This window comes from Sinohyriopsis cumingii, chromosome 13, assembly GCF_028554795.1.
Source record: "Sinohyriopsis cumingii isolate HCF-2022 chromosome 13, ASM2855479v2, whole genome shotgun sequence".
In the NCBI taxonomy this organism is placed as follows: Eukaryota; Metazoa; Mollusca; class Bivalvia; order Unionida; family Unionidae; genus Sinohyriopsis; species Sinohyriopsis cumingii.
The window spans coordinates 76,142,917-76,287,095 of record NC_142973.1 but is presented as its reverse complement, the minus strand read 5'-3'; the positions used below and the strand labels follow the sequence as shown (position 1 = coordinate 76,287,095).

Sequence of the window (144,179 nt, the reverse complement as noted above, 5' to 3'; positions counted from 1 at the left end):
GTTAATTTCTAAATTTATTGAAAATTTATAGGAGTCATAAAATCATAAAATGTCCTTACCAGAGTACCACATTAAGCAGACAAATATAAACCACGAGGTTCCCAGAACATACACGCCAAGTATGTGTGACGCTGCAAGTTAAGGGAGGTAACTCAAGGTCATAAAGATGTACATAATTTTTCATCATTGTTTTTCTTTGTTAACCACTCTAGGCTCTCCAGTATTCATCCATATCTTTATCTTGTTGATCATTTATCTGATTCTGGCAATAAACTGTTCCATACACATAATGTCATAATTACTAGAAAATTACGATTGACTAGCCAAAATTCTTCTGTATACATACATACATACATGCATACATACATAGACACATACATGCATACACACACATACATACACACAACACACATACATACATACATACACATATACATACATACATACATACATACATACACACACATACACACAACACACATACATACATACATACACACACACACACACATACATACATACATACATACATACATACATACATACATACATACATACATTCCGGGCCCCGAGTGTCCGAGTGGTCTAAAGCACTCACCGTTACGGATCACTGCCATCTCACCTCTGTCTGCGTGGGTTCGAGTCCAAGGCTCGGCTAGCGTGGGTACGTGGGAAAGCCTGCCAGTAGCTTCTCGTGGGTCGGTGGTTCTTCCCTGGGTTTTCCAGGGTTCTTCCTCCACCAGTTATAGTGGCCGCCATGTGTAGCCTATCTTGTGCTGAAAAATGGCGTTAAACCCAAGAAGAAGAACAACAACAACATACATACATTCATAAATACATACATACATACATACATACATTACTTACTTTATTGAATTATAGTGATGTGCGTTCTAATGAACATGTATCACTGTTTAGGTCACATAATGTGATTTTTAATTACCTGGGGGAAGGAATGGTGCCACATCCCCCAGGCTTTATTGTACTCAAAGAGTACTTTTTAATTATAGCCGTTCGGTTGTAGGACTAATTAGTCCTTAACAACCTAAGTGTAAGGCTTTTTACATGAGTGGGAATTGAACACGCACTCATGTTAGTTCAGTTGGATTGAAATGCCCCTGGTGTCAACCCAAGCAGTATGTGACGTCCGCTACGATTGGTCGGCAGCGATGACGTCACATTAGGACACCTGGGCTTGTGGCAGGTTGAAATCGTTCCACATTCTGCCACGTGTACGATGTCCAAGTGTGGAGAAGGAGAAAAAAGGTGCTCGGCAAGCCAGCCACGGACGTCGAGTACTCCCTGAAACGCCAGCCCGTACTTATTTCAAATTAAGTCCAGTTATATTTGTGGACATAAAATATACCAATAATGTGTTAGCCACCTGTGCAATTAGTTCAAATCTTTCAAGTCTTATAATTTTCCTAATTCCTAGTGATCTATCTAATGCTAGTACTTAGTGTACATAATTCCTCCCTAATAGCCCTACCTAGCTATATGTCTAAGCGTCATGAGAAAGTTGAGTCACTGTTAAGTCGTGAGTTTGAGATTTTTGCGGTGTGCCAATGGATCGAATTAGTGTGAATAAAGTTTTGTCGTGGAGGGATACTGAGCCAAAATGGTTGCCTTTAAATGAGAAGCAATTTTGATGAGCCCTTAGAAGGGCTATTTGTGCTCAGCAGGTTTCTTGAAAGTGTGTCGACTGGATTCCTGTTCGCATACTTTCTCAGCCGTCCGGGTTTCAATTTGACGTCGGACGGGGGGTGGGGGGTGGCTCTAGCCCATGAAATTCTGCCAGGAATTCTGCTGGGTCCATGAGAGTCCACACCGGGTGTTGTGTGTAGGCAGTTTTGAAACTACGGTGAAGTACATCCCTGGAATGATACCATTGCTGTGGCCAGGGTTTTCTGGTTTTTAGTGACCTCCACGCTACACAATTGACGGCCTGTGTAAACTCGTTTGCTAGAGTTGGGTCCGCAGCAGCGTCGTACAGTTCGAGGGCATGCATTCTCATTATATATATCAGGGTCGCTGTCTTCCTCGACTTGGGATGCTTGGCTCTATTTTGCCGCTTTTTCCCGTCTTTGTTGTTCTTCATAGATCTTTTGTGCTTCTGTTATGCGAGATGATTGTACTCGAGCCGTATTCAGGAATTCTTGTACATTGCTGGTTGATGTGTCCTGCTGAGTTTGAGTTGTTGTAGTTGGAGTAGATGTTACTAATTTCTTTTTCCTGTTCTTAGGTGGACTGGCTACAACGCTCGCAAATGTCGGTTGTTGTTTTGGTTGTGTGGTATCCAGATCGAAATCTGGTTCCTCTGGGTCAGTCGAAATCTGGAGGCCGGCCCTCGTTGTTATTGTTGATTGCACTTCCCTAGCTGTTTTTGTAGGTCGCGCTTCATTTAAAACAACTGGCTCTGTCGGCTGACTTTAATGGTTGGTTTCTTGGTTCGTAGTAGATGCCCGGGGCAGCTTTGGTTGCTTTCTTTGCTCCCTTTGTTGCCTCTATTTTACATCTCTCCGTCCCATGGGCCTGTTATTTCTTACCTCTAAGTTGTTTTCCCAAATTAAGAGCAAAGTCGTTCTTGTTGCTTGTGCTCTTATGCTCCACCCTGATGCTATCTGGAGGCCGAGGCCATACAGTGCATTTAAGGCTTGAGTTGGGATTAAATCCGTCGCTAGCTCCATTTATTCCTATGACTTGCTTCTTCTCTGTTCGCTGCGGGACATACATACATACATACATACATACATATGGGCCCCGAGTGGCCGAGTGGTCTAAAGCGCTCTCCGTTATGGATCACTGCCATCTCACCTCTGCCTGCGTGGGTTCGAGTCTAGGATTCGGACAATGTGGGTATGTGAGAAAGCTTGCCAGTAGCTTCCCGTGGGTCGGTGGTTCTTCCCGGGGTGTTCCTGGGTTCTTCCTCCACCATTAATACTGACCGCCATGCATAGTCTATCGTGTGCTGAAAAATGGCGTTAAACCCTACAACAACAACATACATACATACATACATACATACATACATACATACATACATACATTGGAGTGCACCACGAGAGCAAAGGCCGACGATATCCCATATGGATCTTTGGCACCATCTGCCACGATACTGTTCCAGGTGAACAAAAGTAGTTCATAATAAATATCTCAATGGTAGCGAATTACTTCTGAGGTGGCAGGGGATAGTTTCGTAAATTGGCCCCTGTCATATTTCTTAACTTAAGGCTATGGTGTGACTTTTTCAGCTAGTATTGTTTATTAATTAATTATATGGATATATTTGTTTCGGGCTCGTGTTGTTCTTGAAATTGATGTCAGGCATATATACCTTCCATAGTTACTCTGCAGTATGTATATAGTGAAATACCAACAGTCGGCTAGGAAGAAGAGCTAGCCTACTATGGGTAGTAGTAGGAATCAGGTCACAATTAATAGTTCTGGTTCAGTACCCACAACTGTAGTCCCAGTCTAGTTTGAGAGCACGTTTTTCCTGTCTCCTTTTGTAGTGATACAAGAATTAGATTTAGCCATTCTTGATATGTATTTAAAAGCAACTGTTTATTCTTTAGAATATGAACTTATGGTGTGGTTGTCTCTGTGTGTTTCAGCGACAGTGTACAGTAAGAAATAAGGTCTTGGTGATGATCCGGAAGTGAAATTTGTGGTCCATTGCACGCTGGTTTGTTTACAGTCCAGCCTTTCAAAAAACTTCAGCGTGAAGTCATCTTTAAAGGTATTTTAGATTAACATATAATTTGTATTGATAGTCACACAGTGGAAAGTTCAGTACTGAGAAACAAATGTAGAGAATATATAGTAAAATTAATTGTGTACTATGTTCAGTAAACACGTGGGTTCGGGGCAAGTAGAATATCTCAAAAACGGCTTGGATGACAACTATTTTCAGTTGCATCAGCCTGTTTAGTACATACTGTTTTTCAGAATAATCGTTTAGGAAAAGGGTTTGTGTTTGCATCTTGAGCATCTTATGGTGTCAGAAATGTCTTTCAGTTAGACGTAAAGGTTTTGTGTGTTGGCAGGTTTGCAGTCTATTTCGTTAAGAGACACTGCATCCTAATTTCGACTGTTAGTTAATTTCGGTTTGCATTTTTGGATTTTAAAACATAACTTTAACAATTTTTCAGTCACATCGCTACGATGTCTGAGCGTAGCATTTTATAGTGTCATGTATATTTAATATAAATGCTTATTAGTTTTTTAATTTTTTTTATTTCATTACGTGCTATTGTAATCTAACATTGTATGCTGGACTTCACCTTGTCCAAAACTGAGTCCTTTTCTGCTTGACCTGATTGAATTTTTTAAGATTTTTTAAAAATTCATTGTAAACAACTAATAGATAAATTATTCTCTCTGTATATGGGCTTAATATCAGGATCATTATTAATAGAAGAGGTAAATATGTTGATTTGGGGCAAAGTTTTGAGTTTCTTATGTGAATTATTGTTTTGTAAACACCAAGATCATTCTAGAAGATTATTTTCCATCAGGTAATATTTTTTTGTAGAAAATGCTAATTGTTACCTGAGGTCAAGTAGAGAACTATATAATTTTGTGATTGAGAGGACTTGGCCATTCGTGCTTTAGCATCTAGCACGTTCAAGTATATTATATGTTGTGACCAGTAGTTTTGGACTGAAATCTTTTTTGTTCAAATTATTGAATTGAAGTGATTATTTTGTTTGGAAATACAAAAGTGCTCTGAAAAAATCTTGGATAGAGACATTCACTGGAATCATATTTATGTGATTCACCAAAAGACTGTTGACACATGAAAACTGAAATAGCTACCAGAGACACGTCATCGACTTCATTTTTAGGATTTTTTCTCTCTACTTTTACTGAATTTTATTCAGGACTTTGAATTACTAGGACTTTGTCTATACTTCTTGGATTATTTTGGGATTTTCTTCTTCTCATTTTCACTTTTGTATTCTAGGGAAATAATATATTTGTTAAATTTTACAAAGCTTGTTGTCTTTCACTCTTTTTTGTTACTTATTTTAAGAGCATAGTCTCGTAACAATAGTGATGTGCAAACCTGGGACATCATGCCGCATGATTTTCTATCCAGTCACATCATCCTGACACCAGGCCGACCAGTCCTAACACTAGCCTTTTAACGCTGAGCGTCAGGCGCGGTAGCTGGTAGTACCATTTTTATAAGTCTTTCGTATGACTCGGCCGGGGTTCGAACCCGCGACCTTCTGTATCCGAGGCTGACGCTCTAACCAATAAGGCTACCGGAGCCGTCAGATATATGCATGTATTCTAATGAGATAGTAGAGATCAGAATCGGTAATGGGTCAGATTGTCCTTGTGTAACATGTTAGTCCATTGTAAGAATCCTTTTTATCTATGTCTCCCCCTCACCCCCGATGCATACCAATCAAGAACCACAGCAGATGCAGACATCCAGCCATTTGAAAAATCGCACTATCCCTTGATTATTTAAATAAATTTGTATTTTTTAAAATGTTATAAAATGCATTGTCTGTAAAGACAGATTTTGATATTTAATATAAGAAGCTAGTGTTGATCGTGTGGTCCAATACTATCTTAGCAGTACTGTGTACCTACAAGTTCAAGAATTTCTTAACTCAGCTCGACATAATGCCGAAATAAAAAATATTGTAAACGATATTTTACGTCATCATGACGCCATTTTGTACCAAAAGAAATATACTGTAGCTAATTGTACAACCTTCATTATCTCAATAAGTATTTAAATTAATAGATTGATGAAACAAAAAAATTATTCACTGTTTATTCAGCCTTGATATATGAATCTAGTCATTTTCAGGTTTTCACAGTTAGCTTGGGGTTGTCATAATCATGGGTAAGAATACCAACCCAACAGACACTGTAATGCGGAGGTGGAGGGTGACCCATTTATAATGTTTGGCATGTGGGTCCCAAAATATGAAGTTATATCAGTATTCAACATTTGGGAATTAACTTCACAACGTGACATGGTTACAGAAAATGGAATAGAACCGACTAAGCACATAATTTTATTGCATCGGCGAGGATGTGGGTGAAAAAAAAACAAAAAACATTTGGTTCTGGGATAGCTTCTTAAAGTACACGTGCCTTAAAAACCGATGTTTTATCTACTGGATATTCATTTAGTAGTATTTATCCTTCTTATTTTTCAATCTTGTAATGACGGTCTTCTTGGGATGTAGGTCTTATATCTTCGTATTTGGTAGACTGGGCAGCATGGTTGAAATGTATCATTGTTGCCGAACGATTTGATTCACTTTCAGATTTCTAAAAGCTGCATTTCCAAAGGCTAATTTAATGGTAGCAGAACATGACCCGTAAGCGGTCGCTGTCAGATCCTCATGTAGGACAGTGGAGATCTGGTTTTAATCAGATTTCAGTCAAAAATAATGTGAATAAATAAATCCATCCAAACAAAAACTGAGCAAGTAAACAACAATATATAAAAGCTAAGACACTAATAGAGCCATACCGTAGGCCATCCTCCTCTCTAAAACATTCAAAGTTGTCAACAAGTTTAGGAATTTGCAAATGGAAATCTATGTCCTAGACTAAAATTAAAATATACATATTTACCTCTGAAGATAATGATCTCAATATTTGACCTATACTCTTAGAGAATTATTACTTATGTATTATCTTGTTTACAAAATAATTGTTACTGGACAGGTACACCATGACCTTGATTTTGGACAAAACCAAGAACAAAATAAGGTGTACATGACATATAATCAACAGAGAAAAGTCAACAAATAGATACCAGTCTGTATAAAATTCAAGGCCTTGATGGTATCCTCCAGCAAACTGGGCACGCGTTTTCTAAACAGCCGTTGTTTAATGTATTTATATTTCAAACAAAAGGGATTAGACTAGGATTAGACTGCGGAAAATATCATGTCTAATTTCTGGAATGGCGGGTGATAGTTGAATATTGATCGAGTAGATACGAGTAGTGTACAGCTTACAGCTGTCCGAGTTAAAAGACAGCCCAAATCATACATGGTACACTGCATACAAATGTTTAGTGATATGGAGAAACTGATATTTAAGATAGTGTTTAAAATGTTTAAATTCCCAAGAAATATATATTTAATGCAGAGACAATAAAATAGTGTCCACTCATTAAGTTTGATATTTTTAATAGTTTGCATGAGAAGGTGAATGATTCGTTGTGCCAGTGTCTGTGCGGATGGATGAAAGAGGTACGCACATGTAGAGGTCTTTTCAATTTTCTAATCGGGCCTTCTTAAAAGGAAGTATCCTAACACAATTGTTGGGAGACCGTAACCTAATGAAAACTTCACCCAAGTCTAATCCACAAAATAACATATGTTGACGGACGAAAGACGCACGAATGACGCACGGTCATGCCATCCATTCTTATGTCATTCGGCTAGGTGTGCTAAAAAAATTAATAAATATCAAGTCAAATTTTTTTATTGCAAGAAAAGATCAAACTTCAGTAGAATAAATATTACAGAAATGTTATTTACATATCTACTTTGAGTACGAATAACTTAACATACGCATAAAAAATTAACAATAAACCTTAGAAAGATTACAAATGAAAACTATATCAATATGAACCACTAAATTTAAGATGCATATATATACTGAAACATGTACATTACTGCATCTGACAACATGACCATTGCAACCGTCATTACTCTCCAGCTACATAAGCGTTAAAACGTCTTACCCATTGTTAGAATACTCAACACACATTCATACATTATTTTCTTCCTGTCCTATTACTATTTTGTTTTTAAAAATCGACGATGTCACGCACCCCTTTCATTGTAGCGAAAATCTCTGAAATATTTATCAGCGACCAAAAAAACTGACTACTGTGATCAGTTGTTTTACCTCCTTATCCGAATGTTTTCGCCAAACCGAATCTCTAGTCACCATAAGATCTGTTGTCATCACAACTACCTTTTCCCTCGATGTAGTGCTGTTGCCATCACAGCTGCCCCATTACAGCTCTTATGGCCCCTTTGTCCGAATGTTTTCGCCTATCCAAATCTCATCTCTAGTCAGCACGAGAGATGTTGTAATTACAGCGATCCCACCCCACCCTAGTCCGAGTTTCCTCTGACTCTTGCCACAGCATTGTTTGATATTTGGACATTTATGTTTAGGTGTAGGGCCAGGGTCCATTCCCTATCGAAAAGTTGGAATTCGCCGACACCATTTGGTGTCGGCATGGGGTAGCCGCTTACTAGACGGCCCAGCAAACTTGAACGACCTTTCATCAAAATCATATTCCTATCGATTTCAAGGAGGTATATCTCGATGGACAGTCGTTCGAGTTTGCTGAACCGGCTAGTAAGCGGCGACCCCATGCCGACACCAAATGGTGTCGGCGAATTCCAACTTTTCGATAGGGAATTGACTCTGACCCTACACCCCAACATAAATGTCCAAATATCTAAAATGGGGTGACAAGGGTCAGAGGAACCTTGGACTAACCCCACTCCCAATACAGAGCTACTGTCAGCACAGCTGCCCCCATTACCGCTCCCTTTCCTCTTTGTCCGAATGTTTTGACCTATCCAAATCTCAAGCCACCTTTAGAGCTGTTGTCATCAAACCTACTCCCAAAATACAAGACCCTAATGAAGACATTGTTTTTGGAACCCTTCATTTTAATATATACATATGTACAATTATTCAATATCAAACATTCCAAATTAGGAGTGATAGTACTTTATAACCTAATATGGAATAACTCGTATGAGCTGTGCGAGATTGAAAGCAAACAAACCCTTCAGCATTAAGCACGAGATAAAAAGTGTCTATAGTAAATTCAGGAGGCGGCTTGGGAAGGTGACTCAAAAAAGGCAGTTAGGAGAAAGACTGATGCTCGATTAGAACGGCTGCTGTGTGTGCATGTGTAAGTTGAGACGAAAGTTCCGGCTTATTACATATGTAATATTTCGCATACAAAGTCTAATAAAGTTATTGAAATCTCCTACCACCACGCTGGCAAATTTTATTTTTTGTCCGCACATGATGTACACCACACTGCCTTGGAAATGGACGGTACAAATTAAATGATTATGTGATCTCCAACGCATCGAAAACTCGACCTACATGTTAAGTATATTCAAAACTGAAATTATTGATTGTGAGACATGATAATTAAATGATGCTTGGGATATATATATATATATATATATATATATATATATATATATATATATATATATATATATATATATATATATATATATATTTCAGTCATCGTGTTATGCTGTGCAGAAGAAGAAAGCCAAGGAAATACAATGCCACTTGAATCCTACCCCGAAAATATCAAGAGGAATAATATGTTCAAATTTCGTACATATTTCGAAAGTCCTACTGCTACACATGGATATCACCAACCAATTGCATCTTGTCTTCCGGATGCAGCCATGTTTTTGTCTGGTGATTGTACATAGAGGCGTTTCTCTTGCCTAGCGAAATAAGCAGTGAGCGAAAAAGGCAATGAAAGTGCATCTGGTGCTAGCACGAAAATGATCCTATTTTTTTATATACCTGAAACCAAGCAAGATATAGTGACAACTTTGTTAGTGTTGTATAAAATTTAGCTTAATATATTAAATGTTTATTTAAAAACCAATTTCTTTGTCCTTATTTGTACAGGACCACAAACGTAAAACTTGTTTCATTTACCTACAAGCATTCTTTTGCAGAAATAAAAGCAAACTTCTTGCACGTAACAGATTATCAATACTCCATGACAATTTAAAAAATAAAGTCAGCTGAACTTCGTTGAATATGAATACACTTTTTCAATGACGCTGGGTAATGTAGGTAAAATATTTTCTTACAATTTACTTACCAGGTGAATTACGTCTGTAAAATTCCATTACATCAGTACTTCTGGATAGAGAAGTGTAATGTTTCGACTTAATGCTTAAATAACTAAATAACGTGTATGTTATGCACTTGTTTGAAATAAATGCTGTAATAACAATGCACTATATATATATATATATATATATATATATATATATATATATATATATATATATATATATATATATATATATAAACTACAGCAAGAAGCCTAAGTGGGCCAGAAATGCTCATCTGACTCACATATGACTAACCAATGCAACAGCCTAGCAGATGACCAGGAATATGGATCAGTGGGATGCTTTCTTGGAAATTTCTTAAAATTTGCTGGATTACATGTATCTTGAATACAACTGTTTCAAAGTTTCTGTATTTTTTTTATACCTTCATCCATATTTGATGACACATCGTCATCATTTACACAAAATCAAAAGCCTTTATGCCATAATGCTGTGACATTTGGTTAAATTTAGATGAGCCTCTTCGATAAAGTCCTTTAAAAAAATTATATTTTGAGTTTTGGCACACATCTGTGATTGTGTACAATTTTTTTTAAAAAGTGGCTCATTCTAGCGTTCTTTCTGTCAAATTATGCACCGCCATTATTACGAGATTCTTACAACGAATCAATATCGTTTTGTTAAAAGAAGACAGAAAGCTCGTCAGGTCAATATACTTTCTTTCGAAATGGTAAAATGCTTATCAGCAGTTCTGTGGAAGACAAATTCACAATAAAACCATTCTGGATGGCGGACTGGCATTATGTGTACAAAATTGACATTTTCATATCATCTGGTGCTTTCTTTTAAATTTAATAAAAATTATGTTGAGCGGGTTTTGTTAAGTTGTCTGAAGGTTTCTAATTTTAGTAATGCTTGCCTTACTTGAGGTCAGACTGGCATCATACGTAAAATTTTAAAGCGCTTTATGCTAGTATGTTTTCTTGAAAGTTTGATCAAATTATATTTCACGAGTTTTGAAAAGAAGTTGTTTCAAAAACTTGTCTATTATTTGTAACAACGGTCATACTAGATAGCATATTAGTATCATTTTTATAAAACAGACAGGACTTTACGCTGGTAGCAGATCGATATCATCTGTATAAAACAGAAAGGACTTTACGATGGTAGCAGATCAGTATCATCTGTATAAAACAGAGAGGACTTTACGCTGCCGTGCTTTCAGTCAGATTGGTCAGATTCTATTTTCGACAGGTAGTTTAAAAATGTTAAAAATACCATAAGCTCGTTGTTTTTGCGGCCAGGTTAAGTAATACAACGAAACAAATTTACATGTCAAGAAATTATCTAAACTGACTGAATCATATTCTTAATAATAATCTGATTAGAGTTTCATCCCCTGTATCAATCGTATATATTCACTCTAAATGCCACCTTACAATGTACATATTGCCTGTGAAGATTCATCTTTCCTCTAGCAAATACTGGATAAGGAGACGTGCAACTTAAAAGATCTCAGAAGTCTTGTTACCACTCATCAGCTCTGACAGCCTAATTAAGTCACACACGTATGAGCTTTAGCGTGGACTATATTTGTGCAGCTTCCGCTTTGCCGGTGCATATGCAGTTGTTCAAATAATCTCTCATCATCGTAATCTTGACACATCCAAAACACCAGCGGGGACTAGGCATTTGGACCACATCCACTTGTTCTGCAGTCATAGGGTTAAGGACTAGCATGTCCTTCAAGATTATATTATCCGGAGACTTGCCACCGGCCAGATAAATAAAACCCTCGTGTTGAACAGCTTCAAAATGATGCTGGTTGAACCTCGGAATTTTGCAAACCACCTTTCCAAGGGTCTGTTCATTTACTGATGTATTCGATTCTCGTGATCTGGGAAAACTGGAATCTGAAGGAAATGAGTCCTTGGCCGACAAAATCCATTCTAATTTGAAATCCTCGTTATCTGAAAACACAGAACCATCTGAGCAGACGGAGTCATTCCTTTTCCGACTGGAGGTGCTATCCAATTTGATGATCCGTCCATCGGGCAGAATGATGAAGACGTGTTCGTCGCAACTTACTGCTCTGGTCAATCTACATCTGAAAGGCAGGTCACCAATAATGGTTGAAGTTTTGCTTCTTGTGTCAAAAACTTGTATAGCGTCAGTGTCTCTGTCACTATCTGTGATTCCTCCAAAGACAAATACTTTCTCGCCGATGGTCGATGCCGACATGGAACGAATTCCTATTAGCAAGTCTCCTACGTGCCTCCATTTACATGTCTGCAAGTTGTATTCTTCAATACCTGTCACTGCGGGTGCCTTTCCATCTCTACCGCCGATCACATAGATGGAATTCGTTAAGGCCACCATCACGTGACTGCATCTGCCATAAGCCATGTTAGTCCGAATTTTCCACATATTCTTCTGAACTTTATATTGAAGCATTCCCTGTAATTTAAGCCAACCGCCAGAAACAAATATATCAGTTCCGTGTGAACAGACAGCAAACTCATAACCCGGATCATAGGGAAGAGATGGCAGGTAAAACCATTTCTTTTGCTGCAGGCTGTAACACATGACTTCCTTTGTTGTGTGAAATATGGGCATTGTTTTAAGAAGCCCGCCAATGACAATCAATACGTCATCTCTTGAGCCATTCTTTCTCTGAGACGCTCGCTTTGTAGTGACATGAGCCCGTTGAGCTGGACACGAGTGAAACTTGAAAGCCTCCATGACAAAGGTGTTGTTTCTAAAGGATACCTCAGCAAAGCATTCATCTTCGAACAGATGGAACAGGAAATCGGAGGAGACCAGTGGCATACGCATAACTTCCAGGAGCCTTCCTACATGTTTGCGTCTACTGTCCATATCTGCTTTGATCCACGTTACTACAGCGTCACAAACACTCTCCTCGCTCTTAACAGCCAAATGTTCTCCCTCTAAAACAGAAATTAGCTCGTCTACATCAAGTTGCTCAAACTCGTCAGTGGACACAACTTGGGGAAAATTTTCCATAATGGTATAAAGTGATTTCTTTGCCAAGTGCTCACAATTATGAATTTTTGCAATTTTCCAGATTCCTACACAGTTCTCATGTGACACTTGATTCAGAAGATACTGTTCACAACGCGACTGGAGACAAGGAATCTGAAGGAGAGAAGACGCTCGGAAAATTCTCTCAGCATTGTTCTCCCTTACCACGTCCATCCCGATGTACATAAACTTAAGCAGGCTTTCAAATATGTCAGCATCTATGTCATATATTGTTACTATCCCATCTCTGCTTTCACGCATGTCATGTGTGAACATCGCCTGAAAATATGGTGACATGGCGCTAAGAACTACCTTGTGACATGGGAATACCTTGCCAGATACCACAATAGTGACGTCAGCATGTTGACCCGTCCTCAGCATGTTGTCAAGACCCGAAGTTAACGTTTGCATGAATGAATCGCCTGCGTCCATTATCGATCTTGAGCATTCAGAGTAGAAGCTGAGATGGCATAAACATATTACCTTGACAAGTTCTGAAAGAGAATTTAAAAAAGAAATTATGCGAAGCCCACAGAATAAGTGTAACTAACACATGCTTCAAAAACGTTAAGTAGGCTCGATACATAAAAGATCCTAAAATCTAATTTTAATGGCGCACGGAATACTGTAATAAAATGCTCTTTTATTTCTAAATTTTCATACCACCAAATTTTTGGTGCACCATTAATTCATAAAACAAAAAGTATTTCTGTCATCTAATGTTTTGCTGTGTGCACATAATTTGCTTCTTAAATTTTCGGAGGTTGGTGTGAAGCCATAATAGGTAAGGAGACATATGAAATACATTACAGTGAAAAATAGTTGGCAGAATATTTTTGACATTTTTTGCGTCGTTCTTGATAAAACGCATTTAGCTTACTGATTGCAATATTATCTAACACTCTTTAATTAAAGCGTCGACTGATTTTTACGATAATAAAGCCAAATTATTCCTGTAAAAACTAGACGTGTTATATATATTGTATCTACCTCCAGCAATGGTCGCGCGCGGAATGTAACAATTGTCCCACTGCTTAAATATGAAAATAAAGTTATCGTAAAAATTCAGTAAAATAATAAAATAAAATAGAAACAAACAGTCATAAATACTAATATATTGTTATAAAGGATATACAATTGATCTATTAAAAAAAATACAATTTATATAGTGCATTAAGGTCATTAAATTTCTTTTACGAGTCTATTCATGTCACCATGCACAATATCTATTGGCATGAAAGAAAAACGAGTATAGAGTGGTTATTGTTGTTAAAGTGTGCTGAAATATTAGAGGAAAACAGAGAATCTCAATAATTTGTTATATGAAAGCGATGATTATTCATTCTCTTAGAAACTTGATGAAGTGTTTGTCCAGCATACTGCATGCTACATTTTTTTTTACAGGTTATCAAATAAATCACATCAGTTGATATGCATTTGATATGCAGTTAGTGCTACTGAAAGAAGTACCTACTCTTATGTTTGCACATTGAGAGCACCAGCGTCTGTTAAATTTAGATGACGAAAATTATCTTTTTATTTTTATTTTCTGTCTGTTTAGTTCTAATTAGAAAATCTTGCAAATTCTTGTGTCTTCTATAAGCAAGAATTGGTTTAATTTTGTAAAGTGATTTTACGCTGGTTTTATTTGATTAATTTATGAGACTCTAAGATTTATTAATGATCAAGCCCACATTATGTAATGAAGGATTATATTGTATTGTGAAAGGAATAATATTTTTCTCTAATTTACATTTTGCTGTGTTTAAAGCCTCATGTTCAGTAAGATTACGGGCTTTGTTCAGCGCAGAATCATTTACATGTGCAGGCTAATTTCTATTTTGGAAATATGCTTGTAATTTATTCAACGAATTTTGTAATTGACAATCATCTGAAATAATGCGTCGGTATCTTTTGGCCTGGCTATATGGTATACCGTTTTTACATGCCATGGGATGACATGAAGAATATTTCACATATTGGTGGTTATTAGTTTCCTTGACATGAATATTTGTAGAGATAGTGTTATCAATATTTTTATTAAATTTACATCTAAAAATGAAACATGCGTACCAGATGCAGCGCAAGTAAATGTAATCGTCGGGTGAAAATGATTTAGGTGATCAAACATTTTTTTCAGTTCTTCAGTTGAATGGTTCCAGATAAGAACATAATTTCCGTTGGTACAGCAATGCGGGCGTAATTGTAATTCGTACTCTACGGAGATTCGTAACATGCGGGTTTGTCTGCTACGCCCGCATTGATGTACCACCGAGAGATGTGTGCATGGTCGAGATGGTATCAGGGTTGTGGCTTCCAGGCATGGCAGTGGGTGCCGTTTATTTTTAGTTGAGTACGAATTAAAATTCTCTAACCTGTCTGATAATTCCATTTATTCGTATTTTGAATCAAGGGGTAACATTTTCCATTATGTTTGGTGTATCTTTGTAATCTAGGGTATGTGCCATTTGGTATTTATGTCTCTATTTTATAGATGTATTATCTTTTAGTGACGAGTTGTTTGATTATGGGAAGTCGCTGTTGGGGAAATATTCCTCAGCACGAGTAATTAACCAGTTTCTTGAGGCAAACGTCACAGAGTGCAGTATTGGTGAGCTTTTATGGTGACATGGTTTAGTTCCATAGTTGACATCAGGTCAGAATCGGATAAGTGGACATGGAGCCAAGTAGTTCCTACTTAAATCTAAAGGAGTTGACTAATTGTGTATTTCCATGTGAAATACTTGTGATAGGGACTGATGTTTGAGTACAATGGAATACTTGATATGGGGTTGTTCCATTACCTGAAGACGACTTTTATTATTGCTATGAAGATAAACGTAGTGGAGAGGAAAAGGTGAAGTGAGGCTCAAGGCGTGGTTCGACTGACCCAGGGATAGATTAGGAAAATAGTTTCCTTTATTGAGTGTTTTAAGTTTTATTTACATTTTCACTCTATGAAGTACTGGCGCAACATTAAGGAATCCTATCACGCAGAAGCCACGGAGCTGTCAAGTTGTGATGTAAATTGAAGTTGGGATAATTTGTGGCCATCGATTGATTACAGGGAAAGCATGTATAGTATTTTCGCGCTATAAGAACTTCCAGCTGACAACGAACTGTTGTCTCGAAGTCCTTGGAAACATGTGAAAACAATGGACTTCGAGCAGAACTCATTGCGTAAAACTATATATATATATATATATATATATATATATATATATATATATATATATATATATATATATATATATAAAATTAACTCACAATGAAATGCTAATTTGTTGTCATAAATGAATAATCTTTCAAAATTGAGAATGCAAGGTGCTATGCACTTTGTCTTACGTTGATGTTTCAAATGAATCCAAACTTAAAATCCAAATTTTAAAATTACATGAAAAGTTGTCTTTACTAGAAAAAACTTTGATGATCTTATTAAGTTCCTAATTTTGCTCGCAAAAATATTTTATACAGCTAAAGTTGTGCATCGAAAATCGCAAATCTTACCTATTATAAAAATTGTTATATCATACAATAGGCTGGAAAAATATGTCGCCAAACTGAATAACAGACAAGTGACGAGTAAGAGAAAGTCGACCCTACTGTCAACATTTGGTATACGAGTTCTTACATTTTCTTTCCTTTCACATCAATTCAATTCAAAACACTTCGGGGTCTGAATCCAGGTCGTTCTTTGCGTATAATAATCGTGAGTGTATGTGTGAGTCTGTGTGTGTGTGTGTTGTGCCGAAGTAAGGGAACATATGCAAAGATCAGGATGAAAAATAATTTAAGGTAATGTCACATACACCAGACCACCTGCTGATGTAAAAAAAACAGGCAAAATCGGGAAATCTTACGTTCAACTAAATAAAAAAATTCGGTTCGACCGTTCTGTCTTGCTACTACAGTAACCCACCCCAGCAATGTTCACAGTAACAATCCGCGCAAGACATGCGTTAACAGATAGTACAAATATATCCATTATCATATGAAAACAGCCAACAATTTTAAAAGACCCTCTCCAATCTGAACCATTATATGTGCAATCTAATTTGTAAAATGTCGTTTTCCTAATATTTAATGTAAAATTTCGGATCTTCATTTTAATGGTATTCCGAAATAAATCCAACGCTAGAAGTGTTGATGTGCCTTTGACGGTCTGAATAGTAATGATGTACCAACATTTTTAGTTGAATCACAATGATAATATCCAAGAAATATACCCTTGCCTGAATTTCACTATAAATCAAAGTCTCTATTTCAAATAATAATATTTTTTGAAGAGAACTTTGAATTTGTAGTGAATAAATAATTTAATAAATAAATTCCAGCGAAAATGAAATACTGGACACGACCATAAGACTGATTTCTGCTTTAGATGTTATTGCATGAATAAACAATTTTCCCAATAAACAAGATTTTATATTCTCTACTTCACCAAGTTCACAATTAGCATTTTCTAAATAAAAAATGAACTATTACCTAATTCAAAATGTCATTCTAGAAAGTTCCAAAGCTTTAGAAGATACACTATTAGGTTTAATTTGAAGGTCTGTTACTAAAACAATAATAAAGAACATGGCAAACACAATATCCAAGACTCAGACCAAGATAATAATCCTAATATTTATCCTTCAATCAGAAACAGGTAAACAATGTTTACAAAACTGTCACTGACTTTGGACATTGCTACAAAAATACAATTTTACATAACCTACAACATATCATAATTTGTTTTTAAAAACACAGCTAACAACCATTACAAATTAAATATACATAACAATACACATGTGCCATAAAATACGTACTCGGAATATTTACTTTACAACATCATAAAAGTTCTGTTTTCAGTCTAGGGATAAATCATTAAGACTGAGATTGTTAACGCCATTTTTCAGCAAATGACAGGCTATACATGGCGGCCACTGTATCTGCTGAAGGAAGAACACGGGAAAACCCCAGGAAGAATCACTAATCGACGGAAGCTACTTGCAAGCTTTCTCACATATCCGTATGTATGATCTAAAATTCTAAAGTATACAAGCAAGGCTTAGGTTGTATGTCTCGTGTGTACAATAGCCAATGGTGGTGTGCTGTTATAAGCGAACAACATACTTAGCTGTTATTTAATATTAATGGTATTTCTCTGAACGAATAATTGATATAAATGATCTCACTTTGAGAGAATTCCTTTAAAAACAAGTGATTAAACAGGTCCTTGGGATGCATTCTGATAGCAGGACATCATGCACCTGACCGCAACCCCTAGGCCAACAACTCCAGTGAGCGTGATATGCGTCATCAAAACAACGCGCCAAGGCAGTAGGGGTTTATATAATTAAATTATATGCAATTATATTTTATGTTTGATAAATATACTGGATAATCGCCTTAAATTTATTTGTTCATAATAGCTTTCATCAGCTGTGTTACCTTTTAGTAGTGAGGACATGGGAATATGGTTAAAGATAACAATTAACGGTGTTTGCTTACTGCACGGGAGACAAGGCCGAGACTACCATGTTTGGAGGCTTTGAAACGGGTATATTTGGTTCCGCTTCTGAACAGGGTTCAACATTCAAAGGTATTCCCCTGATTTTCCTAATGTAATCCTTGGTATGCAACAAGAAATGTGTACATGATATGTTTAAGAAACCTAAAATGTTATGTATATTTATATGTTATCTATATTTATATGTTATGTCTATTTATATGTTATGTATATTTATATGTTATGTATATTTATATGACAGACTTGATTTGGGTTTGAGAGTACAAGGCTAGACCTTACTTTTGATTGCATCTCATCCAGGACTACTACAACAGTAAATTAATTTTACAAAAATTGTTTAACAAATTAATTTTTTTTTATAAAAAATATTTAAAACCCGAGTTGATAACATTTTTGGTTAATTTCATTTAAATTAAAAAAATGGTACTAACAGCTGCCTCGCTTGTCGGTCAGCTTTAAGAGGTTAGTGCTAGGACTGGTGTCAGGATAATGTGACCGGGTTGGACATCATGCAATATGGCTGCGGCATGATGTCCCAATGCTAGACATCACTATAAACTGACACACTGCAGACATTGTAGCGATATGACTGAAAAATTGTTGAAGCTACGTTAAAAATCTAAATCACACACACACACACACACACACACACACACATTTGCGGAAAACATGCAGGTAAATGAATTAATCGTAGCATTAATCGTATTAAAGCTTAATGCTTTCTAATTGAAGATGGTTTTACACCCACATACACACCTTCATTTCCGAAAAATGTGTGACCTTACGGATCTTCAATGCGCAGCAAACACAGTTACAATGACGAGAGAGAGAGAGAGAGAGAGAGTACGTTTCAGACAAAGTTCCATACCTAAAACTACGATAAAAATGTAAAATAAAAACTTTAAGCAACTTCTCAAAAACATGCCTAACATAATTTGACTACATTTGACAAAAATCCATCTTAGGAAAAGGAGCTTTCATTTTTTAAGCAAACCGCCATGAAATATTCATATTGATACTATAGAAAAGAGGAACTTTTCAATGACTTTTCAAAACACGCCTAATATAATTTGATCAAACTTGACAGAAAGCATCTAGGTAAAATGAAAATTAAATTTTGTGCAAATGATGCCGATCCGCCATCAAATAGGTGAAGGAACTCTGGCACTATTTTTTATTCTTCTTTCAACGGAACGAATCTCTGCTATATGTTCTATGCTTTGCTAAAATTAATCAGTCAAAAGTCTCTCTCTAAAAACTGTTTGACTAATTTAAATTCAAAATAAAATATTTAAAATATAATCTTCAGTTTCTTTGCTTTCCATGCTCATGCCTTGATTTCAATTGCCATCAATACTAGGGGTGAAACGATACAGCTGTGGTGCGTATTGATACGATTCACGATACGATAAATATCGATACACATATGATCTTGATGGTCTTTCCGTCTTTGGAAGGTAGGTGGTGTCCTTTCATGTATGTTGACATTCTTGTTTGTATTTCCAATATGCAGACTACAACTATACATATATTTATCTTATATTTATATGCAATTCTCATTGACGAGAAGATATCAACAATCAGACCAGACTACCTGTTGGCTGCATTGAGTTTTATCCAACGTTTTAAGTCATTTAATGGTGGCTCCATTTATCTCCCTTTGTTTTGTAGAACGTGAATGATTTTAATATATATATATATATATATATATATATATATATATATATATATATATATATATATATATATATATATATATATATATTATTACCAATTTTATGTCTCAGTTACCCTTGGAAGTCATTACAATGTTATCTTCAGAACAGAAGAAATAATACAATTTCCTCGTGTAAAGTAAATCCCATCTAGATCAAATCCGGACATAGAAATATGGTTGAATACCAACAAAATCTATCACATTTTATTTTCCTGCAGATGCAAAAGACTGCTGCAGCCACATGTACTTGTATTTGTTAGTGAAGAAGGAAAACTATTGACTAAACCCAGTACTATTCTACAATTTTCTTTTAACTTACACAAGGTGATAAATTTGAGCAGTATGAATGTCATTGATTCTATCAGCACCTTCACTTACTGGTTAAATATCTCTGCATAAACAAGAGAAATTCCAAATTTGTTTCCCATGTACAATTTAAGGAGAGATGATGACAGGATTTTATCTTAAAGGAGACCTCCCCCTTTATAAAAAAAAAAACAAAAAAACAAAAAAAAACAAAAAAATGAAATCAACATCTTTGACAGGTGTCACCTCTAGTTGTATAACCATTACTCTGTTAATAAATTCTGAGCATACTCTGCTCCTTTTCTTTGTATCAATGTTGTTCTGTTCTTTTTTGTGAAAGGGCATATACATATCTAGCTTTGTCAGCTTGAATATGTTAGGAAACGGATCTTTGTGATTGTTATATACAATTTTCCAGAGATCACATATATTATCTTTTGGATACATCTGCTCCAAAATAGGATTTTTCACTAACATAAATTTTCTTTACTAAATCCGGAGTTTACTGGCTACTATGCCAAATTTCTTATCTGTTCCATAATTCTGTATGAGGGTATTTAGTCCATTAATGCTTGTGCAGACAGAGGTATTAAAATAAATACATGTACTTCTTAATTGCATTTTTAACCCTTATTTTATTCAATTTATCTTAACCCTGATATGGATACATGCATATGGTTTTGTATCCGCAAGGGCGAATTTGGTTAAATAAAAAAATGAAAATATCATTATACTTTTAAATTGTCTGTATTTAAATTAGGCTCGGAATTCTTCCCTTTGTAGATTTAATTTCGAAATACCACTGAAAGGGTCATGCCGTCTATCTTTTTGTCCATCCAGCATGCACATTTGACTAGTATTTAACACCATTTCTTGTTAAAAATATCACTCACTGGTGTCTCCATTAGCACTTTCCCAGCTCCTATGATCTGATATACTTCACAACTTTAAAAATTGTTGACATCATCACTATCTTCAGCAAGTATTTGCCAAGCGAAATCGTAATGAGCCACGCCGGGAATAAGACATTTTGGGTTTTACTGGTAACTCGTATTTTAAACACACATTTGTAAAACTTTCTTCATGAGTGGTTCAAACTGCGCCATAATTTTTATTTCTGGGCACGTTGTTCAAATCAATTTTAGTTTCACAGCCATTCGTGTCGTGATTGAAGAACCCAGATGTGAACAGCTGCTACCCGAAAAACAGATGTCTTCACAAGAACTGTTAAATATAAATTGTAATCTTCGCCCAGCACATTTTCGTATGTGTGACTTTCAATGAATTTGTGGAAGTTTTCGCATTTCACTGTTCTCCAAGCGTGCGAATTCACAAAAATTTTGCTCCGCTTAAGTACTTCACATATCTAATGACTTTCCCGCGAAGTCTCTCTCTCTGTCTCTCTGTCTCTCTCAGCCAATACTTCCTGTTTGTCAAGCAGAGAATAGGCTACATTGATTTCTGATTGGTGGTTATTGTTTAACTTGGATCGGAACAAGCAATAACCTTCAATGAGAATTCAATGTAACATATTTTAAGGTGCAGCACACCAGTAGCGTAGCTTTCAAATCGACCAAAGGAGTCAAGATACAATTCAAAGTAGTAACTTCGCATGAAAGTGGTTATTAAATGCTGAGTCAAGTAAATATAAGTAGTATGCAATGGTTGGGGGTCGGGTGGGGGTAAATTACAAACCATGTCACTTTGTGTTAACTTGTAGACGGGGAGTGGGTATTCTCAAATAATCTTTTTGGTTTTTGCTAATAAACATGAGTGCCCGTGACTGCAAATGCTGTTTCAGATGGATTATAATTTTTCAGAATAACAAGGCAACTATTAATAATTATTCATGACTGCTGAAGACAAAAATAACGTGCATACGGTAAGTATCGTTTTCTATCCATTCTCCGTTGTCTCGTATCGATATATGTATCATTTCAGCAAACGTATCGATGCATCGATATATCGATGAATCGTTTCACCCCTAATTAATGCCAATGACAATCGTCAGTTTATGTGTGTTTACCCCAATGGAAATCATTGCCTCGAAACACCCTTAAAACTTACACAGTGTTTATTTAAATAGGTATATCAGATTGGAAGAGTATCATATCAGACAAATAAAAAACAACAAAAAAGACACAAAAAAGGAATGAAAGAAAATAGAAAGAGATACGTTCTTTTTAGATTAAATCTTTACTAAAACCAGACTATATATCTGCACTGCGAAAAACGAGTTTCCTAGAAACGGACAAAATCAGCAAAGACCATAAGATGAATAATTGTGGATCTGATGGATTCACTGATTTAAATCATGAGAGTTTATGGAATTCAAATCGATGAATAATACCAACATCGAACTGGGACACAGCATTATTGGCAGTATAGTGTGTAGCTAGCGTCTTAATTTTCAGAAATGGCATTTGTTTTGACATTGCAGAAATAAAGTTTAAGACAGTGTGGTCCTGGCATGAATCATTATTCCGCGACTTGCATCAAGGTCACGGTAACTAATATTATTAGTGTGGGTGTGTTGACTCAGAACAGTGATTTAAACTCAAAACACTGCAACCAGAACTAGAAAGTACAAAATACATTTTATCCAGCTATATGTACATGCCAGCGTCTCTATTACAGATAATGGCCTGAAACAGTAAGATGAGCGTAGTTTGAAACATGGGAAAATAGGAAAAGAAATCTCAAACGGTGACACGAATCTTACATCTATTGTACAAATAGTTATAAAATTACAGCGGAACCATGGGAAGCGAGGAATTTTGACCTATGACATTTTTAAAATTTAAAGCCATAATCTCATGCGTGATTAAGGCATCTTTTTCTGAAGCAACTGGGACTAACGTATAATCCTGACCATTAATGTTGTGGCTGATGGGTATCAATTTATGGATCAAATATTGTACGTGGACATAAGAGTACGACAAACCGGCCGGTAAAGGGAGAGAAAGCATACGAGAAAGGTTTAGGGAGAGATAGCAGACGAGAAAAGTTGAACTCATAGCATATTTTCATGATGAAAAACAACGGTCAAATCTGACTCACTTTATTGAGACTATGTAAATGACCTGGAAAAATTATGCAATATGGGTAAACAAAATGAAATAATTCGTGTATAATAAACCAATCTGAATATGCGCAAGAGTTGACATTAAAAACAATGATAAATAAATGACCAAGTGTGGCTGGAGGACATTCAAAGTAAATTGTGAGGTTACAGAAATATGAAACAGCAGACGAAGCAACTCATTGTAACATTTTTAAAAATATTGCAAAGAAAGAGCGAAACAAGTGATGAATAATGTTTGGTTTGAAACGCCAAGAAGTTGACAGTGGAGACAATCAGGTTAGAAATTATAAGGCGACTGAAATGACCAAGTTGTGTGCATTGTTTATATCTTTTATGTTTTTCTTTTTTATTATCGGCGTGTGTGTGTGTGTGTGTGTGTGTGTTGTGGGGGGGGGGGGGCATACAACTGGAGGGTGCACCAATAGCTGTCAAGCAGTATTAGTTGCTGCTGTTGTTTACAAAGCTTAACAAGAAATTTAGTCCCAAAGATCTAAGTTTTGTTTTGAATCAACCCCCTAAACATGTAGCGGTAAAGCTGGGACAAATCCGTAACATCAACGACCACCATGGTTTGAACAGATAAACACTATTTTGTCAACACGTATGGAGTCTCATGTACACTTGGGGGTGGGTGGGTGAGTGAATGTTTTTGTTTTGTTTTCATTTTCTGGTGAAGTTTCAGAAACTTAAAAAAAAAATAATAAAACCAAATCTTGATTGTTCAAGTGGCAGCTCAGTAAACAGTGTTGCCTAGTAGTAATTAAGATACAACTATCTACGTACTCCTATCGGTTAAATTAATTACAATGTATGCTTTCTGTTGTACCATCTGGAAGTCTTATTTCAAAATGCATGACATAAACCGTCGCAACTGCTGAATAAGAACGATACTGATTTATCAAGCAGGCAATATCAAACCTACTTCCTGTACCATTATGTACAAAACTGTTGTACTGTGCTGACGTATTGACCTTGATATTTAGTGTAGTGAAACCACAAAATTCTGGTGCAAAGTTAATTTCGATTTCGTAAAATCTCTGTCACCTGCACAATTATATGGAAGTTAGTCCTACATGTAAGACCTGACGCTGATATTTATGTTGTGGGCGTCAAGGTCTTACAGCCTAACTAACGGCGCTGTATAGCGTGTTTTGATGTCGACTAACATCGTTACGAAAATCAGTTTTTCAGGAATATTTCAATCAACTGACAACTAAAATAACGACGCTTTTCTACAAAGTAAAGTCATAATGTCTTAGTCAGACTTTACTTACTCTGATGTCTTTTCTCTAATAAATTCAAATTCTCACAAAAGAAATGAACCTATTTTTAAGTTTCGTTGGCCTACATTTCAGTTGGCTGGAAAGCGATGAAAGTCGGGAATCGGGTTAAGTTGAAATATTATTCTTTAACGAAACGAATCAAAATATATTATGCCTCTTGGAACTGTAAGTAACGGTTCGTTTCGTTCAAGAAACTTATCCACAACATGTACCTACTTGAACTTACTTCGGCATACCTGGGCTACTGTCGCATTGCAACAAATTCAAATGCATGTCAACAAAACGTGAAAATGCGTCCATTTGCTAGTATCATATTTTCATTCGGCCAGGATAAAGACAGCACAGCAAGTATATTAATTACACATAAATTAGTGGAAGAGTGTCAGTATAGGCTGCCAAGTATGTGAGATGTTCCTGAAACTTTGATTACTCATTCCGATGTCAACGACATCGGAACACGCTATACAAGGCCATTATTTGGATAGTAAAACAAATAGCACCTAAATAAAATCAACATGTGCTATATCTTACGTATAGGACTATATGGAAGTGTGCTAAGGTGTATATGAAGGACAGCAACCGGATTATACCTACTTCGAACTTTTTTTTTTTGAGAGAGAGAGAGAGAGAGAGAGAGAGAGAGACTATACCTGCAACAACCATAATGTCTTCTGTCTTTGGACTGGTCGACAGTCATGGTTAAATACATCATCCAGTCTTAGCCACCATCATCTTTCCTTGAAAAGTTTACTCCAGTCATCGTTACTTCGTGGTGTTATCAGATTATGCTCAAGCTGTGTCAGTGTTGTCATTCCTTTTTTTCTGTTTTGCCTTCGGTACCTCCAAAATTGTGAAGATCTTTTTAAGGGATGTAACCCCAATGTGGAACTTTATAGGTAGCTGATTCTTGTCAATCAGCGGGTCGGATTTTAAACCGCGCCCTTTCTGTCGCGAGCCTGGCAAATTAAAAAGTGAATGACCTAGTTACTCCTAAGACAGGCACCAGCTCTGAATATCTTTGATTCTAAATATCTCTGATTCTGACCTTTGGTTGTCAGTGTCTGTTTTATCTGTCATCAGTCTTTTAATCAACAAGTGGGATTTTCACTCCAAGTCAAGCTTAATTGCTTTTAGACTGCAAGCAATCTGTCAAGCTATAAAGCCTCTATCTGAGTTCCCTGTGTATGGAAGATAACCTTTAAATAATAATCATAATACAAATAATAATAACGACTTTATTTAAAGAAGGCGACAAGAAGGTGACACAGTTGGTTCATGGAACTAATCGTGCGTGTGGCCCTCTGTTATATACATATTTACATTCAGAGTACATGTATATATTTACACACACACACGCACACACACGCACACACAATAACACACACACACACAATAACACACACACAATCGAAGCAAACGAGGAAGGGTTAAAAATAAAACTTTATCTGACCTCGCAAACCTACTATCGATCATACCGCAAAAATACTATCCATCACACCACTAATACCATCAATACCCTATACACATACGCACACAATCCAAAATGACTTGAGCTAGCTAAGAGTGTAAAAGAAAATAAAATCTCTCAAACATACTGTATATTACCCACCTATAACATCCAACATCCGATACACACACAATCCAGAACGACTTGTGTTAGCATAGAGTATAAGAGAAGAGGAGATCTCACATACATACTATTTATCATACCAAGAAATACTATATATCACACCGCATACACCACCCAACACCTCATACACTTGAACGCATACAGTCCAAAACGTACTATGTTAGCTTAAAGTATAAATGAATCTGATGCAATCTCACAAACATACAATTACACGCATTATGTATCATTAAACACCCCATACACACACTATCAAAAGCGCCTTGTGTTAGCTTAGGGAGTAAGAGCAGGAGACGAAATATCACAAACGTACAGTCACAGTTACCACAAATGGCATTCAACATCACATACACACACACAATTCATGGCGCCCTGAGCTAGCTTAGAGAGTAACAAACGGTGACGAATCTCACAAACATACAATTACACACCTTATATACCATCAAACACCCCATACACACACTATCCATCACGCCTTGTGTTTGTTTAAAGTATAAGAGGAGAATAAATCTCACAAATATAATATCCAAAACAACACCTTTACCACATCGCACTTCATACACACACAATCCTAAAACGCCTCTGTGTTAGCGTAAAATGTAAACGATGAAATCTCAGAAACATACTATCCAGCACACCATCTATACAATCCAATGCCCATAAAATCACAATCCAAAACTCCTTGTGTAGCTTCTTAAATCCCGAACCTACTATAAGAAGATAGGGGTAGTGTGTAAGCAAAGAAGATGAAATCGTACAAAGATAATATCCAAACATACTTGTATCATCCAACAACCAATTCAAACAATCAAAACATGCCGTGTGTAGTGTCTAAAAACACGAGAACTATCAGAAAAGTGTATTGTGTAGAAGAAGAAGATGATGATGAAAGTTCATAAACAGATAATCCACCTTACCGACTATACCATCCAACACAATCCATTCATACAATGAGGAAGCCTTGTCTTAGCATAGAGTTTAATAAAGGAAATGAAATCTAACAAATATAATATCCACTACACAAACTATACCATCCAAAACCAAGCAAACGCAATCCAAATCGCCTTATGTAGTCTCCACACACCAACTGTCAGACCAATTGAAGACGGTTTTTCATCAAACTACATGTAATGTAGCAAACATACTATCCATTACATTACCTCTACCATCCAATACCCGATACACACACTAAATAAAACTTCTTGTGTAAGCTTAAATTTGAAAAGAAGGAGATGAAATCTCACAAACATACTATCCATCACACCGCAAAAATACTATCATCACACCATCTATACCATCCAGTTCCCCATACAAACACTAAAAAAGTTGCCTTGTGTTAGCTTAGATTTTTAACAACAAAACCAAATCTCACAAGCCTACTATCCATTGCAAGATAAAAAGATAAAAATACCATCTATCACATCAGTAATTCCATCGGACACCTGATACACACACTATCCAATGCGCTATGTGTTAGCTTAGAATGTAAGAGAAGGAGATGAAGTCTCACAGAATATACTCTCCCTTAAACGACAAAAATATATCCATCACTCGATCTATACCATCCAACATCCCTAACACACACTATCCAAAATCACTTTAATCCATCATTGTATGATGTCAGTGTCTGCGTTTGTGAGTATTTAACTAAAGTTTAAAAAATCAAGACACAACTATGATGGATGAACAGACTAACAAATGTTTCCTACTTGCATGCCTAAAGGACACACGGTACTAATTATATGGAAGAACTGTGAACCAGACTTGAAATGGATGAACAAATAATAGAGTATATACGGGTTTGGTGGTCCAAAATTGGTTAATAATGAAAAGCAAAACTTTAATAAAAATATCTTTTGAGAGTTTATCATATCTGTAATTTTAAAAACATATAGACAAAATTATATTGATGCAGTTTTAGTATTTTTACAGACTAGACGTAGGAGTACTCAATAATAAATGTAGCACCTGATTCATTTGGTGCAGAATCAATAACATGAGTTTCATGCACACGTAGATAAACAAATGCCGCGGCTCATATGGTGTTCTTCACACAGAAGCTTGCATCAAGGTAAGTTGTGCATAGAGAAATATAGGTTTCATCATCAGCACACAGAAATTTTGAGTTATTAAATTTTGAATACGATAGTGTTTCCATAAGTTTACTATTGAAGTTGAATTATTACTGTGAGCCCTAAAGCGCGTACGTGAAGGAAAACATCGCTTCTATTTTAATTCCAACTAAAACATGACCCAGAGGGGATAGAGAGAGTTAAAGGAAAATATATTCATACAATGTCACTAAAAACAAATCAAAATGCACCATCTTTATATTTCTTGGTATATTCTCTTTTAGAAGTTACAACAAACATTTAACAACATAACCAAAACTCCATTTTCGTCTTCTTTCACTCATTGTCTCTCTGTTTAAATTTCTGAGCCTGTACAGGTTCTTTCTTTCTTTCTTTCTTCTCGTGGCCTGAATTTCTTGAATGTCTTGATAGGAATGGCTTCTTCATCTTTGGAACCCATCTCCTACTTCTCCTTCTCATATGATTCCTTTTGCGTCTTTTGCTTCTTCTCGTTGTTCTTGGGCACTCTGAAGAACAGTGTCCTTTCTCCTGACAAAGATAACATGTATCTTGATCTTTGTATCTCTTTTCTCCTGTCTTCTTTGACGTTGATGACATTTGGTAGCTCAAGGTCCTTTCTCCTGACAGATATAACAAGTAGCTTGACCTTTATCTCGAGCGGAGTAGTCCGTCATGTTCTCTGAAGTAAACTTTCGAATGTGTCTCTCTAAAGTTCTGATCGCAACAGCGGTCTCTTGTGTCAAATCTATGACCAGAAGGTAAGTTTTGTGGACTCTTCCATCTTCTTGATCGTTTGAGAGCTCTAAGACACTAACCCTATATATTTAGTCTTGCTGAGCGTGAAACCTGGTAAAGAAAACCTTTTGCAATCGGGATGAAACGGTTCCGGTGGGAAATTAAAAAAAAAGTTAGAGGTAACATCGTGACGCCAGCATTACGGACCATTAGGGCTCTAGGCAAAACGTTAGCTGGAGCCTGCGAGCGGGAGTCAATAGCACAACGCTCCTATTAAACTGGGATGAGACAAGTGTGCCAGTAAGCGAAAGCTATGGTTTTGGATTAAAGGAGAAAGAAAAGGCGAGGAAAAATTAGACCTGGAGGGAGAGGAGGAAGAAAGCAAGAATACGGAATGCTGACAACTCTGTACCCACAAAAGATGTGCCAGACCTTACTCAAGATCTGTCCACCATGACAACTTCAAGACCAACAACAACCATATATTCTGAAATTCAAACTGTTATCAGTTTATCCATTTTTAGCATATCATTACACCGAGTAGCACCAGCAAAGACGAAACTGTTCTGGAAAATCAAGAACAAGAAGTTTAAACAGATCAAGAACAAGAAGAGGTAACAGGTGACGTTGAAGACGAAACACAAGAGGAAAGATAGGAGGGCGACCCAGATCAGTAAAGATTAGTGGCTAAGGGACTTCAGGACGCCATAGAGGTATCCTAGAAGGCCAACAACTTTATAAGTTCAGTAAAAATACCTGGCTTGGAAATCCCTGAAGTCCCATAAACCCAGACCTAAACATTGGGAGTTTAGGGTCAAAATCCTGTCCAACTACTACCATGAGTCTTATGAAAAACGCCCTGTGTCCACCCTGGTGAGGCTGCTGAACACCTAACAGCAATTCATAAGTTTGAGGCATTCCCTGAACAGCAGTATAAGGAAATATGGAGCGCGTCGGAATGCATGGAAGACTACATAGCCGTCAAAGTCTTAAGCTTTCCGCCATGAGAGCCCTTGTAAGGGCTATTACTAATGAAATGCCTCATTATATAAGGGTTCTAGTTTGGCTTGGATACCCGACTAGATAAAACCACATAAAATCTAATTTTTATATTATTTCGAAAATTATACTTATTTCCTAATATTGGCGTACACATAAAGTGTTCCCTTCGACTTACACAATTTAGACTATTTTAGAACGAAATATGTACACTTTGTACACTAAATTCGAAATTGTATAAGGATAATGGGAAACTTTTAAACTAAAATTGGTTGGGCTAATTGCACAGATGGCTTACGCATTACTGTTAGTAAGGACCGCCCGTTAGAATGACTGGGCTAGATTTTACAACTAGTTTGGCCTTGGGGTTTAGCTTTCCGGCCGCCGCTTGAGTCTTCTTGCCGAGTCCCTTTCCTTCCTTGCCTAACCCGCACTACCAAAGACGAGTGTGGGTCAATTCCCATTCGCCTAGAAATCAGTTGACACAAAGAGCGTGTATGCAAGGAACTGGGGTGATATCACAAGAGCTGAATCCAATTACGTTCGACGTATCATATTGCAGTGGTAGTCATCCAATTAGAATGAGCTTCTTTTGCGTCGATTTCCACTTGTGTTTGCCTAACAACAGGTCGATTAAGGACTTGATAGTCCTTTGACTCGTGATCTTAATTAAATAGCACACTCTTTGTGCATAAATGCGTGAGAGGTGTGGCACTTTCCCCACCCCCTCTCACGATCAATTAAGAAGCCCGCTTTGCGGGCATAAACTAGTCGCAAATGCTTTGCCGGTGAAAGCGACTTTAATCTCATTAAGTCAAGTCAGTCTGCTAGATAAACCTAGTTAAACCCCATGACGTCAACCATGTTAAATTCTCGTATGACCCCCAAGTGCCATTCCCACTGACCCTATAAACTGTTTGACCTTATATTCCTTTTTCACTTTTTAACATGGAAGTCCCATAGACCCAAATATACTACTACCAAGTGTTGGTCACTCCAGCGACGTGTTGATGATATTGGTGTTGGATATTAAGTTTGAAGGGATATATTTTGCTACGACTTTATGGTCTTAAACTGAGTAACAGAAAAGAGCTAGAACCAACAAGGCTTGGAAACTTCAACAAATACTTCATTTGACTAGCATACAAAGTGAAAATTTAAAAGGAACTGACATTATCGGAATTAAATCCCAAATATTCCTAAAATTTATATCACAGGTACAAAACTAGAGTATTGCAAATGAATTCTAGTTGTGTTCCGAATGAATTCCAATCTTGAATGTACTGATGTACAAATAGCCATGATTGTGTTAATGTGCCATTAGTCTTGTTGTATCACAGTAATATCCTTGAATGAAGTCACGAAGTGAGCACTTTGCGATTCCAATGACTAATTTTAATAAACGATTCCTGAACAGAATTAAAAGACTGGTTTCAGGACATGTTTTAAGATGGGAAAGACTAATTCTGATCCAACACCCTCAATACAAAATCTTCAAAAACAATAAGAAGATCATGATTAAAAAACATAGACAAGGAATTTCCAAGGCGAAAGCCAATGTCCTGAACTTGGATCCATGTAAACATGTTTACAAAAGTTATCTTAAAGTTTAGCATACATTCTTGGACAAGTGTTAGCTATGTAATATTTACAAAATGACACGTACAACCTATAATCATAAAAAAACCCAAGTCAAACTCAAAATATAGATTGGATGAGTTGATGGTTAGACTGCTACTGACGAAGCACATACAGGCAACATTAACAAAAGCCCAAGATTTAATGATATGATTATGATCAACTGAAAAGAAAAACTTAATCCATAAAAGGACACAAAAAAAACCAAAAAAAAAAAAAAAAAAAAAACCACTGCAATTAAACCGTTCTTAACTCTCCTTTAAAAGTCATAAATTTGTTAAGAGCACTTTATTGCTCACCGATTGTCTTGGACTGAATTGTTTGGCCGCTAATGACTCACTATATTGCCCTCTAGTGGCTGCCTTCGCTGTATATGTACGTCCTCTGTTGGCTTATTCAATGTATAGATATTGTTGTTGTTGTTGTCGTATGGTTTAACGCCATTTTCAGCACACGATAGGCTATACATGGCGGCCAGTATTAATGGTGGAGGAAGAATCCGGGAAATCCCCGGAAAGAACCACCGACCCTCAAGAAGCTACTGGCAAGCTTTCTCACATACCCACATTGGCCGAATCCGAGACTCGAACCCACGCAGACAGAGGTGAGAGCGCTTTAGACCACTCGGCCACTCGGGACCCCCAATGTATATTTACGCCCTAATTATGTGAAAAGGCAGAGAATGTATTTCGTTTTCTAAAATACAGAGAATGTATTTCTTTTTCTAAAGTGAAATGATCAAAGATCTGTACGTAAACTTAAGCCAAAATAGCTATATTGGCAAAAACATTTTAAAATGTTCAATGTCCCAAAAAATAAGTACTTTTTACCTCTGTTTAGTATCTTATGAGTCTATGCTCTTAACATATGTAACAGAAAAGAGTGAAAGGCAACAAACTTTGTAAACATATTCGACAAATAAATTATTTCCCTATAATTCAAAGTGAAAATGAGAAGAAAAAAAACTTATGGTATTGCGAATTAAATCCAAAAATAATTCAAGAATTACAGACACAAGTCCTAATAATTTAAAGTCTTGAATAAAATTCAGTAAAAGTCCAGAATAAATCCAAAAAGTGATGGTGATAATGTGTCTGTGGTAGCTTGTTTGGTGTTGATGTGTCATCATTCTTTTGTTGAATCACAGTAATATAATACCAGGTTTGAATTCACTATAAATTCCAATGAATGCCTCTGTCAAGGGATTTTATCAAAGCACTTTTGTGTTTCCAGAGAAAATGATCACCTGAGTTCAATGATTTGAAAAATAAAATTTCCAGTCCAAAAGTGAAATACTTGACACAACAAATAATACAACTTGAAAGTGCTCGGTCTTAAAGCACGATTGAAAAATCCTCTAAGTGGCGGTTAAATTTCTCAAGCGTCAGCCTGACTCGTAGTCCAAGGTTAGCAAATTCGATACCAGCACAGGCCAGCCCAGTCAGCAGCATCGGAATGTCATCGATAATAACATTTCTATGTTATAAAGCCCATAGGCTGAATAGACGAGAATGCAATGTTTGTTCTAAAAGAACGTATTGCTCGTGTGTATGACAATATTCACAATCAGTATGAAAAAAAAATATCAAAACTTGGCACAGGCTTTATCAGGAACTTCTGTGAAGGGTTATACTAACGTATATCTAGTCCAGTTGTATTTCAAACCCGACGTAGTTTGCTGCTTAAAACGTGCAAAAAGTACACTCTTCGTCTGAGGTCATCTTTTGAAGCACACCTTCCAGATATTTTTTAATTGTGGTAGTTCTTGACATTCTCGATATTTTTCTTCACACAGTGGAAGATGCCATAATAATACATCTTCGGAATCCTTTGGTTGTGATGGACAGTGTGCATTTGTTCTCTTTCTACAGGTTCTCGTTTTGTTTCTTGTGATGATCTGCATATGATTGTCCATGAAACATACAAGATGGTAGTCTCTGAGACTAACCAAATGGTCAGCTGTAGCGACGTCACTTGCTTTTACACAGCATAGTGGACATGGTTTATTAATCCGTTTGAAATTGACAATGTTTTGGATCAGCTGCTTTCTTGAGACATTTGTGTTCATTTGGCAGACTTTGGCTTATATTGGCAGCTGATGTTCTGGCATGGTAGTTCATGAAAAACCGATCTGTGATAATATCTTTTAAGAGGACACTGTAATATCTGTTTTGTTCAGGTCTGACTCAAAATGGTAATATTCAGAGGCCATTTCTGAGGTGTTGAAATCATCTAATGAACGACACCTGAGGCTGTCTTAGTTCTTTAGCGTGTGTTCAAAAAACACTTGGATAGTAAATGAACGTGTAAGGCACAGTTCTTTCGTTGTTTTAAGGTGATTCACAACTAAAGGATCAACAATCCAATGTTTCTCAAGCAATGTTACTTCTAATATGCATTTAGTCGTATAATATTACCGTTAAGATCAAACACGTTTCATATACGCAAAGATAATATCATGCCTTAAGCGCTTATTCCTTTATTTACTATGACCAAGAAATGACCAACAAGCAAGAAATAAAATGACATATACATTATGTTTCTTGATTTGTTGAAACTGACAGGATTTGATATTTGAAAGAACGTTGTTAATGGTTGATTTTGAACTATATCAGTACTGAAAAGTTAGAAGTTACCACGATAAAAACTATTTATATTTCTACCATTTTAGAAATGTATATAAGTATATCAGAAATAAGCTCTCAAACGAAGATATATACATGTGCGATATAATGAGCTAATGATACTGGAAAATGTTGAATACGAATAATATAATATTAATATAATGTCTTCATCTTGGAATTCTTGATTATGTCACATACTGCGCATCTTCAAGTTGAAGCTCAATATTCTTGCAAAACGTTTACACAACTGTTCAGACAACTTTAGAGTGCTTGCCAATCAAACACGCTACATTAACAGTCATCGAGTCTCGTTTGGTACAAACTATAGACCTACAGTCTAGTAATCCTAAATACAGTATTTACACAATGTGCCTAGTTGGAGCATGTTCATTTAAATTTTCTGTTTATTTTTATAAATATAGATTATTATCAATGCTTTGTTGTGTGTGTGTTAAATTTTCGGTTTACTATGTACATATATAAATATAGATTATTATCAATGCTTTGTTGTGTGTGTTAAATGTTCTATTTATTATGCCCATCTATAAATAAAGCTTATTAATCAATGCGCGCGCGCGTGTGTGTATGTGTGTGTGTGTAAATACATACATGTACTTTGAATGTAAATATGTATATAATAGAGGGCCACAAACAGGATTAGTTCCATGCAACTAATTGTGTCACCTTCTTCTCACCTTCTTTAAATAAAGTCGTTATTATTATTTTTATTATGATTATTATTTAAAGGTTATCTTGCATACACAGGGAACTCACATAGGGGCTTTAACGCTTGACAGTTGGCAGTCTAAAAGTAATTAAACTTGACTGGGGGTGAAAATCCCACTTGCTGATTAAAAGACTGATGACAGATAAAACAAAAACTGGCAGCCAAGGGGTAGAATCAGAGACATTCAGAATCAAAGACATTCAGAGCTGGGGCCTGACTTAGGAGTAATTAGGTCATTCACTTGTTAATTTGCTAGGCTCGCGACAGAAAGGGTGCGGTTTCAAATCCGACCCGCTAATTAATAAGGATCGGCTACCTATAAAATTCCACTAAAGGGTTACATCCCTTGAAATGATCTTCACAATTTTGGAGGACGGATGGCAACACGGAAACAAAGTAAAGACAACACTGACACAGCTTTAGAATAATTTGATAATACCATGGTAAACGGAACGAAGTAACGATGACACGAGTGAGCTTTTCTAGGGCAGATGATGGTTGCTAAGACTGGATGATGTATTTGACCACGAGTATCGACCTGCCCAAAGACAGATAATATTAAGGTTGTTATAAGTATACTCTCTCTCTCTCTCTTTCTCTCTCTCTCTCGTTCGACGAGTCTTGCAAGCAAGCTGGGACGGTCATGTACGCCCCACCAGTAAGGCCTTTATTATCGGTACGGCCGTATCGGAAAAACCATTGAGAGCTGACTACTTACTGAGTCGGTAAATATAACTCAAAATTACGGAACATTTTATTTCATATTTACTGTCATATTCATCATCATCATCATCATCAGCATCAGCATCATCTCTCTCTCTATCTCTCAGAAAAGTTTGAGGTAGGTATATTGGAGATTGCTGTCCTTCATAGACACTGTAAAACAATTCCATTTAACTGTAGGTTTCTGAGATTTTACGAAATCGTAATTGTACAGGTTATCCGTATTTACTGTGCTTTCATTACACTAAATATCATGGTTAGTACGTCAGCACAGTACAATAGTTTGGTACAAAATGGTACAGGAACTAGGTTTGCTATTGCCTGCGTGATAAATCATTATATTTCTTATTCAGCAGTTGCGACGGTTTATGTGCCCTTCTTGACCATTACATCATGTATTTTGACATAAGACTTCCAGATGGTACAACAGAAAGCATACGTTGTAATTAATTTAACTGATAGGAGTACGTAGATAGTTGTATCTTAATTACTACTAGGCAACACTGTTTACTAAGCTGCCACTTGCACAAACAAGATTTTATTTTATTAATTTTTTTTAAGTTTCTGAAACTTCACCAGAAAATGAAAACAAAACGAAAATCATTGACTCAACCACCCCATAAGTGTACATAAGACTCCATGCACATACGTGTTGACACAACAGTGTTTATCTGTTTAAACCACAGTGGTCGCTGACGTAACGGATGAGTAACCTCAGCTTTACCGCAACATATTTAGGGTTGATTCAAAATAAAATCTTGGATCTTTTAGACTCGATTTCTGGTGAAGCTTCGTAAACAACAGCAACAACAAATGTTGCTTGACAGCTATTCGTGCACCATCCCGTGTGTATGTCTCCCCTCCCTCTCCGCATTTCCCGGTTTCTTCCTCCACCATTAATACTGGCTGCCATGTATAGCCTATCGTGTGCTGAAAAATGGCGTTAAACCCTACAGCAACCAACCACCCACCCCCGCCTCAGACGCCGATTATAACAAAGAAAAGCAAAGAAGATATAACAATGCACACAACTTGGTCATTTCAGTCATCGCGTTATAATTTCTAACCTGATTGTCGCCAGGCGTACACTGTCGACTTCTTGGCGTTTCAAACCAAACATTATTCTTCATTTGTTTCTTTGCAATGTTTTAAAATGTTACAGTGAGTTGCTTCGTCTGCTGCTTCATATGTATGTAACCTCAGAATTTACCTTGAATGTTCTCCAGTCACACTTGGTCATTTATTTATCATTGATTTTAATGTCCACTCTTGCGCATATTCAAATTAGTATGCACGAATTATTTCATTTTGTTTACCCATGTTGCAAAATTCTTGTAAGTCATTTGCAGTCTCAATATAGTGAGTCAGATTTGATCGTTTTTTTTTTCTTCATTAAAATATAACGATGAGTTCAACTTTTCTCGTCTGCTATCTGTCCCTAAACCTTTCTCATCTGCTCTATCTCCCTTTACTAGCCAGTTTGTCATACTTTTATATCCACTTACAATATTTGACCCATAAATTGATACCCATCAATTTAAGGGTCAGGATTATACGTTAGTCCCAGTTCCTTCAGAAAAGATGCATTAATCACGCCTGAGATTCTGGCTTTAAAATTTAAAATTGTCGCATGGCAACATTTCTTGCTTCCCTAGGTTCCGCTGTAATTCAGTAACTATTTATACAATAGATGTAAGATTCGTATTACCATTTGATATATCTTTTCGTATTTTCCCATGTTTAAAGCTACGCTCATCTTGCTGTTTCAGGCCATTATCTGTAATAGAGACGCTACCATGTACGTATAGCCGGATAACATTTATTTTGTACTTTCTAGTTATGGTTGGAAAGTGTTTTGAGTTTAAATCCAAATGCTTCATTAATGGTCAAGGGTACACATTTTTATTTTGTATGTTTTGAGTCAACACACCCTCGCTAATAATATTCGCTACAGTGACCTTGATGCAAGTCGCGGAATAATGATCCATGCCAAGACCCCACTGTCTTGTACTTTATATTTGCAATGTCAAAACCAATGACCTTTCTGAAAATTAAGACGCGAGCCACACACTATAATTCCATTAATGCTGTGTCCCAATTCGATGTTGGTGTTATTCATCATTTTGAATTCCGTAAACACGCACAAACTGACGATTGACATTATTATTAATAACACTTGGAATCAAGGCATATGCATGGAAAGCAAAGAAACTGAAGATTATATTTTAAATCTGTTACTACTTTTATTTTAAACTTAAATTAGTCAAACAGTTTTTAAAAAGAGACTTTTGACTGTTTAATTTTAGCAAAGTATAGAACATATAGCAGAGATTCGTTCCGCTTAAAAAAGAAAAAAAGAAAAAAAAATAGTGCCAGAGTTTCCTGTCCTATTTGATGGCGGATCGGCATCATTTGCACAAAACTGAATTTTCATTTTACATAGATTCTTTCTGTCAAGTTTGATCAAATTATATTAGGCGTGTTTTGAAAAAATCATTGAAAAAATTCTCTTTGTTGTAGTATCAATATGGATATTTCATGGCGGATCGGTTTGATTGAAAAAATGTAAGCCCCTTTTCCTAGGATGGATTTTTGTCAATTGTAGTCAAATTATGTTAGGCTTTTGTTTGAGAAGTTGTTCAACGTTTTTGTTTTAAATTTCGATCTTATGTTTTGGATTGGAACTTTGTGTTAAAAGTACTCGCTCTTTCTCTCTGTCTGTGTCTGTGTCTCTGTCTCTCCCGTCATTGTAACTGTGTTTGTTGCGCATTGAAGATCCGTAAGGTCAAAAATATTTCGGAAATAATCGTGTGTTGGTGGGTTTAAAACCATCTTCCATTGGAAAGAAATAGGTGTTAATACATGCTAATTAATTCAGTTACCTGCACGTTTTCTGCAAATGTGTGTATGTGTTTGTGTTTGTGTATGTGTGATTTAGAGTTTTAACGTAGCTTCAGCAATTTTTCAGTCATATCGCTATGATGTCTGCAGTGCGACAGTTTATAGTGATGTCAGTAGTGAAGGGGGGCACTCTACGTACAATGGGAATTAGCATTAAAAACACCCTTGGGTCAATCTACGTACAATGGAAATTTAACATGGAGAAAAATCGTGGGTCAATCTACGTACAAGGGGAATTAACATGGGAATAAATCGTGGGTCACTCTACGTACAAGGGAATTGAACATGGCAATAAATCGTGGGTCACTCTACGGACAAGGGAAATTTAACATGGGATTTTTTTTAAATTTTAAAAAATTTTTTTTAAAAAAAGGGGTAGGCAATTCAAAAGACTATCTCTTTTCGAGAAATATGGCTGGCCCTGAAAAGGGCCTTTGGGTTTTCTTCTTCTTCTAATTTCTTCTTTTCCTCCACCAAGTTCTTATTTTATCTCCTACACTCTTCTTCTCTTTCTTTTTTTTCTTCTCCTCTTCTTTCTTCTTCTCTTCCTCCTCTTCTTTCTTCCTCTTTTCATTTTCTTCTTCTTTTTCAATTTTTTCATTCCATTCTCTCATCCTTATCCTTTCCTCTTCATCCTCCTTTTCCTCCTTGATTTCTTTCAACAGATCACTAATGATTACCTTCATTTTTCGTAAATTGTTTATCTCCATCTTCACTCTATGGGGACTATATGAGTAGTGATCCTCGTTTAGGTTAACCAACATTTGCTCAAACATTCCTAAATTGTCCATGACGTTTTGCAATTTTTCCATTTTGTTAAGGTGGTTTGACGCCATCTTATTTGTATTCTTTGCAGAATGGTTTGAACAACTAATACTGTGGGTTCTTATACGAAAAGCGCGAACGTGAAGGAAAACATCCCCCTGAAACATAAAATGGATCTTACCTAGATTATGACCCAACATCGCGCGTACGTGAAGGAAAACATCCCCCTACTTTCTCATTTCATATAATATAACCCTAACTATACTCTCCACATTTGCTAAAAAACCCATAATCTACTATTCACACAAACATACCTTAGCTCTTACTAACACACCAACACACAAACTCATACCCTCACACTATCATAAAAAAAAAGAGTTAGTGTTTATTTTTACACTACTCTACCTACACACATTGGCAAATTAATAGTTATTTCTTTTCTAGAGTATTGGGTAGCCCTGAAAAGGGCTGTTTTTTTAAACTCCAGATGCACCTATCTAATGGTTGCACCTTCCTGGCCTGGCGCCGCACACGCATCTTCTTCCCCAGTCTTCTTTCACCTTTCTTCTGGGGAGCGCAGAGGGAGGATGATTCGCTTCAGCACCCCAATCCTCTGTTTCAGGAATATTAAACGACATCCTCTCTTCTCTTTTCTTTTCCTCCTCTTCCCTCTGTCTTCTCTCCTCTTCTTCCTTCTTTATTCTTGCTTCTTCTACGATAGCCTCCGCTGATAGTTCATTTACTATCCGCCTGGCATATTCCAGGTGCATCTGGAGTTCTAACAGTTTCACTATTCTGCTAGTCATTCTTCTGGCTGTGTTGATCAATCAACAAGGGTAGCTGGACTGCCGAACGAGTTTCAATTTATACTGAAAGCGCGAACGTGAAGGAAAACATCCCCCTAAAAACATAAAATTCATCTTACCTAGATCATTAACCAGAACAACGCGCGGACCTAAAAGAAACACTCGCTCACTTTTTTATGCTACCCATCACTTCAATAGACTATCCACATACTCAAAGCAATCCAATCTAACCCCAAATATACACCTCAAGCAGCCCAAAAAAAAATAACTAACATCATTTTAATCTACTATCCACACCAACCTACTTTATCACTTACAATCACAATCACACAAACACATACCCTCAAAATTTTTAAGAAAGAGTTAGTGTTTATTTTCACACTACTCTACCTACACACATTGGCAAATTAATAGTTATTTCTTTTCTAGAGTATTGGGTAGCCCTGAAAAGGGCTGTTTTTTGTTTTGCTATGGCATTCTTTTTTTAGTTTCTAAGAATGCGATGTCCTCTGATGTTAGACTTTCTGGCAATAGGTCTGCTTCTTCGGAAAGAGAAGAAGAATTCTTTGGTGTCGATACGACAATCGACAAAGCCTCTGTCAGCTTCAGGTTGTTGCTGCTGCTGTTGTTGTTGCTGCTGTTGCTGCTGTCTCTGAAGTCTGTACTTCTCTGTCCATTCTTCTTTCTCCTTGTTCATTTCTTCTCTGAAGAGCTCTTCTATCAGGTCTTCAGTGATTTTTAACATTCTCACATTCTCTATTTCTTCTGGCTTTGGTATCAAACTGTGTCTGACCCTATGCAAATTCACGTAGGCTTCGTTGAGCTTAGCTAGTTTGGAGCACATCTTCTTAGGAGGATGAGTCGACAATGGATGGTTAGACTGGGAACAACCCAGTTCTTAAAATTAAAGCGCGGACGTGAAGGAAAACATTCCCCACACGGTTTTCGAGCCGCAACGTTCATGAGAGGGATAGTAAGAAATGAAAGAGCATCAATCCAATATTCTTATAGCTAAACAAACCACAAAGGCATTTTTTTTCAAAACACAACATTTTTTATTCAAAAATCACTTAACACTAACTAACAACAACTCTAACAATAATCCAACATTATAACATCAAACAATTTTTTTTCTAATTACAAACATTTTTTTCTTCAAATACAATCTACTTTAAACAAGGCTGACAACGTTGTGAATGAAATTGTGATTTCCACTGTTGGAAATCATTAGGCCATTGATGGACACTACGTTTCCTAGCTTGAGACAAAAGATAAGCATAATGGTCACAAAACCATCGATCTACTTTCACATCGTTTCTAGCAGAAGAACGAGGATCGAAATGAGTCACTAAATGTTCTAAGGAATAGCCCAGGCTGCGATGATGCAGAAAATACACACAGTACTGTCCACACACCAAGGAATCTGTGCCTTGTAATTTCACGTTATTGAATCGGGTGGTTTGAGCATTTCTTCTCATAAAGTCAATGATATCGTCTTCCAAAGGGGGCAATCCATACGAATCGAAATATTCCACATAGCCTTCTTGAGGAAAGTAGACGGCTACCCAGTGGGTTCCTGGGAGATGACTATCGTCCGTGTTGATCACGTAAGCTTGATGGTCTTTAGGTTTGCGATGAGGGAGTTCATCTTTAGCACAGACGACAGGATTCCAAGAAGCCGTATACGAACTGTGGTTCAAAAGGTAATAAAGTTCCCAGGTATCCATTGTTTTGTGTTTGTTTTCTTCTTCTTCACAGGTAATAATACGTCGTCAATTCGATCCTGACTTTTTGCTTGAAAATGTCTGACGAATAAACGGTTATTCGTTTTTTTTCCTCACTCTGATTCAGGAGAGCTTCGATACGATGGATCTCTTGAGTGGTTAATGCTGGACAAGAATGTTCACGCAAGTCTTTATACCACTGGTGCAACACGTCTTCGTTCGAGATGAGACTCCAAGCTTCGTCCAGATACTCGTCCAATTTTTCTTCTTGACTCAACATTAGGCATTTATCGTGTTGAATTTGACTGGGATGATCGTTTTGACATCCATAGCAATTTTTCTTGATCAATTCCGTCATTTTGTCGACCAAGTGTTTGGCAAAACAGGAGACTAAATGGGCTTCTTGGTCTGGCCATCTTGACTTCATCATGACAACTTCTTCGTCTTTGTCTTGGGATCCTTCTTCCACGATCTCCTCACATTCCGTCTCCAAAGTTTCTCCACTAGGTAAAGAGGGAGAACAGTCTTCCATGGCTTTCTAATAATCTAGAATGACTTCTCTCAAACTGTTGATTTCTATCGTATTATCGAATTCTGCATACAGGATGACGTTCACTGTCTCTGTCAGAGGATTTGCAAACTGAAGTTCCACACGAATCTGGCCAGATTTTATAGGGTGGAAATGTCCCTCATCGCTGCCTTGGTCTGGAGTGAAATCGAAAGCCCACAAAGCATAACCTCCTGCATAATCGTCGTACGTAATACCGTGACTGGTGTTGGTTCCTAACTGGCCGGTGGCTTCGTACAGGGACAAGTACGATCTCAAATAATTCTTTGCGGCACCAAAGTTAGGCTCGAAAGGTCGGGTACACAAGGTCTTGCCGTCGCGACTGACTTCGATCTTGGATACATTGTAATGTTGAAACTCAAAAGGATTTTGATCGTGAACTCCATTGAAGGCTGAATTCCTGACGATACCAACAATCAAACGTTTGGGTAACTGTCCTTGGAACAGATGATCTTCGATCATAGATCGCTGTCCAGTGGGAATGGTGAACGTTTTCACTTCTACACGTCGTATCGGGTACTTGGCGGTCGTTCTGCTTAACGTCTGACTGATGTCGTTACCTACTTTAGGTAACACTTCCACACGACGCACGTAAAGTCGGGCTTCTTGAATGATAGTTTTGTATTCATTGGCATGGGCCATCAAATGGAAAGCGGCACTGCTACGATTCAGTCTCAGACGGATATCCACCCCGTTCAGCAAATACTTTTCTTGTAACCACATGTCCAAATGCAAACGATCCATCAGTTCTAAACTTCGCCCTTGCAGAATTTTCTGTCGTCGAGCCATATATCCCGCATTGTGAGGATTGTCATCTTCTGGTGCAATAGCTAGGTCGGTAAACGTGGTTGTACCCGCTGTGTCAGGTTTCCATACCACGCAAGCATCCAGATGAGTGTTCTTGGCTTCTTTTCCGTACGTCAAGAGATTTTCCAGGTAGGCGCGATAAGGGTAAGTATCCATGCTGCTGCTGACCAGTTTGTTATTCAAGTACAAGTCCACTTCGCTGAACAAGGAATGCATGAAATTGTTGACAGGAGCTACTCTAGCAACGTCTGCAGGATTAGTGTTGTCCGTTTTGCTCACTTTCACTTTCAAATACAGGTAACTGCTATTCAGATCGATGTAATCTTCGGGTTGTCCTTTGATTTCAAACTCGATGGGAGCTGATTCCGTCAAAGAGGAGACGGGATGAAATTCCACCCACTGAGATTCTTGCATGGTCATCATGGTGGGGGGCATGGCAAACAGATCCAGTTCCGTCTTGGAACAAGCGCAAGATTCTCGGTGCATCATTTTTTTCTGTGTCTCAATAATCGAAAACGTCTAAGTCTCGAACGGTTCTTCTTTTCTTGGCCTTTCTAGCTTGAAGTCTAGTGAAAGGGTGTTTTCTTCGTCGTCTCTTTCTGCCTTGTCCTTGCTGAATGCCTGACTCGGTAGCGTGCAGGGCATTTATAGGTGTGTCTCGTCGGCCCAAAATGTCTTTTCCCGTTTGCAGCAAGACATTTTTGCCTGCCCTCATGAAGGCTTCTTTAGGGTTTTGTTTGTCGATGATGACATTTTGGAGAAATTCTTTGCCTTGCGTCAGTGCCGCATCTTTCAAGGCGTGCAATCCTCGTGTCACCATCGGTTTCAACACTGGGGCCACCGAACGAAAGGCCGATTTTAACATGTCTCCTAAACCGTGTCCTCGCTGTCGTGCAACCCCTCGGTACACTGGATACATGACTTACTTACGATTCGTGAGAAAACCGTTTTCGAAAATGGAGTTTCACTGTGACTTTTCCTTTGGTGAATGGAATATTTTGTCCCAAATCTCCTTTTATAGTAATGTTGACCGTGTCCAAATACGACTTGCTGACCGGCAAATAGTGAGGATGGACAAATTCGCGGTGGACGTGGTAAGTGTTTCCACCTTCCTCGTCAGCGTTTGCGGCAGAATCCACTTTGAAAGGAATGACACGCAGTAACGGCACGGAGGTGTGTCCCACCACGTTGTATTCCACCACATCGGAATACACGAACATCAAATTCAGTCCTTGGTTCAGTTCTACCGGGGTACGAAAATACTTGGCAAAAGAATCGTTGTCAGAAATGACTGATAATTCGGGTTTTGTTTTTTGTTCTCCTCTCTTCCTCAGCTCCATGTCACCGCCCAACATGTCAAACAATTCAGGACAAAATAAGAAAGACATGATTTTATCCCCCTCAGGAAATTTTATCAGGAAGCGACGAGCTGTTTTGTGGTACTCCAGGGTGACACTTTTTTGGGCAGCCACCAAAGCTTTCAGAAACACGCCATTAAACTTGGTGGCTATGGTGTTGACCAAATGTTGACCACTAAAATAATAACCTGGGGGAATGAACAAGTGATAGTCGGTCCACTTTGGATTTTCTTTGTTAGGGTTTTTCATGTTATATTTGCTATGGGTATCCATCCACTTTTGCACTTGATCGTCATGAACTTGAACCGTAAAATAATTTTGATTGGGAAGGACATTGAGGACTTGGGTCGGGTGAATCATTTCTACTAAAGCCACTTCCCAATGGGCTTCGTGATCTAAGGGGATGGCTTGAGGTAATTTGGCCGTGTAACAGCACAACGTGTTGTGGGGAAACACCTCCATGGAACTGTCACTGGGTAAGGTTAAGTAAAATTGGTTTTGGTGACTCATAATTCCAGAGTTCTGTGGCTGTCCGAGGGAATATTAGTGGATGTCAGAGGCGTGTCTCCGCCCAAAATGGGGTTCTGGTTGTGGTTGTTGGAGTGGTGACTGGCACTGGCACTGGACACAACGTTCCCGTTCGAGGAGAATTTCAGGGAGGGATTGGGAAGCAGGTAACCGATGCAACTGCTCAATAAAATGGTCCACAATTGTTTGTCTCCTTGTTGCAAACTCAAATTGGCGATGGCTGCCCCGATGACACAATACACCACGAAGATTTGGCAGAAAAAGACGATTTGCGTTTTAGGCACACGTTCTCCACACCACACCCACAAGGGTTGTTTTTGTAAATCTTGCACAGAAGAACTAGGGGAAGAAGGACTGGTCGACGTAGCTGCGTCTGCTGCTGTGTGAAAGGGCATGATGGTCACTTCTTCTTTTTATAGTCGATGACTTGCGAAGCGTCGATCCAAGAATCGAAACTGGGTGGATATCCTTTCCAACGTACTTTGACTTCTTTGACACGTCGTTTGCCCACTTTACGGGTTCTGCGTTCCAGAATGCTTTCGATGTCGTACACGTCGTCTTCTTTTTTGGTGACACGTTGTAACTCGGGCAAATAAAACGTTCCTTTGAGTACTTCTCCGTTCATGTCTTCCAATTTATAGACGGCAGGATGACGGCCATGTACTCGTCCAGTGACGCGAAACAGTTCGGTCGTCCAGTTAGGTAAGTAACCTTTGTCGAAAGTGCGTTTGGTTTTGCCAATGCGCACCCAATCTCCCACGGTCAACTCTCCACTTTTCTTGGGGACAGCCCTCGTCGGGGACGTACCGAACAGGCGCTCGAACACCAGCACTTCGTTGTCGGGAGTCACGTCTTGCGGGGCACGTCCGATGCTTCGATGGTAAGATTGGTTGTACGCTTGCACCAGGTGCAGTAAGATGTCGATGTACTTCAGAGTGTGGTGATGCGTAAAATATTTCCACATGCGTTCTTTCAAAGTACGTTGAAAACGTTCCACGATACTGGCTTTGGTTTCGGGATTCTCGGTGGTAAAAAAATGAATGTCACGTTTCTTTAATTCTTTTTGGAAAGCTTGGTTCAGAAATTCGGTGCCTTTGTCCGTTTGCCATCGAAGAGGGCGACGACCGCTTTGTTTCAACACCCGTTGCAGGGCTCGCACTAACTCGCTGCTCGATTTGGAAGTCAAGGGCACGACCCAGGCAAATTTGGAAAAGACGTCGATGACACAAAACAAATATTTGTAGCCGCGATTGTAGCTGGCCAAATGAGAGACATCGGCTAAATCGGCTTGCCATTGATGATCGATGCCTTCCACTCGGGTGCGACTTCTGGCAAACTTGCGTCGAATGGGTTTGTGTAAAGTGTAGGTAGCTTGTTCTTGTAACCATCGTTGCACTTGAGGTAAACGGAGACTTTTCAGTCGAGTTTTGGCAGCACGATACAATTTTTGAACTCCTGCGTAACCTGCAGGATGCGAGGGATCGTAGTAAATGCTAGCTAAGACTTTTTCCATTTTTTTGTGTGGATTGGTGTCTTAATAAGGCACCCACTCTTGGAAGAGGCTACTCTTTTTCTCTTGGGGTATTTTCTTGGATTGCAAGGCTTTGCGTGTGCGGCCAGCAATAGGTGTCGAAGAGGAGGATGTCTGAGCAGGGGATATCGGTTCTTGTTTCACTTCTGTCTTCACTTCTGTCTTCACTTTCTTTTTCTCTTGTGAGGAAGAAGGGGTGGCCATCATCTTTTTAATCCATCCAATTCTGGAGGTAGGTGGTGTTGTTAACTTGCGTACTTTTTCTGGTGGAGTTAGAAACCCTTCCTCTTCTTCTTCTCCTTTTTCTGTCTTGACCACTGGTACTGGTACTGGTACTGGTGATGGTGCTGGACTTTTCATCAAGGTCTTAAAATCTTTCAGAGTGGGTAGAGCTGTTTCGTCTAAAGCTTTCTGGTGAAAGAGTTGCAATCGTTGCAAGAGTTGACCGTACTTTTGCGATTTTTCTGTTTCGGACAAATCTTGGCGATCCATCAAGGACTGCAATTCGTGTTGTAACTGGGACATCTCGCTCAAATTGGGATTGGGAGGTAAATGCGGGGTGCGTTGTTCTTGCCACCGATGGTATTCCATCCATCGTTTGTAAGGCACTAAAGCTAGTTTTCGTCCTTCCATGGGGTTGTCAGGGATGAATTCTGAGATCTTGGGACTTCCGAAGGCCTTTTTATCTTGCTCCCATCAGTCCTCCCAACATGGTTCCCAAGACTCCTTTTAGTATGGGGCCTAACAAGAGAGGTAAAATGCCTCCACGTTGGACCAACATCTTCTTTTTTTGACGAATGGGAATTTTCTTTTGAACCATTTTCCGAAGAACGTGACGATGTTTGCCTAAGCATTGTTTCTGGTGTTTGGACAAAGGGATCGTGCCTTTCAAAACGTTCAAACAACATTCGCACACGGTATCGATGACCTCTTTGGAGGCCGTTTGAATGAGTTTTTTTCGTAGGGGTGGAGAAGCTTTGGACAGGACAGATAACAGGTCCCCATGTTTGGCTAAACGTGGTGGCAGTCCTTTCCTTTTTTTCCCTTGGGGTTTTCTGGAGGGTGACATTTTTGCTTGTGGGTTCCGGGACATTCACCGAACAGACACTAACGTCGATGACTTAACGCACACCCTTTTATCTTTTTTTTCTGGGACTATCGCTTTGTCATAAAGGTGACAATGTTTTTCCGAAAATCGCCAAGGAATCCTCCCCTTTGTTGACACCTCTTTTTCTTGGAACGACTGTGTCTTTTTTTAGGGTAACGTCGATGCTTGGCTAAGCGCTTTGTCGGATGACGCGTCTGCCTTTGTCTCTTTCTTTTGTGGCTTCTTGGAGGTGACATCTTTTACAAGTTCACTGATACCCCGACTTGGTCACAGGTCTTTTTATACTGGAACTCGTCGCCACTGATTGTCTTTACGTTTTATCAGTTTGAGGACAGGCATGACACGTCGTGCAGGGGTACGTAACGGACTAAATCGAGCCAGTTCTTGCTTGGACAAATCCAGTAAACTTTGTAACATGCCCGATCTTTCATGGACTTTGATTTTGGGAGAAGGTACTTTGTGAGCAGCAGCCACTACCGCTAAATTGGAAGGTCCTGCCACTGGGGAAGTTCTTTTGGGGGTCATCAACGGAGAAGTTCTTGGTGTAATCAACGTCTCCAAGTACTCTTCAGTTCCTGGTGACATCAACGGAGAAGTGGACAAACGTGAGGCTGCCGGAGACGCAGTCACCGCTGTGGCAGGTCGTGGCTTGCGAGTGTAAGGTTGCGTCCTGGCCGAAGTGCCTCTCTTGCGACTAGTTTTCTTCTTCTGTGGACTTTTCTTTTTCTGGGGACTTTTTCTCTGTTTCTTTTTCTGGGGGCTTCTTTTCTTTTTCCGGGGTGATGGTGGTGGTGTCTGGTAAGAGGAGGGTCCTGCCACTGGAGAAGTTATTCTTCTTGGGGACCTGGTCTTTTTCTTTTTCTTCTTGGGGCTTCGTTGGACTTTTGTCTTGGGGATAACTTTGGGGGCATTAGGATCCCATCTTAAGAGTGAGCGAATGATGACCCCTCCTAGAGTACCGCTCCCTCCAGGTTTCAAAATGATTTGTTTTTTGGTTTGAGTGTCGATGCGGGGATCGGCCAGTTGGACCAAAGCGACTTTGTTTCGATCGAAAAAGCGTTGGGTTTGATGAGGAATCTGAATGATTCCTTGGAGTAATTGACGTGCCGTCACCGTGAACCATCGTAAGACTTCTTTGAGACTAGCTTCTAAGACACGGGCTCGTGTTTGTGGATCTTTTTCTCGGCTGATGCCATACAAGGCACGAATCAATTTGACGGGAAGATGCGACTGAAGGGACGTCATGTTCACACTGTGTGAGACAGACGAAAAAGGGTCTGAGGTTTTTATAGATTTTTTTCATGGGTGGAGTGAAATGAAGTCGAGGACGGAGACGTGTACAGGACAGGCCCTCCGTCTTGGCACCAGTGGTGAAACAAGTGGGTACGAAATCGCAAATCCTCGGGGGTCGTAGGTTTCAAATCGACGAGTAAATAGGCGTGTGGAGTTTGAGTGGCATCGTCGTACGCCTGAGTCAGCCAAGGCGTTCCTAACTGTTTGGCTAAGACTTGCACTTGCGATTTATCTCGAGGGCTTTTAAACAAGACCACGTAATGCGCATTGAGACTGATGGTGCGATGGGCTTTACTTTGTTGAAACAAATTTTGGGTGATGTAAACGACACTGGCATTACGGTGATGCCCTTTGCGCGTGAACCACAATTTAATTTCTTCTTCGTCTTCTCCTAACATGTCGTCGAAAATGACCAAATGGGTTAGACGGGAGTCAGAGACGATGCCATCGTCTTCTTTAGGAATGCCTTCCACAAACACGATGGAATCGCCTTGACTTTCTCGCAAGAGGTTGTACGCCGATTGCCACTCTTTGTAACACCACACGATCCGTTGAGGGGGCCGATCGATCAAATGATGTTTATGTTCGATCAAACGTTTGACGAATTCGGTTTTGCCTGAACCGCTAGGTCCAGCAATGAGCATGTTAAAGGGATGGCGAAGATACAAAGCCTCCCAACTGGCACGATCTAAGTGTTCGTCGATGACTTTGACAGTAGAGGAAGAGGGAGCAGAGACAGCAGAGGTAGCCATGGTATGAGAAATGTCACTTGTGACACGAAAAAACAAACAAGACAAGAGTTTATATACTTTTTCAGAACACGTTTATTGAATGTTTCAAATATGAACACGAAAGACAAAAATACATACAACCCAAATAGTGATGTACAGGAATATAAAACACAGCAAAGCGATCAAAGTGGAATATAAACAAGTGTCTGTACAACATGTTTTGGTTAACCAAGATGTCCTAGGGACAGTGTGTAATGTTCTTACAGTCTCTACATGAGGTATTGTCACACAAGTGTCCTCCCGGAATGACCTTTCAGGCATGTCCATGACAGTCCTGTCCTGAAACGAGTGGTTGTTCTCGGTGACGGGTTCTTCTGGCACCGTCACTAACACGGGTTGAAAAGTAACTTTTTTCCTTGAACAACTCTTGTGCATACTGGGCCACTTCTTGGGTCCAAGCCTCAAAGCCCCCCTTTTTCCAATCACGAACATCTGTCCAATGGGGATGTAAGTCACAAGCTACACACACATCGTCATACACGTCTTGGGTCGCTAAAAGTTGACGAATCTTTTTTTCCTGTTGAGGTCGAGAAGTATCCAGATGAAAACGCAAGGCTTTGAGCAAAAGGAGTTTTTCGTGACCATTTAAGGCCATGGAGGTGGTAAGTACTGATCGTAAAGAGTCCACAAGGAATCGGCTGGTAAACGAAATCCCAGAAAACAAGTCACTAAGACACACACCACTTGTCGTCCCAAATTGAATGGATATAGTTCTTGTAATAATTGATGGTAATGATCCACGGTTTGAATATGGTCATTGAGTTCCTTCCACGGAATCTGTTGAATGATATGTGACATAATCCGTGGCATGGCAACTTGATTTTATAGTGTCTTTGTTTCGGAAGCAATAAAGGTAATTTCTAACCAAACACGTTCGTTCTCCAGTAGGGAATTTAAATGTTACATACTGTAACTGAAACGCCAGAGTTTGTCTAGATGTTTCGTCTTTTTCTAAGCAGATTCCATGTAACAAATGTTGGTAATCCTTTAACTCGTCTTCCTCAATACGTTGCAGTAAGTGAATCTCCAAGTAACCAAAATTACGAACGTCTAGCCCATCATCATCATTCATATACTGAAAGTATTCAACAAGGTCTGACCAGTGAAAAAATTTCTGACGAATCAGTCCTCTTATACCATTCAGGTACCAGTGGTTAAAGATCTGGTGACGTAACGGATGCAATTGTTCTTTACGTTTCACTTGTATTTTCACCAACTCTCGATAAATCCTTTCTCTCAACTCCTCAGGCAAGCCCAAAATGTACTCTTGTAAAGTATCCATAAGTATATACACTGTTTTTGGAATCGCTGGGTGGTAGCCAATAGCCTCGTTTAACTTTGTGCCTAATGTAATATCCACTCATAATCAGTCTTCTTGTACTTTGGAACATAGCATAATTTAAAAACGGACGAATCACTTTGAGTTTGCGTTTCACTTGTATTTTGATCAGTTCTCGATAAATGCGTTCTCTCAACTCTACAGGCAAAGCACGAATGTTCTCTAGCAAAGTATCCATGAATAGGTCATACTAATTCCTCTTTGGTCTGACACAAGAAATGTACTCTTTGCACAAACATGGTTTCACTTCAGTGTCGAATTTAAATCGTTGAGTCACTAATCTACACATGACAATTCGTTCAGAAGTTTCCTCTTTCACCAAGTTGACATTGTGTTCAAGATGTTGGTAATTCGTTAACTCTTCCTCTGGAATTCGATGCAGTACGTTTACAATGATGTAACTACAATCGTCCATACCAAACCAATCCTTTTTAAAACTAGAGGATCGTTGATCAATGTCTGTCCGATGGAACACTTTCAATTGAATCAATCCTTGTATAGCCTTCAGGTACCAGTGGTTCAAACACCGGTGACGTAACGGATGCAATTGTTCTTTACGTTTCACTTGTATTTTGACCAGTTCTCGATAAATGTGTTCTCTCAACTCCACAGGCAAAGCACGAATGTTCTCTTGTAAAGTATCCATGAACAAATTATTATGGTAAGAAGTTACTTCAATGTCTCGGTCCCACTAAAGGTAAGTAATGACAATTCGGTGACCATCGAGCATGTTCTACGTAGGCCGAATCTTGCGGTTCCCAGTGGTGAAGTGACACACCGCAACTGAAGCACTTGACTTTATCTCCTTCGCCCAAGTAGAAAAATCCGGCTCTGGCTAATTCTTCGGGGGTCGGTCCTCCCAGATACTTTGGCCATTTTCCTTTGAACGATTGAAGACGATTTTCAAAGTCGCAGTATTCCGACAAACGCACAGGAAACGAATATTCGTCTTTCACAGGTTCGTTTCGATGAGGGTTGGGTGACATGAACAGGAGTTTGCTCAGGGCTGGATGACATCCGTAGGGGGGTAGACGTGAAGGTGAACATTCCCCTTTAAAACGAAACCCAGTAAAATGTCCAAGAGGACGAGCAGCATCGCTTTCGCACCCCACAGGTTTGACACGCACAGCATCACTTTCCATGATAGGGGTAGGGGCACTAAAGTTCCCATGATGCTTTACGGCATCGCTCAGGTCACAACGTACAGCATCGGTCCCATCGCAAGGCTCACAATCGCACTCGTCTGCAAACTCCGTTACGCAATTACAATGGTAACCACATGGACAATCGCAGTTTCCTTCCGGACATTTTCCGTCGCAATGCATGGGTCTTATCCATCCAGTATTAGTCGCACTAGAGAAAGATACAGCTTTTTTACAATCCCCAAACTGGAACGATGTCTTTTTCAAAGTATTCATCTTGTTCGCTCGGTCTTGGTAGTCACAATGAACTATCGATCTTGACCATAGCCCCCTTTTTATACTAGTCTCAATGCAGTCTCCAGCTTGTACATCTTTCCTTTTTTACGTTTTTTATGTCTTGTTTCGGAAGGTACCGTCTCTAAGGTACCGTCAACATTGTACCGTAGTGTAATGAGTGGAAAGGCCATAGAAAGGTAAGGGCAGTGCGGAGACCATCGAGTATGTTCCAGAATAGCTGAATCTTTATAGATACATAGATCCATTCGTAACTTCAGTCCGCAAGCGAAACACTGTACCTCGTATCCCAATCCTGACTCAGGTCCCAAGTAGACAAATCCTGTTCTAGCTAAAACATGCGAAGAAGGTAATCCTTCCCTATCCGTAGGCCATTTCTGAAACGTGTCCAATCGACGGGCACAATCACAATAGTCAGGTAAGAAGACTGGAAAATGGTAGGGTTTGAACTTGGAGTTCTCATCGGGTTTCTCACTCGATTCTTGCTGTGGCGAAGTCATCTTTCTGGTGGGTGGCTATCCTCTTACAACCAATGTTTTATACCAACGTGTCCATACGGTAAGGTGAAATGATTGGGAAGTCGAACTCGCTTCTGGTACACGATTTGATAGACTTTTTCCAGGGGTCGACTGACGATGTGGTGAGTGGGTAAACGTACAATCTTGTTCGGTTGGTGAGTGGTCACTTTAAAGTTTCCATCCTCTCCCGATTGCAAGGCTTCTTTCAATACCCCAAAGTTGACCACTCGACTGGTACGATAATTCAGAGTCAGTCCTTTCACTTTGCACGTCGTGTGCACTTCTCCTTGTTTGTCCCGGTATTCGTAGCCGTAATTTTTGGGACCGCCACTGACGAAACTTAGAATCTTGTCGTCGGGATGCTCGTCTGTCCAGGCTCCTAAACGGTCTCCTTCGATGTTAGGGTGATGTTGAATCGGGTGATGGATGTAAATGCAACTGTCCGTGTCAAAGTACAGGACGCGTTCTTCTAACAGTTCTAAAGCTTCGTACAATTTTAAGCGAGCATGGGCTGTCACGTAAGCCGCAATGATGACATTTCCAAAAGGGTCGTCTTGTACAAAGTCCAGATCTTCTTCGTAATTGACCAAGATTAAATTCTCTCGAACGACGTCCACGTGTTTCATGTATTTGGTTTTGTCGTGAATCATCTGGAAGTAGCGGGAAGGTTCTGTCAAATATTCCGTCTTGGGTAAACACGGTCGTTGTGCCATTTTACCCCACAAGCAATTTAACATCACTTTGGCAAACGATCGCCTGCCTTCGTTTTTCTCGATGTGGTCTAAAGTGATGCCTTCTTGTTCCCGGTATTTCTCTTTGAATTTTATTTGGTCTTCGGGAGTGTGACACCAGGAAGGATAGCCGCTGGCTTCTTGCTTCAGTTTCAAAAAGGCATCCACGTAGTCGGCGAAAATGCCTTTCTGAGTAGGGTCACCTTTGCAGTACTGTTGTGTCTTGGGAAAGTGGCAAATTTCGTACACTTCTAACAGTTGGTATCCCATGTCCAGAGCTTTGAACAATTCTACGCTGACCCAAGTTCCCGTCAAGGCCCGTTCTTCCTGACTGTGCTGACAAGGTTGGTCTTGGTTGCACGTTTCGGCACAAGTACGGCACAAGGGAAACATCAGTTTGCCTTGACAATGGTGAGGTAAGACGGGGTGGTATAGGTTCGTGGGAGGCAAAACTTTGCACTTGATCAAGCCTTCGTATTGTCGAATGTTGACCAGGTCGATGTGTTCCGTCAGCAATTGCGGGTGCCCTACAGGAAAGCGACAATATTTGCACACGTAGGGATACAGCGAACACACGTCCAAGTATTTGATTTCTTCTCCTTTCTCTTCGTCGGCTTGGTACAGCAAACAGGCGGCATTGGTCCTTCCTCCGTACAAACTATCCCTTGGGTTCAGCGGGTCCATGAACTGGTAACTTTCCACGAGGCGTTTAAACTCGGGATCGGTTTTCATACGGTGATCGTACTCGTGTTCCCACATTTCCACCACTTGGTATCCTTCCTGTTCTAACTTTAGGCGTCGCTGACAAGTGTCCTGGTACAAGTCTTCCATGGTTCGTTGCAAAAACTGATTTTTAGTGCCACGGTCAGGGTAACAAACAGGACATCCGTGAAATAAGCAACCGTTAAACTCGTACACGATCTTGGGGTTTTCTAAGTCCCAGCCATCGACCGAATACGTTCCGATGGTCTTTTCGCCCCCTCCGTTGCGGGCATGCTGAATCCACTTGTCTTCCTTGTCGCACAAGTAATGTAACCAACGTAGGGCTTTGACCGAGTATTGACGTTTGACAAAGTGGGTCGTTTGAGGGCTGATGACAGCCACGGTGTTTTCAGGCATGAATCGTTGTCGATACACTAGGGAACACGCTTTGGCAATGGTGCAAGCTTCTTTCAAAGGATCCACCCCTCCGTGTTCCATGAACAGTTCTCGAAATTTTCCACAGCAACGCCGTAAAATGTCCACGTCGGAACGACAATACTTTAGCATTTCTTCCTGAAAGTCGAAAGGGTCCGAAGCGTGAGCCTGGTACCAAGCGTAGAAAGCTTCTCGTTGTTCGGTACGCATGTTGTCGGGGTCGTAATAGTGAGCCTCAGGTAAATGGGGTAGAACGGCGTGTTGATTGGCTTCCGTATTGAAAAAGTGTGGAAAGTACCCTTTAGCCATTTCTGTCATTCCAAACGTTTTAGGCATTCGACTCAAAGGCATGGCCAAATAGCTCATCGAATCTTTAAACTGCACTTGTCCCACTTGCATGAAAATGATTTTGGCTCCGTTCAAAGTCACTTTAGGACGCTCGGTGCCTTGTTCCGTATAGTACCTCAAAAGAAACTGTCCATCGTATCCGGAAAAATTGTGAGCCATCACCGTGGCATGACGATGACAATCTCCGTAACGTTCGATGTCCTCTTGGCTCCACGTCTTGTCGACGGGGTCTAAGACCCATTGGGCAAAATCGGCTAACGTGTTCGGTCCCCGAAAGATTTTTTCACGTCCTCCGGGTATCTTGCTGCAGTGAGGGCAATGACTGAAGATAGGTTCTTGAATGCACTTCTCGCACGCTCGATGAGCCACGCAAAAATTAGGAATGTGAATGCCGGTCTCTTGCATGCATTCGAAATCGAAAAAGATGAAATTGCCTTTCTTCTTGTGACCGTCCTCTTTCTCTGGTGAGGGTTGGTATTTTTGCACGTAACATTGGTGTTCCAAGTCCACGATGTGGTGACAAATGTGACATTTTTTCTTTCCTGAACATACGTGTGCCTTGGTATTATTGGTACGTATGACTTGTTCACACGTAGGGCACAATCTCAGCAGTTGACAAGCGCATTTCTTCTGTGAACCTTGCGTCTTCAAATGTTGTTGGTAACAGGTAGGGCTGACAAACGTGCGCAGACAAGTGGAACAAGGCACTGGTTCTTCGCTCAGACAGGGTGAAGAGGCCAAACATCCTGTGCATTTCGATCCACAATGTTTGTGTTGCTCTCGATTGTTATAACCATGGTCACATTTCTCACAATAATAAACATATCCCAGGAATCCAGTGATACTGGTAATGGTATCGAAATGGTCATCATGATGATAAAGGTGAATGTATTTTCCGTCCTTAAAGTCTTGGCCTCGAAACAACAGAGGTCCGCGCACTTCTTGAGGGTGCACTTTCAAGGTGTAGCGTGGAGCTAGGGCATCTTGCAATTTTTGCATCTCAGGAATGCCACAGGGTGTGTCTTTGGGCAGTCCGGCTTGTTGTAACAGGAGTTCTGCTTCGTTTCGTTGTTTGGCTCGGTCGGAACGTTGAATAGTGTTCCAGGTTCTTTTCCATTCTACCGTGTCGTTCTTGTTGGCATAGGTTCGTCCCACCACGATGGCACGGGCTAAACACATCTGGTCATGAGGGTTGTTAATTCGGACGAGACTCGTTTTGGTGTTGCGAAGGTCGTCCACCAATAACATCTTTTTGCGTCCAGTCCCTTGAGGAGGAGAGACGTGGGTCATGTCCAGTGTGGCTTTACCATCGGTGATGTCAAACTGATCATTAGATTGTTGTACGTGTTGAATCTTGTCCATGACTTTGGAAGCAGTTAATTCTGCAGGGGTGCTAAACTCGATCCAAACAGGGGATTTCAAACCGTCGTGTTGTATGGAAAGTCTCAAGCGATCGTCTTCTTTGGGTTGACATTGTCGCTTGAGTGCAGTGAGCAAAGAATCCCACACCTCAGTGATGAACCCTTCTGCTTTCTCTAACGGCACTTCAGCCTTGAAATCTTTAAACTTCACCGTGTATTTGTAAGCCGTGGTTCTAAATTTTCTAGAGGAGCGCTTTTCCGTCTCTCGAATGGAATAGTACTTTTCAGGGTTAACTAAGGGTGATGAACTTGGTTTAGAGGGTTCGGATTCTGGTTCACTCATGTCCTCTTCAAAATCACTGGCATGAATTTGTGCCAAGATCTCAGCCCTGGTACGAGGCGATAGATCACGTTTCTGCCTCTTACTTTCTTCTTCTTTCTTCTCGAATGAATGGGATCGTTTCATCTTGAAAGCAAAAAGTCAAATGACTCAAGTTCAAACACCATAAACTACTTTATAGTCATAGCAGACCAGCGTATATAAAAGGGTGTGTGTCTTGTCCTTTCACTATTCATTTCACTCTCGAGCCGAGCACAACGATGGAAGAGACTGACCAGATGGAACGTTTCGTCAGAGCTTTGCGAGGGGTCATTAGAAAATTCTCTTCAGACCAGCCTACGGACTACTCTCCTTCCTTTAGAGATAAAAGTCAAGATACTTGCTATATCTGTCAGAAGAAAGGGCATTGGTCTTCAGAGTGTCCAGACCGTCAAAAAAGAAAAAAAACAGGGGATAAAAAAGACAAAAGTCAAGATACCTGTTATTATTGTAAAGAAAAAGGACATTGGTCTCCAGATTGCCCCAAAAAGAAACAAGAGGAGTCAGAAGAAGAGAGGAATTCTTCAGAAGAAGAGAGGGATTCTTCAGAGGAAGAGAGGGATTCTTCTGAGGAAGAAAGAAGACAGGTGAAGAAAAAGAAACAGGAGAAAAAAAGAAGAAGGGAAGAAAGCGAGGAGGAAGAAGAGGAAAAGAGTGTGACGGTGAAGAAATTCAAAAAACAGAGAGACTAAAAAAGGAGAAAAGAATAAATTAATGAACTTTTTATTAAAGTGTTGAGTTATAAATTGTGAATTGGATTGTAAAAAATGGAGAAAAGAATAAATGAATGATATAAGGTAAGTGTCTTTGAGTTGTGATTTTAAAATAAGAAGCTACACTCACGCACTCATACACAGACACGTATTAAAAGGGTAACATGGGTGAGTTTTTTTTTTGAGTTATTGGCAAATTGAAATTGTATTTCTTTTCGAGAAATGTGGGTGGCCCTGAAAAGGGCCTTTTTTTCTTCATGGTGTAGGGGTGAGTTTAAGCAATCAATTTTAACTGCCTTAAGCCTTTGCCACGGCCAAGGCCTACTTCTGGACTGCGTAATGTTGATGATGATAATGATTGGGTTGAAATCACTAAGGGTGGTACGGTAGGCTTAGTCACAGGGTTGACATGTTTGGCTCGGGAAGGTCGTATTCTCTTCGGTCGTGATAAAGAAGTCTGATACATTTGTTTCAGACTTCTTAACTCCGCTAAAATGTCCAACAGTACCGTGACCGTTTGATTTTCACCCTCTTGTTTCTTTGCTGCTACTTCTTCTTGCTGTTGTTTTTTTCTTACCTCTTCTTCTTGTTGCTGTTGCTGTAGGAGAAAAGTCTGTTCCGCTTCCTTTTGTCGTTGTATAAATTTCTCCAATTCTTCTTTCTGTCTCTGTCTAAAATTCTCCACTTGCGGTAATGAAGAAAGTAACGAAGGTTCCGGAACAAATTCTTGCGAGGAGAGAAAATCCACAAAATCCCAATTCACCTCTTCTGAAAGTAAGTCCGGGTTCCCTTGGGCAGTCTCCCCTGCTGGTGCACCCCACTGGATCGTTTTCTGAGTTTCCGTCATGTTGAATCACTGTCGCATAGATTGACTGCACACAAGCGCTAGCGAATCTATATTGACTACGTGACGTCACAGACTGCTCTCTTCGGATTGGATGCGAGCTGACTGAATTCTGTAACGCGTGTTCGGATTGGTAAATGAACTCAATCCGTTTCAATCCTTCCTCCGCCTATAAATAAGCGCCGTTCAATGCATTGATTCACCTGTTCTCGTCGCTTCAAGATGTGGACTACAGTTGAGTCATCCACCCTTGTGTCTTCCATGATGTTTCGGACAGACTTGCTCATGTATGTCCGATCGAAGTGGACCGTTGTCCACAGGACAAACACCAGCCTGTGGATACGTAGGATCTACGTCGAAAGACAAGGATGCCTGAAAAGAGTGCTGATGTACGGACCAACAGTAAGACGCAGCCTAAGGACAAGAAGAAGACCAATGCGGTGCCATTTATGTTAATGAATACATTAACATAAAACCCAAAGGCCCTTTTCAGGGCCAGCCATATTTCTCGAAAAGAGATAGTCTTTTGAATTGCCTACCCCTTTTTTTAAAAAAAATTTTTTAAAATTTAAAAAAAATCCCATGTTAAATTTCCCTTGTCCGTAGAGTGACCCACGATTTATTGCCATGTTCAATTCCCTTGTACGTAGAGTGACCCACGATTTATTCCCATGTTAATTCCCCTTGTACGTAGATTGACCCACGATTTTTCTCCATGTTAAATTTCCATTGTACGTAGATTGACCCAAGGGTGTTTTTAATGCTAATTCCCATTGTACGTAGAGTGCCCCCCTTCACTACTGATGTCCAGCACTTCGGCATCATGCCGCAGACATGATCATGATGTTCCACCCAGTCACATTATCCTGACACCAGGTCGACCAGTCCTAGCACTAACCTCTTAATGCTGAGCGCCAAGCGAGGCAGCTGCTAGTACCATTTTTTAAAGTCTTTGGTTTAACTCATCCGGGGTTCGAACCCACGACTTCCTGCATCCGAGGCGGACGCTCTAACCACTCGGCCACAGGAGTTGCACCCGCAGAGTTGTGTTTACAAGTTTAAGTAAACTTAAAATCTTGTGATAAACATTTTGCGCTGTGGTTTTTGGAGCTGTCAGAAAAAGTAGGTGCTGCCTGATGAAAATGACTGCATCTGTACGCTGGGGAAAAGTACTTACAATATCACAAATTACACTGTGACTGTTCTTAAAATGAAGAAACTAATTATTACAATGTAGGCATTAACTATTTTCTGAAAGTTTACTTACGAAATTTTTCAATAACCAAAAATGTTATCAGCTCGGTTTTTAAATATTTTTTGTATATATATATATTTTAATTTGTTATACAATTTTTGTAAAAATAATTTACTGTTGTAGTAGTCTTTGATGAGATGCAATCAAAAGTAAGGTCTAGCCTTGTACTCTCAAACCCAATTGAAACCTGTCATATAAATATACATAACATTTTAGGTTCTTTAAACTATCATATGCACAATTCTTGTTGCATACCAAGGATTACATTAGGAAAATCAGGGGAATACCTTTGAATTTTGAACCCTGTTCAGAAGCGGAACCAAATATACCCGTTTCAAAGCCTCCAAACATGGTAGTCTCGGCCTTGTCTCCCTTGCAGTAAGCAAACACCGTCAAAATTTTTCTTTAACCATATTGCCATGTCCTCACTACTAAAAGATAACACAGTTGATGAAAGCTACTATGAACAAATAAATTTAAGTCGATTATCTAATATGTTTATCAACCTTAAATATCATTACATATAATTTAATTGTATAAACCCCTACTGCCTTGGCGCGTTGTTTTGATGACACATGTCACACTCATTGAGTTGTTGGCCTAGGGGTTTCGGTTAGGAGCATGATGTCTTGCTATCAGAATGCATCTTGAGGACCTGTTTGATCATTTGTTTTTAAAGGCATTCTCTCAAAGTGAGATCATTTATATCAATTATTCGTTCAAAGAAATACCATTAATATTAAATAACAGCTAAGTATGTTGTTCGCTTATAATAGCACACCCCCATTGGCTATTGTACTTACGAGACATGCAACCTAAGCCTTGCTTGTATACGTTAGAATTTTAGATTATACGGATAATGCGATTAATCGAGTCATCTTTGATTATTATCGATTGTGTAACTCGTCTCATAATTGAAAATACCTTGGTGAACCTGCTGCCTAGGAACGACACTAGGATAGAAAGCGGACTAAGATCAGATTCGAGATCAGTCATCATATAAACTGCTGTTAGGTTTAAAAATATAACAAGGGATTTTTAAAAATTGATTGATTGATAGATTATAGTTTTATGGTGCACCAGCACTGTAAGAATATATAGCACGAAGAAAATGACATGTCGATGTGTACGTATTTCTTATATATCTGCTCTTTCTATGGCATTATCAGCACACTCAAGTCGAAATGCTGCATCATACTGATGGTGTTTGCCTTCAGTGGCGTCACTTGGTGGTGCGGACTGCACCGGGTGACACCATCAGAAGGGGTGACACCAAAATGACTGTCGTTAAAAAAAATTAAATTTTGTGCAGGAAAATAGGTCCATGGGGGGTGACACCATGAGTTACCGCACATGAATGTCCATAAAATGTTTGAATTTTTGTGCAGAAAGGAGATCGATGGGGGTGACACCATGAGTTACCGCACATAACTGTCTATACAATTTTTAAATTTTTTGCAGGGAGGAGGTACATGGGGGTGGGGTGGGGTGACACCATAAGTTACCGCACTGGTGTGGTTGATACTAACCATAGTGACGCCACTGTTTGCCTTTGCATGTTAGTTATCTGGATTCATATTTTAAAACCTTTCACTTCATAAGGGTAACGTTACTGTGAACATGTAATAGGTGCATGCTATTCATGTAGGTTTGATTTACCCTTAGGGTGCCCTGGGTGGCCGAGTGGTCTAAGGCGCTCGCTTTTTGGAGACCACTGACATCTCACCTGTCTGCGTGAGATCGATTCTCGGGCTTGACCATCTTGGGTATGTTTAGAAAGCTTGTAAGTAGCTTCCCGTGGATTGGTGATTCTTCCCGGGGTTTTCCCGTGTTCTCCCTTCATCAGATACAGTGGCCGCCAAGTATAGCCTATCATTTGCTGAAAAATGGCGTTAACAATCTCAGTTTTAATGATTTATCCCTAGACTGAAAACAGAACTTTTATGATGTTGTAAAGTAAATATTCCGACTACGTATTTTATGGCACATGTGTATTGTTATGTATATTTAATTTGCAATGGTTGTTAGCTGTGTTTTTAAAAACAAATTATGATATGTTGTAGGTTATGTAAAATTGTATTTTTTTTGTTGCATTGTCCAAAATCAGTGACAGTTTTGTAAACATTGTTTGCCTGTGTCTGACTGAATGATCAGTATTATGAATACTATCTTGGCCTGAGTCAAGGATATTGTGTCTACCGTATTGTTTATTATAATTTTAGGAACAGACCTTCTAATTAAACCTAAGATTGTATCTTCTAAACATTTTTTTGAAAATACTAATTGTGAGCTAAGTCATGTAGAGAATACAAAATCTTGTTTATTGGGAAAATTATTTATTCAAGCAATAACATCTGAAGCAGAAATCAGTCTTATTTTCTTGTCCAGTATTTCATTTGGGCTGGAATTTATTTATTCAAATTATTTATTCACTAGAAATTCAAAGTGCTTTTCTAAATAATAATTTTGGAAATAGAGACTTTGATTTATAGTGAAATTCAGGCAAGGATATATTCTTGGATATTATTATTGTGATTCAACAAAAAACTGTTGGTACATGATTACTAGTCATGCCATCAAAGGCACATCAGCACTTCCAGCGTTGGGTTTATTTCAAATACCACTAAAATGTATTGAGAACTTTAATCATTAGGACATATGTTAGAAATTCTAAGATTACTTGGGATTTACGACGCAATACCGTAAGTTATCTTTTCACATTTTCACTTTGTATTTTAGGGAAATGAATTTTGTGTTGAATTTTACAAATCTTTTTGGTTTTCACTCTTTTCTGTTACTTTGTTTAAGAGCATAGGGTTGTAACAGCATAGAGAGTGAAATATTTCTTTACATCTTCTCAAAAGAACGTAGAAGTTCATTTAGATATATTTTAAGTTAAAATGCCTTGATTTGCATGATTTATTTCTCCATTTTGTGTCAATGAGATTAACAGCTGCATTACTACTTGGACACAAAAAAAAAAAAATCCGAAATTTTACATTAAATTTGAGGAAAACGACATTTGACAAATTAGATTGCACCCATAATGGTTCAAATTGCGGGGTCTTTTAAAATTGATGGCTGTTTTCATAGAAAATGAACAGATTTGTATTTTTTGTTAACGCATGTCTTGCGAGGATTGATATTGTGAACATTGCTGGGGTGGGTTACTGTAGCAGTAAGACAGATTGGTCAAACCGACTTTTTTTCATAGTTGAACATCAGTTTTCCCGATTTTACATGTTTTCTTACATCAACAGCTGATCTGGTGTACGTTGCATGACCATAAATTATTTTTCATCCTGATCTTTACATATGTCCCCTTATTTCGGCACAAGGGGGCCCCGAGTGTCCGAGTGGTCTAAAGCGCTCTCCGTTACGGATCACTGCCATCTCACCTCTGTCTGCGTGGGTTCGAGTCTAGGATTCGGTCAATGTGGGTATTCGAGAAAGCAAGCCAGTAGCTTCTCGTGGGTCGGTGGTTCTTCCCCGGGGTTTTCCCGGGTTCTTTCTCCACCATTAATACTAGCCGTCATGTATAGCCTTTCGTGTGTTGAAAATTGGCGTTAAACCCTACAACAACAACAACAACTTCGGCACAAAAAACAACATGCTTGTTGATGTGAAAGGAAAGAAAATGTAAGAACTTGTATATCAATTGTTGACAGTAGAGTTGAGTTTTTCTTATTCGTCACTTGTCTGTTATTCACTTTGACGAGATATTTTTCTAGCCTATTGTATGATATAACAATTTTTATAATAGGTGAGATTAGGGATTTTCGATGCACAACTTTAGCTGTGTAAAATATTTTTGCAAGCAAAATTAGGAACTTAATAAGATCATCAAAGTTTTTTCTAGTAAAGACATCTTTTCGTGTAATTTTAAAATTTGGATTTTTAGTTTGTATCCATTACGCAAAGTGTTCTGTAACTGAATAAGGATGGAATAAGTGGTCAATTATTTCTATTTCTTTCTTACAGAAGGTACATTTATCATTATACTCAAAATGATTTGTTTTTCAAAACTGGTTTGTGGCAATATTTTTGTGTAGAAATTTATAATTAAAGCTGTTCAGTTTTGTGTTTTTTATATTAAAAAAAAATACAAAACCTAGCCAAACAAAAGAGTTGGCCCATTCATTTGCACACTCTGACTGTCTCGATCACGTTTCGTGTTCACCGTTCGGATTACTTGGGTCTCATCAGAGCTTTATGAATAAATGTATTCTCGGCTCTTATCCAAAGAAGTCAAGTTTTGTCGAAAACTACATTAAAAATATTTCCACTTAAAAAAAAAATCAAGTTTAATATCTTTGAGATAATAGCAGCAAAGTACTGTATAAAATTATTAGTTTGTGTTGTTTGTTTTATGTCATCAGAACTGACTAAATATCACTGAGCATCAAAATGGTGTTTAATAAGTACAACACCGTTTGTTCTCCACCATTTGTATGATTTAAAATTATCCATAGTTACTATATTAAGTGTCTTAAGACTTGTAGGACTGAACAGTCAATGATTAATTTTTCCATTGTGTTAAAGCATAACTAACATCACGGCAAAATATATTTTAATTGACTTAGAGATTTCTTTCCAATTTGTTTTTTCTAATTTTAATAACAGTGTACCTCCAAATTTTTGCCAATATTTGATCAGACTCCTTGCCGTAAACCATCTTCGTTCAGTAAAAGGCGCCTAATCCAGGATATTTTTGTTGTTGTAAAAAAAACAAGTGCAAAGGAATCATGTTTTAAAACCCGCTTGCTTTAAAGAAGCCGTGTGTCTCATTTTACCCTCTCAGTTTTTCCACCCCAAATTAATTTGAAAATTAATGTGTTCAGTTCATTTTCTATACTGGGTTGAGGACTAGGTAAAGCTACAAATCTATGAATTGTTTTATGTATAAAAAGTAATTTTTCCAATAAATGACACAAAAATTTCAATAGCCGTAGTACCAAAAATTAGGTGGTATGAAAATTTATAAATATAAAAAGTATTTTATTACAGTATTCCGTGCTCCATTAAAGTTAAATTGTAGGATCTTTTATGTATCGAGCCTGCTTAACGTTTTTGAAGCATGTGTTAGTTACACTTATTCTGTGGGCTTCGCATAATTTCTTTTTTAAATTCTCTTTCAGAACTTGTCAAGGTAATATGTTTATGCCATCTCAGCTTCTTCTCTGAATGCTCAACATCGATAATGGACGCAGGCGATTCATTCATGCAAACGTTAACTTCGGGTCTTGACAACATGTTGAGGACGGGTCAACATGCTGACGTCACTATTGTGGTATCTGGCAAGGTATTCCCATGTCACAAGGTAGTTCTTAGCGCCATGTCACCATATTTTCAGGCGATGTTCACACATGACATGCGTGAAAGCAGAGATGGGATAGTAACTATTTATGACGTAGACACTGACATCTTTGAGAGCTTGCTTAAGTTTATGTACACCGGGATGGACGTGGTAAGGGAGGACAATGCTGAGAGAATTTTCCGAGCGTCTTCTCTCCTTCAGATTCCTTGTCTCCAGTCGCGTTGTGAACAGTATCTTCTGAATCAAGTGTCACATGAGAACTGTGTAGGAATCTGGAAAATTGCAAAAATTCATAATTGTGAGCAATTGGCAAAGAAATCACTTTATATCATTATGGAAAATTTTTCCCAAGTTGTGTCCACTGACGAGTTTGAGCAACTTGATGTAGACGAGCTAATTTCTGTTTTAGAGGGAGAAGAATTGGCTGTTAAGAGCGAGGAGAGTGTTTGTGACGCTGTAGTAACGTGGATCAAAGCAGACATGGACAGTAGACGCAGCCATATTGGAAGGCTCCTGGACGTTATGCGTATGCCACTGGTCTCCTCCGATTTCCTATTCCATCTGTTCGAAGATGAATGCTTTGCTGACGTATCCTTTAGAAACAACGCCTTTGTCATGGAGGCTTTTAAGTTTCACTCGTGTCCAGCTCAACGGGCACATTTCACTACAAAGCGAGCGTCTCAGAGAAAAAATGGCTCAAGAGATGACGTATTGATTGTCATTGGCGGGCTTCTTAAAACAATGCCCAGATTTCACACAACAAAGGAAGTCATGTGTTACAGCCTGCAGCAAAAGAAATGGTTTTACCTGCCATCTCTTCCCTACGATCCGGGCTACGAGTTTGCCGTCTGTTCACACGGAACTGATATATTTGTTTCTGGCGGTTGGCTTAAATTACAGGGAATGCTTCAATATAAAGTTCAGAAGAATATGTGGAAAATTCGGACTAACATGGCTAATGGCAGATGCGGTCACGTGATGGTGGCCTTAACGAATTCCATCTATGTGATCGGCGGTAGAGATGGAAAGGCACCCGCTATGACAGGTATTGAAGAGTACAACTTGCACACCTGCAAATGGAGGCACGTAGGAGACTTGCTGATAGGAATTCGATCCATGTCGGCATCGACCATCGGCGAGAAAGTATTTGTCTTTGGAGGAATCACAGATAGCGACAGAGACACTGACACTATACAAGTTTTTGACACAAGAAGCGAAACTTTAACCATTATTGGTGACCTGCCTTTCAGCTGTAGATTGACCAGAGCAGTAAGTTGCGACGACCACGTCTTCATCATTCTACCCGATGGACGGATCATCAGATTTGATAGCACCTCCAATCGGAAAAGGAATGACTCCGTCTGCTCAGATGGTTCTGTGTTTTCAGAGAACGAGGATTCCAAATCAGAAGATCTTTTTTCGGCCAAGGACTCATTTCCTTCAAATTCCAGTTTTCCCAGATCACGAGAATCGAATACCTCAGTAAATGAACACGCTCTTGGAAAGGTCGTTTGCAAAATTCCGAGGTTCAACCAGCATCATTTTGAAGCTGTTCAACACGAGGGTTTTATTTATCTGGCCGGTGGCAAGTCTCCGGATAATATAATCTTGAAGGATATGCTAGTCCTTAACCCTATGACTGCAGAACAAGTGGATGTGGTCCAAATGCCTAGTCCCCGCTGGTGTTTTGGATGTGTCAAGGTTACGATGATGAGAGATTATTTGAACAACGTCATATGCACCGACAAAGCGGAAGCTGCACAGATATAGTCCACGCTAAAGCTTAGACGTGTGTGACTTAATTAAATTGTCAAGCTGATGAGTGGGACCAAGACTTTGTAGTCTCATCATGTATTTACTAGAGGAAGATGAATTATTTTTTCAACTTGTTTATTTTATAATTCATTAATTTCAGTTTCAGAAGCTGGTATTGTCTAAACTGACAAAATTCATTTTCCCTATTTTAATAACTGGTAAATTTAGTGTTTTTTGAACACATGGAAGCAACCAATTTCATAGCTGTCTGCTTTAGTTAGTGCAATGTTTCCATAATGACCACATGTAAAGAAATGCCAGTCAGAAGTGCAAAGTAATTGTAGAGTTGAACCTTTATTAGACATGAAAGAGATAACGGTAAATTATTTTTTGAGGCCCGTCGCGTGCTGATTGATTTGTCATTACGTCATCACATTGTAACGCCACGTCATGTAAACATGATAGTCGAGACTGTGGATACATATTAAAAATGGCGTCCGTTTCGCCATTGAAAGAGGGATTGGTAAGTTGTCGATATTGTCAGAGACTAAGAACATACACAGTCTGGTATGCAAAACTAAAAACTGGATTGAAGTATTTTCAGTGACAACTCAGCAGATTTCATGCCTATTGCCGTCAATTGTATGATTCATGAGCACAGTAAGCACGTTCTGTATTTGGGTAAAGAAATATAAGTCATTCTCCAAAGGGGTGAGAAGACGTTATTGAAATTTGATGAAACATACATCACCACGTTAAAAAGAATTCAGTTATTTTGAGCAAGTATATCTATTTCAGTTCGCTTATAATGCGTATTTGAGGTAGACAACGGCAAACCGTTTCTGATTTTACACATGACAAAAGTCGATGTGTGTTCTGTCTTTGTTAAAGAATAGAGAAGGCAATTCGTTAATCTTTCCTAATTAATCTTTCACGCATTTTTTTATTTTATTTTTAATTACCTTTGTAAAGTTTGAATTAAAATACTTGAGAGAAAATTGTTATAACGCTTAAATTTCTTATTATAAATCTGAGAAACCATATGAAACAGGATGCTGTGTGTATGTATGTCTGTGCTGTTTATGTAAAAGTAAATATTAAAATAAATACAGCTGGTAACCGAGAGAGTAGACGATAAAGAAATTGTGTACCTCAATGACAAAATATTGCACCAGTTGTACATTGGAGACATGTGTTTCAGCGTATGATTTTATTCATTGATTACTAATAAGACATTAGCGACCCATTACTGGTCAAATGGTCTGAACAAAGGGCACAACGTAGACTCACAACTCGTATTGATGTATTCACTGCTGATTTTTTGTTGGAGCTTTTTTCTATATTATCATTCGTTTTTATAATATGAACCATTTTATAAAGGATTCTTAATTTAAAATTAACATTTTTTTTTTGCCTTGGAAAATGTTGTAATTGAGTATCCCACACTCAACCTTTGATCTCATTAGACTGATACTCCAATACTTCTTATCATTTGTGATACATATCCTTGATAGTGACTGAAGATGTTGGTGGGTGGGTGTCGGAACAGGCAGGTTGAAAACTGAACACATTTACGATCTGAATTTATATTATTACGTTCATATGCGACGTGCTGGAAACAGAAAAGTGGAGGTTTTCTAGCTAACTGCGTATAGAAGATATAATTTGTGTTGCCAGATCAATGGAGGTCTATAAATGATCGGTTTTATCGAACAGTAGAATGATTTAAGTCAGGCGTGTCCGATCCGCAGCCCACGGAACGCATGCAGCCTAGTCTTTCACTGTGGGAACACGCTCATGTTGTTGTCATTGTTGATGTAGGGTTTAACGACATTTTCAGCACAAGATAGGCTATACATGGCGGGCAGTATAAATGGTGGAGGAAGAATCCGGAAAGAACCACTGACCCACGAGAAGCTGCTGATATTGGACGCACTAATTTAAGTCTAACAAAACATTCAGAATAAGTTTTTTCTGTGCTTCGCATCTGCTTTCATCCAAATGTGAATTTGTCCTTTACAAACATGTAAATCAATTACCATTAGTTTAGCAGTTTGTACTTAAAGACCTAGGTTCTTATTTTTCCTATATTTCCTGTTATTCCATTTCCAAATTAATGGAGAAATGGTATGCGTGTCATTAAAAGAGATTTGACCTATAGTACAAATTTATTGTGCAAAGCTAGCACCAAGTCACCTTGTTAACTTTTTTATTTCCACAGTTTGCATATCGAATGGGATATAACATTGATCACATATCGGCACACTTTACGTATTGTATGTGTAGTTTCTTAATTGTTAATATGACAGCATGTTAACACATCACTTATTGTGCTGCTGTTTGGTCCAAATAAGCGCATGACATTCCCGCGTATAATTCTCTTTAGCTACAACCGTTTGAATTCTCATCCTGCCTTCTAGAACCTTTTATTATTTAAAAGCTGGACATTATTCAGATCGTCTCATAATTCAGTCTTAAATCATTATTGTTGTGTTTGCTTAATCTGTTTTACTTTTTGGCTTTAATTAGTGATTATATGTTATATCCATCTGTATTTAGTACTTGACCTCGTCAAAAATCAAGTTCATTCTGTCGATTTTTCCATCCTCTATTCATCATTGATGTTGCTACTTTTCTTGTAAGGACGTATCACATTGACTGCAAAATCCATTCGTATTCATTAAAATAAAGTTACAGTTGTTGTCAGTTATACTGATTGCAAAGTAAATTACTTTTGTTTTTGTTGTCGTTGACAGCATATTTAGCACATTATTAGTTATATATTGCCGAGGAAAAGAGAGCTAAGTACCTTTGCCGATAACATACCGAAGTAACGGACCTGTGTTGTCCTGGGCGGGTTTCGAATCCGCGATACTATGTTTACGAGTTCGACGTTCTACCTACTGAGCTACCGCAACTTGCCTAAAAAGGGTCAAAGATACAACTTTTTTAACCACCCGAAAAGAGGGAGTTTTACGTTCGACCTTGAGGGTAATTTATTCAATTTAGTGTCAGGGTCAATTGTCGTCATTTTCATATTTTTTTCCATTTTTTTCTTTCTTTATTTCCTACCTCAAATTTTATAGCTTTTTCACGATACTGCAAGAAACTATTGTAAATGATGGTGTACCACAATGATCCGTTCTTAGACCTAATTGCTTCTAACCTTTGTAAATGATATTGCCGATGGTATGAGTTCCCTCATCATTGACTTTGCCGATGACTCTTCTCTGTATTAGTCATCACCATTTGTACGCAGAATAATTACTCATAAATCATGATCTAAAAACTATAAATGGTCAAAGGAATGGCTACGAAATGGTTAAACCAGAAACAAATAGTGGATATGTCGTATTCTTCTAAATAACTGCTATTCATTGCGTAAATTATCATTGCATCTTGGATTACTACTTTCATAACATATCAAATGAACTCGTCATATTGGCTGTTTCTAACAACAGCATGCCCAATTCAGTCTTCGAGAGCAAAAATAAAAACTTTGCAGGCAAATCTGGTCATGGTTATATACAACTTATATCAGGTCTATCTTGGACCACGCTGTGTAGTCTGGGATGGATGTGGTTTATAAATTCAGAAAAAAACTTGAAAAGAGTACAGCTAGAATAGTCACAGAATTTCCAAAATACACGAAGTAGGCAATCATGATATTTTCAAACTGGGTTGGAAAGTGCAATCTAGACGAAAGAGACAAATTTTATTAACACAACAAAATTAAAAAGAGGTAAAATATAGCGCTTTAAAAAGTGCTTATATCCAAATATGGAATCCAGAAAAATGCCCGTTTTTGGTAACTGAGATTTAGATATTATCCATACTAAATTGCGAAATAATCAAAACTCATTAAAACGTACTTATATGGTGTTCTACTTGATGAAACTTCCATTTGTTCCTGTGGTTGTTGTTGTTGTTGTGGGGTTTAACGCCATTTTTCAGCACACGATAGGCTATGCATGGCGGCTAGTATTAATGGTGGAGGAAGAACCCGGGAAAACCCCGGGAAGAACCACCGACCCACGAGAAGCTATTGGCTTGCTTTCTCGAATACCCACATTGACCGAATCCTAGACTCGAACCCACGCAGACATCGGTGAGATGGCAGTGATCCGTAACGGAGAGCGCTTTGTTCTTGTGGTCTTATTGTCAACAAAGAACTGAATTGATGAGAAATTTACTATCAATATCATATTCAATTGTTAGCTTAGATTTATTGATTTTAGGAAAGAGCGATACTAACTTAAACATAGAACACTAAAGTGCACATTCATTTTTGGATTAATACATTATTTTGGATTTTTTTGGAACTAATTTAAGGACATTCTGGATATTATCATTGTGTTAAATCAAGACATTCAAGACTATTGGAAATTCATTCAGAGCATTCTATATTTTTGCAGAGGTGATAGGACATATAGGATTAGTTGGTATTGAAGTCACAGTATTTTAAGTGTATTTTGCATTTTCATTTTGTTTTGTAGGGGAATAAACTGCTTGTTTATTTTACTTAAATCGTCGGACTCTCTGTTTCTTATATATTTTAAGACTTAGATTCGTAACACTGTATCTTTCTCTCACCAGATATTTTTCGATACTATTTTTTGTTTGTTGGGGGGGGGGGTAGGTGGGTTGGTTAAATAGCTATCACGTTAACATATGTTGAACTATTTGTATCATGGGGGAGAGGGTTAATTACGTTGTTAGAACCACGATCAATCCCACCGTATGATACTGTGACAATAACATATGTTGAACTATTTGTATCATGGGGGGAGAGGTTTAATTACGTTGTTAGAAACACGACCAAGCCCACGGTATCATAATGTGACAATAACATATGTTGAACTAGTTGTATCATGGAAGGAGAGAGTTAATTACATTGTTAGAATCACGTCCAATCCCATCGTATCATGCTGTGACAATAACATATGTCGAACTAGTTGTATCATGGAGGGAGAGGGTTAATTACGTTGTTAGAAACACGACCAATCCCACCGTAATCATACTGTGACAATAACATATTTAGAACTAATTGTATCATGGAGGGAGAGGGTTAATTACATTGTTAGAATCACGTCCAATCCCATCGTATCATACTGTGACAACAACATATGTTGAACTAGTTGTATCATGGAGGGAGAGGGTTAATTACGTTGCTAGAAACACGGCCAATCCCACCATATCATGCTGTGACAATAACATGTTTAAATTAGATAAATTTAACTTTGCACTTATCTCCCCATTACATTGTGTCATGCATGACGGTTTTTGTCCTATCTTCACGGGAATGATCACATTCAGAGAACCGTGTCTGTTGTGTCTCCTCGGTACACCATTCAATTAAATTCACTGAATATTCTTGTTTATCATATAAAAGAGGTAGCAGAAAGATCTTTAAGATGAGAAAATCCCCGAGAAACTGGTCAAGACTGCCGATTATGTGTGCAAAATCCCTTGCACTTGTGGGGACAGGGAATTAAACTCGGGATCAAAGAGCTCAGAAGCGAATAGTCCTGCTAGTTTGATGAATCTTTTTTTTTAAAAATAAAATGCTTTGTCTCTGTCGACATTGAATACAAAGTTTTTTAATACTATAATGATTATCCCCATTCAGTAAGTCCATCTTTAAACTCGTATAGATACAAAAATTATGATAGAATCAGTTCTTGGAATTAAAAATATAACCATATGATTCTTGCAAAAATTGATAAATTAAACACTGACAAGAGTTTTGGAATTGTTTAAATGGGCATTATTATTATTATTATTATTATTATTATTGTTATTATTATTATTAAGGCATCTGTTGGTGTCCAGGCGACCGAGACCCGCTGCCCAGAAGTTCTCCTTGAAAAAGCGCTTGATGTTGCCAAACAGCTCAGAGAGTTACAGGCAGAGAGCTTCCAGTTGACACAAGAATACAGAAGGCGGGACTTGTCGATCGACAAATCATGTGCATCGTTGGATTCACTAGAATCAAAAGTGACAGAAGTGTCTGAAGCAATCCAAAATCTTGAGACTCTATTTTTGTCTCGTCAACAAAGTATTGAAGAGAAGGACAACGAATATGAAGAACTTATGAAACAGAAAGGTAAAGAGCAAACTATTGTATGTGCAAATATTCTGCCTGCCATATGTACTGATTGTTAAGATGTATTAGAAGAAATACCGAAGGTTTCTTTACGAGGCGATGTAGAATATAATATTCCTCTGTTGTGTGTGTGTGTGTGTGTGTGTGTGTGTGTGCGTGTGTGTGTGTTTGTGAACCTTTCATGACATTTCCTGATCTTTTAGTTATTAGATATGACAATTAAAAAGACTCCCAGCTGGGTAAGGCATAAGGGACTACAAATGATGATATAACACATATCAGTGACTGACATGGCCCCACAAAGTACTCCCATTCGGCAAAATGAATTACAAATGGTGATCTAACACAGATCGGTGATTGACAAGGCCCCACAGAGTACTCCCATTAGGCGTAATGGATTTCATACGATGATCTTACACAGATCCATGACTGGCAAGGCCCCACAAAGTACCACCATTAGGCATAATGGATTACAAATGATGATCTAACACAGATCAGTGACTGACAAGGCCCCACAAAGTAATTTAAAATATAGAGTATCTATGAGCTCTGATAATTCAAATGCTATCTCATGGACAAAGTTTAGATTTTGAAACCCGTTTACTTTAAATTAAATAAATAAACATAATGTTACATTATTTTTGTTATATTTGGAAAAAAGCACTCAAATCAGTTTCTGCGGGGCATATCAATCACTAACCAGATACGTTGTTGCTATTGCTTAAGTCACGAAGTAATTGACCTTCTCTCGCCAGAGCAGATATAACCACTCTCTACTCGTTAGCATATAAAAATAAAGTATTTATGTTGACACGTACCGAGCTTGAATTAGTGTTCATTATTTGTAGTGCATACTAAAAATAGCACGATCAATAGTTGACAAATGTTTAAGCTAGGACAATTTGGATTTCTATATGATCTATGACTGGTACTGGACAATTTCTTGATACTTTGTCAGAACATTTTTTTTTCTTTGGGTCTGTCAATATATTTAATGTCAATCGACAGACACAATAAAGTTGCATTTAAAAATATGCAACATCACATGCAGGACATTGGAAACTTGCAGATATATATGTCAACATAGGTAAATGAGATTGACATAAAAATGTCAGAGGAGAACGATTCTGCTGCTGAGCAAAGAGCTTACTGTAAAATCCGGGCATTTTGAGGTTACTCTTAGACTGATATCAAGGCGGACTTGGATAAAGTGTACGGATGTAATGCTCTGTGATATGCCATAAATTTGAATTGGTATCTTTTAATGATAGTCGCTATTTCAAGGAAGACGACCCACGTTCTGGAAGATCGTTGTCTGCGATTGGTGAGTGGGAGGTGGCTGCTGTGAAGAGGGCAAATGATCAACGTTCTCACTTCATAGCGGAATACATTTCTAATAGTACACGCATTCATTCATTAGTTGTTAATATTCTTGCTTCAGAAGAAGCTGAGCAGGAGCAGAGGGCTATTCTATCCCGGGAAGGATTCGATGAAACCGAATATCGAATCGAACACGTCACGCTCAGTGATAAGAAAAATGAACTCCATCTTAGAGGTAAATTTGTTTATTTGATAGTTTTGAAAATGTAAATGTTTTCTGCAATAGTTGTAATAAATTTACATACATAGAATAACCCTAGCTTTCATCGTAATTGGCAGTATCACCCGTGATTTTAATACAATAACCCGTGCCAGCATGAATGATGTCATTTTTTAACATATTTTTAAAAAACAAAATCCATTTATAAATCAAACAGTCGTCGAAAACGAGATTTGTTTTAAAGAAATAATATTTCGAAGGTGAACGAAATCATAAATTCGTGCATATAATATTTATGATCGTGGACATTTATTTTCACCGTGTTGAACAATACAATCGATGCATGCATTTCTCATTTTAATCACGTTTTTTTAATAGCAATATCAACATGCATGTCAATATTATTCGTCGAGAGTAACATGCATCATTAATATGTTGAAAAGTAAATATAACATGCATCATAGATATGTTGAAAAGTATATAACATGCAGTGAACAAATACTCTATGACACATAATGAAAATGGGTATAAAAACGTAAGGTTTATGCGATCATGGCAAAACACTTAATGATAATTTGATTTAAAAAATCAGGTCACGCCTATCTCGATATCCATTGAAACCTACCTCCCTCTTTTATTTATCGAATTTCCATTTGTGTCATTGAACAAAGTGTTCTTATGCTGATATTTAACCGGTATCAGAATTTTTTTGATAATTGTCAATATTCGTTTAAAAGTTGAGATCAACAGCAAACTGTACAGACAAAGATCTGCCGTGATATGGTGCGCTGACAGATTTGTGTCTATGTAGTGTGTTAGGAGCATTCAGCATAACAAATAATATAATTTTGAACTGCTCTCTGATTTTGCGATGGCAGATCAGGGTTTATGTTGTTTGCAGCTGGATTTGATTTATAAATGTATATAGTCAGTAAGGTATTGTTTTATATTTGTCTGGATCACTGAAAGTCCTTGGCTCCAACACGTACGTTTTTACTACAAACTGTTAATAGTCTTCCATTTTGGCATGACACCCAAAATGGAATGTATGACCATTAGATAATAACTTAGGCGATCGTGACTGGATTTAAATCCAGGGAAAATCGGGATCAAAAATGTTTTAAAATCGCTGGCAAATTAATTTCAATAATACTGATCTTTGAGTAAAAATCATTGTGCATCTTTTAGCTTTTAGCGACAAGCCACATTATATTATCAGTATCAAAAGTCTCCTGCAAATTTTGTGTATTCCTGTTGGACCTAAAATTCATTTGCAGAATCATATATATATATATATATATATATATATATATATATATATATATATATATATATATATATATATATATATATATATATATATATATATATATATATATATGTATGTATGTATATATATAATTGTGAAGTCGAGACAGTTGAAAGCTGGGCAGAAATACTAATTTTTGTCTCTATTTAAGACTTTGTCCGAGATGAACTTTTCAAGCGTCTAGAAAACCTGACTATTCTACAGCAGAGGCTTGATGATACGAAGGATGAATGTGCAAGCGAATGGGTGAGTAGTTATTATCGTCATCGACATAATCGTAGTCATTTGTGTCTTTTTAATCCAGCATCATCGTTTCCTTCAATTACGTAGCTATTTAAATCTTTGTCGCCAGTGGTGCCACCCTTGTCAGTGTCGTCGTCATGGATATCGTGATGAGGATAATGCTAATCATAATACGCTACTGTTTTATTGAATGAAATAATAAACCTGCATTGACCAACTGTGATCTCTCCCTCTCTCTCTCTGTCTCTCTCTCTGTCTCTCTCTCTCTCTCTCTCTCTCTCGCATGCATTTAATAATATCCCAGAATATTTTAAACTTGTGAGTTTTGTACCATGGCAGATCTAGTCAGATACTTAAAAGTGTGTCTGTAATATTGTATTGTCGGTTGAGTTTCGTGATTAACGTTTTGGACATGTTTGTCTTTAATAATAATAATAATAATAATAATAATAATAATAATAATAATAATAATAAACATCACCAAAGAACAGTACCATCCTTGTCGGGATCGTCATTATCATACTCATCCTCATCAGCATAAATCATCGGTAAATACATAATTGTTTCTGTTTTTGATGATGGATTTAAACAGAGTATTGTTACGAATTTACAGTCTTAAAACTGAGTAACAGAAAAGCGAAACCAACAAGTTTATTAAAATAAAAAAATAAATCTGTTTATTAGTTACAAGGTGAATAATTGAAGATGAACATACAGTATTGTGAGTTGAATCACAAATAATCCTAAAAGTTCTAAGTCAAGTCTAAAAGTAAAGAGTGTTCCGAATGAATTCCAGTATTGAAAGCACTGGTGTACCAATAGTCTTGATGTATTACAATGATATAATCCCGAATGTCTTTGAATAAATTCACAATGAACTCCAAACAGTCTTTTTTCCTAAATGTCTATCAACACTTTGTAATTCCAATGAATAATTTAAACAAAAATGATTCCTTCATTCCTCAGATTATATCTAGATACAACTGATAATAATACCGCAGACTGATCTTAAGATAGGAATGAAATAATTTTGTTTCTCTCAACCTTATATAAAGACCAAAGATACAATACAATTACCTGGATGTGAGTCAAAAGTTTGCTTCCACGACATGTTCTTAAATAAGGCTAGACCTTGAACTCAAATATCAGTAAATAATTTTTTTTATTATTTTTTATAAATAAAAGCCAGGTAAGCCATAGCTATTCTACCCTCAATCATGGACGAAGCACACAAAATAAATTAATGATACACAGCAGCATTCTGCTTTGTTTCCTTCACATATTTTAAAACTGAGTTGACAAGATGATTAAACTTGACATGGTCAAGAATCCTCCAAAAGAATTGAATGTTCTGTTGCTTCTTATTTTAGGCTGAATTTAAGAATGATGTTGTTCGTTACCGACAAGAGAAGCGGACACTGGAGCAGCAATTAGACCATTTCAATGAGCTTACAGTTGCCCGTTTTTTAGGGATGCAAGCCCACAGAAGTACGTAGAAAGCTTAAAATTGTTTTTTTTTTATCATTAGTTCCATTCTTGTATTTCTGTTTTGCAAGTACTGTGTACTGAAAACAACTTTATTCTATTATGGTTACACTTAGCAGGATGATAGTCACGTCGATACAAGTGTATCACAAATGGCAGATAATGCACCATCAGAAAGGTTAGATATATAGAAGTATACCTCTCTGAGGAGGTTGTTGAAACCCTGAACATTGACCTTCAACCTTCTCACCCCAAATAACGAAGTTGATGCGTAGTGCTCAAAGGAACAAACCTATCAGGTTTTGCTAAAACGTGTTCATGTTCTTTCAGAAATTTAAAACCGTGATATATACTTAGAAACAGTGACCATGAATTTCAAGTTCCTGAAACGAACATGCATAAACTTGTAGATGGCTTAATATAAGCATAGATACCACACTTTGAAATGTGCGCACTAGAACTTAAGTTATTGTATTTTCATTAAACGGAAAGGAAATTGTATTTTCAATAAAACAGAGACCGTGACCTTCAAGCCACCAAGCTTAAATAAACTGGCTGCTTTTTTGTGCCTAGAGAAAAGGCACACTTAATTTAAAAGAAATGGTTTCTCTAACTTAGAAAAATATATAGATACGGGAATCTTTCCAGCTAATCTGAAATTTACCAGTCTTTAAACAAAGTGATAGATCATCATCAGCAAACAAGTATCGATGTTTGTCAAGTCTGCCAACCTTATAAATGTATACAAATATTGTCCTTCATCCTCGTCGAATTTTAAAAAATTATAACCCTCAACATCACTTACTAGCAGATTTCAGAGAAAAGAATTCATCCGAAACTTCCCTCACAAACGTTGGTTGATACACGGTTAGCAGTTACAGATGAGAGAAAAATAATCGGAACATTTTATTGAGATTGTAAAAATGATCGGAACATTTTATTGAGATTGTAAAAATAATCGGAACATTTTATTGCGATTGTAAAAAAAGCGTTTGATTTTGTAAGTCATGAGATACTGATGGAATTCAGCAAAAAAATTCTCTGAAAATGTCAGATTTATCAATCTCCGAGTAATTGAAAGAAGTAATTAACTGTAGTATTACTTCCTGTAAATTTACGGAGTCATCGAATTTAGCAAACATATTCGCAATTCGTAAGTGAAATGAAAGAATGACCCATACAACTATCAACCGTATCTGTCCTATCTGTACTTAAAAAATTTTTCGAACAACATATCAGCAATCATTCTTTCCGATATCGTGATAAATATAACTCCACAATAAGTAACAGTATGGTTTTCGACAGAAACATTCATATTAACTGCTCCGAAAAACTTATATAGTGGCTACTAGTGATAAAATCAGGCGAACGTAATGGCGCAATCTTCCAGATTTTAAAAAGGCGTTTGGTTTGTTTAATCATTCGGTGCTCATTAAACAAGTTTAGCCTACAAGTTTTCTTCAAACTCATGTGTTAGGTTCGCGTCGTATCTCATTAACTCAGGTTATTTGCAAAGGTAAACATATTTCTGAATCAAGTAATATTTTAAGCTGTGTTCCTCAAGGATCTGTATTAGGGCCTCTTCTATTTCTTCCATTTATCAATGTGTTAGCCTTGTATCCATTGAGCTCTACAACATGCCTTTTCACAGACGATTCTGCATTGTTTTTGTCTGGTAAAATTCTTGATTTGTTTGAAAATAAACATCAAATTGACATCAACAGTATATCAGTTTGGTGTCAACAAAACATAATGTATGGCAATCGGAACAAGACAGCACCTATCGACTAATATAGATTTATTTCTTACTCAAAATGGCTTAGATATGTCTAGTGTCAAAAATAAAAACTTCTTGGTACTGCCATTGATCGACATCTCTGCGGGAATACACATGTCGATCACGTATGTGCAATGGTAGTCAAAAAGAATAACTCTGTTAAAATGACTGTCGAAATTTCTACCTCGCCAGTCACTTGAACTTTATTTTTGGGGATATACTACCACTGATAGATTACGGCTGTACCGTATGATGAAACTCATCCATTATAATCTATCCAGAATTAATAAACACCAGAAAATGGCCGCCTGAATAATTTTCAAGCTTCCTATTATGACTCCTTCAAATGTTTTGTTGTCACATCTACAATGGCTATCCGTACAAAAAAGTATTCTTTTTAAAAAGATATCATGGCACATAAGTCTTTAAACGTTCTTTCTTCAGATTAGATTTATAACCTAACTGAACTAAGATCATCAAATACTAAGCGTAATCTCCGAGCTAACAAAGATATCGAGATTCCGTGGTCGAAAATCAACAATTACAAAAACTCATTCACTGAATCAGCTCCCACATTTTAGAATTCCTTACCCCTGAGGATGCGTAATTCAAATTCCCTTGGTCCGTTTAAAACACCATTAAGGAAATTTTTTCTTGAACATCTGGAATGACTTTTTAAAGCCTCCCTATGAATAACTTTATGACTGTGTTCAAAGTATAATATGTGCATGTTTATTCGATTTATGTATAAATCATGTGCTGAAATATGTATAACCGTGTATAGTATATTGTTTATATATGTACCTGTTGACCAGTATAGTTATATATATATATATATATATATATATATATATATATATATATATATATATATATATATATATATATATATATATATATATTAATCCATTTTAAACCGGTGTGAATACGTGTGTGTAAGTGTTTTTTTTTAATAACATGAAACGGTAAACAAATTCGAGGAACACATGGCAGATGTGTCTTTCATGACCAATGTGTCATCCTCGTTAAATAAATAAATAAATAAATAATAATAATAATAATAATAATAATAATAATAATAATAATAATAATTATTATTATTATTATTATTATTATTATTGTTATTAAACAGACAACATATACAAATTCAGCGATAATTGCTTCGTATGATTCTTATATAGATAGACTGACAGAGAGATAGAGATAGTTGAAATCCATCCACTAGAACATATCTTATTCTGCGCAGATGAAATGCAATGTCAAAATCTATTTTTATTAATAATGACCTTGACCTTCTGGCTACTAATGCTTAAATTGTCTAGTTCATTTCTTAGGTTCATTGAAATAAACTACAAAATTAAACTAAAATATGTCACAAAAATGACGTTGTTGTTCTAAAACAAAATGGATGACTTCCCACCGGCTTGGATGGACACCAGTAACCAGTAGCCTATATTACCCTGCAACTTTCTTTGGCGAGTTATAAAATCCATATTCACCGCCATGACATAACACGTAGTTTTGTTACAAAAATACATATTTACCGCGATGACATAACACGTAGCTTTGTCACAAAAATTCATATTCACCGCGATGACATGATGACAAGATGGCCACAATTGCTTAACCGGCTTGAAACAGCTGTTCCGTTTTTCATGATATATGTGCTTGTTGTCTGTATTCGTCTATGTTATTGTGTTCATCATGCATTGGCTGTTCAGTTCGTATGTGTTTCTTCATCTCCTTGTTTTGGAAACGAGAACAATTAGACTTTTTCTCAGCTGTCTCGTTCCACTGCTACAACTTTCTTTGTTGTTGAACAAACCGCCATCACGTGATACTCGCCAGTCAACCCGTTTATGCTATGATGGACCCTCATTAATTGCTTCAAATAACCACTTCTTCACTCTCCACACTACATTGTGCTCTACACTAAACGAACTGGGACTACATTCATCATTACTTAAATGTAAACAGAAGCGAAAAGAGAAACGTTGTTTCAAAGCTGGCCGGCGTAGAACAGCAAGAAAAATTCCAGTTATCTCCCTTATGCCCTGTCCGGCTCAATAATTTAAAAAGTCGACCGTTAATTTAGATAACCTAATTGAAATCCCTATTAAATCGTCAACCTTTGTGTCAACTATCCAAGAGATACCTCTTGGCATTGCATAATTCAATGCTTAATGTTTTCAACCTCAAACAGTCAGTTAACCAACCCACCAATAAACATGGTCACATTTTAGACTGGATTCTTCATAGACCCGATGATAATATTCTACGGTCCTCCCTGGTATCCCACCAACTTGCATCAGATCACCTCTGCATAATATGCCATCTTGACGTATTAGTCCCTAACCCTCCACCTTTATTTGCTACTAAGAGAAACCTTACTATGATAAATAGAACCAAACTAATGCATGACATCCAAACAAACCTAACAACTCGCTTACGTTTTACAGCAGAACAACTCGATAACTGCTTGTGTTCATAGCTCTACAAAAATGCCCCAGCCACCAAGTGCAGAGTATCAATTCAAAAGTGTTCTCCATGGTATAGCAGTGTTAGGGACCAGCTTCGCACTGCTAAAAGAGACTGCCGTAAAGCTGAGAGGCTTTGGCTTTCCACCAGACTCACTATTCATAAGCAAATCTATGAAGCCGCTAAGAAGAACGTCACAAAATATAGTTCATGCAGCGAAATCAGCCCACTACAGCCCATGGAAAGTTCCATCTGCAAAGAGCTCTTCGAGATTACTAACAAGCTAATGTCAATGAACAAATGTACACCACTTCCAACTACCTTCTCTCTAGTGGACCTTTAGGACCTGTTTGCAAATTTCTTCTGTGACAAAGTACAAACCATTAGAGATAAGCTTGGTAACACAATTTCAATTGACTCATCGTCACCATACAGTTGGGATACAGAATTTCAGCGACAACCAGTAGCAGCATTTGAACCTGTCTCTATGGATTTAGTACGTACACTCGTGATGAAGAGTGCACCAAAGTCATGTGAACTTGACCCAATTCGAACATCACTGCTGCTTGTGTGCTTAGATCCAGTATTTTCTTCACTAGCTGATGTTATTAATACCTCTCTCTCATCCGGGGAATTCCCATCATTTTTCAAAACTGCCATTGTAAAGCCTCTGCTGAAGACACCAACACTAGACCATAACGATTTAAAGAACTACCACAAAGTTTCTAATCTCCCATTCATATAAAAAATCTTAGAAAAAGCTGATCTATCCCAGCTTGTAACTCATCTGAATTCAAACAGTCTTTTCTTTTAGCAATGTAAATCTTCATAACGCCCTTGTCACAGTACTGAAACTACTGAAACTTCTCTTCTAAAAGTGGTTCATGACATTCTCTCTGCTTTGGATAGCGGGAAGGTTACAGTACTCACCCTCATTGATTTGTCTGCAGCATTTTACGCAATAGACCATGATATATTACTTCACCGTCTCCAGCATGTATTTGACATTCATGATACAGCCTTACCATGGTTCAGGTCCTACTTGGTCAACAGGACACAAATAGTGTCTGCAAATGGAATACACTCCAGCCCAGTTAATCTATGTTGTGGTGTTCCACAGGGGTCTGTTGTTGGATCTGTTCTCTTCATTCTATACACTTAGCCGCTCTCAAGTGTCATAGATCATCATCCAGTGTCTCACCAATTGTACGGTGACGACACCCAACTATACAAATCTAGCCAATCAACAGAAGTTGATGCTACCATCCAAGGTTTAGAGAGGTGCATTTCTGATGTGAAATCAGGGATGACATGTAAAAAGCTGCAGATGAATGATGATAAAACTGAGGCCATTCTGATCACAACACAAAGACTTACTCATTCACATACTTTACCTCAAACAATAAATATCAGCAACACCAACATTAAATTCACACAATCAGTAGGAAACCTAGGTGTCACTCTGGACAGTATTCTCACATTGCACCAACATGTCATGAACATATGCACGGCCTCATATCTTGAGCTGAGACGCATCAGCTCCATTCGAAAATATCTTTCAGTTGATGCCACTAAAACACTTGTGTGTTCATTAGTACTTTCAAGACTGGACTATTGTAACTAAATTTTATCTGGTTCATCTCAATATCTACTTCAGAAACTTCAAAAAGTTCAAAACACAGCTGCTCGGATCATACTTAGAGTACCACGATCAGAGCACACCTCCCCGCTGCTCTGTACCCTACACTGGCTATCGATTCGATCCAGAATCAAACACAAAATTTGTTCTCTGTGCTACATTTCACTGACGGATTCCAGTCCAACATACCTATCCGACCTCACCCATGTGTATACACCAGCAAGATACTTACGCTCCACTTCTGACAATCGTATACTCATTATTCCCATTACGAAAACGAAGTCATATGGACAACGTTCTTTTGAATACCAGTGTCCAGCAACGTGGAATGAATTACCCACTGAACTTAGACACAAAGACACAGTGATCTCATTCAGTAGTGCTCTTAAAGCTCACTTATTTCGACTGCAAGAGCAAACTTAAAGACCTAATAATGTTTCCTACCTTAAATATTTTCAGCATGTTTTTTATGTTTTCTAATTTCATGGTGTTTGTTTTTTGTAATAATATCATTATATATGTTATTTAGTTTATAGGTTTTGTCTAATGTTGTAAAGAGCTTTGAGCTTCTAAAGATTAGGCGCTATACAAAGTCCTCATTATTATTATTATTATTATGACATAAAATGGAGCTTTGTCACAAAGAAACGTTATTCAGTAGCGTAAAGTCTTTGCAGTATATGTGACTAATATAACCTAAAGTAAACGTTTCCCTTTACGTTCAGTTGCACTTCAGAGACCCTCAGATTTGTTATTTGTCCCCCAGTTTTGATACCAAAGTTTTTTTTTATTACTCAGTATGACCCCCAGTTTTGACACCAATGAGATTTCTGACTCTCAATCTTGCACCTCTAGGGGATGTGCTTAAAGTGTTTGACTGACATGAAGTACATGAAAATCTCAAAAAAGGTACTGTGCCCCTCTGCAAGCAGTAATGACCTTTACTATTGTTCAACTTTATATGAGAAGAACACACATGTTAAATCATCTGGAATGCGCACAGATTTAATTGGTTTTGTTTATGTTATCCCCCGGTCACTTTTTGTTTCCTTAACATCGATATTTCGCATGCCAAATTAGAACTGTTATTGTTTTACGCCTTCTCATTCACATCTGTCTCGTGCTAGCAAAATATGAATGGATGGTTCACCAGAGTATAGATGGCTTCGCTTGTTCATTAGCTTTAGCGTGCCACTATATTTAAAAATAAACTCTAGTTTATTCCAGAGTTCACAAAACTTGCATGGCGAATTTTGAAGTTATGACTGCTTGGATTTGTACATACTATATAATGCCAATCGTAAATATGACTGAGCTGCTCCGACAAGCTATGCCAAAAGCTTTCAACAAGTACATTTTGCCAGGTTTATCAGCTCCTAGCGGGTCATCTTAAGTTAGTGTATGGCAACGTTGGACTGATGACTGAGCAGAGTTTGTGATAGATATAATATAATGTATTAGCTGGACCTTTACAGTTCAGACAACATTACAAAGTGATATCGGTCGAAGATCAAATCCAGTTTATGATATGGTCCTTGCCCATGTTGATTGTCTGACAGTAGTTGTTTGTCATCTTGACTCCTAACCTACTTGGAGAAAGTCATTAAAGTAGGCACACACTTTCTTCCTGATATCTAGTTGGTCCAGAATGGAAATCGTGTTATCTTTTTTATACGAAATTCTCTGGTTCTAAGTGAGAATAGTGCCGATATGACTACTAATATTGCCTCTAATTGCCATCTTAAAATTGTGTTATATGGTATCACTGTGCCAATTGTTTTTCCATATACCTCAATGCTAATTGTTTGTGAAATAGATATACTTTCTATCCTACCTCAGCATGCATATCACACACTGTCATAGAGAACAATATTAGATTGTCAATTTGGCAAGGACAAAACCAGGTACTCCAATGCATTTAATACTGGAACTAGACAGGGGTAAGAGTTATCTAGTCACAACAGACACATTTACAACCATGTGTACCACATTTTAAAAAAATCATAAAAATCATACAAAAATACATAATCTCACATGTTGCCAAGAGGCTCAACTTTTTTTTTAAGCCTAACAGAAAGTATAACTCTTACATAATGCACCAATCACATCTAGTTTTGTTGTTTATTTCTGAATACACTGTTCCCTACACCTTAAGCCCCCCCCCCCGGGGTTGTTCAATTGGTACCGTTATACCATATGTCCATCTGGAGTTAATGACCCTATAGGCCTCAAGTTTCCAGTAAAACCTTCTTGAAATTGTAGCTGATCCAAAATCAAAATTGGACTTATTTGACCTTCAACATGGCAACCATAGTGATGATGTCAGAAAACCTAGTTATCACTATCCCTTATGAATGAATTGTCATATCTTCATTGGGTTTTCACCCAAGGACAAAATGGCACAACTCAAAAGCTCCAACATGATACCACTATAACCATCTTGACAATCTTGCTGTCAATATTCTCTAGGAAGGCATGGTTTACTTAGCTATAGATTTTCACTTAAACATTACTGACAAAAATTTAGTTGATTCTAAAATAACGTGGCGCCGATCTATCTTTCATCATGACATCCACAGTGGATATCTTAAACATCTCTCTATCCTAACTATCCCTGAATGGTTCGTTGTATAGAAATGGACGATTCACTAAAATTAACATGAAGTCGGTCCTGGTAAATGATTAATGTTTGTGAATTTTATTTATTACGCAGTTGAAATGGGTTTGATCAAACTTACCACGTGTTTCTATCTTGATCGTATCTGAGACTAGTTCGCTGATCGTGACATCAAGTTCAAAGTCATAGGTAATGACTGAAATTTTACATCATCTATCTTTTAAATCAAAGTCGATATTCTATAGTTCCCAAAAACAATGTCTTAAATAGTTTGTGATACACAGAAATCTAGGAAGTGATCCATGTACCTGATGACTAAGGCCAAGTAGAGCTTTCGTATGACCAGCCGTAAAGGTATCTTTTTTAAAATATTTTTTTTAAAGATTTCAATGCAGCTGCTTTTTATACAAGGTAGTTTAATATTTTGCACGCCGGTTACACAAATATATATTTCTTGTAGAACCGGACCCATCCGAGCAGGAAATTATCAACCGAACAATCCAGTATCTACAACTTGAAAGGGAACACAGAGAGCTTCAAGAACAGGTGTTATACATATGTGTGTGTCCTTGTATGTATGACGTTCTGTATTTGTTTCTGTCTGTATGTATGCATTTGTCCGTCTGTCTGGTACATTTGAAAAGAATGAGACAAAAGCCTGCGATTAAACATTCAGTGATCCCACATTTGATACAAACACAATTCGCTACTTCGTTTCTTTTAAACAGCCAATCTGGTTTTCTCTACCATTTTGCATCCAGCTGTTTAAGTGGATATTATGGGATTTAAAATGGAGGAACATATTGTGATCTGTAGATAGGAAAGTGAGTTATATATTTTAATGAGCCACTTCGTCGCAGTCTGGAAATTAAGCTATATTTTCCGTTTCGATCAATGGATGCTTTGTGGTAAAAAAATATAAATTTCATTTATTGTGCTGGATTATCAAATATGCTGTGCTAAAATATAGTTAGGTTTAAGTTTTACTTAGATTTGTCTCTTTTAGAAATGGCGTCTAACATTTATTTTGCATCAGTCTTTTATAACATTGTTATTGCAAGTGATAGTGTTATAAATCAAAGGGGTCTCTTTACGGAGCAAATTCAACCCTGGCGTGAATACTGCTAGAATTCACACTTGTTTTCCCTTTATTTCCAAGGACTTCTCGACAACACTTGTTGTCTACTCGAAATTCCAACGCGTCCAGACCATGAATAATTTTCCCGTGTTCAATGCATGACCACAAATATCACAACCACACCTTTGCATCACAACTCCACAATTGCATGCCAACCTCACAACTGCATGGTTTCACCTCATTACATTTCCGTAACGTAGAGCCAGTACTTCACACCGTGAAAACAACGCGAACACCAAATACACAGAACAATTTTCCCTACTATATCCCTAGGTCAGTCAAATCATAATTTATAACTCATTTCGCCTGTAACTCTTCATCATATTTACCATCATAACAACAATAAAAGGCGTCTCCACATAATAGAAAAATCCCTTCTCAGTTATTCCATTGTACAAAATTATCAGTCTCTATCACAAATACTTCACATGGAGATACACAATTAATCAACACAATTAGATTTTAATAGGAACTGCTTGGTTAAAGGCCACTTATACTGATCTGGCCTGAATTCACTTACGAAACTAAACCATTCAATCATGAAATCTCATCAACACTGCTCTCAGTGACGTTGGCGCATACCCCAAACTTATTACAATAGTAATTTCGAATAATTTCTAACACTGGATCATATAAAGACACTTTTTGCTGCATATAACATTTGCCATACATTTAGAACTATTATATTTTTCAACGACACATGGATTTCTTTAAATCATAATTCTCCAAGGCATCAAAGTGTTCCCCATCAATTTACTATGGGAGGATGACTCAAAAGATGGCGGAAAGTATGACGGCTGATGACGTTTATGAACACCATTGCAACCTACTTGAGTATTAATGACGGGTGCAGTGGCCCTTAAAGCGGAGAGAACTGGGGATACAGGAAGAAATAACCATTCTGAAAGTAGCTGTTGAAAGTAAAGGCACAGAAACCGAGAAGGCAGAGTTGCAATTCGAGTGTTTTAACACTCCACGTATCGGCTCAACAATGCATGTCTATGATAAATATAGTATCATTTTCTTCTGATCTTTGTCATTCGCGGTATTCGTTCTTTTTCGTCCTGCGTCTCTTTTGGCCCATCTTGGAATGATGCTGCGTCATGACAACTTTTTTTGTTAATGATTCACATTTTTAGGTACCGGTCGTTTTCATATGACACTTTAAAACGTCATAGCTTTATCCATGATTACCGTCTTACGATTATCTTGACATAAACAATATAAGTCGGGTGGTTCGGTAGTGTTCCACAACTTTTGGCAACACTTTGGAAGCATAGAAATGTCCAGTGACACTAGCTGAGTCAGGCACAGAGACCTGGATTACCATTTATATTGCAAAATAATAAAACACTTCCGTTCACAGCAGCCTCTTCTCGACCACCTATCGTAAACAACAACCCTCCAGAATGCAATTCATCTGCTGTGGATTTGTGAACATTTTGGAAACGCCGAAATCACCTAAAAGTTGTAGGATTTGATATAGAATTACATCTAAGTCGGCCTCAATAGTAGTCATAGAGTACTATAAGGAGTGCCGAACTTTACAGCGTTGCTGAGTTGCAGAATTGCTCTCTTTCTACATTTTTTCCACTGCAGTTTACCCTAGTTAGGTGACAAACACATATCTGCAGTAGTCCAGCGTGCTGCAGATTATTTTATAAAACGACATTTACTCTAGATCGGAATTAAAGTTATTGATGCTCTTAAAGAAGAAAAGGTTATTGCAAAATATTCTGAACTTTTAAAATACCATACGTATGGCCAATAATGATGCCATGAAAAACTCAGCGGTTTCCACAAGCATCAGACTAGATCAATCGACATAGCTATCCAGCTATTCAACCAGCCAACCAACCAACCAACAAGACAAACGAATAATATGGTGGCATGTATGTCACCTAAATATAGACAAATATATCGTGTTCCTATAGTCAACTTATGTAGTACGTTATACATTGACTAAGTTTGCACATAGTAATGCTTTTGCACCAGAGAGAAGCAAGAAAACCATTTTTCGGGTTGGTGGCGAGGCTGTTGTGTTGTTACTCTAAATTGTAATAAACATTATATTACAGTACATCAACTCCCAGATACAGTCAAGGGACCTTGAGGACGAAATAGGATCGCTCACAAATCAGAAGCGGTCCATCTGGAAGCGAATTTTGGACCTGGAAATAAGCCTAGCAAAAATGAAAGGAGATGCTGATGATGGGTTTATGCTCCGACCTGTTCCCGCTTATGCGGATCTCCCGTACTTGGACGGTGGTCCGACCCTGCGAGCTCCAAAGAATGTTCTTAGTGACCACGATTTGGTACCGTCTGCTCTTGATTATCATTCATGTGGCAAAATGCTTCACAGGTATCATGCTCTGATATATTTTTTTTTCCTTTTGTTCATAAGTTAAGACTTGCTTTTATTTATTGTAGTTTTTAGCAATTTAGCTTGGTGTGTGGAAATCGAAACTGGACCAGAGTAAATTATGTTTCACTGAAAAAGAGAAAAATGCATGTTTCTTTAAAGCATAGGGTTTATTTAGATCAAATTATAAATCTGGTGTTTAAGGTTTTTCTAATGGACGTAATTTGGAGAGTTTACAGGCATATAAAGGACAAAAAATAACGCTGAGCGTAATTTTCTCCCATTCGCTGCTTTAGTTTTACATACTGCATGATACCATGTATCCAGCGTACTGCAAATTTATAGTCTAAACTAATTTAGGTAAAGTTTTTGTCTTCCTTTTTTAATTACGTAGCAAGTATAAATTAATAACCCTCTTCACCCCTCTCTCCTTGCTCTTGTCTGCTTTCATTTTGATTAAAACAAAGAAGCAAACCAACACCGTTTTTGCTTTGGATACACGTGTGTCTTCAGATTAGGCATTTCATGTCAGTGGGGATAGGGTGGGGCAGGATGGGTGGAAGGTGGGATGGAGTAAGGCGGGGGTGTTAAGTAAAATCGTAAAGAATACTACCGACAATAAACTTTGGCAGTTTGAGCATTCTATTTCTAGTCATAGACAAGGAGGGTGATAATTGACTCTTAGGGCTGATTCTGATTCTGTGATTGGAGATTCTAGTCCACGAAAATATTTCCGAAGGGTGACGTCAAGATTATTTCAGGATGGCTTTCCATAGGAGATGGAGATGTTCAAAATGCTTAAATGCTTTCTATGCTAAAGATTCTGACAAATCACGTGTATTCGCTTGAACCCAAAGGTAAAACGCATTCAAGTAATTGACATATTGCCTCTTGTCAATCACGTTATTCGATGAACCACTCAGCAGGCATAAATTAGGCACACATGCAGGCTTCGTTTACTTCCCCTATTTTTAATGAAGAAACTGATTGTCGCGATATTAAATGATTATCGTAAATAATTTCAAATTTTGCAATGGTTCATCTATTTTCGATCGATAATGGTGACAAGAAGTCAATGATAGCTTCTTAATTGTAACGGTCGATATCCAGATCGTCTAAATGGAGGAGTTAGATTTATTCCTTTCCCCCCTAAATGGAGAAGTTCGATTAGACGAACCTTGGATGGAGAAAGACTTGAAGTCGTCTGCACGATCAGCTTAACATGAAAACATTTGATTGCAATTACCACGTCTTTGTTTGCACAAAAACTATGTAGAAGGCATGTCCAAGCGATAATTGGAAGAAGAAAATATGATAGGAAAAGAGAAATTGAAAATAATATGCAAAAATGAAGTGTCTAGATAATAGGTGGAGAAACCCATACCTTTGAGCTTTGTTGTGTGTATTTGTCTGTTATGGGTATTTATTGTTTGTTTTATTTTTCGAAATTATATGTGTTATGTATGATTGTAATTTGTAATTGACCTTGTCAAGTTCATTGTGTACATGACTAGGGCTATTCAGTCTGTAAACAAGATAATGCATTGCTTATATTTCTCTGTGAGTGTAGGTTAAATTTTAGGATCATTATTAAAGTAAACACGTTTATCATAATCTGAGTCTGGAGCACTGGAATTCCCCCACAAAACTACCTGGTCTCTCTAATGTTTACCACATTATTATAATTTTAGTAGCATATTTTATCTTGACGACTACTTAGAATATTCTAGAAATGAACTTTTGACCTTCATCCTGGTTCTACTTTTGTCTTAGTTTTCTTACATAATATTCTTGTTTGCTTGAAAAATTACTCATTTTTACGATAACATCTGAAGCAGAATCAGTTGTATTATTGTATTCAGTTTGTTATTTGAATTTATTCATATTATCATTAAGTGGAATTGCAATGTGCTTGACAGACACGTTAGCATGGAATTATAGTGAATCATTACAAGGACATATTTTCCTTGACAGATGCGTTAGCTTGGAATTGTAGTGAATCATTACAAGGACATCTTTTCCTTGACAGAACGTTAGCATGGAATTATAGTGAATCATTACAAGGACATCTTTTCCTTGACAGATATGTTGACATGGAATTATGGTTAATCGTTACAAGGACATATTTTCCTTGACAGACACGTTGACATGGAAATATAGTGAATCATTACAAGGACATATTTTCCTTGACATGATGTTAGCATGGAATTATAGTGAATCATTACAAGGACATCTTTTCATTGACAGATACCTTAACATGGAATTATAGTGAATCATTACAAGGACATATTTTCCTTCACAGACACGTTAGCATGTAATTATACTGAATCATTACAAGGACATCTTTTCCTTGACAGACCAGTTGACATGGAATTATACTGAATCATTACAAGGACATATTTTCCTTGACAGACCAGTTGACATGGAATTATAATGAATCATTACAAGGACATATTTTCCTTGACAGACACGTTGACATGGAATTACAGTGAATCATTTACAAGGACATCTTTTCCTTGACAGATACCTTAACATGGAATTATAGTGAATCAAAACAGAGATTTCAGATTTTATTCTTCCGATGTATTAAGCATTTATGATAAGAATATATAGCTTTCAGGCAAGTTTGTGTTGTAGGTCGGGTCAATTAATGAAGAAGGCTTTGTTTTTGCAATAAAGTTGTAGGTTGTAGGTTTGTAGGTTTTCTCAGTAATTTGTTCGGGAAAATTGATTGATTGTTGAAATTCAAGAGAAAGTATGTAAAAAAATTTTTTTTTTACATGAATGCGAAATATGAAGTGAACCATTTTGCAAAAGCTTTTTAACAATGAAACTAAATAAATATCTTTGGTTTTCTGAGTACAGTTCAATGTCTACAGACAACCTCACATAAACTATCACCATAATCTGCATTTGGTTAAACTATATCCTGTAAAACTTGAATAATACGGATGGTCTTGGAATTCTAGACAAAAAGCTCTAATTTTGACGGGTAAGATTAGTTTCACCTCATCCACCTCTTTTTGCACAATAATTCGAAGATCTTTGATCATTCATTGGACCTAAATCATGCTTCCTTCTTTGCTGTTCATCTAGCCCTTTAGATTCGAAACTATCTAAGCACAAAAATTGAACCCGTTCTCAAATTTCAAAACGTTTGATCTGTTGTAACTTCGCTCAGAATGTGGTTCGAATCACGGAAGATTTGGCACTGTTTTATAGTTGTTATCTCTACATATGTGCGAATTTAAGACACTGTTTAGAGAATCTATGTGTAATATTTGTTAAATGTTTAGTCTGAGTATAACGTTTGTACAGAGAAAGTTTTGTGGCTATGAAGCTTGGCCAGTTCCTGTAATCGTGTAACTGTCCGGCCTTGAAGTCATGAAACTGTCAGACCTCATAGTTCATAAACTGTACGTTGTCACGATAATGTTAGACTTCGTCTTAAAAACATGTCCGTTGTCACGAAACTGTCAGACCTCGTAGTCATGAAACTGTCAGACTTTGTATTCAAAACATGTCCGTTGTCAAGAAACTGTCAGACTTCGTAGTTACGAAACTGACAGCTTTGTATTCCAAAATGTCAATTATCACGAAACTGTTAGACTTCGTATTAAATAAAAAACCGTTGTCATGAAACTGTCATATTTGGAAGTTACGAAACCGTCAGCCTTTGTATTCCAAAATGTCAGTTATCACGAAACTGTCAGACTTTTTATTCAGAACATACCCGTTGTCAAGAAACTGTCAGACTTCGTAGTTACGAAACCGTCAGCCTTTGTATTCCAAAATGTCAGTTATCACGAAATTGTCAGACTTCGTATTAAATAAATGACCGTTGTCATAAAACTGTCAGACCTAGTCTTCACAAAATGTCCGTTGTCACAAAACTATTAAGCATATGAGTCATGAAAGCTTCAAACCTCGTATTGTATATTAAAAATCTTGATATATGCCTCCACAAATGTTACTAGTAACCAGGCCAGTGTGGTACTGCTATTGCAGAGAATCACAATTTAGGTAGAATTTGTAATTTTAATAAGTTTTCTTTCTGCTTTGAAGCTAAAATTTTGGTAAATTATCTGATAAAATCGCATGGTTTGTAATGTGATGTCCACTATTTACTAGATTACGTATAATTTGTTGTCGTTACAACAAAAATGACAATTACTTTAGCATGTGCCAGCTATTTAAGCAGGCTGGCCAAGAAAATCCAGCGAAGACTCTATTTCCCCTAGTTAATCTTTCAGTACCTATTTATTTCTCCTAGTTGATCTTTCAGTACCTTTTTATTTCCCATAGTTGATCTTTCGGTATATATTTACTTCCCCTGTTTGATCTTTCCATGTTTGTTTATTTCCCTTGATTGATCTTTCCACCTTTATTTTCTTTTTCCCGTGGTAAGAACTCAAAGAAGACTTGGTATTGTCCTCGTTAATTTATTTTATGTTCCTTGCAAGTTATCTAAGTCATCTAAGAATTCACTAACCATGTATTTAGTTTGCTAAAGCTTGTTTTTTAATTCATGATAAAAGTTCTTTTCAATTCCAGATATTTTTAACAAAGAAAGTTCCAGTCATATTTCATAAAAACATTTTCTTTCCAATTGTCATTATCGATGCTGCAGCATTATTAATTTTTGTTTAGTACTTTGTAAAATAAATATTTTACTTATGATGTCATAACTATACAGTTTAGCTATTAATTTTGTAATATATATTTATTAAAGAATATTTGTTTCTAATTATAAAAAATATTTTCGTTTAGTAGACGAATTGCACCAACTATCTTTTAAAAACATTTAATAGGTGTGCCAAGCAGACCAACGTTTCAATGCCTGAGCTTTTTGATAAAGAGGAACTCACAGAACAAACTAAGGTTGACTCTGGATCAAGCCAAGTTCCATCCCCAGCACTTGAGATTGAGCCTGATGCCGGAACGGCAGATATGGCGAGCGGGCTAGACCGTGAACCAGATTCTAGTATATCCTCTCCTACAGAAGCTGACAACCTGGAGGAGGAAGAAATATTTTCTGGATTCCAAGTCACCGATGACCTTTTGAAGAAAGTGGAAGCAGCCATGGGTTCCCGTACCACAACCAATACTACGAAGCCCGCTTCCAGTCCAGCCTCTGTAACGGACAGCGGCTCACAGCCATCGCCTTCTCAACCTCGAGCTCAGCAGCAAGGACCAGCAGAGAATCAATCCACACTACGTAATTACATTATTACCCACATAAAATGTTATTGCATGTCATTCTACTTCAGTTTCTTACAAGTTTTAAACATGTATAATTTTTCAATGCCAGTTTAGAACCAATGACTCTTGTAAAATTTGAACTCTTGATTTCATATATGGGGTTGACCACTGTTTCCCTCGTTTACCTGAGTTATCGTTTATCCTCCCAGAAAAAAAAGCAGATTGCTAATATCATTGAAATTACATGTTTGTTGGCTACGTTTTAGTAGGATGGAATTATTCAGTGCTAATAATACAGAAACTCTATGATAGTCGCATTTACAAATTAATTTTAACAGGATAAACGATCAACTCTAGTTGAAAAGCACACAGTTTACTGGGGTTACTCAGTCATCCTGCTAATTTACTAAATAATCAATGAAATCCTAAACGCCTCTTTAGACTGGTTAAAAGCCCGTGATGTGGTTCCGGTAATATCATGGCTTTCTTAGACTGGTTAAAAGCCTGTGATGTGGTTCCGGTAATATCAAGGCTTTCTTAGACTGTTTTAAAACCTGTGATGTGGTTCCGATAATATCATGGTTTTTCTAGCTATCTTTAGGTCATAAATGCACGAACTCGACGTTAGATAGTGTATTTGCTGTTTTGTTTTTGTACCCTCTATTATCTCGAAGACAAGGACGGAAAGTAGCCATCTTTGATTTCCTGCCGTAATTTTTTCGGCAGCTACTGCTCCATTGCAGAACATGGTTTTCGAATGTTTTCGGGATAAATCCAGCGAGAATATTTCACTTTAAAAGATGGTGCCATGCAATCAACATTTTTTGAAATTTGCTTTAAGATGTTACCATCAAAATGATGCATGGCTTCAGGCCAGAGAAAGGGGACCAGACATTTACAGAAGGTAAGCGCCATGTTAACGGGATTCTTTTTTTCTCACTTTTTTCTAAAACCACACACACACACACACACACACACACACACACACACACACACATATATATATATATATATATATATATATATATATATATATATATATATATATATATATATACTTGCACGTATCTGACCTAAAATATAAAATAACTTTTCAGAACAGTATTGGTACGTTTCTTCGTAAAGAAGCAATGATAGCGACTGTCCGTTCTTGTCTTTTCTGATGGATGGTATAAACAAACTGAACAGAGTATACATTATCACCAACCTCCTCTGGGTCTTGGATTTCTTAATACAAGTAGAAAATATGAGGCGATTTCTTTCTTTTTTTTCCTTGATTTCTACCTCTGACCCAAAGTTCCAACTTTTTCAGTGAGACAGTCTCTAATTGGTAGACTGTTAATAAAACTGGTGTCATTGCTCGACATTTTAATTAAAGTGGTGTCCTTGATCGCCATTTTTAATAAAAGTGGGGTCCTTGCCTATCATTTTCATAAAAGTGAGGCCCTTGCCTGCCATTTTAATAAAAACGGGGTTTCTGCCTGCCATTTTAATAAAAGCCGGGTCCCTGCCTGCCATTCCAGTCTGGCATGGAAATCGTAAAAGTCTGAGTTTGAATCTGAGATCGCGGCAGATGTTATGTCATCTGTGATTGGCTGACAAGATCTCAAGGTCAAACTCAAGCTCAAAGGTTGTATAATCTCTAGGTGTGTATAAGTTGTTTGTTAGCTTCTTACTGGTGTATTTTTATACTATTTTTCACGTATAAAATGTTACGTTTGATATATCAGAATCTTCATAGAAGCACGCATTTGGTAGTCAACATCTGGACACAAAATAAATGTGTCAGTACGACGAACGTTGCAATAAATATGTGTTGGTCAGGTTAGAATGAATATCTTTTAAAGCAACTTGCTCCAGTCTTGCTCTTGAAGAAAACAGTCTGACAAGTATTTTTAAAGGGCTGTTAAATGATACATAAAGTTTTATTTCCAATAAAGTTATGTAAATAAGAACTTTTCTACATAAAACACAGATACATATGATTTCCATATCTAGTAATCAATCAATAACAATTTTCGTTTTGATTGAAAACTGATGCATGAAGTTTAGACTTCACATTTACTTCATTAGTAAACATTCTCTACATTTCTTGCAGCGGCCGCCGAATCTTATGTTGCCAAACTGCGCAGGCGCGCTTTAGGTGGAATAAGCATGTCATCAGAAAACATCCAGGCAAGACAGAAATATGCAACCGATACAGGCAGGAAAAGACGCCAATAACAATACAATGCAATACATATTACACAAATAGTTCAAGACTTTTTTTCCTCCTTCTTTTCTTGTCATTTTATCCGTTCAGACAATGGTGCATAATCAAGGTCTGATCAATCAAAATTATTGTCTATTTTTTATTTATCTGTTGCTGGCTACGGCTTATACATTTAAAGGGCAAATAGTAGTTATATTGTCAAACTTCAAAGATCACTCGTCATTTTTTTGGCGTATTTACTAATAAAAAGTGTTGATTTTGTCTTCTTGTTTCAGATATATTTTTCTACCCATTATAAACTCTTCAGATGTTGCCTTGTTATTTCTGTGCTCAATTCTTTCAAAATCGCCATTTTTTAAATTGATAAGCCTTAAGGGGCCAAATCGGGTAGGGGATGAGGTATTCTGCAAACTATGAGTAAATAGTCACATAGACTTTTGCTTTGGTGCCCTTTCGAGGAAAGTCAACCCCTTTGAAATGTTGGAAATACCCCCACCTCCAGCACTTGACCTGATCTGGCCTGCCTTAATAGATGTGAGACGTTGTGGTACTGTTGATCTGACAATGCATGGAAGTCGATAATTCTCGCATGGTATGTATAAGTGCTTAATTCACCTTTGAGTCTAGTGCATTTGGTGTAAATCAACTACTGATGTCTTCATAGAGATTATTCTACCACTCAAAATATAGCGAACCCTTTACACCAGCGGAAAAAGGAAATGAATTGCCCAGGGATACAGTGCTGTGGGAGCGTGTGGGAACGTTGTTTCCTTACTGATTTTTTTTCGCGTTCCATTACATTTTTGTGCTCGCTATTGTGCCCCCCCCCCCCCGCAAATGAGTAACATGTGTTGACTTACATCTTTATTACGTTTTCTCACTTCTTTGTTTAATGCTACACCGCTGGAATTGCCTCAGATAAAAATACCGAAACATTTATGGAATATGGGACTCATTTGAATCGTTGGATTAAACATGGCTCCGCCCTACTCAGATAGTTTTCGGCTACGATGGGTATAGAGAATTGAAGCCGTCTGATATGTATGTATGTATGTATGTATGTAAAAAGGGATGCTACTCCTCAAATGATTGCCTTATGAAACAGGAACAAAATCCAAATATAGTAATCACCCCGCTTGTGTTAGAGTATATAAGTATGTTTGTGGGTATAGTCTGTGTGAGGTATAGAGTGTTCGCATTTGTGAGACAAAACTATAAATTGGAAGATATAAACGGAGAAGTGTTAAAATTGTCTGAGTTTCTACGAGTGAAGGAGAAAGAAGATGTGTGCGATGTTGAAAGCTTTACGATGGAAAATGCTTAAAGTGGTGTTACGTTTCGGCTCTTACAAAACGCAACAAGAAAAGAGCGAAGACAACAGGCTTTGTTAAGTTTGACATATAATTTTTTTCTCTAGAAAGACAAGGTAAAAATGAGAAAAAGAACTTACGGTTTTACGAATCAAATCCAAAAATAATCCAAGAATAATCCAATAATTAAAAAATAGAAGTCCCAGTAATAAAGGGTCGTAATGAAACTGAGTTCGAATCCCGATGAAATCCAAAATGGAAGACGATGACGTATGCTATGGTCAGCGTCGTACTGATGTGTCAACAGTTTTTTGTTGAATCACAGTGTTTGAATTCTGTGTAAATTTCGATAAATGTCCTTGTTCAAGATTTAATTCAGAGCATAAATATTTCCAGGGAAAAATAATCTCTTGGAATCCAAATAATTGGAAGAAAAATAAAAAAAATATCGACTCAAACTGATCACAACAAAACACCTTTTATGTGTCAATGGTTTAAATCCCGACTGCCCAAATTCTCTGTAGAAAACAGCTATACACTAATTTAAGACGCAAAACAGATTCCCTCATGAGGCTCACATGGGCATGTTTCTAGACTACAACCAATGATTTTTACTCTGGGTAAGAATACAATTTTTTAAATAAAAGTTGTTTGCTTCAACTCTTACTGATTCTGAATCAAGGTCAGGAAATAGGTCAGCATTAGATACAAAGTTTAAATTATTAGTTGTTTGTGAAAAACAGTCAGATCAAATAGAACTGAACTGATTTTCTGGAAAATGTCAAATCCAGTAAATAAAGTTACGTTACAAAAGCATGCAATGGAATAAAACATTTAGAACTAAGATACAAACAAACAATTAAATTAGATCAAATATACATAACATTAGGAAAATATAGATTACAAGAAGGGGAAGTTTATTGTAAAAGATATCGACTTAATTTCGACTCTTGTATTGCCGCTTCACAAGTCATCAAATATAACAAGAAATAGAAGTGACCACCATGCCGCTTAATACAGAAGCAACATATTCTACTCAGTTATTTTCTTCACGAACGGCAAAAAAATAATAAAAACAATAAAAACAACAACCAATTTGTGTGTGGTGTTAAGAACGTGTCCATAAAAACCAAACCAAATATGTGTGATGTATTGTCCAAATTCAGTTTGCGATAAGGAGACAAACAACTGTGGACTAATATACTCAGGAATTGCACTGATTATCTTCTTCCCAGTCCTTTGTAAAAAAAAATATATACAGGCAGTAACAGCAACAACAGTAGTTTCGTCAATGCCAGAAAAAAATACAACACAATTCTTTCAATGAAAGTAACAGATCTCTTCTGGAATATTTGGAAAATCATTCTTCTTTGACAACGAGTGGCTAATCAGAGATCAGCCCCATCGGGCAATGCATAATCAACTTTAGATAACAAATTCATACTGACAGTTCTATGGATGTGTTTCCCATCAATACATTTTGTTTCATTACTCAACCGAATTACCTCAAGCCATTAAAATTAATCACGACACTCACTGGACTGCAGCTTTGGTAGAAATCATTTATCCTACTCAGGTCAAGAATATGGCTGGAGATCAAACCATTTTCCTCGTCGCAATATTCAACGAATAAGTTAAAGAATACTTGGACAAAAATAATGAACTCGTTTACAAACCCAAAATACCCTGAAAAGCAAATCTCCAACTGAACATCTACTCCATGAGAATTTCTACAGGATTTTTTTTTAATGCTGGACGTTTTGTCGAAATGATATCAGCTAATAACAACGGTCATTTTGGCAAAGCACCGGAGAAAATTCGCAGAAGTGAACTTATTGAGTACCATAAGATTGCTAAACGTCTTATAATATATTTTGTTCACATCAACACGCTGCATATCATATTTGTTTTCCTTGCTTATTTGTTCTCCTGGGTGGAGACATAAACACATCACCACATTCAAAAGATATTCACACGAACGACAGGATCTGCAAGTGTTTTCGATTCCCTATCGTATTAATGTTTGTGTTCTCTAATGTCGTCGAATATAGCGACGTAGGAAACAGAGCTGTTCCGTTGCTGAGAGCAATTACTTTCCAAGTGGATTTGTCATAGCTGCTTACGATGAATCAGGAAATATGTATCACGTTTACCGAGAACCTGTAGATCCTCATTATGTCCTGTCAGTTAGTCTTACTTTGACAATGTCAGTACTAGCATACAAGTAGATATTTGACTAAATATTTCATTTTAGAAAGGAAAGGTCAAGCTGTAACTATATTTTCATAAACTATTTTTCGGTAAATTGTGAAAACAGATGCATCTTATATTCCGAGGAGTCGCTTGCCAATGAGTACATGGTTTAAGAGACACTGTTAAGCTCAGATTTTAAAACCTTTGTTCACGTCAGGATTACATGTTCCAAAAGAAGCAACAGTAAGAGAATTCTCCAAAACATACTAGTCGACAAAGTCCCATGAAAGCTCTGATGAAAGCAGGAAAAGTGTTTTGCTTCAAACAGGAAAAGAACTCCTAAGTCTACTATATTAACCCCTACTCTACGCCACATTAAAAGTATGGAAGAAAGAGACGTATTAATCCATTAATTTCTCAAATATATGTTTTAACAAAATAAGACAGAAAAAAAACTGGTAGAGAATTTGACGATTTTTATCATTAACTGAAGAAAAGCAGAATGTGGCACCGAAATTCATGGAAATGTTCTAAGTCAGAACTCGGTTTGTTTGTCAAGCGACCAACGATGATGACTATGCAAGAATCCCAACGGGGAGAATTTTATCCTCTGTCGTCTCTGACGAGCTCAACACCTTTCGAATTTGAAATGAAACGACAAACCGATAATGACAAAGATCTGAATAACAATTACTTGTCCATGAAAGTTCTCAACGTGGATATTAGTAATCCAGGCGCCGTGAGCAATTGTATGCACTCGTGGTTTAGCGAAGCGGAGATGTATTTGAATCAGAAACCGGTGTGCAACACCTTGGCCACTTATCCCTACCGATGGTACCTGGAAAATCTCTTGACGTACGGAAAAGAAGCCAAACACAAACATCTAGATGCCTCCGAGGTATGGAAACCTGACACTTTGGAAACATTCAACGCCACTGTGTTGATCGGGGATGATAATCATCACAGTTTTGGATCACCAAAAGACAACTAAACAAGGAAAGCAGTTTAGGACTGATAGATCATTTACATATGGACATATGTTTGTACGACAGGTGTTTGTTGAATCGAGTGGAAATGCGCCTGAATGAAAATAGTACTTCGTTTGATGGCTGATGCTAATGAGTGTAAGCGCAGCATCGAAGAAGCTAACCTTGACACATGCCTTGTTGAAGTCTTATCCTAACGTGGGAAACAACAATCAAACTATGAGTAGAACTAAAGCCATGTATCCTTTACTACGAGTGGATGTAAAATATTTTATCATTGCCTCAGGACTCCAGTGGCAGCTACCAAACGTTGGCCTAGTGGCATCGTCAGAAATGCGGCCCTCACTTGAGTATTACTCAAAATCCTTTCGTGTTCTAACACTTCAATGTGTCCATGACAAAAAGTGACCCGAGATGGCCAACCGTTGTGTACAAGAACCTTAGTTCCAAGAAAATGTACTCGAGTTCCTACTTGACACTGTTTGCACCCGCAGGACAGTTAGATACCAATGGCAGCATGTCATTTCGCACGATGATTATGCAGGGGGGGTATGCTTTATGGGGTATTCATTTCATCCCAGACCACGGCCGCCACGAGGGATATTTCCACCCTATAAAACCAGGCCAACGTTGTGTTGAAATGCAGTTTGCAATAGCTTTTGTGAACTTAGCGCACGCCGTTTTATATGCACAGTTTGCTAATATTCTGGAAACAAACAGAGAAATTGATCTTAGATGAATAAAATAAAAGGTGGAAGATAAACAACCTATGGAGATAATTGAGGGTGGCTTTTTTTTATCCAGACCACAGCAACGAGAGTAGCCAAAGACCACAAGTTGAGAAAACAAAACAACTTCTACTAACCCCAAAAGTCTACCCCCACCCGCCATGGTGATAACGTCAAGAGAGAACAAGAATAACATTTAGTCGCTTGTTTTGTTCGTGCCTTGGCTGAAATTGTTACAGACATAAACATAAAACATTGTTATGTATCAAATCGATAACATCTAGTCAGAAACAACACGACAAATATGTGATGATGAGTCAAGAAAACCATTTGGAAGCGTATCTAGAAGGATCATGATCTCTCATCCTAGAATGGAAGTGTTTGAAAAGCGGCACAAAGGTTTACGTGGACATTTCTTACCACCATTGTCATCTATGGAGAAGAAACGCATCGAAGTTTTCTTGAAACAGAATACGGAGACTCCTCGTTCATCGACTTACTGGACATATATTTACCGGACATATATTTTCAAGAAAGAAGCCAAGTGTGAACTGATGTGAAAAACGAAACCTGAATACCAAGGAAACCATCATTAAACAAATGCCCCTCTACCGACGAAAAAAAAAAAAAAAGGAACGGATACATGGGAACTTCATTACTTTCTCACGCACAGTTCTTATACAGCTTCTTGGAATCCTGTGGTGTGTGCTAAATAAGGACTTTCCCATTAAAAACCTAAGTACGTTCAAACCTATGTCGAATAAACAGACGACATTCATAGAACAGGAACCTATTGTGTGGGCATGTACTTTACCAGCTATTGTAGTATGAAATATTTTAATTCTTATGGATTACCTACCCTGCAAGACGACACCATTGACTTTATTAGAAGAAATCTTGTATGTACTGAATTTAGTAATGTGAGATTACAAGGATGAAATTCCATTGCGTCTGGAAAATATTGTGTGTACTGTCTCATCAACGTAGTCTTGGATTTACGTTGGGCAATTTAGTGATTTGTTTTGATCGAGAGAGTACCTAGAAATGAAAATACAATAGAAAGATGGTTTTGTGACCATTATGGGTTTTTGTTTCTTTAGCTCAGAAACGTAGCATGCACTGCTGACAAAATACGTTTGATCGCTGGAAGAGTACTCTCTCTCTCTCTCTCTCTCTCCACAACGTTGTCAACTTTGTAAATACCTTCATCTTTAATTGTTTTAGTAGTTGTAAGTTTCAAGGATGATATGTTAGTTGGTTGGGATTAATCAACAAAGCGTGTTGATTTAGATAACAAAACGGAGTTTCTTTAAGTTTTCTAATATCAAAAAATCATTTTATACATGCAACTTCACATTCTGTCTGTCGATCTTCATTACACGAGTAATGTTTTATTTCACGTTCGCGTTCTATGTCTGAATGATGTTTTCATTCATGACAGTGCTTGAAGCATATAAAGCGTCGTGTTCAATAACCTTGTCATCCATGGTTGACTTGTCAATAACCTTGCCATCCATGGTTGACTTGTCAATAACCATGCCATCCATGGTTGACTTGTCAATAGCCTTGCCATCCATGGTTGACTTGTCAATAACCTTGCCATCCATGGTTGACTTGTCAATAACCTTGCCATCCATGGTTGACTTGTCAATAGCCTTGCCATCCATGGTTGACTTGTCAATAACCTTGCCATCCATGGTTGACTTGTCAATAACCTTGCCATCCATGGTTGACTTGTCAATAGCCTTGCCATCCATGGTTGACTTGTCAATAACCTTGCCATCCATGGTTGACTTGTCAATAACCATGCCATCCATGGTTGACTTGTCAATAGCCTTGCCATCCATGGTTGACTTGTCAATAACCTTGCCATCCATGGTTGACTTGTCAATAACCTTGCCATCCATGGTTGACTTGTCAATAGCCTTGCCATCCATGGTTGACTTGTCAATAACCATGCCATCCATGGTTGACTTGTCAACGCAGAAGAATGAGCAGACATAATATGAGCGAAAGAATATGCGAAACTTTAAATGCACTTGAGTTATTACAGTATTTCCGAGGTCAAATGGAAGATATGGAAATATACCCCAATATAAGAGCTTTCAAAGAAGGCAATTGACCATTTCCAAATAGTTGAAGAATTAATAGTAACCTTGCTGGAAGAGGAAGTGGACACAAAAAAGAAAATTGGTAAAGGAGAACAAACAAAAGGGACGACATAATTTGTTCGTTTAATGGCAACAGCAACAGATACAACATCAGAAGTCTGAAGCCCTCATTCCACTAATGGGGAACTGAGAAAGTGCGGATAACCATACTCACATTTTCCTACCCATATTTATTAATCTTTGGGGCGGGGATAAATATAGTAGATGTCCGGTCTGTGTTGCCAGACATGAGAGATAATACTCAAAATTATGCCAATTGTTGTTTCATGTTGGTGCATGTTTGTGTATGTTTAAACATCTTTAGCTCTCCTTGTATGTGTGGATTGTGTGACATTAACTAATGTATTCTTTGCTTGTGTGTATATTTAATCCTCTTTCTTTTACACCCAACCCACTCTTGTGTGCTTGTGTGATGACATGTTTGCATATTTGCAAGTATTGTATGTTTGTGCATGCATATATATATATATATATATATATATATATATATATATATATATATATATATGGATAGATCCGAATGTTGTTTCTGCCATTTTTAGTATGAATAAGTATATCAAAGGCATTACCTTGTTATCAATCAAAGCATGCATTGTAAGCACCTAATTAAAACGAGTTGGCACCACTTTGAATGCTCTGTCGACACCAGTGTGTATGACAATCCAAATAGATCTAAATTCTCATGGGTTCCTAACATCGAAATTCTATTGTCATTATCTGGTCCAGAATCTCAGAGCAATTATAACATCCTCTTGTAGTCGTTTATAGACAAACAGCTATCTGAAAGTCTCCGAAGGTAAATGACTGGCAGCTTCCAAAGGTGTGACACTTGTAGTGTTGTATTATCTGCCTTGGTTTTTCGACTCCTTCTGCTCCTCGTCCCCGTATTGCTGATATGATTTTCCACGATATATTATTTGCTGGATCAGGGGCGTGATTGTTTTCGGATGATGACAGGACATCGTCGTTTTGTATCTTCAATATTCCATAGCATTCATCCTTTTTATATTATCTCCAAGATGTACTCCCATCAGCACTTTCTCTATCCTTGCGATATATATCCGTAAACCACCAAAATATTCTTGCCTTCATGGAATTTTGTTTCGAATAACGGAGTTTTATACACGTATATATGCCCCAAATATTAACTAACTTATAGATTTCACGATCCTATGATTTATAATAAGTAATTAATAACATTCATATAAGATGCAACATCTTTTGCTCTGATCTCAATCAATGTAACCTAATTAATGCTCAGGTTTTATAAGAGCTGTGCTCTTGTGTCCGAGTGAAATTGATTGCTCTTTTTTGTCGTGCTGTATTTTTGTCAGAGCGCAAGAAAAAACATGTATATACTAGTAATGCCAACAACAGCTTCAAAGTTATAATACCTGCCGATCTTCCCACCCTGATCTCAGGTAGGTTGTCAGATGGGCCAGTAAAAAACGTTGCTTCTATTGCTATGCAATCGTGCCAATTCTGCCACGCCAGAGTTCAATGCTTATAACCTTTTAAAAGAACTTTTGTAGAGACCTAAATCGGACTAAGTTGATTTTACATGTTATGTAACGTTCTTCCAATAGAAAAGTTGAGATCATGACTGCGGAAAGCCAAATATGATTATAATCGATTGATAACAATGGACATAAGTATAAGTATATGGGGGACCATTACTTTATTATATTACCTGATAGCTTCAATAGGAATAATAGAGTGGCATTTATAAAAATTAAAATGAAAAAATGTCATGCTTCGAACATCAGTGCATCAAGTTCCATCGTTCAAGCTCCTTTACATAAGCACCATGTGAAACATGAACAATGTCCCAGTGCTCTGTGCTCTTTACCCTTTCCATCCATTTTTTAACCTTCGGCCATAACTTTAAACTTGTGCCTGTCCATTCCAGCTGTATGAGAATTGTCGCTACAAACATATCCGCTACTGTGAAATGGTTTCCTGTGAGAAACCTATTTTTCTCCAGATAACGGCGCTCTAGAATTTCAAGATGTCGGCTAACTTGTTTTAATCCGAATTCCACAAGAGCTTCGTTCCCCTCAGCAGTAGGAAGCGCGTACTTGTCCAGGAATTGAGGGTATATGTAATTGAATCCAACGGCTCTGTTAAAATATAATGTTGATCCAAATATAGTTTAGTTCTTACTTAGACACACACACAAAATACCATAGACAGAACAGCCCTGCACTCAAGTTGACCGATGACTACTCTTTAAAGCAAAGTATTATAATTCAAAACGTTTAAAAATGCATTTGATGTAATGTGTTCTACTTCAATTTCAAAAGAAAAAAAATCACACTGAAAACAGAAAGAAACTAATGTTCAGCCAGTTTTAAAGAAAATATTTTATACCGCCAATATAGATACAATTTTTTGCTGCTATTGTTTGTTTACGATTTCAATTTTTCAACTTATTATGACCAAAGCCTTCAATAACTACACTAATTCGATTAACCATTGGTGATAACCTACCATAGTCCAAAAGAAAATAATCATCAGTAATTCAACCACTCACTGGTGATAACCCACCGTAACCCCAAAGAAAATAATCACCAGTAATTCAACCAATCACTGGTGACAACCCACCATAACCCCATAGAAAATAGTCACCAGTAATTCAACCAGTCACTGGTGATAACCCACCGTAAACCCAAAGAAAATAATCACCGCTAATTCAACTAACCACCTTTTCACATATTATTTTCCCGGATATGTGCCGACGGGTGAAGAACGTTAGTTGTATTGAACAGCATCATCAAAACCAGTTCAGAAAATAAATACTTTATTGAAATCTGAAGTTGCTTAGGATGATAAAGGCGAAAAATTCATTTTTTTCTTCTGTTTAGGAAAGGTCGCTATTATCAAACGTTTTAGTCAAAATGCAAACTTGTCCAGATAATAGGAAGTTGGTAGAGTGTGTGACTAGTCCAAGTTTCGATACCAGCCCAGAATAGCATAATAGAAATAAAACTAAATTTGTTGAGTTTGGTGACACGGCAGAGTACAGTACATATGTTGCAGCAGACTAACAATGCTCCTGTTGTAACGTTGTCTTCTTCCGCCGCCATATTTAGCTATCCGACGAAAGTGCTTCCAATAAAGTACTTCCAAATATATTCCAACATGGAGGCGAATTAAATCCGAATTTTTTCCAACATGACGGAAAGACCGTGGATGTTCCGATTGACCTTCAAGTGTGTGTGTTGCAAACAGTATTGATACCGACATTGTGAAGAAAAATATTACACATACATTTTGCAAAATTTAAGGATTGGTGTATCTATCAAGAGAGTTAGGGCATAACATGACATTAGCGGCTGATATTTGTGAGTGGTCACCTGTGAAGTTCCCCGTTGGCCCAGCTGATAATGGATTCGCACAAGAACCGGGTTTCCAAACTGATGCCAAACCCGGCAAAATCAGTGTAGTTCGTGGCAAGGTACCGCAAAATTGCTGGACTGAAAAATTTAAACTTTAGAACTATTTTTGGTCTGCCTAAGGAAGTATAGACGTCGATATTATTCCATGCACTGACTGACTTCAATTTTTATAAAATTTGAAATCGCTTTGAATTTTATTTACAATATATAGTCAAATATATTTAGGTTGCATAATAAATCGGGTATTTCTATATATAAAAAAACTGTCTCAAAATATTATCTCATTAATCTATTCTAAAACAGACCTAGATTAGAATTTGTCTTTCTCGAACCACTGTTTCTTAGTTATAATAAGCACGCCCCGTACAAGTGAAACTAACGATCAATACAACTTTAATTTCTCTATAATAGTCAAATCACAGGGTGCAGCGTAAATGAGACTATTATCGGATACACAAAGACTTTACCAATTCTCGTTTATGACGGAATAAAGCAAAATCCCACTCTGTAACACATAAATTCTCCTTTTGTAAAGAAGTCATTCCCTCAACACTCTGATAACAGATCCTTCTGGAATCACACAAAAGAAATAATTTCTAACAGATACGTTTACTGCATTTCTGAATGAAAGGGTACCGGACCATAGTTCCTTATATGTCCCCTAATTACATTAGCTGATACCAGTTGTATTATCATAGACATAGACATTAATAAATCAGTGGGTCAAGATGAAATTCACACAGAAATTCTGAAGATTTCGACAATGTCAATCTCTGATTCATTGAAAGATGTAATTAACTTTATTATCACCTCCTGGAATTGTTCCGAGTCATTGAAATTAGCCAAGGTAACCTTAATTCATAAGCGGGGAAATGACCCGTCAAATTATCGACCAAGATATCATTACGAGTACCAACTCCTACATAGATCACAAACAAGTTTCTGACAAAAAAAAATATTGTCAAGCTGCATTGATAGATCTTACTGACTAGAGGCCACAGACAACTAAATGTGGCAAACTTACCAAAGCACTATTCCATGATTTAAAAAAGGTATTCGACTTGCGGGATCATTTATTAAAAAAATTATGCGTACAAGTTTTTTTCGAACTACTTTATTTGGTTCAAATCATATCTAACAAGCAGATTAAAATTATTATTTTTTTTGTACGGGTGAAAACATGTTTGAGTCGGGTCAAATGTTAATTGGTGTTCCCAAGGCTCAATATAAGTGCCTCTTATTTTCATATATACAGCTTAATGTGATTTTGCTCTCTATCCAGTGCACTCTAAAACTGACCCCTTTGCAAACGATTCTATATCACACACATCCAGAAAATATCTTAACTCCACTGAGCACAAACTTCAAAACCTACCAGAACGTTTTGTCTGTCTGGTTTAAATAAAATAAAATGTTTACTACATCTAAAAGGAAATGCACGAGAATAGAACAATGCAGCGCCTGTCAAGTAATACGGACTTATTTCTTGCTCATAATGGCTCAGACTTGTCTGGTGCTATAAAAAAAACTTCCTGGTGGGGTGTCTACTTTGGTCAGTATTTCACCTGGAATTCACCTATCGATTACCTATGCGCAACTGTCTCGAAAATGATTACTTCTCTAAACTTTACTGTAAAAAATAATATCTACCTCCCCTGTCGTATGAGAGAGAGAGAGAGAGAGAGAGAGAGAGAGAGAGAGAGAGAGAGAGAGAGGGAGGGAGGGAGATAGAGAATCACCATTCGAACACTGTAATGTCATTGTCAGTAATTAGCGGAACTTCTTGATGTGGCTGCCTCTTAAATACTTCTGGTAGGTGTTCGCCGCCCTTGTCAAAGTCGACATCCATTAGTATGTGCGGAATACGATGCTGCAATGGAATTTAAAGTTAAAAGACATCTTGTCTTGCAGTTTTAACTGCAGCGGAATTCAGTCTTTCGAATTTGTTTATCTAGACTGTTGGATTTTCACCATTGCCTTCGTATTTAAAAAACTTTTTATACATTTTTGGAGCAAGTCTAAAACTTAGTAATGAAACACACCACGGTGTGTGTAAATGTTTTGTAGTGCCACATGAAGTGAAGAAGACTGATGGTTCTCTAACATTTGCACACCCTAAACCGGTCATTATATATGATAATTCGTTAAGGAGTTCAATAGCATAGTACATGCCCATTACACGAGTTTTTAAAACAAAAACAAATTTGGCTTTTGTCTTGATGATATCATCCTTGAGCGTGAGGCAATAAATTTTAGGTCGAAGTCCTATGAACTCTGTGATGGGTATACCACTGGTTTCATCTTTGCATTTTCCAAGTTTCGTTTTCATTGTCTTTACAGTGAAATGGGCTTGTTTCTGGATAATCGCTAAGATCAACGATATATTGATGTTGACAGAGGTCTGCGTAGACATCGTCCGTGTGAATTTCATAGAGTAGTGAATCGGTATCGGCCGTGAGTAGTCCGGCTTTATCTCCGTAGTGTCGTTGGATGAAGTCGTAATGAAACTCGAGCATGAGCATTTTGGAGAGGTCGAGAACGGATGGACCGACGTAGATGGGTTTATCGAGCACGAGATGTGTTTTCCTGAATTTGATGACGACCAGTTCATCGTCAAAGATTTTCATGCTAACGAAGGCGTCATTGGCCACGAGCTTATCTCGTTGTCGTGAGTTACTAACGGCTTTGATTTTCTTTCTGCGTCTGATGTTTTCCATGGTTTTTCCGAAGACGTATTGAAGTCAACTTAGGATTTCATCATGGAGATTGCTTAAACCAGAGAGGTCGATGAATTTGCTGAAGAACGAGTCGATGTTGAAGAGCCTGTTCAAGTAGTCGATAATGTATCTTGTAGTGTGTTTTGTGATGGAGATTGGATCCGAGCTTTTTGATCCTGCAATTTCCGATTCCGAATAATGCTTTTGTTCGAGTTGTTGAAGAGAAAGCGTGGAGGGTGTGATAAAGAATAGATCAGCACAGAAGATATAATCATTATGAGCGTCATGGAGATGAGGTGGATACTCCAGATCGACTTCGACGAAATAGCCCCAGTCGTCCTGATATCCTCTTTGTCTTTCTTGGAGGAACTGTTCTCAGGTGATCGAGTGAAAATCTCCTACAGGAAGGAATTGTGACATGGCCCAATCATAGAGATCATTGGTATTGAGGTAGAGGATGTAGGTGGAGGGTTTGGTAGGATCGCAATGTTTCATGTATTTGCTATTCGCCATGGCCTGTTTTTGCCTAATGGTGCAGTCATACTCTTGGTGGACATGAACATGCATGGATCATGGAAGAACTCAAGCTTTACATGACTCGGAGAGATCGGTTGAGGAGAAATACCAGAGTGGATCAAGTTGATAATGAGCAAGGCACACGTGTATGAAATTTTTGAAGACATCCATAAGCAGGAGTACGTCTGTCTTAAGGAACAAGTCGTGATACTCGGCTAGTCTTAACTCGAGGATGGCTGAGTGCTGAGTTGATGAAGTGTCCATCGTATCCTCGTAGATTATGGGCGATGATCTCCTCGGTAGTTACCGGTGATATGACAATTATCTCAGACTTTTAGAGCATGGGGTTGAAAATAATCTTCGCAGATGTGGCATTGCCGTGCTGCCTCGTGCAGTTTGAGTTGTGAGTAGGTGAGTGGGGTCAGGAGAGTAGGATTTTTTCGGAGTTCGTTGATGCGTTATCACTCCATGACGAGTTTCTCAAAGAACCTGACGATGCAGTCCTCCTCCCTTTACTGTTGGCAAGAAGAAGACAAACGCTCACCAGCAGGAATGTGCTTATGTTCTACTTGAATAAAAGAATGGACTGGTTTGGTAAATCTTTGTATTTTTGTGATGGTGTTCGAACTGTAGTGTTCTCTCGTGTGGCATCTAAACGACTTGTAGTTCTTGATAGTATCCCGACGAGATGTGATCCTGTAGTCGTTGGAATTGAGGAAAGCATTGTAAGCAGGGATAGCAGAAATAACCGTGATTCTTATACTATGCGTACTGATATGACACAATCTACTAAAGTATTTGATGTACACGATATGGTGATGCTAACTGATGCTGTGTTGCGAGGCTGTTTTATAGATAAGTATGAGATATACCACGAATGTTGTATTTCCTGCTTTTCTGTCATCGAGTCCAAATACATTAATGATGAGTCCTTAGTTGAGCGCTTCCGGTTAGGGACATCATTGGCGTTCGCAGGAAAGGTAATTCCAGTGGTGTGGAGTGTTTCAAATTACGATCTGTACTTAGAGATGCGATCGGCATTGTCCTCAGTGGGATATAGCGCGGAGAAGATAGCCCACACGAGTCAGCAGTCATCGTTGTTTTTTTTTTACATTAATGCAGGCCTTGGTAGTCACGATTGTATTTGGAAGTGGCACGTACACGTTTCCACGCAAAGGTGTGACTTCGGAAGTTTGAAACGAGATAGAATTGACTCCGGCAAAGACCCAGGCTGGTCCTGACTTTTGATAATCTTAGAGGCGGGCATGAATAAACGACACGGCGATGTTAACGATATGACTGAAATCTTCACTGCGAGATTCGGCTCTGATCTATACGTCGATGCTCTTGTGTTCCTTGGCCAGATGAACGTTGACAGCTACTCCCAGTTTGATGACTGTATGGGTAAGTAGTTCTGCCTGGATGGTAGGATGTAGAATGCGCTGCAGGAGTGTTGGGTCCACTCTACGCTGAAGGATATGGGAACGATTATAAATGAATCCTTTGTCAGCTCCTACGTACAATTTTTCGACATGTCTTGGGGGGGGGGGCGAAGATGCTTAGTCTTATCGCGTTGTTGCTGAAGGGCTTGTATATCGATTTTAGGTAGTTTTTCCTCGATATCAGCTAGACGTGATCGCCTGAGGATATTGTGCTGAAGTCTAAATAGTGTGCCCGTCTGAGTGGTTTTTCCCGTGAGTCTTAGTATTTGTCTCGCAGATGCTTCAGATACCGCCGTGTGGTGAGGATCTCTCGTGCAGCTATCGCCTTGTACTCGTTGACGAGCTCACGACGGAAAGCTTTGCTTTTAGGATCCCTTCTAAGCTTCACCTTTGAGGTTTTTATGACTCGTTTCATCATCTCATGCAGATCGGTATTCGATCTAGGACACGGTACCGGAATACCCTGTAATGATCGAGCGATGCTTCCGAGTCGACGAGCAAAATGATGACGAAGAATAAATTCCTTCGCTGGATCCATAGGCAAGATTTCAGTCTATCCATTCTATGATAGAGATGCTATATAATATAGCCATGTATTTCAGGTCTTTAATTGCTTGTTCATTTTGTCATTTCTTTAACTGTATAACAAAAAGTTTAATAACTATTATATAACACCATGCCTCTGTGTGGGTACCTCATGGCAGCACGGAAAAGTGTAACAAGTCCTGCACGAGAGAGAGAGAGAGAGAGAGAGAGAGAGAGACTTCGCGGGAAAGTCATTATATAGATAGATAGATAGATAGATAGATAGATAGATAGATAGATAGATAGATAGATAGATAGATAGATAGATAGATAGATAGATGGATGGATGGATGGATGGATGGATGGATAGAAAGAAAGAAAGATAGATAGATAGATAGATAGATAGATAGATAGATAGACAGAGAGAGACAGACAGAGAGAGAGAGAGAGAGAGAGAGTAAGAGAGCACTGCGCCCAGCATTATGCTCTCATTAAGAGTGGAATTTGCAGGGATGAAACCCTGCTTGGGATGAATGGAAGGTGTTCGAAGTCAACTCTAAGTGTGTCAGCGCTACGGGTGAGGAAATATCCTAGCGATTTAATATTACTACGAAAAAGCCAGAACTACCCAGAAACCCCAAAACCACTAAGCGTTGTTCAACCATTTTCTGATTAATGTTAAGCATGACGTAGGAAACCTGGAAAGTGCATCCCGTGTTTAGTCGTTACGAAGCGAACTCGGAAGAAGAGGTGCATTGCATACCCACAAAAATCAGACACGTGGTGAGGTTTAGCATGACGGGTTATTCCATCGTTCACGGTTTTGTCCTAGGACTGAGGGATACGATGTACCGTTATCGCTCTGTGTTTGAAGCGCATCGGGGTGGGGGTGGGGTGGGGGTGGGGTGGGGGATTCCTTTCGGATATTAATTTTCTTATCTTAATGGAGATACATTGGATAATCGGCTAATTTGGACGCAAAACCTGACGGATAGCAAACAATATTTAAAAAACCATGTTTCACTCCTATTTTGTGTTATTCTACTGATCTGAACAGCAGCTTGAGTTCTTCTTAAAGCAGGCAGGAGATACAGTATTTAAACAGTTCCTTATCGTAGGAGATGTTGAGCATGCCACTGTCGTAGATCTTTTTCTGCTGCGCAGTCGTGATCAATGAGATTGTTTCCTGTTCCTTAGACTTAGACGAGAATGAGGTCTATGCTGTTATTGATGCAGAGAGGGAGCGCGTTGACGATGGCCTTCTCAAGATCTTTCCGACTGATCACGGTTAGATACTGCGTATGGTCAGACACGCCTTCTTCCATGTTTCTATAATAAGATAATTTTAAATTTTTTGCAACGTTTTCTTACTCGTCGTAGGGATAATTCCTCCCCTTGCTCTCGTGCGAGTAAGGCCTGTCCACTTGCTGCTTCTTGCACTTTCGTCAGCGTCAGTTCAATGTTCACAGGCAAGTGATTTCGTAAGACCGTGTCAATGGCTTCGTAGAGCGCAATGGGGTGATGCAAGATGACTTCGGTATTTTCTCGGCTAAGGACCATTCAATGATTGACACATTGTTCACGGTGAGATCGTCCGTGGTTCTCATTTATCTGATCAGTAACGACATATCAAAATGAGCTCTACGCAGGTACGATTGGATTTCGTTAAGCATTTTTGACAGGATAACATGGTTTGCTTGGTGTTATTTTTTTTGCCCTCCAATCGTACCTCGAGGCGTTTCAATAGGGTCTGCATAGCTAGTTCAGCTCCGGACAAAACCAACATCATTGGATTAGCCATCACTGCAGTATAAATCACTCCCGCGGCCATCACGGCAATCGGAAGAATTGAAACAACTCGCAGAATGCGCGTGTAACGTCGGTACGTATGTTATAGACGTAGTCTCTCCGATGGTAATAGCGATAATATGATTCTAGCTTGTGATGCTACTCTATTGACAAGTTTTTGTCGATGAGATTAAAGTCAAGGATCATTCTGCTAAACTCTACAGAAGCAGTTCAGATTATGGTAAGTGATAATTTAAGAATTGAATGTGCACATTCACTTTATCATCGTCGATCTCAGACACTTTTTCTTCCACCAGCCATAGCGGATATTCGTTTGAAAGCCCTGGGTGACTTTGGTCAGCTGATTTATTTGCACGAGATCAGGCAGCATGTAAGGAGTTGCTTTCAATTCCACATGGTCCAGCTATTGTTGTGATTCTTTGACGTGTAACATCTCATCCACAGGTACTTTTTCGGTGATATCGGTAGAGATAATAATACACCAGGGAGATTTTTCCACGTTCAGATTTACTTTTTCAAAGTCTTTGATCGCTGAAAATATAAAATCCCTGTGTGTATATGAACCCACTCACTCAAGTACTTGCTTCGATATTTCTTTCCGGTCGTTTGCCTTTTCCAAAAGTTCCCGAAATGCCTTCGGAACATTGACAAATTGTCCTCGTGGAAGAACACTTCATTTCTTAAACTCAGGACTAACCTTTTTCTCTATTTTCTTTGGCTGAAAATTTATAAATACACAAAGGATACCGCAGCCACATTGGGATCGATCTTCCCATGCACGCTAAACATTATCACGTTAAAAAGGCTTTCCACAGCCTTGTTGTTTTCAAACACGGGTGCCTCATCACAAGTTACCTAACTAGCACTGCGATCATCATGCGTCATCACCGCAATACTCGTGTCCACGTCTTCACATTCTAGACCAGGGGTGGGCAAGCTACGGCACGCGGGTCGTATGCGGCCCGCCAAAGGCTTTCATGCGGCCAGTCAAGGGTTTTCATGCGGCCTAGGAACAAGTCATCATTCGCACTGACTCTGTTTATGTTACTCTGTTTATCAAATAAATGTACTTATACGTTTTCAAATATCAACAACATATCAACAACTGAAAATTAATTAGATGTTATTTAGAAAAACCTTTCGTTTTTGCTATTTCAAATATTAATTATTTTACTTAATGAACTATGCGGCCCACGACAAGGTGCAAATTTGTGTATGCGGCACTTGCACTGGAATGTTTGCCCACCTCTGATTCGAGACCAACCTGCTGAGAAACTTACATTTGTTAATAGACCCACTTAGGGTTTGATTTCCGCGAAAGCGTTTTCGGATGACCACTCTGTCCATGCACTCGTGATGTTTTTTGTAGGTCTTATCGTCTTCCGTTCGACGAAATCATTGTCGTTTGACGTAGCCTGTGCTCACGCTGATATTCACGAGGTCTGGGTGTAATTCCTGAGTGATATCCCGGACGATGCCTTCAATGGTTTTGACTAACTGCACTGATTCTCGATCGTTACAAAATTTAATGACCATCCAGTACCGATCGATGGCCTCTCGGAGCTGCTCCTGCCGCATGTGTCCTACAGACAGATGAGACAGCTTGACCAAGTGATCTTTCATCGCTTGTACGCTTCTTCCTGAGAGGGTTTACCCGCCTTTCTTAGCCTTGTGTATTACCTTCATCGGCTTAAGCAGTTGCAGGTAGTTGTCCTCGTACGACGCGCCCTGTCTGTACGTATCGTCGAACAGGTACTGGTACAGTTCTGTAGCGATGCGTACGATTTCCACCAAGCTCTATATTAGATTATCCAAAGTAAAAATTTGAAAGTAACTCAAAGCCAGGATTAGTAGTCTTTTTCCGTCAGTCCCAAGAATGTAAAACCAACGTACTTGGTATCTGTGATATTCGTCGTGAACTGCAACAGATTACTTCCAAGAATGGTGCTTTCGTTATACAAAAACATTGATAGTAGCATCTGATTAATGCACTTGCACCCAAAATTTAGAGGTCACCCCTGTGGTCGCCACTTTGTTGGCAGCCATACCCGCGACCAGGTGATGAGCGTACATGAAATAATCCATGTGAGAGGCATCGTATTTCGACGACACCGAGACAGAAAATCCACATCAATATCTCGTAGCTTTTGATAACACGGAAACATTGACCATTGTTATTTTTGATGCGTCGTTTGTCCACGTACTGTTTGGGAGTGGCTTCGGTGTCGAGGATCGTATGTTAGTCTTTGTTCACCGCATAACGTTTCACATTTCCATAGCTCTCCGCGATATCATCGCTCTCGAGGGAGTCGTTGTGGAACGACCTTTGATACTCTTTCCCGAAATGGTGACGGCTCCTGTCAGGGTACCTCCCGTCGTGGATAATGTAGTATTTCCCAACGCACTGAGCTGAGCATACGAGATCATTTGAGTGTTATCCGTGATGGGCCGCGTGGTATGATGTCCATCAAATAGAAGTAACTGGGGTTCTTAATACGAATTCCTTCGACGGTTGGAAAAGTGATGGAGGTGTAATTGTCACTCACGTCTCTGTCGATCCAGCTTGAGAGATCGGAAGTTCCAAAATGATTGACCATGGTCGCTCTCTTGTTGAGCCCGCTGTACACCCTTACACGACGTGATTCCAGAGCTTGGCGAGGACATGAGCTTATCGCTCGACACTTGCCCTGCTACGGAATACATTCCCACCACTGCGACATTGCCACTGATGTATCCACCATTTTGTCGTATTTACCAGCCAGCGATACCTCATTGTCAGAGGCTCTCACGGATTTAGAAGACCTCGCCGACGCAGAAGGAAGTCCGTTACAAGCTAATGCCACCCATGTTGAGATTTGGTCTGAGAGAGTCTGTTCACGTGAGACAATCGTGCGGCATTGGCGTCTGGAAATTGCTCATGTTGAGATGACCCGCCATGGTATCTCCGGAGCGACTGACTTTGTCCTCCTTCGAAGAGCTACTTCCCGATCAAATCAACGTCCCAAAGGAGGTGTACGACATTTTTACATAAACCATGACCATCATTAACTTCCACACGAAGGAAAACACCCCAGAGCATCCACATACTTTTTTGATGGCAGACAGCCATTACATGACGTGGGTCTCACTGGTCGTGGAAAAACCAATCTCATCATGAACATGCTTCTGAATAGCATGCTAAAGTACGATCGCGTCCTGATTTGCACGCGTAATCCTGATCGGTACAAATACCTCAGGCTGAACGAGTCTGGAGATTCAATTGCAGGAAACGATGATCTTTTCACGATTGCCGATCCATGACGTTCAGCCTGTGGAAGATCTAGATTCAGACCTGCACAAGACCATCGTGTGTGACGATATTAAAATCGACAACGAGAACATGAGCAAAATCATGTATTCGAAATCCATTCCCGATTATCTTCGTCTCAACGACAATAGTACCATGGATGATACCACCACCGATTACGAGTGCGTGGAGTATCAGGACACCAACATCACCAATCTCAACGCGTGCATCCATCATAAAAATAGGGACGCGCGACGAAGATGTGTACCTGCTTCCCCATAAGGCCTTTCTAGAAAATCTGCTTAAAATACCAGTTTCCACCCCAATCGTAAACTACGCCGCCAAAGCGCAAGTCACGCTCCAATATAATGATGGCTGTTATTCAAGCCTGTGCAATATCAACTGAACAACACAGTGTAACAGTTTATTTCGTTCCTGTGAGTAAGCGTTGTTTTCTAATTACTTATGCCATAAATGTATGTAAAAATGGCCAATATTTCCCACAAACTTTGCTTTTGTGACAAGGACAGTAATATTTTGAAATTTACCTATTTTCTAGAACATTCAAGATATATTCAGTGCTGGGTAAACTTTGAGTAACTTCTAGAACTTTCCAGTAATATAACTACTAGTATAAATACAGGGGCCTTAAGCCACCAGTTCTGTTTAGTTGCAGATGCCTAGGTGGATACATATCTGCATATTTCTGAGATGGTATCATGAGGCTGCAAGTTTCCGGCAGACGCATTTTGCTATGTCTGCAGCCAATTTATCAGGACAAGAGCGAAAAGGAACTCCGTGGAAGCATCTGCTAAGATGTATGAGACCTTCAAGGCATATTTCGGCATGCCTGTCGCTATCAAGACAAACCCTGGGTATCTCATTTCACCCGCAAGCACTGCAAAAATACTTTGGAAAGTAAGAAGGACAATTGTTGCTCGGAAGATCATGTTATAAAATTTGTTAAAATCTTTAACATTGAAAAGGTTTTTAATTTGAAAATGTTTCGATTTTCAATCTTATGTTTAAAATATGCCATATATGAAAAATGTCGCGAGAATCTCTCACACATTTTTCATGGGTGAAATAAATGTATTTTTGTAGCATGGTACAAAGGGGAAAAGAGATTGATGAAGTTCGCTATCCCAAGAAGTTGGCGGGAACCCACTGACCACTCAAGCAACTGCAGCCTCAAAGCCGTACTGCTCCATAATGGGAACAAATACCCATCTTTTCCCCTGGCTCACTCTGTGCACCACGAAGAGGATTACAACAGCACCAAGACCTTGTTGGACACCTTGAAGTATGATGAGTACGGTTAAGAGCTCATCGGAGACTTCAAAATGGTGGGTTTTACCAAGTTTCCCTCCTATCTTTAGCATAGGGAGGAACAACTTCAAGTGGGAGCCACTGGTGGACCTTATGAAGGTGCTGCTGCCACCACTGCACATCAAATTGGGCCTTATGAAAAAATTCGTCAGAGCTCTAGATAAGGAGTTGGCAGCCTTCAAGTACCCTTGAGATGTCTTCCTAAAGCTGTCTGAGGTGTCCAAGCCGGTTTCTTTGTCGGACCACAGATAAAGAAGATCCTGGAGTGCAATGAATTCCCAAGAAGCTCACTAGTAAGGAGAAAGAGCTTCCTGGGCAATCACAAGGCCGACAACTATGTGGAGCTGTTTGAGACTCTAGTGAAGAACTACGGCACAATGGGCCGCAAGATGTCCCTCAGAGTCCATACCCTTGATGCTCATTTTGATTAATTCAAGCAGAACATGGGAACGTACTCTGAGAAGAAAGGCGAGCGCTTCCACTAGGTAATACTGGACTTTAAACGCCGCTACCAAGGACAGTATAACGAAACCATGATGGGAAACTAATTTTGGGGGCTGATTCGTAAAGTGATTTACAGTATAATCGTAAATCCCGAAAACCTACTCACTTTTACATCTTTTGTGGTCATTTTTGTATTACTTTAGTATCAATACATGTTAATTTTCATTTATATATTGTTTTCTTCTGACTTTATGTGAACGAAAAGACACAAGTTCGCCCGTTTTCTCATTGGAAATAGGTAGATTTCAAAATATCACTGTCCTGGTCACAAAAGCAAAGTTTGTGGGGAATAATAGCCATTTTCTATACTTTTTAGCATAAGCAATTACAAAATAACACTTACTACCTAGGAACAAAAATTGTGTTACATAGTGCAATCAGCCCATGGAAGAAATCAATGGCGACGTACCTGAACTTGGTCATGTACAGCGATGACTATATGCGATCGTGCAAACGAACATGTGTTGCTTCGGAGATACAGCGTTGGACGGTGCAGTCAGTACCAAATTCGCTGGCAATGCATAACTGCTTCCAGCGGCCCCTGTGGCATATGGTGCTGCAGTTAACGGAGCTAATTTCAGAGTCAGTTTTGGTTTTGCGCGTACTGCTGCCTACAACTTGGGATTCACTGCTTGGCGCGCTCTGACCGATTCTAACCACGAAATATGTATGTTGCTTCCTCTTAGAAGCATCTTTGGTGTATGTCGGGATATCCGTACCATCTGCAGAGGAGTCAAACACACTCTGGTACTGGAAAGAGATTTACACGAATAATACATGCACAAAAAGTCAGCATCTTATAATGAATAATTTCGATTGTGGTTATCGCTTTGGATGCCTAAAACCACACCCTCCACTACGCAAATGCTCGAACTGGAAACGACGTCAGCCCGATTTGCCAAGAAGCTGTAATTCGAGCAATATCGCTTATACATTCAGCAGCTCAGGTTACCACCTCGTGGAGAGTCTCGACCAATCCTGGCAGCGAACTTCCCAGACACGTGTTCTTGTTCAGCTAGCCACACAGCGTAAAGATGGTCAAACAGGAAACAAGCACATCGTCAACAACGTCTGTCTGTCTCGCATTCACGTAAACATCAACTCTAGACAATACCCAGAGCGAGAGCTCGAATGCAACTTCGCTGTAGTCACACGAAATTATTTTCGTGCTTACATGATGCTGGTGGAAGCCATACAGAAGTATCAAGACGTGGATACAGACACTCAGACCTCACTGGAAGAATTCGCTAACTTGTATCCCATCTTCGACTTAGATGTCTCCAAACATTCCGAACTTCTCAACCATTCTCCTGCTGACATCGAAATCCGATGCACTGTGGCCCAAGCAGCGGATTACCCCTGTTACGCGCTGGTCACCTCAGATCGATTCATGACGTCCTCAATGGAAAAATGAATATCCTTGCATAGAAAACTTTGTTTTCCAAACCATGCCCAGAATAAAGTCGCGCAGAGAGGGTCAGGGCATAGAAGGCACCCTTATGACTAGCCGAGGCTACATAAACCATTACCGGAGCTACCCAAAAAGCGGTATTGGGCAGAAGAAACTTTGTTTTCAAAAGCAGAGTTTATTGAAGATTTTCATATAAAATCATGTCGTCGTACGTTCCGGTGGAAGTCATGCTCTCCGAAGTATCGTCGTGTCAGATACCCCATAAAAGACTTGTCTCCGTCCAACTGAAAGTATCGGCATTCGTCGGACCCGATTGGATCATGTAGACCAATGGTCAATCCACTTCCGTCGCTAAACATAAGACAGCTCGAAAAGGCATCGTTCTTAACTTGTTGACCTCTCAACTATCCAAACAAGGAGGATTTCTTGAACTTCTTTAGCAGGTGTCGCTGGATCTCTACTGCCAGGAATTCTCGTCCTCGGCATAGGACTTCAACAGCCAGGAACCACGAGGGGCAAAGGCATGAGAAAAAAAGGTGTTAACCGACTTTGATCTCGAAGATCTCTTAGGATTCAGCGTTCCAACTTTCCGAGGGGTATTTTCTTAAGATCATCTTCCTGAGCAGATCATGACCAACGAGAGCAGCGTCATTAACCTGCAAATTTATTACAATGGACAGATCACTCACTGGGTGGCCATCATCAATGATCCTCATTCAAACGATATGGAGTATTTTGATTCGTTTGGCCTACCTCCTCCCGATGAAGTCGTGCGATATCTCTCAACAGCCCATAAAGGAGCGGTGTATAACTCGTTGAAACTTCAAAACGTCGACGATAGCATCTGTGGATGGTACTGCGCCGACTACATCTAGGGTAGACATCAAGGACAATCTCCCGATGAATGAGTGTTTTCACTAGAAATTGAACATTTTCCAACATAATCTCCACTACTCATATAAATATCATGGTCTCCTGTTGCCTCAAGTGCAAAGTCAAAACGGAGAGCGCAGACCCCTTCCAGGTGGTCTCCAAAATTCATCGCCTCATGATCAAATCCGAGTGCGCTGTCTGTGGATCCCAAATTATATTTCATCAAGCAACACGAGCTGGACACTACTAACATGAAGAGGGAATCTGTATAAAACATGCATCATTGCAGGCAATGCAAGCGCGATACGAGCTGCGTCGACCTTCGCATGGAAAGAAATATGTGCGTAGGAGATTGTAAAGGATGCGGCCATCGACAAACTCTCAAAGGAGCCATGTATTTCTATGCTCTCATCGGAAAACTTCCCAAACCTCGGGGTGGATGGGCGTTGCCAGGACATAAATATACAGGACCATGGAATTCGATAGAACAACAACTGAACGAAAACGATCAACCGCTTCCACTACAGGAGCCATACAACGGTGTCGATGACATCGCCATGCATCACGATATATGTTACCGATATCATCCCGTAGATAAAGCAGGATGCGATCGAGCGTGATGAGGGACTTAAGAGAACTCAAGCCTAAAAAATTCAGAGAACGTGTAGACCGAGTTCTAGTGCGTGGCATCATTGGCACCAAGCATAAGTTCTGTGTGTGTGTGTGTGTGTGTGTGTGTGTGTTACACGAGCCATGCAAGCTCTGGCAGACAAACTGCATAAGTCCGCACGCAAACGTTTCCCACGAGGCAGAGTCATGGCTGTGGACGTAGACGAGATATGGTCAGCAGATCTCGCCGACATGAGAGCTTTCATTATCTCATGACAGTCATAGATGTCTTTAGCAAATACACTTGGGTCTTTAGTCTCAAAAACAAAAAATGAACGTCTATCGTGGAGGCGTTGAATAAAATCGTAGGTACCGAAAGCTTTATAAAAACTGGGCAGATCACGGAAGTGAATTTTATAACAAACCGTCTCAGAGTGGCTTCAAAACAATAACATCACTCCGTACAGCCCCCATAATCATCTAAAAGCCTCTGTCATCGAACTGTTAAACAGAACTCTCAAAAATCGCATGTGCAAAAAATTCAGCAGCAATAATACTAACAGATACTTAGATGTCCTCCAAGATCTCGTTGACCACTACAATCACAGCTGGCATCGAAGCATTCGGATGACTCCCGCAGAAACCTCCTCTAAAACCCCAAAACAACAGGTCGCAGAGGTCTTATTTTGTAGATCTAAAGTCAAAGTAGGGGATCACGAAAGAACCAGGAGACAAAAAGTCACCTTCGAAAAAGGATACACTCCAAACTAGACGGAAGATGTGATACCATTAAAAAGAACCCCATTCCCATTACCTACACCCTCCAGGATTCCTTAGGAGAACCCATCCAAGGTTATGTTTACGAGCAGGTGTTACAAAAAAAACAAGCCAGGACGTCCTCAGAGTTGAAAAAGTCCTCCCCACCAAAGGGAAAACAATCACTCAAGTAGTTTGGCTATCCTAAATATTTCAATTCGGATTATTACCGCTTCCCTGACTAACATAGCGCCTCCGAAATAATTTTATCATACCCCTCCATCAAGCTCTTTCCAGAGTCGGTCTTACATTTCGTCGCATGCTTGTGAAGACCCATCTTCTCAAATATACGTTTAAACACATACTCAGTTTTATGAATTTCGCACGATCAGCCAACTCAACTCGAGTCACCTTATTCAACCACTAATAAAATTCATCTGGCTGAGACTCAGACAAATAAAAATGTTCCAACTTATTCTTGATGTAATACTTCTGATTATAGCGTTGCATTGGACGCTGATGACGGTGACTACGCTTCCCGCACTCCTCCTCCTCTTCACTCTCTTCACAATAAAAAATCTCAGGCACATAATTCAGATCCTTATTCGCATACGCTATCACCTCCTTTTCACGTTTCAACCATTCATGAAACTCCTTCTCACTTAATTCAAACCCTGGTTCATGGCTCTTCTCGCTCAGTTCCAACTTATGTACACTCCTGGATAACACGGAAGAGACACCTTTGCTATATTACAAAACACATCTCTAATACAGGCCCATAGGAAGCCATACACAGATAAGTGAGCCAGAACACACATTTTTTATAGTGAACCCTAAACCCCACGACACAGTAATAGAGTTCCAGGGATGCTCACTTATTTATCAGATTACTTAAAGAATCATAAAGAACATGGAAAGTACAATGTTCTTGATTTAGAACAATATAAATATGTTTACTTCTATTAAGAATGATCCTAATATTAAACCCTACTCATAGAGAAAATATCGGAAATGTATTAGTTGTTTAAGAATAAAAGAAATCAATGATTCATGTCAGGTGGAAAATGAACTTGAGTTTGGACAAGGTCAAATCCAAAATACAATTATCCATAGCATATAATGAATAAAATAAAACTAACAAACAAACAATGCAAATTAAATATACATAACAGTAACTCTTACTTCTGCATCCCTTTTACTCCATCAGAAATCTGGTATTTTGTGGGACGCCCAGCAGGAATGTATTACAGTGTTTTACAAGCCACAGTCGAATGCATTGGCTGCACTAGCAAAATAGAAGTAAACGGCTACCCTGCTTTCCCTCTTCTATTCTTTTAAACAAGGTTCGCTTGTTATTATTAAATTGTTCGATTCATTTAATATATTTTATTAGAAAATAACATTCATATAACATACTTTAATTCTGAGTCATAACACACACATAGGCTCAAACCCTGTAAAACAGATATAGCGTTTAGAGTAAATTTACGCAATTTGAATTTTAGCACTCAGAAAATAGAGGAACGTGTTATGGATATTTAATTTGTATTATTTGTTGGCTTTTCCAGTTCGCTGTGTACCTGGTATCCAAGGGCATTCATTTTTGTATACAATATAATACATAGCTAATATTTGTCTATGAATGTAGATTAAATATTCAGGTCTATATTAATGTAAGTGTGTTTACCTGAATTTGAGTTATATGACACATTATTGATTCTGGCATTAAGTCTTGATTCAGGCGTTAATTTATTCAGAAAATGTTAATTGCTACCTAGGTCAAATAGAGAGCTATATAATCTTCTTTATCTAAAATTTAATCATTGTTTCCCTCACATCTTGAGGCAGAATTAGTCTTATTGTTGTATTCTTCTTTTCACTGGGTTGATTTATGTATTCAAATCATTATTCAGAGGAAATGCATCGATAATATTATTGGATTGGAAACATTCATTTGGAATTATAGTGAATTCAGACAAGGACATTTTTGGATTATATTATTGTGATACATCAAAATATTGTTAACACATCATAACGATGTAGATTATTTGCACATTTGCACATTAGAGTCTACAGGCAAATCAACACATTCATTATTGGAAGTTATTTGGAATACATTTGAATTCAGTTTGAAATTTGAATCTGTGATAAAAGTTTAGGACTATATTCATAACACTGCAAGTTCTTTCTAAATTTCCACTTTGTATTCTAGAGAAATAAATTATTTGTTAAATTTGACAAAACTTTTTGTTTTTGGTTCGCTTCTGTTACTTAGGTTAAGACAACAGAGTCATAACAAACCAAAGTAAACAAAAGTGTTCATGAGTCTGGTTCTATTCTAAATCAAATATTGGGATCTCAGCATTTTCAAACTTGAATCTTGGGGGCTGTATTCTAAAACAAGTTTTGGATGGTCAACATTTTCAAACTTGAATCTTGTTGGCAGTATTCAAAGTCAAGTTTGGAGTGTCATCAGTTTTAAACCTGGATGGTGGTGGATGTATTACAATCAAGTTTTGGAACGTCATCATTTTCAAACTTCATTCTTGGTGGCTGTGATCTAAATCATGTTTTGGAGGATTAACATTTTCAAACTTGAATATTGGTGGCTGTATTCTAAATCTGGTTTTGAAGTGTCAACATTTTCAGGGGGTGGTGGAGAGGGAGATGGGGAGAGAGATACAAATTTAGAGCAAAACGGAGGTGCAGAAAGAGAGAATAGAGGCAGAAATGCTTGTTTTTGTTGTTGTTGTTGTGGGGTTTAACGCCATTTTTCAATGTGTAAAAGACGGAATGAACTCTGACTCGATTAGTCTTGTTTAACCAAACCTCGGAATTCAGACACAATCTAGACCAACAATTTTCATATTTACAATAACAGGAAGGGAGTGAACTACAACAGTTATTATATGAATATGAATATTTGTTTCCTGATGTCGCAATACGAAAAAAAAAATACGTATCATGGCGTTGATATTGTAGATTCTACACCTGAGCAACAGTATCCATACTGATGAATCCTCTCAAGCAGGAATGTTGAAAAAAGAAATTAAATATTTACTGGAAAATAATTATATGGAACCAAGTATATGCCTCAACTAATAATACATTCCGCACGTATGCTGGCTATAGGAAAGTCAACAATGTCACCAAATCGGATTCATTTCCAAAACCAAGAGTAGAGTATGGCAACGACAAAAAATTGGATATGCGAACTATGTCACCAAGATCTCTGAATAGGATTCTGGCAACTTCCACTCACGGAAAGAGCAACAAATATTTCGGCATTTCCAACTCCAGATGGGCTTTATCAGTATAAAGTGATGATCATAGGACAGAGAAATTCTCTGGTAAAATTCCAACGTCTGATGAACATGCTAACATCTGGTCTAGAAAACAGTTATGCGTACATCGATTACGTCATCTTCTACAATCATACCTAGGAAGATCACTAGGAAACGATTCAGAAATTGTCGGATAGACTCAGAGGTGCAAATCTGAAATTTAATTTAGGTATAAAGATGTGTTTTGCCTTACTTGTGTCGCATTATTTGGACATATTGTGGAACTCGATAATGTTAAACCTGGATAAATTAATGTAAAGGCTATCGCTGAATTCCCTTTGCCTATTTCTAAGAGCACCTCATGCAGATTGACTCTCACGTGTGCATTAGAACTATAATGCTTTTTGCTTTGTATATTTTGTGTAATTAGGCTGAGCATATTTCATAAGACATGTCTACTGAAAATGTTAGTATTAAAGTATTAGATGCATGTTTTATTGTATAAATCTTTCTTTTTCTATACAGTGGAATGTGTTATGCATATTTGATCTATATTGTGTGCTTAACGCTTGTCCAAGATTGTAAGTTGTACTTCATTATGGTCACTTGTACACAGAAAGTTTACTTAGCTTTTGGGTTCAATGCCAGATTTATTTACAATTAGACTATGTTTTTCTGCTGAAATGATTCATATCATGTTTTGAAATAGGTCAAGTGGAAATGTATATTAATAGGGATTTGATAAACAAAACATTCACTCCTGTCCTAGATCAGTCTGTGGGAATCCATTTATGATCAGCGTTTACAACTGTGTTGTTGAAATCAGATAATTCAAGAGGAATTATTTATTGAAAATATTCATTGGAATTGCTGAAGTACTCATTGCCTTTTGTATTTATATATTACTTTAGAGTTTTGTTAACTGTTTGATAGATATTCTAGATTGCATCACTGTGTTGTATTCAAAACAATTGGAATTCATTCGGAAAATTAGATATTTTTGGATTTGTCATATGACATTTTTGGATTACTTTGACATTAATTCACAATATTTGAAGTGCCGGTAGAATTTTTACATTGTATTGTAGGGAAGTAAATTATTTGTTGATACTTAAAGTGTTGAATTCGCTTTCTTTCCATTACATATTTTGAGATCAAAGGTAATAACGTGTTTTAAGAAGACAAATATTTTAACATTCCAAGAAAGAAAAATCAGAAAGAGACAAAGAAGTGGACGGAGGAGGATATTAAGAAAAAGAAAAATATGGAGATTGGGTAGAGATAGATTATAATAACGATGACGACAAAATAAAATTTATAGATAATAATGGTTGTGGCGGTGATAAGCACTTTGTTAACAATGCAATTTTAAGAGAACGTAGAGAGGAAAGGACAACAACGACGACAACGAATTTACTACTACTACTACTACTACTACTAAATGGTATACCTGAATCATGTAGTGCCACACCGCTCGGCAGGGTGGGGATATCCGAATCAGGTATAATTCGATTGGTTGTCTGTGAAAACCGTTAATTCCAGAGCGTATGCTGCTTGCCGTATGAAGTTTGGAACTTCCTTCCCTCTCCGAATCCGCCATAGTTGAAATTTTTCCTGCTTTTATCGTGATATCTTAGTTTCACAAGACTTGCAATACCTCGAACAGGTGTGATCGCTCGCTAAGTATTTCTCAAACACTTGTGATAAACAGATGCGCAGTCTAAATATGAAAGAAAGAAAAAAATCAATAATTATTTACCATAAATAACCGGATGTGTACTCTCTGTAATCAAGGTGGGATGGGGACGTATTCATTTAATAATAAATACGAATTCACTTCCTCAAATATTGAAATGAATCCAGACCCATATTAACTATTTGTTTCCAAAACATTACGTCAGATGACAAAGACACACAATGCCAACTTATAATAAATTGATTATAAAAGAAATCTTTGTCTAACGAGTTGTACTACCATGCGATTATAAAGGTTTATATTCTTGTGACCTTTAGAATTCCAGGTCAACTTATATTTAGTAACATATCAGAAGAAGCGTTGACGTTCTTGTTAGGGAGTTATCGTTATAAACGTGATGTTCGATTGTAGCTTTTCACTTTCAAGAATGTGAAAGCTGTAATTTGATTCGTGAATCGAAATATGAACATAACATTACCTCATGAGAGATTTGGATTTTAACTGGTGACAATAGAAGAGGTCAAAAGTTCAGTCGATATTCATGCCTTATGTTAAGTTCTTCTCTATGTGCTCAAAGAAATCAAAATCCAGAAGTGAAATCTAATTACAATTTAATCCCCACAAAGACAGTGGGGGTGGGGGTGGGGAGGACGTATATACTGATGACCATAGAAGAGGTCCAAATAACAATTGATATGCAGGCATTATGTTAAGTTCCTCTCTATGTGCTCAAAACAACCAAATGCCAAAAGTGAAATCTAATTACAAATTATCCCCAAGACGGCATTGGAAGGGTATATAGTGTTAGCTATATCCGTTCTTGCTGTGTAGCTTTTCGTTTAGGTCGTTTCTTGACGACATAGGACAATAGTGTTCTGTAACTGAATTTGTATTTTATGTCTACTTTTACACCTTGGTCAATGAGACTTCACCGTTGGTGTGGTTTTAATTATGCTTTATGTGCCTGCCAACGTATGGCTGGAAACTTGCCCCCCCCCCCCACCATTGAACAATCCTGGTTCCGCGCTTTAATAATCGTGTAACACATGTTTAAACCAAGCTACAGTTGTAAGCAGAGTTCATAGAATCAGACTTAAATTCAAGAATGATTCTTGAGATTTTATATAAATTCGATATTTATCTGTATATTTTTTCACAAAAAATACGTTGTGTCGAAAAATCTACAGCCCTTTTGAAATATATCGAACTTTAGCTTTGGTTGAATACGTAAATTTAATGTTAAGTCTTATCTGGCAATCAACCAAAGTAAATATACTTTTGGCTCATTTAAACAAGTTATTGATTATGTTTTTATCTCTTTTGCGTTGGTTTCTGACAGTAGCTAAAATAATTCAAGACACCCATTTCTATTTCGAACTAAATATTTATCGCGAGGAAAATGATCAAATTCCTGACATTTTAGAAGCATAGTCTTCAGACGTTGTGTGAAATATGAATTGGACAATTTTAATGAAAGATGAAGGATAAGATAACCAAACGTTTTCATATACTTTTGTATGGTCAAAATTCAGGACGTTGTGTAGTCATATATATGTTTGATAATTGATTGTGAATGCCTTAACAGCACAACGTTTATATATGTCGACATTACCTAAATCAGAGTGTTACCCATATCTACTGACAAGTACATACACCAACTGTGTTACCCATATCTGCTGACAAGAACATACACCAGCTGACTATGCCCCCAGCCTACTGACCAACACAGTCTTATTGAACACCACCAACAATTTCCATAGTATTTGCCTACCCACCCCATCTCCAACCAACAGTATTTACCCTCCTGTCGATTTTTTAAAACTAAAAGCATCAAGTATACATAAAATGCATCAAAGTTAGTCATTTCGTTCATCAATTTATGTTTTGTAACATGATTTTCGACATGGGAGCTTTAACATTGTCACGTTGTTCACCTTTCAAACCAAACGGGAGTTTCCTTACTAACACGGTTTGCTATAATTGCTTAGGCAAGTATGTGCAGTTCGCCGTCTTCGATAAGCTCTTTTTTGGAGTTGCATCCTATGAACACATATGTAAGAGTTGCACCTTTTACATTTGTTCAATTTTGTTTTTAGAAATATCAAAATTTGATATTTCAAATATTGCATACAGACGAAACAGTGTTGAAAAAATGGACTGATCTAGAAACCGGAAGGGAGCAGTGAGTGGTATATCCGGTTGTTCGCAACGACATCTTCGGTGATTCATGTAGTTGTTTGTATTTTTATCTTGTAACAGGTGCATGTGGCCGCTATACATTTGTTTTTAAAATCCAAGTTAATCACAGCAACATAATGCTAATTTAGATTGAAACTTTAGAGACGAAATCCTACTTTTCTTTGTGATATTCTTTGATGCTTTGGAACAAATAGGTAAAAGTCACGTAGAATGTCCTTTGCAACATATAGGTAAACGTCAGGTAGAATGTCATTTGCAATATATAGGTAAACGTCATGTAGAATGTCCTTTGCAACATATACTTTAACTGCTACTATGTCTGCAGATTTTAAATACTTATCTTTCTTACTTGACTTCTTGCTTGGTTACAGGTAGCATGTAATTTGTAAAACTACTTAAGTTCCTTTTTATTTACTTTTGTCGGCTTAAGTGGAAGAATTATCACGTCTCGCAGGTGTCGATTTAATAGATAATTTAATTGAATGTCAAAGATCCTGGCCATACAACAAATGGTCATACAAAGACATAGCTCAAAAGATCTATCTTTATTAGTGAGACTGTAGTTTATTAATTTGTCTTGTCATAAAGATGAAATAAAAACTAAATATTCGTTAGAAGGCAATCCGTTCCTATTTCAACTGAGTTATTAGTGCTCTTTAACTTTAAAAACTTAGACTGGTTAAACTTCACTGAATCATCAAGGACTGTCAGCTTTTCATACAGATAACAATTAATGTGCGACTGGTTTAGCCTTTCAATATCGAACGACGGTTTGGCTGATTTTGTTGCCACGTTAAGGATCTATGTACCAGCAACTCACGACCAACTACACGCGCCCCCCCCCCCCTCCCGCGTGAGTTACTTTTAGAAGGTATTGCATTGTACGTAATTAGTGACTCTTTATGTGCACTTTCCGATACGAGATAGACTTGAAGTACAATCATGGACAGTTTTCCCGTTCAACACGGTACCTAGCCTTATAATTGTGACTCAGAACACACTAAACACAAATTAATAGGTTCTTTCCTTTGAAAGTGAAAGCAACTTAAAATAATGTATATTGTAATAAGGTGTGATGGCACACACACACACACAGAGTACAGCCAATAGTACGGTTACAGATGGCTATATCGCCTTTCTCAACATGGGGGGGGGGGACATACGCAACTTCAAGGTCAGTCCTACGGATCATATCTTGAATGTATACCAACATATATCATTCTGATCACATCGACTATTTACAAAACGAGGATTGACCGAGAAGTTGCGCATGCATCGAACTATTTTTTCATTCACGTCTCGGTCAACCCCGCGGTCAGTCTGATCGTAGAAATACCATGATTGTCGGTATGGACTCCGTTTACCTTTATATTATTATGTATATTTAATTTGTATTGAGTGATTGACCTTTGCCCATAATGTTGGGTAGGAGTCTGGGCCTACCTAGTTCTCTTTTATGCAAACAACATGATATCAAGCTAATTTTTGCCGATGATTATTGATTATATATAATGATTATTATTTTTTGTAGGTAGGCATGTTTACGGAAATTTGCGTTCTGGACATCGGTTTTCCCCTCGGGAATGTCTGGTGTGACTGCTGTTTGCCATGTTCTTTACTAAAGTTTTAGTAGTACACCTGATATTGTTGACAACTTAGAATGACCTAGAAATGAACATTTGACCCTCATCCTTGTCCTCATATTGTAACTTAGTTTTTTTTTTATAAAGTAGAATTAAACAGAAATACTTTATTCTTATTTAAAGATCCTACAAGTGGAATCAGTCTTTAAGTTGTGCTAAGTTTTAAGTTGAGAGGATTTATTTATTAAGAGTATTCACTTTGAATTGCAATGTGGTCAATAATTCTATCGGACTCAGTTACGATTTTGTGTTTATGTGAATACATTTAAAGACATTTTGGATTATATCATTATGATACATAAAGACTGTTAGGACATCAGCACAATTCCAGGCTCTTGTTCATTATCGCGTTCAAGATTGGAATTAATTCGGAACACCACTAGTATTCATTCAGAATACTCTATACTTTTTGGACTGTGATAGAACTTTTAGGACTATTAGGGATTAATTCGCTATACTCTAAGTTAATTTTATATTTTCACTTTGTATTCTAGGGCAATAAATTATCTATTGAATTTCACAAAACTGTCTGGTTGTCGCTTATTTGTTAGTTAGTTAAGACCACATAGTCGTAACAGTACGAAGAAATTTCCGGCCAAAAACATCCATGATTTTTATTCTGCAAATTACTGCACCGACTTATATCCGAGACATAATTTTGTCCTGCAGAAACAGCACAGGTGCTCTGAATAGCTAGAGAGGCTGACGGTGTCGTCGAATAGGCGGAACCATTCCTCATAGGGTAAAGTTCTGGAATCCCTCCTAATTTACACATCCTGATCTCTGTGTGCATGTGTGTGTATCTGTATTGACAATGAATTTGGCATATGAAGGTACCGATAGGCCCTTGACATTTCCTAATGCGTATATGTATATATTACATAATGATTCTACTCAAGGAGGAATTAAAGATTATGCTGATCATGTTGTTGTCCGAAATTATACTGATACAATGCGAATTAGGTGACTTTACCAATAACATACTTAAGCAATGGAAATTTAACATTATGCCACCTTTTTGAACCCATACAAACATTTGTTAGATGGAGTATGGCATTATTGGTTTAAGGGAAATTATGGTGTCAATGGGAATTTATCATAAGCTTATAGACTTGCATATACATCTGCTGACAGGTACATACACCAAGTGAATATCACTCACACCTACTGATCAAAACACCTACCGACCAACACCCATAGTCACTATAGCAGTTGACTACCCTTACATTATATTAGCTGTGTCCGTAAATTTGTATACATTGTACCGATGTTATGAACAGCTGTAATCAAGATACCCTTCTCATAAAGACACAAAAATGGCCGTGACTAAAAGCAATGCTAAAATTATGAAAGTGTTGCGGAATTTTGTGAATTGCACAAAATGTCCGGGTAAATTCATTAAAAATGGCCGAGACTTAAAGTAATTTTAAAATTCCGAAACTTATTCGGAATATAACGAAGACTGAAAAATCTATGATTTTTTTTTAAATGTTTGCTAAGACTAAAAGTAAGATGAAAGTCTCTTACACCTATGAAAAAACAGATACACACGCTACTTTTTATCCAAACCTACATATATAAACAAAACAACTGAGAGCGACATTTGAATCAGACGAAGACAAGGTTTAAAATAGTTGCAGATGATGATAAATGAGCAAGTATTATTGTTTTCCTGTTGTCGAAGCAAGGGCCATTGAAGGGCCCAATTTGTCTCTCGGAAAAAGAGATACAGCTCAATCACTCGATAAATAAATAAATAAATAACAGAAAACGAAATAACATAAAATTAATTTTAAAAATCTTTCACATAAGTTTAAATGTGTGTGCTATTGGATGGTAATTTAGCGGCCTTTAATTGCAATTATGTGTGACAGTTATCACTTAACTTTTGTCCCCTTTCAAATTGTTGATATTGGATAATAAGCTTGGCTTTTTCTCAATAAGAAGCTTCAATCGAACTACTGGTTTCGAACTTTACTTGTACAATTTGTTTAAAATATAAATCTGCAAGGTTTTATCTATATATACAATTTGTTAAAACTAAAAACATATTTTTTTTAGTTTTACAATTTCTCTTTTACTCTCCGCTAAATTCCGTACTCGTGTCGCTTTAGACTCCTTCATATATTTATCATATGTTTTAGTTTGCGCTTAATTTTGTTTTATTTTCTGAATTTTATTATTATCTTTACTATATTTAAAAAATGTTTCGCACATTTTAGTTTTCGCTAAATTTCTTACTAGTTTAGGAATTTTAGTATTACATTTAGACTAAGCAATAACTTGTACATCTTTTGTTCGTGTATTTTTTCAGTGACTGCTAAATTCTGTATTACTTTCAGAATTTTATTATCGCCTTAGCCATATCTTAAAATTTTTCCTAACATTACTTTATAGTTACGATACGTTTTCATTTGCTTATGTATTTTATGATTACATTTTGTTTAAGTCAATATTTTACATTTTCCTGGGTATTTTCAGTCTCTACTAAATTCAGTAATAGTTTCGGAACTTTAGTATTACTTTAGCATCGGCCATAATTTATATATTTTCGGACTTATTTTGTCTCCGCTGAGAGATTTTGAATTTCATTATCTTAAAGCCAAGTCATTTTAGAGATATTATGAGTTGTTTCTCTTGGTTACAGTTATTGATAACATCAGTACAAAGGATGCAAATTTACCTATACTGCAAGCATAATCTAAGGTATAGGTAATGGTTCTAGTTCCATTGCTCTAATTGTTTAGTGAAAAGGGTGAGTGTCTGTCTAAATTTAGGTGTTAATCTTCGTTATTTTACCACATTACTTTACGTACGACGCTTACGAATCTGTTTGTATGTATCCGTTTTCTTCAGTAGGAGTGGGTGACAATCAGTAGTATTGTATTGGTTAGTAGGCGTGAGTGTTCGTTAGTACATGTGGATGCTGTTCAGTAAGACTGTGTTGGTTATTAAGTGTGTGTGTTAGTCAGTAAGGCCGTTAGTCATTGTATGTTTTGGTGGTCAATACGTGTACGTGCTGGTCAGTAGATGCAGGTGCCCGCCAGTACCACTGTGTTTTAATTAGTAGGTAGGCGCAAGTACTGGTCTTTCGGGATGGTTAGTAGGAGTATGTGATGGTTTGTAGGACTATGTTAAATTTCTATTGACTATATAATGTAATTCTAAATTTCAAAATAGCGACCTGCTGTTAAATTCCTATCGACCCTATACAGACATATAATATTATACATATGGACTTATTGTACCCTAAGATTCCCCCCTATTTACAACATTGATATACTTCACATGGCTCACACACACGCGCGCGCGCGCGCGCACACACACACACACGGGGCCCAGAGTGGCCGAATGGTCTATGGCGCTCACCGTTACGGATTACTGCCATCTCACCTCTTTCGGCGTGGGTTCGAGTCTCAAATTCGGCTATTGTGGATATGTGGGAAATCTTGCCAGTAGCTTCTCGTGAGTCGGAGGTTCTTTCCGGGGTTCTCCCAGAGTTCTTCCTCCACCATTACTACAGGCTGTCATGTATAGCCTATCTTGTGCTGAAAATGGCGTTAAACCCTACGATAACAACAAACACACAGCGCGCGTGCGCACACACTATTCTAGGCCCTAGATGCCATGCAAAGGAAAGGCTCTGTGAAATTCAAATAATTGATGACACGCTATAGAAAAGGCGAATGTTACATCCAATTTAGTATAAAGGGCAATAGAGCTATTTTATATTTTCACACCAGAGAACGGGTATCTTATATTGTTTTGGTAGCAAAGATTTTGTAACTGTGATTATGAGAAAGATGTTAAAAATCTAGAATTTTATGTCGTAAAACGTAAAGAATTGTAAGAAAGATCGTAAAACTGTAAAGAATTGTGTGTGTGTGTGTGTGTGTGTGTGTGTGTGGGTGAGAGAGAGAGAGAGAGAGAGAGAGAGAGAGTACTTACATAATTAAACAACTAATAATCTCTTATGGTGTTTAAGTAAAACAATCCATATTCCAGAAAGATCACATATAGATATCAAGACATTTAATCAATGCGCTTTTCATATAGATGCTAAAATTGTCCTTCTTACCTTAACCAACAGAGAAAGACCAATTAAAATTGCCTGTTAACTTTTCTGCTTTGACACACAGATAATAAGAAATTACCTTCCTCTTCTGAATGACAGGCGCAGTTTTCAAATAAATACAGGTCAAAAGTTGTCTGCCTAAAATAGCGACTACTTCAAATGAATAGGTAAATTAGATAAATGAATAGGTAAATTATTTCAGGCAGTCAGGATACTTGGTATATTTATATGGCCTCTTCAGGAATTCTATTTTTGGATTCCCTCATTGATTTCTATTATCCACTGCTACTGTACAGCAACGCACTCATTTTTCGATGTTTTGTCTATGTCAGCCAGAAGGTTTCATTTTTAAAAAAATGGACGAACCTATTTTGATGCATTAAAACAAATATTGTCTCGTCTGCACATTCGTCTGTCTTTGACAGCAATGTAATTTTCATCGATGAATAAATTTCACAGATAGATTTTGAATGTTTTAAGGATAAATATGAATATTAACCAACCAACGGATCAACCAATAATACTCAACGAACGAACCAACCAACCAATTGACCAAGCAATAAAGCAGCCGATAGTGTGTGTGTGTGTGTGATTTGGATTTTTAACGTAGCTTTAACAATTTTTCAGTCATATCGCTAAGATGTACGCAGTGTGGCAATTTAGAGTGATGTCAAGCACTGGGACATCATATCGCAGACATGTAGCATGATGGCCCACCCAGTCACATTATCCTGACACCAGGCCGACCAGACCTAGGACTAACCTCTCAATGCTGAGCGCCAAGCGAGACAGCTGTTAGTACCATTTTTGTAAGTCTTTGGTATGACTCGACCGGGGATAGGACCCACGACCCTTCCGTATCCGAGGCGGACGCTCTAACCACTAGGCGATAGGTTGTTAAAAATTAGATACTATACGAATATGAACTTTCAACTTTCAAATAGTCTTGTTTGTAAACAAAGATGTTATTGTTTTGAGTTGTTATTAATGAATAATGAATAATAGGCTAAATGTTGAATTTGGAACTGAAATGGCTTCTGTTTGATTGATGCAGGATGAATGAAATTTACCAGGGTCTGTAAAATGATGGTATGACAACCCTGTGGGTTAGTGGAAACATATCATAGTATCAAGACGGGTATATATCGATTGACGGATTAATCAATAACTGACCGATCAGTCAATTAATGAAACAAAACATATCATATATGTCATGGCATATCCTGCATGTAAATCAAAATAAGTAGATATCTCATTGTTGCTGCAAAAGCAGTTCTTGACGGAATCAGGTTGACTCTGGGTGCAATCATAGGTCTACATCGAGCAAGTCTGAACCAGAGTTCAGTAGAATCAAACTTGAATGGGTCCGAAATAAATGCAGTGATCGCATTTACATATCAAAGCAAGGAGAGTGCAATTTACTGTTGGTAAAACTGATTGGATGCCAATTGATTGGTACTAAAAGCATGAATGTGATCTATCACCCCACAATAGGAGTTGGGTTCGGTGGGAAAATATTGCTACATAGTTGTTGTGTTTAACTTTTCTTTGAGTTTTTTTCTTTCTATGTCATCAGTTTTTCTCTCTCACCCGCAATCAAATACATTAATATGAAGGATAACAGGGAAACAGTTTGACACCATCAGTTACAATGAGAAAGGCACCGCTCCGTGGTTAGAGCTTCCGCCTCGGAAGCGGGAGGTCGTGGGTTCGAACACCCGCCGGATCATACCAAAGACTTACTAAAATGTTACTAACAGCTACCTCGCTAGGCGCTAAGCATTAATAGGTTATGGTGTCAGGATAATGAGACTGGGTGGGACATCATGCTACATGTCTGCGGCATGATGCCCCAGTGCTAGATATCACAATAGACTGCCACACCGCAGACATCGTAGCGATATGACTGAAAAATTGTTAAAGCTACGTTAAAAATCAAAATCTCATCACAACACATCTCTCTCTCTCTCTCTCTCCCTCTCTCTCTTCACACACACTCACACAAACACAAAATGAGAAAAGTAAATTTGAATTGATAAAAATTCAGTGGTTTGGAGATACAAGTTGAGGATTTTCAACTGTAACTGCAATACTTTTAATACAAAAGTGGCATGTTTCTAACTTAAATATACAGTTAATTAACTTTTTTATACTTACTGATCATCGCTGAATATATTATAGGATATGTACAGCGAAATTTCCATAAAGAACACTCAAAGGTTCAAAGAAGTGGTATTCTTCCTTTATATGGAGGTGTCAACTGTGAAAGATTTTACTGTACAAGGTGACCGCGCCATACATAGGAACAAAACACTCATTGTGTATTCTATATGCTCGCTTGTGAGTCGTATCCATCTGCAAACAACATTTACCCAGATATACCGTCACATAATACCCCAGCAAATCAGGGTCTAATGTTGTTTGTTGTATTGATTGGTTTGAACAAAAAACACAGATCCAGATTTCATGCGTCGGTAGATCTGGGTCTATGACTACGTACAATTTCCATACTGTATATGAGTATATATGACAAATCTTTTCCCTCCGTTTTCAACAAGGCAGAACGTGTCGTTCAATGCGAAAGACAATTTTAGAATGATTTATTTAAATAAGCCAGTATGAAGTGTTCACTGCTTTAATGATCAAGTCGTTGTTGTTACAAGAAACAGTTAACCTAAAGGTACGACCAGGGCCGACAAGAGTTGGGGGGGGGGGGATAACCGGGGATATATACCTTTTTCAGGGAGTCGAATCTGGGTTTTTCCACTCCAATATTTAACGCATGCGCAATCAACGCATGGCAACTTTAAAGCGATTGTCATGAACATAGCGTATGTTCGTGAAGAAAGTTTCTAATAATTTTTCAAAGATTTGATATCTGTACACCTTTCACAGAAATAGTGTTTAAAAATCATGAGTAAATAGTTCAGTAACCTGCCAAAAACAGAAAAGTAGATATGAGAACAACAAGCATCAGAGAGGACCAGGGCAGCGGACATGATTTGTGGGCCCTAGGAAAAAGAATCCAATTGGCCCCAATGAATCACAAATTGAAACAATGGGGTTCCCCCTGACCGTTGTGGTCCCCATGAGTTTGTCCTACTCTGTCCGCGGTTCTGGATAGGACTTACAAAGTCGTATGATCCATTTCTGAAAGGAAAGGGGTGGGTGGACGATTTCTTATGTGACCAGAATCAAAATTTGCACAAATCTACGTGTATATAGATGACTCTTGAAGACTATATGCTCGCGAAAACATGAGGACTTGCAAATCTCCTTGTTGCATATAATTAATTTCATAGTGGATGGATGCATACAGGTGAACACATCATTATGAATGCCGGCGTAATCAGATCCCAAGACCAATACGAGAAGCCACACGAGTTACACATAGCTGATAGCATTGATGCAACTGGCCATACGAGTTACACATAGCTGATAGCACTGTAGCAAATGGCCACACGAGTTACACATAGCTGATAGCACTGTAGCAAATGGCCACACGAGTTACACATAGCTGATAGCACTGTAGCAAATGGCCACACGAGTTACACATAGCTGATAGCACTGTAGCAAATGGCCACACGAGTTACACATAGCTGATAGCACTGTAGCAAATGGCCATACGAGTTACACATAGCTGATAGCACTGTAGCAAATGGCCATTACAAATGCATCGCAGGATGAGTTTACTCATAATTATTATCCATATTTGTTCATGGAGGTAGCAACCTAAAGAGAGAGAGAGAGAGAGAGAGAGAGAGAGAGAGAGAGAGAGAGAGAGTAAATTTCTTAGCCATCCAATGTATCATAAGCAGTTTGGGGATTCACATTCATTCCCATTTAATTTATTAACTAACTGGCAAATCTTTGCGGAATCTGCTTAATATGTGATGTGCCGCCTTTGGTGTTCATTGTTTGCTGCTAATTAGACAAGTTAACTTGTTTATTTGATTATTTATTACCATGCAGTCATAAGAGGTGGGGATGGGGGTTGGGGCAGAGTTTAGATGAGAGTCACGATGAAGTAACATAAAGCAATAGATACTCATTTATTGTTAAAAATACTTGATGAAAACGTACATTTCAACTCTTATACTTGTGCGCTGGCATATTATTGTTTACTACTATCTGCGGCGATCTATAATGACAAATGTTCTATTCATGCAAGAAGTGTAGGTCACTCGACTTGCCCTACGTCAAATGCGCATGACCGTACCGGATGCAGCTATGGGATAGGTTTGGCCAGCTAAAAATAGTATCTAAAAATGATCTATAGCCCCAGGCCCGGGCCCCTTAAGTGGACAGTAGTAGAGATAAAATGGGGGTTCTTGCTCACTTAGTTCACTGCGTGGTCCAGGTGAATGAGGAACCCTTATATAACTGTATTACTGGGGAATGGGGGGTTCTGGCTCACTTGTTTGGTGTAGGAGTTCTGGATCACTTGTTTACTGGTTGGGGTTCTGGCTCACTTGTTTAGTGATGGGGGTTCTGACTCACTTTTTTTTACTTGGGGGTTCTGGGTCACATGTTTTTTTCTTTTTACTGCGTGCGATAACGTCCATCGGCGAGGATGTGAATACCATCGATGCAGTTGCGTACATCGTCGAAGAAGCATAGTCCCCTTTTTGTTACTGAGTAGGGTGGAAAGTCGATGTCGTTGTGATCGGAAGGTTCTCATGGTGTAGTACTGGGGATGTCCTTGTAAGGACTATGTGTAATGATCCATGGTGGCAATGTGACCGATGACAGTTTTTTTTTTTTACTCCTTTGGCCTTTTTATTGATGTTATCATCATAGAGTGTAATGCAGTACATTTTGGATCGAAGTCCTATGAATTCTGTGATTGGTATGCTACAAGTTTCATCTTTGAACTTTACGAGTTTCTTTTTATTGTCTTGACAGTGAAATGGGTTTGTTTTTTATAATCGCTAAGATCAAAGAGATGTCGATGTTGATAGAGATCTGCGTAGTCATCGTCCGGTGTGAATTTCTGGTCAGGTCTGTTAAAGGACTGGCAATGGCCGCGAAATTAGGGATGAATTTACGATAATATCCTGCCAGGCCAACAAATGACCTAACTTGCTTCTTTGACACAGGTGGCACTGAATCCCTGATTACTGCAAATTTCTTGGGGTCGGGTTTCAACTCATTTACCCTCCCAACTACGTGTCCCAAACATTCTAAACTTCCATACCCCACGTTGCATTTGGTAGGTTTTACAGTAAACTTAGCTTTACGTAATCGATCTAGAACCCTGGCAACATCGCACAGATGCTCTTCCCATGTGACACTGTATATAAAGATATCGTCAATATAGGTTTCCACATGTTTCAGCCCTTGCATCACTTTCCGCATTAGCCTTACACAGCTAGCCCCAGCGTTTACCAACCCGAATGGTAAAACTCGAAACTGGTATAATCCACTTTCGGTGGCGAACGCAGTCATTTCTTTCGTTTCCACCGACAGCGGTATCTGCCAATATCCCATTGTCAGATCCAGCTTCGTAATATATTTGTGCCCTGCCATACGTACGAAGATGCTCTCTACGTCCGGTATGGGTTCGGCATCAAATATCGTTCGCGTATTCAATTGGCGAAAATCAATGCAGAACCTGTTCGTGCCATCTTTGTTTTTAACTAGGACGACAGGCGATGCATAAGGTGAGCCTGACTTCTCTATGACTCCTAACTTAAGCATTTCTTCGACTTCCTTTTCGATGACATCTCTGGATGCACGAGGCATAGGGTAACCCTTGACCCGAAATGGTTCATGTTACGTAAGTTTAACTCTATGCTGTAGAACATCTGTCTGACCGGGTTTGTCCGAAAATACGTCTGGGTATTTGTCAACAAGATCCTGAGCCTCCTTTCTTTGATATTCCGTCAAATCGGGACTCACATTGACTCCAGTCTTACCCATCTCGTAAATCAGTAATCCATTCAAATTAAGTCCTGGAACGGACTCTTGTTACACATCATCCTCGATGATGGCTACACCGACTACGTTTAAAATTCCCTGTTCTGTATTTGCATTCGCTCGATCGTAATAGCGTTTTAATAAATTAGCATGGAACATGCGGGACTTCCCACCTACATCAATAGTATAATCCATACCTCCCTTTTCATCTACGACGGTATATGGACCTTTCCACTGTAACATTAACTTGTTTCTATCAGTCGGAAGTAAAACCAACACTCTGTCCCCATTTCTGAGTTTTCTATCGCGCGCTTTTGAATTATGATAGCGAGCTGCGCGACTGCTAGCTTGCCTTAACGTTTCATGGGCTATTGTACAAGTTTCTCTCAACTTGTCCTTCAAATCACACACATACTGGTATGTGGTTCGAATCTCTTCATCTGTCTCGTCATCCGACCATGATTGTCTTAGAATTTTCATCGGCCCTCGCACCGTTCTGCCATATAAGAGTTCAAAAGGCGAAAACCCTAGACTCTCTTGAGGAACCTCTCGGTATGCAAACAATACTGCGTGGAGATATCTGTCCCAATCGTTCGGACGTTCTGCACACATCCGTCGCAACATTTGTTTGAGTGTTCCATTGAACTTCTCAACTAGCCCGTTGCACATTGGGTGGTACGGAGTGGTCCATAATTGCTTGATCGATAGAAGTCTGCTAACTTCTGCCATGAGTTCTGATGTGAACTGTGACCCACAGACTGTCAGAATCTCTTCCGGTATCCCCAGCCTACTAAACATTTCCACTAAGACTTCGGCCACTCGCTCAGTTTCGATGGATGGTAGAGCGACGGCTTCCGGGTACCTAGTTGCATAATCGACCATGGTCAAGATGTACCTAGTCTTACGATCTGTAAGAGGTGATAACGGACCAACAATATCTATCGCCACGCGCTTGAATGGAGTTTCAATCAAAGGCATTTTACCGATAGGTACGCGCTTGACTCTCCCTTTATATTGCGTTTTTTGACAAATGTCGCATGATCTGCAATACCTAGTTACATCACCGTGAGCCCCTGGCCAGTAAAATTCCATAAACACTCGGTCTTTGTTTTTTGTAGACCCCAGATGACCCCCCAACGTCGACTCGTGTGCGAACTTCAACACATGCGGTCTATAGTTCTGTGGCACCACTACCTGTGTAAATCGTCTGCCTTCACGAGTAGTATGCTCCCTATGTAGAATATTGTTGTTATATTTAAATCTATGGCAACCGCCACCTTTACATTTCATGACTTCTCCCGACGCGGCTTTATTTCTGATTACCGACAACGACTCGTCTCTAGTTTGCTCCTTAATTAATGCACCTTTATTTATCATTGGTATAGCATCGGGTACTTTTAGCTTTGGC

At 38.1% G+C, this 144,179-nt stretch overlaps 4 protein-coding genes across 6 annotated transcripts; 2 read left to right on the top strand and 2 right to left on the bottom strand.

Annotated features, from left to right (window-relative positions):
• Positions 1-11,444: 11,444 nt before the first annotated feature.
• On the bottom strand, positions 11,445-13,384 carry LOC149785849 (kelch-like protein 24). The gene has a single exon (XM_089931140.1). The coding sequence runs from the start codon at positions 13,329-13,331 to the stop codon at positions 11,445-11,447; it is 1,887 nt and encodes a 628-aa protein (XP_089787266.1). The 5' UTR covers positions 13,332-13,384.
• A 22,205-nt stretch (positions 13,385-35,589) lies between these two features.
• LOC149785848 (kelch-like protein 24) lies at positions 35,590-67,299 on the top strand. 2 transcript variants are annotated; one of them, XM_089979807.1, is made up of 3 exons: positions 35,590-35,811; positions 37,741-37,769; positions 65,351-67,299. In XM_089979807.1, the coding sequence occupies exon 3, from the start codon at positions 65,413-65,415 to the stop codon at positions 67,297-67,299; it is 1,887 nt and encodes a 628-aa protein (XP_089835933.1). In that variant the 5' UTR covers positions 35,590-35,811; positions 37,741-37,769; positions 65,351-65,412. The 2 variants fall into 2 exon arrangements, with proteins under 2 accessions (XP_089835933.1, XP_089835932.1); XM_089979806.1 differs by lacking the exon at positions 37,741-37,769.
• Positions 67,300-67,358: 59 nt separating this feature from the next.
• On the top strand, positions 67,359-97,653 carry LOC149785847 (uncharacterized). Its single transcript, XM_089979808.1, has 9 exons — positions 67,359-67,807; positions 73,099-73,390; positions 74,832-74,945; positions 76,391-76,485; positions 77,853-77,970; positions 86,939-87,024; positions 89,695-89,978; positions 94,790-95,196; positions 97,279-97,653. Exons 1-9 carry the CDS (start codon positions 67,775-67,777, stop codon positions 97,401-97,403), a joined length of 1,554 nt encoding a protein of 517 aa, XP_089835934.1. The 5' UTR covers positions 67,359-67,774; the 3' UTR covers positions 97,404-97,653.
• Positions 97,654-104,830: 7,177 nt separating this feature from the next.
• On the bottom strand, positions 104,831-139,141 carry LOC149785846 (glutathione S-transferase theta-1-like). Of its 2 annotated transcripts, none has more exons than XM_089931247.1 (5): positions 139,010-139,141; positions 128,690-128,959; positions 109,918-110,048; positions 108,137-108,256; positions 104,831-106,900 (listed from the first exon to the last, which is right to left on the bottom strand). In XM_089931247.1, exons 2-5 carry the CDS (start codon positions 128,837-128,839, stop codon positions 106,543-106,545), a joined length of 759 nt encoding a protein of 252 aa, XP_089787373.1. In that variant the 5' UTR covers positions 128,840-128,959; positions 139,010-139,141; the 3' UTR covers positions 104,831-106,542. The 2 variants fall into 2 exon arrangements, with proteins under 2 accessions (XP_089787373.1, XP_089787374.1); XM_089931248.1 differs by lacking the exon at positions 139,010-139,141 and adding an exon at positions 136,726-136,847.
• Between the last annotated feature and the right edge of the window lie 5,038 nt (positions 139,142-144,179).

What these genes read in the sequence shown, in the direction of transcription:
- LOC149785848 (XM_089979806.1), top strand. Translation starts at nt 65,413, where the DNA reads ATGGACGCAGGCGATTCATTCATGCAAACGTTAACTTCGGGTCTTGAC.
- LOC149785847 (XM_089979808.1), top strand. Translation starts at nt 67,775, where the DNA reads ATGGCGTCCGTTTCGCCATTGAAAGAGGGATTG. An exon ending in AGAACTTATGAAACAGAAAG is followed by an intron (nt 73,391 to 74,831) that starts GTAAAGAGCAAA and finishes TTCTTGCTTCAG; the next exon opens with AAGAAGCTGAGCAGGAGCAG. An exon ending in TGTGGCAAAATGCTTCACAG is followed by an intron (nt 89,979 to 94,789) that starts GTATCATGCTCT and finishes AACATTTAATAG; the next exon opens with GTGTGCCAAGCAGACCAACG.
- LOC149785846 (XM_089931247.1), bottom strand. Translation starts at nt 128,839, where the DNA reads ATGGCGGATTCGGAGAGGGAAGGAAGTTCCAAACTTCATACGGCAAGC. An exon ending in TGTGGCACTACATGATTCAG is followed by an intron (nt 110,049 to 128,689) that starts GTATACCATTTA and finishes ATTCCATTGCAG; the next exon opens with CATCGTATTCCGCACATACT. An exon ending in GCCAACGGGGAACTTCACAG is followed by an intron (nt 106,901 to 108,136) that starts GTGACCACTCAC and finishes ATATTTTAACAG; the next exon opens with AGCCGTTGGATTCAATTACA.
- LOC149785849 (XM_089931140.1), bottom strand. Translation starts at nt 13,331, where the DNA reads ATGGACGCAGGCGATTCATTCATGCAAACGTTAACTTCGGGTCTTGAC.